At 37.7% G+C, this 105,039-nt stretch overlaps 1 protein-coding gene and 2 long non-coding RNA genes across 3 annotated transcripts; 2 read left to right on the top strand and 1 right to left on the bottom strand.

Annotated features, from left to right (window-relative positions):
- Positions 1-4,193: 4,193 nt before the first annotated feature.
- LOC137236956 (uncharacterized) lies at positions 4,194-5,021 on the bottom strand. The gene is made up of 2 exons (XR_010948726.1): positions 4,566-5,021; positions 4,194-4,473 (listed from the first exon to the last, which is right to left on the bottom strand). It is a non-coding gene; the product is annotated as an uncharacterized lncRNA (long non-coding RNA).
- A 20,793-nt stretch (positions 5,022-25,814) lies between these two features.
- On the top strand, positions 25,815-99,658 carry bel (ATP-dependent RNA helicase bel). Its single transcript, XM_067759342.1, has 5 exons — positions 25,815-25,877; positions 26,142-26,269; positions 90,967-91,267; positions 91,325-93,226; positions 98,255-99,658. Exons 2-5 carry the CDS (start codon positions 26,225-26,227, stop codon positions 98,368-98,370), a joined length of 2,364 nt encoding a protein of 787 aa, XP_067615443.1. The 5' UTR covers positions 25,815-25,877; positions 26,142-26,224; the 3' UTR covers positions 98,371-99,658.
- A 3,449-nt stretch (positions 99,659-103,107) lies between these two features.
- LOC137236948 (uncharacterized) lies at positions 103,108-103,785 on the top strand. The gene is made up of 2 exons (XR_010948724.1): positions 103,108-103,467; positions 103,540-103,785. It is a non-coding gene; the product is annotated as an uncharacterized lncRNA (long non-coding RNA).
- Positions 103,786-105,039: the final 1,254 nt, after the last annotated feature.

The following is a 105,039-nucleotide window of genomic DNA, read 5'->3' as shown; positions in this document are numbered from 1 at the left end:
GGTGTTTCGAAAGCTTCTGTGGTTTCCACATTTGAACAGGGCTCAGCAGTAAAATATGTTTCACATTTTGATTTACGCAAGAAGTTGTGCAAATAACAACACGCCAAAACAAATTTTGTGGATTTATCTGGCGAGAAATTTAAAGTATTCAAAAGGATTCTAAAACGCGAAACCAATATTCCGAAAACATTTTCGACCAATCCACGTGCGCGCGATAGCCTATAATTAAATATTATATCACTCTTTTCGAGGGAGTTGTGGCTGAAAGGTTTCATTATATTTTCCATTAGTGGAAATGCGTCGTCAGCAACAAACACAAATGGCATTTTTTCATTATATCCTGGAAGCAATTCAGGTTTTGGTAGTCGTAATTTATTTTCTTTAAGCTGCTTGAAAAACTTGGTTTGACTAAATAAACCAGCATCTGAAGCTCTTCCATTTGCACCAACATCGACCATCAAAAATTCATAATTTGCGTTTACTACAGCCATCATAATAATAGAGAAATGCTTTTTATAATTAAAGTAAAACGACCCCGACCCAGGTGGTTTTTTTATGTTAACGTGCTTGCCGTCAATCGCACCGATGCAGTGGGGAAAATTCCATCGCTGGTTAAAGGCGTTTGCTTCCATCTTCCACTCGTTTTCATTTGTTGGCAACTGTAAGATGATTGAAATGTACTAATTGTTTAAAATATGTAACAAATACCTTTATGTAGTCTTCTAGCTCTTCTATTATAGCATCACAAGTCTCGCTTACAATCTTGCCGATAGCTTGTGGAGAAATTGCTGTAAGGAATTTTAGGTCCTCAAAACTATTGCCGCTTGCCAAAAAACGCAATGTTAAAGTTAAACGATGACGCGCAGGAATAGCTTTCCTCATCACAGTGTCTCGTTTATTAATTCGATGCGCTACTTTAGACAAAAGTACTTCAAATGTTTCTTTATCCATTCTTACATAATTTTTAAAGTCACGTTGAGACGTAAACTCAAGTTCCCGAAGTAATTTTTTCTGTCCCAATACATTTCGTTTTTTATACCACAGTTGTGACCAAATCCGTTTACCCTTTTGCTTTCTTTTCTTTCTTTTTAATGCAATCGAAAGAAGTAAAGCCGCACTTGCCTTCTTTATGCAATTAGAACACATGATTCGTTTGTTGCGCTAGTTTAAAAATGAATATTGCGCAGTGTTTTTGAGCCGTGTATGTCAAAATTCTCCTTTGCACAAATTTCGTCGTTTTATATTTGCGCATGGCTTTTGTGTCGTGTATGGGCCGTATTAGTATCGCTGTTTAATAAACCTTATGATGCGTTTACAACGTTACAACTTACAAGCTGTGTATAAGCCTGGCAAATATTTATTTGTAGCCGAAACACTCTCTAGAGCGCCATTGAGGGAAAAAACTAACCTTGATGTGGATAAAGAATTCGATTTACAGTGCAATTTGTCAATGTCTCACATAGGACTTTCAGAAGAGTCCATAAAAGAAATAAAGAATACCACGCAAGTGGATGAAGTCTTGCAAAAAGTGAAAAAATATGTTAAAGACGGATTGCCATCAAATAAAAAAATAGTTGACCAGGCAGCCATGCCTTACTTTAGTTACAAAAATTACCTTTCAATTGTAGATAATTTACTTTTAAAAAATAACCGCATTGTTATCCCCAAGCTACTTCGTAAAAAGGTCTTATTTAACATACATGAAGGCCATATGGGCATGCAGCGCTGTCAAAGTCTAGCTAAAGAATCAGTGTTTTGGCCTAACATAAATAATGACATCTTAAACGTAGTATCTAGGTGCGAGCTTTGCATGAAATACAGAGTAGCAAATCGAAAACAAGAATTGATGAACCATGAGGTACCAGATATACCATGGTACAAATTAGGCTGTGATTTATTTGAGTTCAACAAAAGAACGTATGTACTGGTCGTAGACTACTATTCAAAGTATATTGAAATTGAACTTCTTAACTCGGGTTTCTCAAGCTTGGCAGTAGTAACTAAATTGAAATCTATTTTTGCCCGACATGGGGTACCGGGAATCCTTGTTTCGGATAACGGTCCGCCATTTAATTCTATTGATTTTAAACAATTTTGTGTCGAATGGAATATTCAACATACAACTTCCAGCCCATATCTACCTAGGTCGAATGGCCTGGCCGAGAGGTCAATTCAAACCATTAACAAAATGTTACATAAATGTCTAGATGAAAAAACTGATCCATACACAGCACTTTTACATTACAGAACAACTCCGAAAAATAGCATGCCAAGCCCAAGCGAGCTGCTCTTGTCTCGAAGACTGAGAACTAAAATACTATCAATGACACACAATTTTTAAGCAAGGCTTGTTGATTAATCGGCGTATAGAATGGAAATCGAAAAACAAAGTCAAAAATCAGCTAAAAATTTCAATAAGAAAACCAGACCTCTTAAACCACTTAATGAAAAAGAGAAAATTATGTATAAGAAATCTCCCACTTTTGTTTGGTATCCCGGTGTAATAATTAAGAAATGTCCAGAGCCGAGGTCCTATTTAGTTCAAGATACTGAAGACGGGTTATATAGAAGAAGCCGAGAACATATTCTCAAAAAACCTTTAAATGAAGAAAATATAAATGAAAATGGCGCAATAAGTGATGATATGGCAAAAGACCGGAATGTAATAGATTACCATACACATGTAAATGAAAAGACAAGAATCCAAGAAAACAAGACTGTAGAAAATAAAAATATGACTTTTGAAAATACTAGTATAGCTAACCAAACTAAAATCCAAGAAAACAAGACTGTAGAAAATAAAAATATGAATTTTTAAAATACTAGTATAGCTAACCAAACTGATAAACCAAATGAAATGTATACAACTCAAAGAGGCAGAAAAGTTAAACCACCAGACAAACTGAACTTGTAAAGCATAATATTTCAAACACATAATATTTCAAATTGTATTGATACATATTTTTAAACTGAACTTGTAAAGCATAATATTTCAAATTGTATTGATACATATTTTATAAAGGGAAGATGTTTATGTATACCCATACTATTTATAACAACACAACTAGGGTTGCCTAGTTCACTTATGCATTAGTGATGGACGATATGGCGATTTTGAGCTATCAGCGAAAATAGATATGGCTATTTTTGAATATCGGCTATTTTTTATAGCTATAGCGATCGATTTATTTCAACAAGCGATTCCATACAGAAGAGCGATTTTGAGCTATCAGTGAATATAGGTATGGCTATTTTTTACAGCTATGGCTATTTTTTACAGCTATGGCGATCGCTTTAATTTATCTTTAATAAGCGAATCTGCAATTATTTGTATACTTGTATATAAAAAATGAATGTTTAACTCTTTTTACCAGAGTAGATTGAATGTTATACATTAATTTATACTAAATTAAATTTTATTGGAATATATGAACCAAAATTGGAATAAAAAGAAAAAAGTATGTACCTTTAATTGTAAACTAATGTAATGTGAAATTCTAATTTTCTGAGATGTTATGATATATATTATTAACTGGCTGACGACAATATGTTCAGACTCGTATTACACTCAATGAGATGAAACTAGCTGAAATAAATGTATATGCATCTTTGTTTTATAATTTTGTTAATTGAAAATGCTTTGATTTTTAAATGTAAGATGAATCAACCCGAAATAAATCTGTATATGTAACACCATAAAAACATGATTTATTTACTATATTATACTACACCGATGTATTCAGAAATACTCCGTATGAATTTATTCTGAAAGTTGTATTTGGCTGCATAAATTTGTACAGTAAAGTGAATCAATTTTTAATTAAAAATACAGAGGAAAAATATAGCAAATTCTTCAAACTATTATAAAAATATTCTTTAGCAGAAAATTAGCCACCCACTGCAGTGCCCTAGAAATTAGCCAGAGAATTCAACCATATACAAACCATATGACAAATCTTGAATTGCATTCTGCCAAAAACCTTAAATTTTGAGTTAATCTGTTTACAATAAGACGAGTGATATATGTTTCTATAATTCTTTTATTTTACCATCAAAAACACAAATTTTATAAAACTGTTAACGGCTACTGCCTAGAAGTATGAACTTATGAATAACACAGGCAATCAATCTTAGGCCAAGTCTAAAGACCCATGTCTATTTGGCGTCACATAGTGTAATTAAAAACAAAAAAATTCAGTCATTCCATTTCTTTTATACATTTCATGAAATTAAAGTTTAAACTTATATTGCTTGTTTAATATTTTGACAAATATTAATTATTTTATTATAAATACTTAAATATAAAATCAAAATATAACGAATTTTATATTTTATGATTGGCGTTTAAAAAGATAAGGATTTTAGCCTTTTCATCATCTAAGCGCATTCTTCTCTCGCTTAAAATAAGGCCGGCTTGACAAAAAAGTCTTTCACAGGGAACCGATGTTCCTAAACACCCCAACTTTTCGCGAGCTATAGCAGATAGATTGGGATACTTGTAATTGTTTTTCTTCCACCATAAAAAAGGATCAACTTTTCGTGCAATTACAGTTTCTTCTATATACCTCTGCACTTCGATAATTGCTTTTGAATGAGTTGTGCCTTGCGGTCTCTTTGATCTTTGCGTTGATTATTTTTGAGTTCGATCTTTCGCTTGTCTGTAAAAATTACCCAAACCACGTGGCTGCTTTTCTAGCCGACTTCACAATGTCGTCGTTCTAGTTGTTGCACAAGTTTGCTTTGTTCCGTTCGCTGTTTCGGAAAGTAAAGCACACAGATGAGCAATGATGAACGATATCTCCCTATCGATGATTGCATCGCTGCTATTAGTATTAGAATTCCATGCTGAAGGAAAATCGCCAATCGCTATAATCGCTATTGGCGATATTCTGCCAGAGGTGATTGTCATTCAAAAGAATCGAATGAAGGAAAATAGCCAATCACTGATATATTTGGATTGCAATAGCTATAGCTATTAGCGATTTGTCAATAGCGGCGATGCAATCACCAATAGCGAAATATCGAGCCATCACTATTATGCATTAGAAAACACATCTCTATGTACAATGACTAATCATTAAATAAAGCACGAGGTTGAAGACAACACGTATTTATAACAGTAACGTCTAAAGAAGCCTGTACGAAAAAGATGATTTCCTTTGATTTAAAATTAGATCTTGCAAAAATAAAAAGTACCAAAGGAGTTCAGAATTTTGTGTACTTGACGTTGGAAACATTGCTATAGCAAATATGAGCTACAGATCATGAGCAACATTTTTCGTTTTAAATTTTTTTTTTTGCACTTTTTGATTTCTTTTGACAATTGATGACTGGCTATTCAATATTGAAAATTAAATTACAGTTTTTGATGTTGCATTTCGCAATCACGTAGCATATGCATAGCCCTGTATTTTGTTAGTGTAATGTAAAAAAAATGGTTAGTTCAGTTAGTTGGGCGCGGACGTGTTTTTTAATCGCTCCTGTACTTTTGGTCTTAATGCTTGTAGGAAGTTAAATGCCACAATGGACGACTTTTGTGAAAGGTGTAACAGACGGGTTTCGAGAACTCTCGACGGTGATATAATACCGTGCAATGGATTCTGTAAAAAACATTCTATAGAGCCTTTAGTAAACGCATCTTTGATTATGACATCAGACTAATTAAAAACAATCGTAATTTACTTTATTTTAGACGCGATTCTTGTGGCCCAAAAGCAAGGTTTCTAAATACTAACAATAATCTGTCGAAACAGTTCGACGATCTAAAAAAAACAAATAATGGCCTCTTTGCAGTCACCCAATAACGAAGTTGACACTTCTGATTCCTATTATTTTGCGAGTGCCAGGAACAGCGCATTTTCCTATTCCTATGCCATCCATAGTGTACAAGTACAAGTGTGTTGACTTATTTCTGACGGGCACTCGCTTAAGTGGGCATAACGGGAAAATCTGGGTTGCCATTGTTGTTTCGGTTGAAAAAGGTCAATTAGGGTTCTGTGCAGAGACGTAAAAGATTGAAACAGGGTTTATGTAGTCACAAAAGTGTTGCTCCTGTTCCACAGCATTTTAATTTTATATCATGGCGAAAAGTGTTAGGTTCAGAGTTATTGATTTTCATTAAAAGTTTAATTTATTACGGAGGGTTACTCCTTTAATTGTAAAAAGCAGAGAAAACGTAGAGTTTTTCAAATTATTGTAAAAAACTTTTTAATTTGAATTTCTGTACCCAAGTTCACTATGAAAACTGAAAAATGTACACTTATTGAAAACTCATTTGCACACACAATTTACACTTTGAATTTAATTGTGTTTTTATGCACACAATTTTGAAACTAAAAACAAAATTTTCATTTGTCAGAAAAAATAAAGAAAAAACTACCTAATGTCAAAAACCCTATCGAAATACAAACTGGCTTGTTTGTTTTTAATGAGCTAAGTTGAATTTTTCTTGTATTTCGTTAGTTTTTTTCAAATATAGTTCACATACTTTCACCAGTATTGAAACCTTATTGGCTCCCTTGACAAAAAATATAAGAGAAAAAAAAGAAAAATACATAGAAAATAAAGTACCGTCATATAGGAGTTTGATTTGTTTGCAATTACAGCACCATTATATTTGCAGAAGGCTTTCACAGCTACAAAAATTAAGGCGGATTTAAACAGACGCTTTGGTTGTGTTGCATTCATTAATTCATCTGTCGGGCGAAGTATCGAAAAATTTACATAAATGCTTTGGTTGCGTGCCTACGCTATACTATATTTCAAAAAACTAGCGAAATACAAGAAAAATACAACCTTCCATTAAAAACAAATGAGCCAGTTTGTTTTTCGATAGGTTTTTTTGACATTCGGCCGTTTTTTCTTTATTTTTTTCAGACAAATGAAAGTTTTTTTAGTTTGAAAATTTGGTGCATAAAAACACAATTAGAATCAAGTTTCTTGTGAAAAAAGTTAAGCATTAGAGAAAGAAATAATTTGCGCGTGTTATTTGCATTGTTTTATTGTTGAAAATGTTAATGTAAAAATAAAATGTAAAACATAAACAAAAACATGACAAACTCGCTAATTATGGGGGAATAGTGGCCTCGCTTTTTCATGATAGACATTTTTTTTGTGTTTTGAAGTTCCGATAAAGTTTCGTTAGTTTTTTTAGCTTGAAATCCAAGCAAAAATAAAGTAGTGTCATATATGCTTTTGAAGTGACCAAAGCGTTTTATATAATTTTGCCCTTATGCATTTGTGTAAACAGCCTTAGAAGTGAAAATTTTCCATCTTACACGTGTGGCGCTTTATATTTTGACTCTAATTTAAATAAATTTTGCTTTCCGTATGTTTCCGCATTGTTGCAGGCTACAAATCTAGTATTCTTATTTCCGCGGAAATATATGCAACTATTACATCTGTAAATACTACGAAGTTTTATTTATTTATTTATTTATTTAAGCCAATTAAAAAAGAATCTTATAGGCTAATTATAAAAGTGTAAAGTAGTTAATAATGTATAATAATATAAATTACCTTACTTATAAAAAGTATTTAAAATACTCAGAAAGCCATCTTTCGAACAAGAAAAATCTATCTCACAAAATTTAGAAATTCTATTGAACTCAATTAAGGCTCTAGTAATTGGAGCATTGCGCGCATAAAGAGCCCTGAGAACACCAATATGAAAAAACTCAGAAGCACGAAGAGCTCTAGCCGGTATATTAATGAAAATCCTCTCCAAGAGCACAGGGCAATCAACAACCCCACGTAACAAATTGAAAACGAACGACAACGATAAAATTGTCCTCCTGTCCTGCAATGATTTTAAGTTGATCAATAAGCAACGAGCTTTATAAGTCGGGATAGGATCCGAGAAGCGCAGACTGCGTAATGCAAAGCGTACGAATACTTTTTGGATTCGTTCAATCTTGCAACATGGCAGGAATAATACGGAGACCAGATGAAACAAGCGTATTCAAGTTTGGATCGCACAAACGCAGAATATAAAAGCTTTAGCGTATACGGGTCACTGAAATCCAAGCTATGACGCCGAACAAAAGCTAGCATGGCATACGACTTAGCAATGCACACATTAATATGACTTGAAAACGAAAACTTCGTGTCAAATATTACACCCAAGTCCTTAATTTCACTAACCCGCAACAGGGGCGAGTTTGATATTTGATACACGGTATCAATCAAGTTGACACGCTTCGAGAAAGTTATTTGAAAGCACTTTTTTAGGTTAAGTGATAACCGATTATTATTACACCAGTTACTAAGTTTATCCAAAGCTTCTTGCAACAATACCGCATCATGAAGGCTATGAATAGGCAGGTATATCTTCAGGTCATCTGCATACAGCAAGAATCTTACTTTAGAGAAGCAAGAGCGAATATCATTAATAAACATGACAAAAAACAGTGGACCCAGGATACTACCTTGTGGAACACCGGAGGAAGCAACGAATGGACGAGACCTAACACCATCAACTACAACCATGCAACGACGCTTAAATAAGTAGGATTCAATCCAACTCAAAAATACTGAGTGAAAGCCCAAACAGGCTAACTTTTTTATCAAAATAACATGGGAAACCCGATCGAATGCCTTGGAAAAGTCAGTATACACAGCGTCAACCTGATATCCTGCCTGAAAAGCTGCAAGGCAGTCATCCGAGAAAATAGTCAGATTAGACACAGTTGAACGTCCTGGAAAAAATCCATGCTGCTCAGGACACACAAAATTCTTTACACAGAAACGTAATTTATCTTGGATGATACATTCAAAGAGCTTCGCAATGGTGAACAGTTTTGAAATAGGCCTATAATTAGTAATATCATTTTTATTGCCGCTCTTGAAAATAGGTGTAATGAATGCTACTTTCCACGCATCAATAAAAGTACCTGTAGATAACGAATTATTAAAAATTAACAACAGTGGATAGACTAGGGAATCACATTGTTTAAACAGAATTGCAGAGAACCCATCGATATCAGTAATCGTCGACGTCTTAAGCCGAATAAGCCCATTAAGAACATCTTCTTTAGACAATACTACATTACCGAAGTCAATCGAAGCCTGAATATTAAAAGTAATGTTATCATTATTGACAGAGTCAGAAGTGAAATTGTTCATAAAGTATTCAGCAAAAAGATTTGCAGCATCCTCCGGAGTATCGACAGCTTCTTCAGCAAGAAAAAGAGAGGACGGAATATTCGAAACTGATTTCTTCGAGTTGACAAAGTTCCAAAATGATTTTGGGTTAGACTTAAGATTTTCCTCAAAATTTAAAATATAATTTCTGTGTAAGAATTTATCCAGACACTCGAATTTCTTATCATACTCTTTATACAAGTTGAAAAACGTTGGATTTTGAGTTCTTTTAAATTTACGGAAAAATTTATTTTTCAAATTCCGGAGTTTCATCAAGGCTCTATTATGCCAGGGCACCTTGTACTTCTTTTTGGAAGCCAAGGGAATGACATTTCTACAAATTTGCAGAACAGTAGACTTAAATATCTCAAACCTTTTAGTGGTATCAAGACTGCAAAACAAATTATCCCAATTTATTTCCAGCAAAAGATTGTTCAAGTTCGAAAAATCAAATCTCTTAAAATTAAAAGAAAAATTAGAGCTGGTAGTACTCGCTTCGGCAAATTTATAAAACTCAAGATCAAGAACTAATGGAACATGATGCAAATCGGATTTTTTAATAGGAGAAATACATTCAAAAAGTGAAAAATTTAGATTATTAGATAAAAATATCAAATCCAAAGTACGACCTAGTCTGTTTGAAAAGCGATTAATTTGTTTAATATCAATACTTAAAAAACTATCTATTAAATATATTTCACTGGAGCCAATGACCTCACATGCTATTAAAGCCGAGTTTGATAGAGTCTGTGACCATTTAACATTACCCAGAATTAAATCACCCAGCACGCAGAGATGATCACCACCAACTTTGTTCAATGCCAGTGACGTAATATTATCGACATGTGCAGTGTATAAGTCGTAGCTACTATTGGGCGGAATATATGAAGCACAAACAAAAACAGTGTCTGATCATTGTACAGGTCTACAAGTAGGATATGTAGTAGCACGCACATACACAGCCACGCTCACCTGATAAAATGCTTGTTCTTGTTCGTTTTTTTTTGTGGATGCTATTTGGCACTGTTGTACTTCTTAGGACCAAACAAAGTTTAGTAGCTGCTATCGAAAACTGCTTAAAATTTTTTTTTCTTATATTACAAAGAAATATACTTATTTACTTTCAAACGAGCACTTAATTACATCTCTCTTTAATAACCATATATTTTGGACAATTTTAATTAACAAATTGTGATACTTTTTTACGGGGACGATTGCTAAAACACGACCAAAACCGTCGGGGGAGGTATTAATAGACGCGTTTTTGCCTCGCTTCCAATAATTCGAATAATTTTTCTCTTCGGACTATTGACAACAGGACAAAACGCGTCTATTCATTTTTCTTTCCGCTTTTTTGGACGGGTTATTGCAGTCGACCTCGGTTTCAAACTGTTTTTCGCGGAGAACTTTTGAACGGGTAGAAAAACTTAACTCCCGTGTTTGTATTCTTAATACTGAAATAACTACGCGTCCTCAGATACCCCAATTGAAGACTTTTTTATAATTTTCTGAAGGACCCACATGGGTGCACTTAAAATTTCCTACTAAATTCGTTAAAAGAAATTTACCATCACAGCAACCCATATCTGATATTCCGATCCCTTTTTTGCTTCCCTGTGTCGCTTTCGACGAAGCAACCCCGGTAATTTTGACACTTCGTTCAGTGTCAAAACTCATGTTCCACGCAGGTTCCACTGGGTTCCACGCTAGTTTGACACTGACCGAAGTGTCAAACTGCCGTGTGTTAGAAAGGGAAAGAAATTGTTTCCCTCTCATACATATCATACTTGTAAACCTGTACAATGGTGTCTGATGAGCCTCGAATGCATACACATAGCTGGTCAAGTAGCGCACTATTATTTTCCAGTATGATTTCAGAAGCATGATGTTTGGAATGTACCGCAATGAGAACTCCACCACCTCGTGCACAACCAGTAAGGTTTGAATTTCTGTCTTTGCGAAAAACATTGTATAACATAGGATCAAAATTTTCCTCGCTGAAAAAGTTTTCATTTAGCCACGTCTCAATGAAGACAAAAACATCATATTCTTCATGGGAGCTAAATAGCCGCACCAGCTGGGATTTTGTTCTAACACCAGCCATATTCTGCATATATAATCTTAGGTGATTATTTCTTCATAAATGCAACTCAGCTTGAAGTACTCTTACGTACCAAAAATGCAACTCTAGACCTGAGATTTGCATCAGGTGAGCGAAGCTGTTTGTAGTTTTGACGTTTATCGCTTAGTTGACACACTTGGTATAGGTACACTATGATGCCATCCAACAACAATGTTAATCACCGTTTGTCAAACAACCTTTATTCGCGATTCTGGCCCAAGTGGTAACGCTGTCATCACCGAGAAACTCACCAGTGTCTGTGGAGAAATTTGAAAGGTAGTTTTCTTCGCTTTCACGGTTGCCACTTTGGTCCATTTGGACCAAAAATGGTCCCTTCCAACCCCATTTGGTCCGCTGGTCCCTTTTCTTCAATTTTGGTCCTTTTTAGGCAGTAGCTACGATTGATACTTTTCTTTCTTTTTCACTGGTAAAAATTCACAATATTGGCCAAAAATTCGCCACACTTTCGTTAGCCCCCATATAATTTTGAATTTAGTTCAATGGAACTCTCACCATAGAAAATTGCTCAGTCAGTAAAATGTACCAGAACAATAACATTTCACGTAGGATATAATTTATACCAGGCATTAAAAAGAAAAGTGTTGGAAAACACATTGTCGTTAATTGTTGATGAAATAACCGACTAATCAAAAAAACTCTTGTTTTATAATAATATTAATAACGGCTAGATATTTCGCACTATGTAAAATATATGAAAATAAAAATTGCTTCTCACATAGCTTATAGCGAGCACTCTGCCGTGAGCCTAACATTCTCAAAACTTATACTTATATTTCAAATAAATAGTAGTTTAAAAAAACTAAAGAAACACGCTTTTATAGCTAACCGAACTAAAAAATAGAAAATAATTTTCAATTAAAAAGAGTTTATAAAACAGTAGTAGAAGGTCAAACAATCATTTATAGTTAATCACCTCAAAATAAAATTATAATAAAATTTAAGTTATTAACAGAATAATTTAATTCAGATTAAAAAGCGTGGGGTGCATTTGACTACATTTCATATCTTTCCTCTCAGATAGTTGCCAATAGAATGATAGTAACATTCAATATCAAGCACCGCACGTTTTTCACTGTGAATTAAATTATTCTGTTAATAACTTAAATTTTATTATAATTTTATTTTGAGGTGATTAACTATAAATGATTGTTTGACCTTCTACTACTGTTATATAAACTCTTTTTGTTTTTTTAGTTTTTTTTAACTACTATTTATTTTTAATTTTTTAGTTCAAGTAAGTATAAAAGTTTTAGTCGAGAGTGATGAAACCTCGAAACGCCAGCGGTCCATGGATGAATCCAACCCCACGGCACCGAAAAGGGCCAACACGCAGGGAGGCTGTACGCGGTCCTTCGCCGAAATTGCCAAGGGTCAGCAGATCATTGGTATTATAGACGAGAGCAGCGAAGATGGCAGAATCCCGAAAAATTATATTAAATTTTATTAATAACTTAATTAACTATCGTTAACCTTATGTCAATCCACCATCAGATTGTCGCATTGTCATCGAGCCTTGATACGTGTGCATAGTTTCAATCAAACTTATGGCCATTCAAAGTGGTAATAAAGCCAATTGACCTTATGGCCGTTGACCTTATGTCACCACACCATCACATTAATGCATTGTCATCGAGTCTTGATACGTGTGCAAAGTTTCAACCAAACTTATGGCCATTCAAAGTGGTAATAAGGCCAATTGCCCTTTGGCCGTTGACCTTATGTCACCACACCATCACATTAATGCATTTTCATCGAGCCTTGATACGTGTGCAAAGTTTCAATCAAACTTACGGCCATTCAAAGTGGTAAAAAGGCCTATTGACCTTATGGCCGTTGACCTTATGTCACCACACCATCACTTTAATGCATTATCATCGAGCCTTGATGCGTGTGTAACGTTTCAATCAAACGTATGGCCATTCAAAGTGGTAATAAAGCCAATTGACCTTATGGCCGTTGACCTTATGTCACCACACCATCACATTAATGCATTGTCATCCAGCCTTGATACGTGTGCAAAGTTTCAATCAAACTTATGGCCATTCAAAGTGGTAATAAGGCCAATTGACCCTATGGCCGTTGACCTTATGTCACCTCACCATCACATTAATGCATTGTCATCGGTCCTTGATACGTATGCAAAGTTTCAAATTAATTAGACTTCTAGAAACCGGTGAAAATTAAGCTCAAAGATTCTGTCACATAGATACAGGCCAATCTAATAAAAGCGTGTTAAAAACGAAATGCAAGGAAAATACAACCTAGTTCATTAAAAACAAACGAGCCAGTTTTATTTCGATAGGTTTATTTGATATTCGGCCTTTTTTTTTATTTTTTTCTGACACATGCAAATTTTGCTTTTAGTTTGAAAATTTGGTGCATAAAAACACAATTAAAATCAACTGTCTTGTGAAAAAAGTTGTCAGGGGTGGGTGTTCCCCGCGTTGGGCATACCTTGCCCCGCTCGAAGGATGCGCCAAATTCCCTATATGTTGCCGAAGTGACCTGCAAAAGATAAAACAAAAGTACCATAAAGTAAAAAATTCTTAGATTCAAGTTTCTAAGCTACTTCCCGTAAACTCGACTCTCCTCGACACATCGCCCATTGCGCTTCAAGGCCAGAACTGTAGACGAATTGGCCATGTCGCCAGTCAACGTCCTTTTTACATCAGGGGTGAACAAATCGGGTCGCACAGGTATAAGCCTGAAAAGATAGCGAAGAAAAATACATGCAATAGTTGTGCCGCTCATTACACGATTCGATAGAAAATACGAAATCGTAAAGAATTACCTTTTTTTATGCAGCAAACCAAGCATGAATAACTTCTCGGCAGGGCTGGTCCTCCAATCAATGACAGCTTTATTACAAACATACCAGGTCATCAGTGGGGTTTGGCGCCGAATTAGTGTTGCGGGGGGATCGCCAAACCATCCAGGGAAATTGGTTTTGGGAAGAACTGCAATAGATGGTCGGTCAGAACAAAAACTCCTGAAAAATATGCACGAAAATTTATTTTTTTATTATCCATCGCGGCCACGACGGAATATTTGAAATAAACAGGAGAAACGTCAAAATGATGCGATTAACATTTCCCAGTATTGGGATATTTCAAGAGCTTTCAGATGGACGGGTTGCCAGACGTTGAATAAAAGTACGGTGGGTTGAAATGGTCTGTAGAAAAAAGGGGACAGATATAGGTTAGACATACCAATAAATGGTCGGCCATGATGGAAATAGGCAAACAGCAAAATAAACGGTATCGGTGACGGATTTTGTCTATATATAGGAGGTACTGGCAGGCAATGAGGTAAAACTGTATTAGAGTTGAAGCAGTACATTTCAATGTGCGCCTAACGTTGTGTTTTTTTTTCTAAAGTGAAGTTCCCTGTGCGCAAAGTCCACAAAGGACAGTACGCTAAAAGAAAAACTTAAAATAGTGTACCTAAACTTAAAAATTATTTGCGGATGCTGGGTGCTGAAGGCCCCTAAATTGATATTGTGGCTGATCGCCGTGCTCAGCACCCTGGTTAAGGGCCACGACGCAGTTCGGAGGGAGGAGGACGATACACGTGACATCCATGATACCACGGATAACTCAACCCCGTATATGCAGAAGATTTTGTTCGGTGAGTTTTCCGTATACCATGTAGTTTTTTTTATATATAAAGTGTTAGTTTTTCTGCTCCTTTTTGAGGTTCACGCAACCTCGCCTTTCGACTTCGGTCACAAACTCCAAGGAGAAATCTGGCCCAGCATAATGCGTATGGGGGTACAGATTTCCTCCAGTGGCTGTCCACAATCAAATTTCTTTTAATTATCTCATGATTCGATTTTTTTTTGTCATTTAAACATCACGCCGGTGATATTAATCTGCTGAACAATCCATTTGTCTTAAGAGCCTTCATGGTGCTTGGGTGCCTATAGGTACAGTGCGAGGTGCGTGAACACCAAATCAGTGTGGAGGTACCATAATAACCTCTCATTAAATTACACGTTTTTCCTGTTAGTGGGAACCAAGGGGACTCGCTGAAGTAGCAAAGAAATCGAGCGGTCCAAGGATGGGCGGGCTTCCGGTGGATGTAGGTAGATGAACGAGGACGATTGTAACATCCGGCCCCTGTCAACGTGGATTAGGGTTGAGAACCACGCCTTATGTCCGGAGCTAGCTGGGGCATTCCGTGTTGACGGCGACAAAAGGGTGGATGCACTGGTACGTGCACGTTATAAAGTGAACCATTAGAGACCGAAATAATTTTCGCGTGTTATTTGCATTGTTTTTATTGTTAAAAGTGTTAATGTAAAAATAAAATGTAAAACATAAACAAAAACATGCCAAACTCACTAATTTTTGGGGAATAGCGGTCTCGCTTTTTCATGATAGAAATTGTTTTTGTGTTTTGAAGTTCCGATAAAGTTTCGTCAGTTTTTTTAGCTTGGAATCCAAGCAAAAATAAAGTAGTGTCATATATGTATAAACAAAAAAAATCCATGCATTACTTCTCGTTTGGCACTTTGATATTTAAATCTTTCTCACCCAGCTCAATGAGTTCAAGGAATTCCAGGACTATTGTGGTGTTAAGCCACGCAATGTAATTGAAAACTAAGCATCTTGGCACAAAAAATATTTTAACTCGAAGACAGAAGGAAGCAAATGCAAAAGAGATTTGATTTCGGAAGAAATGTTGTGTATAAAATTATGCCCGTAGGTGCTAGCAGAACCCCTGAGGCCTGGGATTTAAGATCACACCTACTGAATCTTGGCCTGATATGAAGTTTAAACGTTAAGGGAAAAACTAAGCATCTATAAAAATAGCACTAACAAAATTGCCTAGTTTCATTTATGATTTACTGAGTATTCCACATACATAGTTTGGCAACACCAGAACGCATTTCTTACTAAAACCTAACTGCACTATACATTTTACTTCATTGCAATCAACAACATAATGCTAGAACCAAGAGCTTTGTGACCAAAACTATGTTCACAACGTTTGGTTGGTGGAAGACATAGACTTACCCTATGTCAAAATGTCCAGCTTACTATGTTTAGTAAAATTTTATATGGAAACATCCTGCGGCCACCGTGGTGTGATGGTAGCGTGCTCCGCCTACCACACCGGATGCCCTGGGTTCAAATCCGGGGCAAAACAACATCAACAATTTTAGAAATAATGTTTTTCAATTAGAAGAAAATTTTTCTAAGCGGGGTCGCCCCTCGGCAGTGTTTGGCAAGCGCTCCGGGTGTATTTCTGCCATGAAAAGCTCTCAGTGAAAACTCATCTGCCTTGCAGATGCCGTTCGGAGTCGGCATAAAATCATGTAGGTCCCGTCCGGCCAATTTGTAGGGAAAATCAAGAAGAACACGACGCAAATTGGAAGAGAAGCTCGACCTTAGATCTCTTCGGAGGTTATCGCGCCTTACATTTATTTATTTTTATCGTAAAATTTTGTATTTTATACTAATAAAACAAAACAAAAAATTGGTCCTTTTTTCGATGAATTTTGGTCCCAAATGAAAAAATGGTGTAGCAACCGTGTTCGCTATACCGAAAATGTCTCACTTGTAGATAAGAGGTTAATGCGGCAGTTACCCACCGACGTGTACCGTACGTAAGGACGGTTGTCGTACGAAGCACGTTTGACCGAACTCTCAAGCCCGTAGGAATCAATGTGTGCGTCTGTGTACATGTACATAACATATTTGTGTGTGTATTGTTTACATATAAGCACTGTTGCCATTGACCATTTTGTATGTATGCTTATGGAAACATCAACTTTTTCCAATTTAATTTTTGATATTGTAAAAGGCCGGAATACATATTAAATAAGTACAAATAGATTAAATATTTATAATCAGCACTTTTACATAATTATTTCGAATTATTTTCACAATTTTTCAAACTTTAATTAGGTGTTTTTGCATAAAACTGCAACGGGTCAAAAATTAGCGCACAAAAGTTTACTAGGCAACTCTGTCTAGTGAGAGAGCGATCAGCTGACACGTTCTTACGGAAAAAATCAAAATTGTTTTGATTTCTATGTTCCGGGCTACGTACGTACGGGCGTTGCACGTCGGTGAGTTTTCGTTTACATTGCACACTCATAAGATAGGTCGTGTCAGCTGACACGTTTTTGGTACGTACGTTGGTGAATAACTGCCGCATAACGAATAAACGGGACGACGTGTATATGGATATTATCATTGTTTACTATATAGTTTGGCAGCTTAAGTAGAGGTTATGTTGCGAATAGAGTGGAAGGCAGTGGACTAGGCAGTCGAATGTCATATAATGAAGGAATGGTGTTCGGAGTTTTTTCAAAGTTAAAAAAAAAAATGATAAAAGCTTTAATATAAATAAAACTCTTGTTTTAATAACAACAAAAGCGCCATATATATTCTGGATACATAAATTTATATGGATTATCTCACTTTAAAATTTGAATTAAATAAACTAAAGTTTTTTTTGAAAGTGAGTCGAGAACTGTGCGTGTGAATGTGCGAATTTTCACCGATCAGCTGTTAGTTGCGCTACTTGGTAAAATTTACAATGGATATTATGCATGATAAGTTTCTACATAGATATATTGTAATTTATTCTGTGAAAGTACATAATGTAAACAAACATGAATAGCAAGAGGAAACACTTTTTTACTATTATCTTTACTTATTTGCGCTTACAATTATTTATTTTCCAGTTTTGCCTCTTTCTAAACAACAGCTCATTGTAAATTTTACCAAGTAGCGCAACTAACAGCTGATCGGTGAAAATTCGCACATTCACACGAACAGTTCTCGACTCAGTTTCAAAACAAAACTTTAGATTATTTAACTCAAATTTTAAAGTGAGATAATCTTTACGAATTTATGTACATAGAATATATAAGGCATTTTTGTTGTTATTAAAACAGTAGTTTTATTTTTATTAAAGCGCTTATCAATTTTTTTTTTAATTTTGAAAAAACTCCGAACACCATTCCTTCATTTTATGACATTCGACTGCCTTCCACTCTATTCGCAACATAACCTCTGTTTAAGTTGCCAAACTATATAGTAAACAATGCAACAGCTGTTGCGTGGTTATTTCGATGTAACCACCTACTTTTGTGGGTAAAAAATTATACGGCTACTTTCGCGGGTAGAATACCAAAAGGGTGTAAAAGTTGCCACATGATTTCGTTACCGTGGTGAAGAATGTTGTTGCCACATCAGTTTTAGTTTTCTTTAGCTGCATCCTTTGCATAATTGCGATTTTTGGAAAGAGAATTAATTAATGAATTTAATGCAATTATCTAGAATGTGTTTGTGTGATATGGGAATCAAATGATAGGTGTTAATGAGTATTTTAAAAGGGTTGAACCTTAGTTCTATGGGTGGACGCCTTTTCCAAATATTGCCATAAAGGTGGACCAGGGGTGACTCTAGAATGTGTTTGTGCGATATGGGTATAAAATTTAAGGTATTAATGAGGGTTTTGAAAGGGAGTGGCCCTTAGTTGTATATGTGAAGGCGTTTTCAAGATATCCACCAAAATGTGGACCAGGGTGACCCAGAACACGATCAGTCGGGTGCGGCTAATTTATTTATATATGGGGTATTCCATCCCATTTCGACCAATTTTGAACCCGACCCCTTTAGAATTGGCTGAAAGTTTTTCTTCTTTTTCTAGCTTACGAAAGACGTTTTTAAGAATTTTTTCAAATTTTTTCATCCAACTCAAAAAAAGTATGAATTTTTAAAAAAACAAAGTTTTTGTTTTCAAAATGCTATAACTTTTTCAAAAATTGACCGTTTGGGATCTTTTTTTTTTAATTTGTTTTTAAATTCACTTTTCGGAAAAAATACAAACATATTTTTAAAGTTTTTAATTGGCGAGCTTTGCTCATATTGCTTTATACAATGGTTTTTGTAATTGATATTAGAGAAAAATTGTAAGTTTACAAACGGCGATGGTTACTAGGATATGTTTCTGAATTTCACTTCTTCATCGGCTAGCTTTTCGGGAGCTGAGCGTTGAACTCGAATCTCCAACATTTTATATCAGTGCAAGCCTTTAGCTGCTAAGCCATATGAATGTCCCGTTGTTCGCTGTACAATTGGTCTCTAAGAGTTGCCTTTTTGTTTATATTCCTTTTGATCACCATGTAGTCACATACACTCTGTATGTAGTTTATTCCTAATGGTGTGGATATGATTTTTAGGCGCGCTTTTGAAAGCTTAGTAACATTTGTTCGGATTTTTACAGTATTTATTTTTAATACTTCCGCTGTTACTATTATATCGATATTATCATATGTATTTAATTAGCGAGCTTTGCTCATATTGCTTTATACAATGGTTTTTGTAATTGATATTACAGAAAAATTGTAAGTTTACAAACGGAGATGGTTACTAGGACATGTTTCTGAATTTCACTTCTTCATCAGCTAGCTTTTCAGGAGCTGAGCGTTGAACTCGAATCTTATTTTTTTTATTTTTCAGTTTTTCGAGATTTTTCGAATTTCGCCATTTTTTTCTCATAAAAAACTTCAATCAATTCTGCAATCATCTCGACTAATCCCGGAGTGGGTCGATTTTTTTATATTTTTTTTATTTAATTGAAAAAAAAATTTTCAAAAATAAATTTTTTTTTTATCAATTTTATTTATATAACAAAAAAATGTAAGAAAATGATTTTTAAGTATTCTCTTCTTTATATTGTAACGAATTTACTTGCAAATCCTCTTATTTGCTTTTTCTCTGCTAAGTTCGAATCACTAAACTGTTGAATAAATAACTCCAATTTGTAGTAATGCAAAATGGCCTTTATTAAAGTACTTCACAATAACACTCCAACTGTACAACGAATAGCTTAATAACCAAACTGATAGCTTAAAGGAAACTGACTTTCAAAATAATAGTGCTATTGCTCGCTAGATATCGTCTTACTCGTAACTGCTTGACAATTCAAATCAAACTGAATTACTTCTTACTCGCCTGCACTGCTTTTATAGTTTACGCTGCATACTTCTAGGCTCTTCGATTTCCAGAAGTTACTAGTTGTTTCGGCTACAAAATCGCCAGCCACAACTACGTGCACAAATTATTGCTCTCTCTTGTGACAACTCAGATAAGATATATGCATGTATTTGTGCATTGCCGCTCAGATGTTCGTATACGTACATATGTGTAGACGCAATTATTTATTCGTTTATGTAGATACATAATGATGAATTATTGATGTGCATTCACGTCACTGGTTAGCATCGGCTTAGAGACGATAGCATCGCTCAGTGCTGCTAACATTCGTTACACTGCCCTCCACCTAAGTCTGATCGTCCCGATCAGACAAATCTCTCGATCTAAACGCCGCTAGCATCTCCAAATGAACCACCTTTCTATTTCGTGGTTTCCCAATGGTTTGTATGCGGTAGATGGAATTACTGATCTTCTTCACAACCTTGTACGGGCCTTCCCAAATGCACCGAATTTTGGCTGGAACACCTTTCCGCCGGAGAGGGTTGTTTAACAGTACCAAATCTCCCACCAAGAACCCTTCCGAATTATTGTTCTCATTGTACCTGCGTTTGATCTTACTACTCATTATCCTTAGTCGTTTCCTCACACTCTGTTGTTTGACCAATGAACTACTTCGCAGAGCTTGCGCTTGACGGATTGGCTTGACAGTATCGTTCCGCCGTTTCCCAACAGAAGTGCGCAATGGCTTGAAACCACCCTTGCATGCTTCCTGCAAAATTCTTGCAGTCGTTTTAGTGCGTCCATTAGGGTTTGTCAATGCCGGTGTTTTTGTCGCAGGTACTTTTGATTTCGCTTTGTTTGGCCCATTCGTTTCATCAACCTTTACCTTTGACTTTCGTGGCCTTTGTCGACTTTTCTCCACCAGTACTCGATTACTGCTGAAACCTTTTTCCAAACTGAAGTTAATTGGCACATCCTGGTTCTTATAAAGCATCACCCTTTTCTGCATATCGATCTTGATGCCATGGTCAACCAAGAAGTCCACTCCCAATATGACTTCATCAACGATCTTCGCCACAACGAATTTGTGTAAAACCATGACCTTCCCAATCAGTACTTCACATATCACTTCTCCCTGGACTTGGTTATACTCGCCTGTGACCGTACGCAACCTTGCTCCAGGTAACGGTTTAACTCTCCTGTTGACTAATTCAGATCGAATCAAGGAATGAGATGCCCCCGTATCTACAGTCAGTACACGCTCTTTACCATCCACATTCCCTCTGACGGTAAGACTGCTTGATTTCCTTCCAATTTGCGACACAGATATCACAGGACATTCAATAGCCGGGGCAAGTTTTCGTTCTTTACATTCGACACGCTCTTGTTCATTTCCGCCAGCTTTGCGTTTACGGCCACCCACATTGTTGGAACTATTAGCACCAAGATCGCAATGACGTGCAATGTGACCTGGGTTGCCGCACTTGAAACATTTAATAACTCCGGCATTCTTCTGTTGAGATCCCTTCAGTGCTTCCAAAATTGGGTCTACCCACTCTGGCCGTTCTACTTCCACACGGCGTGCTTTGAAAACTGGCTTACACAGAAGCGACGTTGTTTCCTGAATCAGAGCTTGTGACACCGTTTCTGCGAATGTTGGCTTTGGGTTTGCGTATGTAGCTCGCTTCGTTTCCACGTCCCGTATGCCATTTATGAAACTCTGGATTTTTACCCTTTCAGTGTATTCCACGGGTGCGTCCGCATTTGCAAGATGAGCCAATCTTTCAATATCTGAAGCAAACTCCTGCAATGTCTCATTTGCTTTTTGGTAGCGGTTTTGCAACTCAATTTGGAATATCTGTTTCCTATGCTCGCTTCCGTAACGTCTCTCTAAAGCGCTCATCAATGTTTCGTAATGGTTCCGCTCGTACTCTGGGATGGTCTGTAAGATTTCCGCGGCAGGCCCTTTCAGTGCCACGAACAGAGCTGCAACTTTATCTTCAGCATTCCATTGGTACACTGCTGCGGTCTTCTCAAACTGTAGCTTAAAGACCTGAAAAGGAACAGAACCGTCAAAGGATGGTGTCTTTACCTTTGGATTACTCGCTGAAACAGCTGGGCGATTTAGTTGTAACTGCTCCATACGACCTTTTAAATCATCTACTTCTGCCTGAAATTGAGCGATTTTTGCATCCTGCGCTTCCAGCTTTGATGTTACCCTTGCTTCCTGTGCTTCTAACTGTGAAGACATTTGTGCCACCTGCAATGATAAGCGCTCCTCTTGTTCTTCAATCTTTGATGTTATACGGGTTTCCTGCGATTCCAGTTGTGAAGAAATTTGTGTCGACATTTCTGAAATACGTGTTTCTTGTGCTTCAATCTTCGATGTTATACGGTTCTCCTGCGATTCCAGTTGAGATGACATATACGTTTTCTGTTCTTCCAATTGTGATGCCATATATGTCTTCTGCTCTTCCAGTTGTGATGACATTTGTGACGACATTGATGCTACTGTCGATGTTTGAGCAGATATTGCAGCCAAAATCATGTTCAAGTCTGTGCTGGTAACCGTCTGCGATGTTTCGTTTTTCTCTTCAATTTTTGTTGTCTCCTCGCCATCAAGGTGAAAGGCATACTCTTCCACATTAATTCCTTCTGCTTCCATTGCCTCTCGTAGCCGTGCCTGAAGTTCGAGTTTAACGCCGCTTGTATTCAATCCACGGCTCTCCAACTCCTTCTTCAGTTGCTGGATCTTTAATTCACTGAGCTTTGCCATATCCTTGTTGTCTTCTGGAATTTATTCAACAATTCCTCTTCTGACACCAATTGTAACGAATTTACTTGCAAATCCTCTTATTTGCTTTTTCTCTGCTAAGTTCGAATCACTAAACTGTTGAATAAATAACTCCAATTTGTAGTAATGCAAAATGGCCTTTATTAAAGTACTTCACAATAACACTCCAACTGTACAACGAATAGCTTAATAACCAAACTGATAGCTTAAAGGAAACTGACTTTCAAAATAATAGTGCTATTGCTCGCTAGATATCGTCTTACTCGTAACTGCTTGACAATTCAAATCAAACTGAATTACTTCTTACTCGCCTGCACTGCTTTTATAGTTTACGCTGCATACTTCTAGGCTCTTCGATTTCCAGAAGTTACTAGTTGTTTCGGCTACAAAATCGCCAGCCACAACTACGTGCACAAATTATTGCTCTCTCTTGTGACAACTCAGATAAGATATATGCATGTATTTGTGCATTGCCGCTCAGATGTTCGTATACGTACATATGTGTAGACGCAATTATTTATTCGTTTATGTAGATACATAATGATGAATTATTGATGTGCATTCACGTCACTGGTTAGCATCGGCTTAGAGACGATAGCATCGCTCAGTGCTGCTAACATTCGTTACAATATATTATGGTATTATTTTTAGAAAACTTACATGTTCACTGTGTCAGTCATTAAATAAAAAAAAATAAATGTAAGGCGCGATAACCTCCGAAGAGATATAAGGCCGAGCTCTCTTCCAATTTGCGTCGTGCTCCTCTTGATTTTCCCTACAAATTGGCCGGACGGGACCTACATACATGTTTTATGCCGACTCCGAACGGCATCTGCAAGGCAGATGAATTTTCACTGAGAGCTTTTCATGGCAGAAAGATATTCAATTTTATGTTAAAATTTGACTTAACAAATTTTTTTAAGTGCGCGTGTTCTTTATCTGATTTTGCTCATTTTTATTTAGCACACATATAGTAATAGGTGTAACGTTCCTGCCAATTTCATCATGATATCTTCAACGACTGCCAAATACAGCTTGCAAAACTTTTAAATTACCTTCTTTTAAAAGTGGGCTGTGCCACGCCCATTTCCCAAACCTTTACTAATTTTCTATTCTGCATCATAAGTTCAACCCACCTAGCAAGTTGCATCGCTTTGTCTTTGGTAATGAATTCACACTTTTTCGGTTTTTTCGAAATTTTCGATATCGAAAAAGTGGGCGTAGTTTTAGTCCGATTTCGTTCATTTTAAACTAGCGATCTGGTACGAGTGTCCAGGAACCTACATACCAAATTTCATCAAGATACCTCAAAATTTACGAAATAGAATGAATATATTTTTCAAGTATAAGAAACAAAAGTAAGAGTAAAAAATACCCAATACCATACAGAATGCGGAAGTTTTCACAAATTTCCCACAGCTTATCTATGCACCTGCCTTTTTTCTGTCTAACCCTCCTCATCTTTAATATCCTTTCTCTCTGCTTTTTCTAGTCATCCTAAATGGCCCCGTTCGATTTCCCTATACCTTTAAATTTTCCGTAAGTCTCCCCGTCTTATATCTCACTCTTCCGCTCTTGCTGTTATCCAAGTCTCTTTCTCACTATGCTCTTAATCTTATCCTTAACTTAATCTTCCTGATAACCTCTTTTACTTCTTTGTCCCAACCATTACCCTTATTCTTACTTTTACTCTCACACTCCATTTTCCTCCTGTTCTCTTTATTTTTCCGACTTCCCTTCCAACTTCCACTAGTTTTTCTTTCCATTTCCTCTGTTTCATCTTTTCTTTTCTTTCATGTCCTTGGATAATTCTATACGAAAGCATGACACTCTTAATAAATGTCCAAAATAATCGAGAGGGGTAACAAAAGACGCGTTTTGGGTCCACGATCGTGAATCCGAAAAAATTTTGAGTCGTTCAAAAGATATTAACTAAACATCAAAAAAGACCTCGGAGTGCTCTGAACCGGGTGGGTCCAACACCACAAAATCATCAAAATTACAACAACCGCATGAAAAATATCTCTTCTGGATTTAAAACGCGTTTTTTCGATACCGCTCTTTATATTTTTGGACGAGTATTAAGAGTGTCATGCTGTCATTTAAAATTACCTGTCTTTGATTCCAATGTAGAGAAATATCTAGCTGGTATTTTTTCCACACATTATATTACTATAGTAAAACATTAGCATTCAGTACCAAAAAATTTCCCCCACGACTGACTTCAACTGTTCAGTTTTTGCATCCTGACGGGAAAGCTTTTTTTTGTAATTTTCACTCAAAATATTTTTAACACTATGAAATTTGAATCAAAACGAAAAAACGTTACGTTAAATTTTGACTTTTCTCATTTTCATTTCTTCATCAAAATTCTTCTTCAGCACATTTTTGGCTTGTCTTTCTAAATAATATAAAAAATAAAGTTGCAGTTTTTTAACAAGATTCCAGCACATACAACTGAGAGACCACGACTCGTCCAAGCTGAATTCTTGTTTAAATCGTTGCACGAAACAGATATGTGAGTCCCATTCTAATTTTTTCTATTGATAATTTACATATATGGCAGTGATAGTACTAAATGAAAATCATTTTTACTAATTTGTTTCGTCTTTAATAAAATTTAAGAAAAGCTTGGATCAGTCATCAAAAAAAAAATGTAGTAGATTAATGTCTTATTACGTTCCACTAAAATTATGTTCCACAAAAGCATCCCTGCATTTGTATTTTCCTTCGTGTTTCGGTAATCGGCTCGTTTCGGCCATTTTTCTTTTTCTTTTACGAAACGAGTGAAGTAAACGTTCGACGCGTTTTTCGTTCGTGCGCTGAAAATTACAGAAAGCGAGTGCGAATTTTTCTTAATTAGAAATTGGTGATATTGAACTAAAAACAAGACTTTACACAATAAAAGTGTTTAATACATATAAAAGCATTAACTATTTAAATTTTCATTAGACTTTGTAAATAAAAACTAATGAGATAGTAAAAAATATATATATATATATACGTATACTGCCACAAAAAGAACCTTAAGTTCGTCTGAGACTCTAAGAGATAGAGAAAAAAATACATTTTTATTTTATTTCTTCTCAATTTCTATATACAATAGAAGCAGTGTAAGCAAGTGAGACCATATTCTAGATTTTCCTAAACGGAAGGAAAGAAAAAACTAGCAACTGATTGGAGGGTAATATGAGTAATGCTATTAACCAAAATGGCACAGGTCTAGAGCAGCAGGTAAGTTTTGTAAACTAAAAATTTTGGGATTTTAACAACGTACAATAGTGCGGGAGGTATATTTGTGAAAAAGTTTATTCCAATAAGCTATCTGTAAAATAATAAAATGATTGATTTCATAACATTGTACACGCACTAATGCTCTTGCCTTGCCTTCTGCCACGGTCGCCCCCGTCGGTTGGACCTCTTCGTGAAGCGTTCGTAGAATTTCATTCTTTTTTGCTTTTTTTCCTTCTCAAATTTTTTGCTTTTGGCTTTTCTTTATGACGATTTCCTTTTTCTATATGACAATTATTTGTTCTCTCTTTTATCTCCATTTTCTGCTATGTGTTGCGCGATCCCTTTTGTTCGGTCATTCTGTTTCGCTTGTGTTATGCATTCGATTCGTTTATTTGAGCCGAGTTAAAGGCCGTGACACAATGACATTTTTCATATAGATTTAACACAAGCTTATACATTCCAAGGGTTGGCTTTTATATAAGGTGCCACGATTTTCAAACTTTTGTTGATTTGTAGGGGAAGAGGATTTTATATAAGGTGCCACGATTTTCAAACTTTTGCTGATTTGTAGGGGTAGAGGGGGTCCTAAAAATCACAAAATTATCATCCGCAACTCTAGGAAACTTAGTTTATGAAATATAAGCTTTTTAATTTCCCAATTTAGTAAAATTTCAACTTAAGTCCTGCACTTAAAATTCGGGTCGCACATGTCGATAGCGGTATCAAAAGACGCGTATTTGCATCAAAATTCAGAATCCGAAAGCAGAAATTACATTTTTATCTCGTTTAAAAGTTATTCGCGGAAAACCCGTCGGTACTATTGTCGCTTTTTTCGTTGTTGCAATTGAACAAATGACGATGGTGAATAGTGTTGCCAGCTCCGCAACAATATCTTTTTATCATGGTAGAACATTATAAGGTGGTGGCACGTCGACATAAATGCAAACAAACATACACCATTACCCTGCAAAACCGCTCTCGCCATTCCACGTCATTTGACTAGTCATTTTACGGTCATAGGTTATATTCATAGTCACATTTGCATGGGCGTGATTAGGTTTTGTGACCAAATTTTTTGTAGGGTAATGTATTTTGTTTTTGTAAAACACTTTTATTAATTGTAGTCTAATATTATTTGGGGTGCTGCGCAGAAAGGTGTACTACGCAGAAGGACATCACTGTGGCGGTAGCCACGGTTATACCACACACCCGGACTTGGCATGACGTAGCCCAGGGTTATTTTTTATAAGCGCGGCCGAAGGCCGCCTATGCAGAAATGTGTTCTACGCAGAATTACCGTTGGAATCATCATAAAAATCTCTATAAAGTCCAATTTTTTATTTTTTTTTTGACAAATGTATATATTCTGCACTTGTTCCAATTAAATACATTAATTTCAAATTATTCAGAGAATTACAAAACAAAATACATTGATAGTGTATGTTGCATTTATGTCGACGTGTCACCACCTTATAATCTTCTACCAAGTTAAACAGATATTGTTGCGGAGCTGGCAACACTATTCACCACCTTCATTTGTTTTCGTTTGTTTAATTGCAACAAACCAAGGAAATACATCACTACCCAAGTACATCCTGGCGCTATAGCGGACACATAAATATCCGTGCCATCATCAATACTCACAAAACGAGTATTCAAAGCCCCAAAAAAAAAAAAATAATTGCAACAACGAAAAAAGCGACAATAGTACCGACGGGTTTTCCGCGAATAACTTTTAAACGAGATAAAAAATGTAGTTTCTGCTTTCGGATTCTGAATCTCGACGCAAATACGCGTCTTTTGATATCGCTATCGACATGTGCGACCCGAATTTTAAGTGCAAAGACTTAAGTTGAAATTTTACTAAATTTGGATATTAAAAGGCTTATATTTCATAAAATAAGAGTTTCCTAGAGTTGCGGATGATAATTTTGTGATTTTTAGTACCCCCGCCACCCCTCGAAAAAAAGAAAAGTTGGAAAATCGTGGCACCTTATTCTAAATATTCCCCCATGTGCGACCCGGCAGGCATCGGTGCTATTTAGAAACGAAACATCAAAGCCAAGGAGAATTAAACAAGGGGTGCCACAGGGTGGTGTCCTATCCCCACTTTTGTTTAATTTCTACATATCTAAGCTACCTTCACCACCGGAAGGAGTCACAATCGTTTCCTACGCCGATGACTGCACAGTAATGGCCACAGGCCCAGGCCCACAGATCGATGAGCTATGCAATAAAATAAACGGCTACCTCCCTGATCTCTCCAGTTTTTTCGCCTCGCGAAACCTGGCATTATCACCGACTAAATCTTCCGCGACCTTATTTACAACATGGACGTCCCAAATGTCGACCATTTTGAACATCCACGTCGATGGCTCTACGCTACCGACTGTCCTACACCCCAAAATCTTGGGTGTGACGTTTGATCAGGATCTACATTTTGGTGAGCACGCAGCCGCAATTGTTCCGAGAATTCAGAGCCGTAACAAAATCCTCAAATCCCTTGCTGGCAGTACCTGGGGAAAAGATAAAGAAACGCTCATGACTACATACAAAGCAATTAGCCAGCCGATTACGTGCTACGCGTCACCCATATGGTCGCCAAGCCTAAAAATTACCCACTGGAAGAAGCTACAGGCCTGCCAAAATACTGCTCTCAGAATTGCCACGGGCTGTCTTCTTATGTCCCCAGAACACCATCTACATAATGAGGCGAGAATACTCCCCATCAGGGAAAGAAACGAGATGCTGACCAAACAGTTCCTGTTGAATACCCAGAAACCTGGGCATCCCAACAGACATCTGATTGACGAGCCAGCACCGCCTAGGGGCTTAAGGAGTCATCTCCGTAAGCACTTTGAGGAAATACGGCATCTGAGAACACAGCCGTATGAAGCGAAAAAACATAAGCAGGTCCTTGGTGAACTCCACAAACAGGCGTCGGACCTTTATGCCGGGAATTGCCCGGTGAACCCAGTACTCAAAGTAAAGTATCCAAAACTTGCGGAAGAGGAACGCATACTCCCCAGGGAAACGCGTGTCACTCTGGCTCAACTTCGTTCTGGATACTGTAACAGGTTAAACTCTTACCTATCCAGAATCAACCCCGACATACAAAATGTATGCCCCGCTTGCAATGTGTCCCCACATGACACCAACCATCTCTTTAATTGTAATGTGGAACCAACGCCTCTAACACCCCTTTCCCTATGGTCCACCCCTGTTGAAACAGCAAGTTTCCTTGGACTCCCGTTAGAGGATATTGATGACAGTTTGTGATCGGTCGCGTCTGTTAGGTGGGGCGAAGCACTGCTACAACAACAACAACAACAACCCGAATTTTAAGTGCAGGACTTAAGTTGAAATTTTACTAAACTTGGAAATTAAAAAGCTTATATTTCATAAACTAAGAGTTTCCTAGAGTTGCGGATGATAATTTTGTGATCTTTAGGACCCCCTCTACCCCTAAAAATCAACAAAAGTTTGAAAATCGTGGCACCTTATTCAAAATATTCCCCCATTCCAATAACATCGCCACAATCAACCAAGATGTTGCGTTTTAAAATTGAAGGTTATTACGCCTTGCCCACTCACATACAAAATTTCGCGAAGCACTGTTGTAAACATTCTCCCTATACCACAAAAATACTTGCTAACATATTTTGTGTCGTAATCGATCGCTATATTTTATTTTTTAATTGCGAAAAATGTTAGAAAATTTACCAACCAGTGGGAAAAATAATTTCACTTGCAAAGTGTGCCAACACCCTTAGCCAAAGCAAATGTCAAATTCTTCTTATGATTTGCTTGGAACAAGATGGTGAGATGGCTTCTTTCAATATCAGATGGCGCCAGTGTCGCTCATTCTACCGTTCTCCATAAAAATACATGCAATTTACTCATAATGCATAAGCTTGTGTTAAACCCATCTATATGAAAAACTGCGTTTGTTTCGGAGCTGTAAGTTCCGCTGATTCGTTCAGGTCATTCCAAGTCCGGGAGTGTGGTATAACCGTGGCTACCGCCACGGTGATGCACAATTTTTTTTTGTGGGTAAAACAACAACAACCACATGAATATCGCCAACTTCAACTGCAAATATCTCCGGACAGAGATAAAATTTTTCTTTTGCGCCTTCGGATTATTGTTCTCGAGATTAATACGCGTCTTTTGACACCTCTCTCGATATTTTTTGACGCGTATTAGCAGTCGACCCCTCAACTAGACTTTTACACCGTTAAAAATACACACAAGTTTATTTTTAATATATTTTTGTTAATGTTTACTTTAGCTCACAACTGCTAAAACTCGTCCAAAAATAACAGGAGAGGTGTCAACAGACGCGCTTTGCACCCAGGATCCGAATCCGAAAGCGGAAATTCAAAATTTTATTTCGTTTCGGGGTAATTCTATACGACAGCATGACACTGCTAATACGCGTCCAAAAATATCGAAAGAGGTGTCAAAAGGCGTATTAATCTCGACAACAATAATCTGAAAGCGGAAAATAAAAATTGTATATATGTCTGGAGATTTATGCAATTGAAGTTGGCGATTTTCATGTGGTTGTTGAAATTTGTACTCACAAACAAAATTGTGAACGCAGAAGGACATCACTGTGACGGTAGTCACGGTTATAGCACACACCCGGACTTAGCATGGCGTAGCCAAGCGTTATTTTTTATAAGCGAGGCCGAAGGCCGCCAACGCGGAAAGGTGTTCTGCGCAAAAATACTATGGATTTCACCCCCGGTTTCGGAGGGACCCGCGGCTTAGAATATACCTGCGGCAGGTGTGCCTGTCTAAGAAAATACGGTAATAGAGTAGTTGAGGGGTCGACTGTTAATACGCGTCCAAAAATATCGAGAGAGGTGTCAAACGACACTCCTTGACATCAGTATTAATAATCCGAAAAATAAAAATTTTAACTTGTTTAAAAGATATTAACGGAAAACCGAAAAAAGGCCCGCGGGTACCTCCGAAACCGGGCGTGGGATCCATAGGTTTTTTGTGCAGAACACCTTTCTGCGTTGGCGGCCTTCGGCCGCGCCTATAAAAAATTACCCTGGGTGGGTCCAACACCGGTTTGGAGACCAAAACTATATCCGCACAAAACACTTATGTTCACAATTTTTTTTAGTGGGTAGCCAACACATCAACAACCACATGAAAATCTCCAACTTCAATTGCAAATATCTCCGGACGGAGAAAAAAGTTTCCTTTCCGCCTTCGGATTATTGTTCTCGAGATTAATACTCGTCTTTTGACATCTCACTCGATATTTTTTGACGCGTATTAGCAGTCGACCCCTCTACTAGACTTTTACCGAAAATACTAAATTGCTTCATGGGGTTGTGTAGCGCAATCCTTTCAAGATGTTACCAGGGCAAAATATGGCTTTTCCAACCAAATTGTCAGCTTCACCTACCCGTGGCGAATCCTGTTACTTTAACAGCCGAGTTTGCCGACCCCAAGTTCCTCATGGATCTAGGGGATGGAAGGGCGGTATGGCCTTGAAGGTTTCATGTGGCCATACTAATTCGTTCCCAAGATGGTCGGGCTGGTGCCTGAATGGTGCTTGTTGCCGTATCGGGTCTGCAACCTTCAGAGGACCATCAACATCGATAACACTCCCCAAGGCCTTGGGGGGAGTGTCCTTATCGCAACAACATATGAAATGGCAAACCCGCTCAGAAATATTTCAGGCTCTCGTGATAACAGCGGGATTTAGTGATGTGATGGCAATTAAATGATACAGGTAACAGCTTTTCGCCAACCTGCGCGTATTGCAGCGAATAACATCTTCTTGTAATAGTGCCTCTCCACAACCAATAGTGAGAACACACAAATTGTCATCAATATACTCTAACGGAAGTGTAAGGAAACTAGCAGTTTCAATAGAGCTGGCATGCTTCGCTGGCTGGTGGATAATGCCGCTATGAAAAAGGGCCTATTCCTGTGACAGGATGACACCGTACCCTAGGGTTTGAGCTACATTCTCTGTTGTTGATGTTTTTGTTGGTGTTATCGATGTCGAATGCCCTTTGCCGGATATATGTATATCCAGTACTTTCTGTAAGGTACAAGACCGAATCCAACAATGATAAGGTGTACGATTCAAAGGGATTGAAGGGTTGATAAGCTCAAAGCTTTATAGCTTCAGAATTGCAACCTAAATTTTAGCCTCACCTACGCGAGGGGAATCCTGTTACAAATATTAATGCATCATACACATATTTAGCCGGCTCCAGCGACCCCCAGTACCTCCACAAACTAGAGGGAGGGGGCGGGGCGGTATGACCTAGACGGCAAAAGCAAGAGCTTTCCAAAGACAGTCGTACTAGTTTGAAAACTGAAGCTACACGGATATTAATAATGAACTCTTAAATCAAATGACCTGGGAACAACAATTTCGACTGAACATATAACCTTTACATCTTTCAACTTAAAATCGGTTTAACGATTTTGAAAATATCCGTCACGTTTCAATGTGTTTCTTTGGTAGTGCCTCGGCAGCAAAGCGACACAAAAAACATCTGTTAGAAATTCTTTGGGGCTACATCTAGAGCATCTAGGAAAGTGACATCGACGAAGGTATGATTTCAAAGTCGCAGCCCTATAGCTTCTGTGCTGGCATATGGTGTGAGGGCCAGGACGCGTAGTAGTGACTGATGGTTGTTGTTGTTGTTGTAGCGATAAGGTTGCTCCCCGAAGGCTTTGGGGAGTGTTATCGATGTGATGGTCCTTTGCCGGATACATATCCGGTACGCTCCGGTAACACAGCATCATTAAAGTGCTAGCCCGACCATCTTGGGAACGATTTATGTGGCCACGTTAAACCTTCAGGCCATCCCTCCCTCCCCATCCCCAAGTTCCTTGAGGAGCTTGGGGTCGCCAGAGCCTCGTCTGCTAGTGAGACAGGATTCGCCGCGGATAGGTGAGGTTGACAATTGGGTTTGGAGAAGCTATATATTGCGCTGGCAACCTGAAGGGTTGCTCTACACAGCCCCTTGAATCTGGTATTTTAGTCGCCTCTTACGACAGGCATACCTACCGCGGGTATATTCTGACCCCCTAACCCGCTGGGGGGAGTGACTGATGGTCGGGATTGCTACTGTTCACATATCTTAAAAACAGCCGAAAAAACTAAAGGCGCCTTTTGGCGCGATCAACACTAGGCCAGCGTTGATGCTAATCCGTAAAAACTGTGCCACTATAGTCATGAGTATTAAAAGAACACTCATAACAACCGTAAGAGGCCTTTGTGCGTAACCAGCAAGGAGGCACAAATAATTTAAAGAAATCGTGTCGGCAACTTGTATTAGCCCAGTACATATCCTTCGGTGGAACTACGCTTTGCACGAGACATACAGACAAATGTGTGATCATTTTAAGTCCCTACCTCCATTTGCACCGTTTGCCAGCACAGAATATATATGTTTGCGACATCCGCCCAATGCAGCTCCTGCCAGGGACGGTCCTCTTTCCTAGATGTTCTGTCGTCCACGACGGCAACCCGCCGATGGGTTTCATTGCGCCATGATGCCAGGCGGCATACCCAAATACACCGGGTACCCCAATGCTTACCCAAGGACATCCAGTCCCAGGGCCACAACAGCAGTTGCGTCCTAGCCTTCCACAACCCAGGCGTAGTCACCCGTCACTTACTCCCAAAGTGACGACGTCTCCCCCATGCACTTCAGAATTCTGCAGTTAAACTGTAATGGATTAACTGGGAAGATCACGGAGATAGTCGATTTCATGAAGCGGCACAACATTTGCATTGCTGCGATTCAAGAGACTAAACTCACAGCAAGATCTGCTCTGCAGACCTGTTCTGGGTATAATATCCACCGAAAAGATCGCGAGAGCGGAAATGGAGGCGACCTCGCGTTTATCATACATTACTCTGTGCAATATCATACTGTGACGAATATTAGTGACACTAAGTGATACTCCCATAACTAATCTCATACTAAGTAATTAAAGCAAGCTGCTACACTTGTATGTACGTAAACAAATTAATCATTGTCTGCATACTCACAAGCGCATGTCATCGTCGGCCGTGTAGGTCAGGGAAACAGACTCTTAGTCCCTACCTCCGTTTGCACCGTTTGCCAGCACAGAATATATATGTTTGCGACATCCGCCCAATGCAGCTCCTGCCTTGGGTGGTGCCACTTCCCTAGATGTTCTGGTCTCCGCGACGGCAACCCCCCGACGGGTTTCATCGCGCCATGTTGCCAGGCCGCAAACCCAAATCATCCGGGTACCCCAATGCTTGCCCAAGGACGCCCAGTCCTAGGGCCACAACAGCAATTGCGTCCTGGCCTTCCCCAACCCAGGCGTAGTCACCCGTCACCCCCAGAGTGGCGACGTCTCCCCTTATGCACTTCAGAATTCTGCAGTTAAACTGTAATGGACTAACTGGGAAGATTACGGAGATAGTCGATTTCATGAAGCGGCACAACATCCGCATTGCTGCGATTCAAGAGACTAAACTCACAGCAAGATCTGCATTGCAGACCTGCTCTGGGTATAACGTCCACAGGAAAGACCGCGAAAGCGGAAATGGAGGCGGTCTCGCGTTTATCATACACCACTATGTGCAATATTGTATATTTGATCCTGGCATCAACCGCAGGGACAATGTCTTAGAACGTCAAGGCCTATCTGTCCTGTCAGGCGATGCAAACCTAGAAATCATCAACATCTACATCCCTCCTGCCACCTGTTGCCCCAGTGGATACCGCCCTAATATCAGGGCCTTACTCACTGGCAACAATCGCATTATCTTAGGCGATTTCAATGCCCATCATGATCTATGGCATTCAAACTTGCGGGCGGACTGTAGGGGTGAGATGTTGGCGGATCAAATAGAAGAAACGACGTTCTGCACAATAAACGGAGACGCCCCCACACGTATGGTAGGAAGCTGTCACAGCTCGCCAGATATCTCAATCGTGAGCGCAGAACTCGTAAACTGCGTCAACTGGCAGCCGATGGTAACATTGGCATCCGACCACCTGCCCATACTTATTTCGCTTGAGCGTAACGCCGACTTCATCGTCACTGAAACACGCACTTTCATAAACTTCAAAAAAGGAAAGTGGGAAGAATATAAATCCTTTACAGACAGCCGCCTAGCTGCCCTCCCTATCCCGACTGATGCCCGCCAAGGGGAGCGTGCCTTCCGTAAGGTCATTAAATCCGCCTCGGCACATTTCATTCCCGCCGGGAGAATTCCCGAAATCCGGCCCCACTTCCCGGCGGAGGCCGCAAACTTAGCGAGAGAACGTGACCTTATAAGACAGCTTGACCCAGGCGACCCCCAAATAAGGGATATAAACCAACGCATCAGATTGCTTGTAGATGAACACAAGCGGGCGAAATGGGAGGAGCACCTAAGAGGTTGTAACCTCTCTACCGGTGTAGGTAAACTTTGGTCCACCGTAAAGTCCCTATCGAATCCGACTAAGCACAAAGACAAAGTTTCCATCGCCTTTGGCGACAAAGTGCTGTCGGACGCGAAAAAATCCGCGAGCGCTTTCTGCCGACAATATATAATGCATCCTACGGTCGACAAAGATAGACGGAGAGCCAATAGACGCGCACATAAACACAAATTCCGCGCATCACCAATCACCATCACCGCTAAAGAGGTTGAGGACGCCATTGGTCGTGCTAAACCATCCAAAGCAGTGGGCCCAGACGGCATAGCCATGCCGATGCTTAAAAACCTAGGGAAAGAGGGGTTCAAATATTTAGCACATGTCTTCAATCTGTCTCTTTCCACCTTTGTCATACCTGAGAAATGGAAAATGGCCAAGGTGGTCCCGCTACTAAAGCCTGGGAAACCAGCTAACATAGGTGAGTCGTATCGTCCGATATCTCTCCTATCCCCAGTGGCAAAGACGCTTGAAGCCGTTCTGCTCCCTTATTTCCAAGCAAATTTGCAGCTAGCCCCTCATCAGCATGGCTTCAGAAAACTCCATAGCACTACCACCGCGCTGAATGCCATTAGCACCCAGATAAATTGCGGTTTAAATCAATACCCCCACCATAGAACAGTACTCGTAGCGCTAGACCTATCAAAAGCTTTTGATACGGTCAACCATGGCTCGTTACTGCAGGACCTGGAAGGGTCTACCCTTCCCCCATGTCTTAAAAGGTGGACAGCAAATTATCTGGGTGGTCGGCAGGCATCGGTGCAATTTAGAAACGAAAAATCAAAACCAAGGAGAATTAAACAGGGGGTGCCACAGGGTGGTGTCCTATCCCCACTTTTGTTTAATTTCTACATATCTAAGCTACCTTCACCACCGGAAGGAGTCACAATCGTTTCCTACGCCGATGACTGCACAATAATGGCCACAGGCCCAGGCCCAAAGATCGATGCGCTATGCAATAAAATTAACGGCTACCTCCCTGATCTCTCCAGTTTTTTCGCCTCGCGAAACCTGGCATTATCACCGACTAAATCTTCCGCGACCTTATTTACAACATGGACGCCCCAAATGTCGACCATTTTGAACATCCACGTCGATGGCACTACGCTACCGACTGTCCGACACCCCAAAATCTTGGGTGTGACGTTTGATCAGGATCTACATTTTGGTGAGCACGCAGCCGCAATTGTTCCGAGAATTCAGAGCCGTAACAAAATCCTCAAATCCCTCGCTGGCTGTACTTGGGGAAAAGATAAAGAAACGCTCATGACTACATACAAAGCAATTAGCCAGCCGATTACGTGCTACGCGTCACCCTTATGGTCGCCAAGCCTAAAAATCACCCACTGGAAGAAACTACAGGCCTGCCAAAATACTGCTCTCAGAATCGCCACGGGCTGTCTTCTTATGTCGCCAGGACACCATCTGCATAATGAGGCGAGAATACTTCCCATCAGGGAGAGAAATGAGATGCTGACCAAACAGTTCCTGTTGAATACCCAGAAACCTGGGCATCCCAACAGACATCTGATTGATGAACCAGCACCGCCTAGGGGCTTAAGGAGTCATCTCCGTAAGCATTTTGAGGAAATACGGCACCTGAGAACCCAGCCGTATGAAGTGAAAAAACACAAGCAGGTCCTTGGTGAACTCCATAAACAGGCGTCGGACCTTTATGCCGGGAATTGCCCGGTGAATCCAGTACTTAACGAAAATTATCCAAAACTTGCGGAAGAGGAACGCATACTCCCCAGGGAAACGCGTGTCACTCTTGCTCAACTTCGTTCTGGATACTGTAACAGGTTAAACTCTTACCTATCCAGAATCAACCCTGACATACAAAATGTATGCCCCGCTTGCAATGTGTCCCCACATGACACCAACCATTTCTTCAATTGTAATGTGGAACCAACGCCTCTAACACCCCTTTCCTTATGGTCCACCCCTGTTGAAACGGCAAGTTTCCTTGGACTCCCGTTAGAAGATATTGATGACAATTTGTGATCGGTCGCGGCTATTAGGTGGGGCGAGCATTGCTACAACAACAACAACAACATCGTCAGCCGCTCACACATACACACGCATATGGATACAAATTGCAAAAATACGTGTATATAGCTAGTAAACAAGCATCAGGTTCACGAAATTACTAGACTTTAGGATAAATAGGTGAACGAGGAAACCAAAGAGTATAAAAGCGGCACAGGCTGAGGCATCACAATTCAGTTTCATTTAAGCAAACTATTGGTTGTGAAGTATCAGTGTTATTGTGAAGTACTTTAATAAAGGCCATTTTGCATTATTAAATATTGGAGTTATTTATTCAACAGTTTAGTGATTCGAACTTAGCAGAAGGTTGCAAATAAGATGATTTGCAGTAAATTCGTTACAATACATTTGATCCTGACATCGGCCGCAGGGACAGTGTCTTAGAACGTCAAGGCTTATCTGTCCGGTCAGGCGATGCAAAGCTAGAAGTTATCATCTACATCCCTCCTGCCACCTGTTGCCCCAGTGGATACCGCCCTAATATCGTTCTGCACAATAAACGGAGACGCCCCCCACATATGGTAGGAAGCTGTCACAGTTCGCCGGATATTTCAATCGTGAGCGCAGAACTCGTAAACTGCGTCAACTTGCAGCCGATGGTAACATTGGCATCCGACCACCTGCCTATACTTATTTCACTCGCTCGAGCGTACTGCCGACTTCATCGTCACAGAAAAACGCACTTTCATAAACCTTAAAAAAGGGAAGTGGGACGAATACAAATCCTTTACAGACAACCGCTTTGCTGCCCTCCCTATCCAGACTGATGCCCGTCAACAGGAGCGTGTTTTCCGCAAGGTCATTGAATCCGCCTCGGCTCGTTTCATTCATGCCAACAGAATTCCCGAAATTCGGCCCCACTCCGGCGGAGGCCGCAAATGTAGCGAGAGAACGTGACCTTATAAGACAGCTCGATTCCGGCGACCCCCAAATAAGGGATATAAACCAACGCATCAGATTGCTTGTGGATAAGCGGGTGAAATGGGAGGAGCACCTAAGCGGTTGTAACCTCTCTGCCGGTGTAGATAAGCTTTGGTCCACCGTAAAGTCCCTATCGAATCCGTCTAGGCACAATGACAAAGTTTCCATCGCCTTTGGCGATGCAGTGCTGTCGGATGCGAAGAAATGCGTGAGCGCTTTCTGCCGATAATATATAATGCATTCTACGGTCGACAAAGAATAGACGGAGGGCCAACACACACGCACATTAACATAAATTCAGCGCGTCACCAATTACCATCACCGCCAGAGAGGTTGAGGATGCCATCGGGCAAGGACGCGCATGAAGATTCCGATCAGCACAGCTCAAAGTATAATGGGAGGTTGAAAAGGACATGTTTCCAATCCCCCCTACTCCAACCTTTGTTTGACCTTATTTTCGTTACACATCATATAATATTGTTATATTAATACTGTCGGAATGCGAGTGACTCCGATCAGCAACAGTAAATATAGGCTGAAAATACCGAATTCCAACGAAATTAGTTGTTGGAACTGTCTGGAGTTATAGGTGGAGACTGATTATCTTTCCTTAGGGCCGGGTGTATTGTATTTTGCTGCTACCGATATTACCATTCCCTTTTCGCGTTCCAGTATCGGATATATCATGTAAAAAAAAAATAAAAGAAAAAAAATGTATCTTATTGAAAGGGTTTTACAATGCTCCAATAAACTTTTTTTAAAAGTATTGAAGTTATTACTACTTTTTATGTGATTAGGAAGTTCATTGAAATATTTCAGGCCCTTATAAAATATATTTTGCTTGTCCACTTCTGTTCTGAAAAGAGGTTATCTAAAATTATTGTTTTGTCTGATTACGTATGAATGCGCATTATTTACATATATAAGCTCTTCGCTGGGGTATGTTGGTAATTTACCGTGCTTAATAATAAATACAAATTCCATACTGTGGTAGAATATTTATACTCAACCAGTTTAGTGCTTCTATCATGTTGTTAATGGGAGTATCATACCTCATGTTTAATATAAATCTCAATGGCTGTTTTTTGTCTTCGGTTACCTAAAAAGCTCTGAAACCACTGCAGCTCGTTGCCCCTAATTCAAATTTTTTTAAATCATTATATTACTGTCTATAATTTCAAATGCTCTCTTTAAGTCTATAAAAACCGCAAGTATACTTTTCTTTTGATTTAGTTCTTCTTTCCAACTCGATATTACATAATTTAAAGCCGTTTCACAAGAGTGGCCTTCTCTGAAACCGGATTGTTCTTTAATTAGTATTTTATTTATATCCAAGTAACTTATGAGCTGATTTTTTACTACTATTTCTAGAATTTTTTCGATATTCGGCAACGTGTTGATCGGTCTAAGATCTTCTGCCTTTAATGAATTCTTTACCTTCTTTATTGGCACTACTGTTGATATTTTCCATGCGTCGGGCACTATTCCCTCTACTAATGATTTATTTATGATATCCGCATAGAAATGCCCCATGTATGTCACCGAATCCTTAATTACTCCTTCTGATATTATATTATTGTTCCTCCGATTTTTTTTTTAACCTTTTAGCTACCAATATGACATCATCAACCGTAACTTCTTGGAATTTCAGACATGTGCTAAGCGTGTATTGCACACTGTCGCCACTATGTAAAGTTTCGACTTCTCGATTTATGTCAACAATACTATCAACAAATAAGGAATTCAATGCTTGAGCTATATCTTCGGGTGTTTCATATGTTATACCATTTACAATCATTGTCAGGATATTCAGCCCAATTCTGCATTTCGACTTGGATTGGAATTTTTTCGATTTGGCAATTTTGGTATTCTGTGTTCCAATCTCTTTCGATCCAACTTCGAATCGTTCGATTTTGCGTATTCTGCATTTCGATCGTAGTTCCGTTTTTCTAAGTTGCAAATTAGTTGGCGGAAAAATATTTTCTTTTTATTTTTTTATTAATTTATAACAGAATTTTAAAAAAATGTAAGTAAAACTTGTTAAGAAACGTAGAAGGCTTTATGATGATTGCTTTTTATATGTTTCCAGGTCAAAAACAACATGTCGATATCGAAGTCCTTGGCCGTATATCCTGACAGTGATTGTAAATGGTATAAGATATGAAACACCCGAGGATATAGCTCAAGCATTGAATTCCTTCTTTGTTGATAGTATTGGTGACATAAATCGAGAAATCGAAACTTTGGAACTTGATATATCATGTTAGCTAGGAGCAAAATGCAGGAAGACTTGAACACCCTATACAGGTGGCTTTGTAACAATAAGCCTAAACTTAATGTTAATAAAACCCATTTTATGGTCATATCTAGAGCGATGAATAAGGAATCTTGTAATATCGAGCTAAAAATAATTAACTCAAACATTAACGAAGTTAAAACTTTCAAGTACTTAGGGGTTCAGATTGATAAGAAAATTGGTTTTTGGAAAAGGTCATGCAAATTTATCAGTAGAAAATACAAACTGAAAGTGTATAAATCCATCATAGAGCCGCATTTCATATATTGTCCCACAATATTCTTTATGGCCAATGTAACTCAGGTAGATAAGCTACAAGTTATGCAAAATAAAGCTATGAGATTTATATTAAACATGAGGTATGATACTCCCATTAATAACATGATAGAATCACTGAACTGGTTGAGTATAAAACAGCTCATATTCTACCACAGTATGAAATTTGTATTTAATATTAAGCACGGTAAATTACCAACATACCTCAGCGAAAAGCTTAGATATGTAAATGATGCACATTCAAACGTAATCAGAGAAATCAATAATTTTAGATTACCTCTTTTCAAAACAGAAGTGGACAGGCAAAATATATTTTATAAGGGCCTGAAATATTTCAATGAACTTCCTAATCACATAAAAAGTAGTAATAACTTCAATACCTTTAAAAAAAGTTTATTGGAGCATTGTAAAACCCTTCGAATAAGATAAAGTTTTTTTTTCTTTTATTTTTTACATGACATACCGATACTGGAGCGCGAAAGGGGAATGGTAATACTGGTAGCAGCAAAATACAATGCACCCGGCCCTAAGGAAAAGAAAATCAGTCGCCACCTGTAACTCCAGACAGTTCCAACAACAAATGTCGCTGGAATTCGGTATTTTCAGCCTATATTTACTGTTGCTGATCGGGATCACTCGCATTCCGACAGCATTAATATAACAATAAAATTATATGATGTGTAACCAAAATAAGGTCAAACAAAAGTTGGAGCAGGGGGATTGGAAACACGTCCTTTTCAACCTCCCAATATATTTTGAGATGTGCTGATCGGAATCTTCATGCGTTCCGACAGCGTCTTTACTAAACAAAGTTGAGGGGTGATTGGGTACACTTCAATTTCCAACATCCAATGACATGTTTAGCTGTGTTGATCGGAGACCAATACATTCCGACAGCTTAAAATACAATTATATTTGAAAAATCTCTTGATTTTCGCTACAAATTGGCCGGACGAGACTTACATGTTTTATGCCGACTCCGAATGGCATCTGCAAGGCAGATGAGTTTTCACTGATAGCTTTTCATGCCATAAATACACCCGGAGCGCTTGCCAAACACTGCCGAGGTGCGACCTCGCTTAGAAAATTTTTCTTCTAGTTGAAAAACCTTATTCCTAAAATTTTGATGTTTGCTTTGCCCGAGTTGTGAACCCAGGGCATACGGTGTGGTAGGCGGAGCACGCTAACATCACACCACGGTGGCCTCCTAAGTTAGTTTACATTAACTTTTGTTACATTACATTTGTTAAGAAGTTTACATTAACAAATACTGTGATTGTTGGAAAGAGGAAGAATTGTTTAATTAATACAGTCCCTTAAAACAAACAAAAATACCTCACCACCCCATCGGGTTAGGGGGCTTAGAATATACCCGCGGTAGATATACCTGTCGTAAGAGGCGACTAAAATACCAAATTGATTCAAGGGGTTGCCAGCGCAATATACAGCTTCTCCAACCCAATTGTCAACCTCACCTACCGTTGCGAGTCCTGTTTCATTATTAGGCCGACAGAAAGAACCTGACATTGTTCTGACTTTTTCTATCCACTACCTGCCCATCCTCTGTCTAACCATCTTTCCTCTAATATTCCATCTCCCCTTTGCATTTTCTATCTTACCTGAATTAATCAGAACTTTCAATTTCCCTATCGTTGTCATTCTTCCGTAAATCATCCCGCTTTTCCTCATACTCTTCCCACTCTTGCTCTTGTCCAAGTCAAACTCTCGCTTTTACTCTTTATCTTATACTTATGTTACTCTCACTTTCTCTTCCTCTTTTTCGCTTTACATCCTCCAACTTCCTTTATTTTTCTTTCCCATTGCCTTGGTTTTCTCTTTTCTTTTTTGTCTTGTCCCGTTTTAAATGTGGAGATATATCGAGTTTGGCTTTTTCCGCATACTACATTACTAAAAAGAGAGAGATTTTAGGCCGAGCTTCTTTTCCAAATTGGCGGGACGGGACCTACTTGTTTTATGCCGGCTCCGAACGGCATCTGCAAGGCAGATGAGTTTTCCCTGAGAGCTTTTCACGCTCGTAGTGCTTGCCAAACACTGCCGAGGGACGATCCCGCTTAGACACATTTTCTTCTAATTGAAAAAACTTGATTCTAAAATTTTGATGTTGCTTTTATCCGGGGCGTGAACCCAGGAGCTTCGGTGTGGATGGCGGAGCACGCTACCATCACACCACGGCGGCCGCCTTACTAAGGTGGTAAAAAAGTAGCAAAATAGTACCTAACAGTTTCCCTCCCTACTACTTTACAATTCATGACCGGGTTATGAAGGTCGTAAAATATTTGTTATTGTACTACTGTCTAGCTGTCTGTTTTATTTAGACATGTATAGAATAGAAATACAAAAAGTAAACAAAAACATGTCAAACTCATTTATTTTGTTGGCAAAATTTGTGTCTCTTGCACCTGTTGAAAATTGTTTTGGTAATTTGACTTTCCCATAAAGTTTCGTCAGTATTTCATGCATGAAATCCAACCAGAAATAAAGTAGCGTCATATAAGTAATAAGAAAATAAAATTATTTGTTATTTTTGATCATGTTAAATCTAGTCAATAATTTTACAAAAAAAAAAGAAAACTTCGAAACGACAACTAAAGCCGATCTCTCCATCCTCCCCGATGTAGATGTTAACGATATCAATGATAGTTTTTTAAAGTTACCTCCTTCGGCTGCTCATGTGTGTATTGACAACTACTGTGATCGTGTTAATGTTGATGCAAGTCCTCTCGAGTTTGTTCGTGTCTATGACTGTGATGTTGTCAAAGCCATACTATCTGTGAAGTCGAACGACATATGTTTAGACGGAATTTGTGCAAAATTTGTGAAAATTATTCTACCCGTAATCCTGCCCCACATAACCTATTTAATAAACTATCCTAACCACCTGTGTCTTTCCAAAATGTTGGAAAGCTGTTAAGGTTATCCCTATTCCCAAACAAAGCAAAGAGTACAGGCCGATAGCCATACTGCCTTTTCTTTCGAAGGTCGTTGAGCGCATCCTACATGGGCAGATCGCCACATACTTATGTGCACGTAAATACATTTTTAACGGACCATCAGTCTGGTGTCAGACCAAAAAGAAGCTGTACTACTGCACTTATTTCTGTGGTAGAAGATATACGGGAGCGCATAGATGATAACTTTACGGCTTTCCTAACCCTTTTTGATCACGCCAAAGTCTTTGACTCTGTTGACCATACCCTACTATGTAAAAAGCTGGAAAACATGTTTAATTTTTCCAGTCATTCAACCAACCTAATCAGATCTTATCTAGACGGCAGAACGCAGGCAGTATGTGTAGACAGTAGAAAGTCAAACTTGTTAAATGTTTCGCGTGCTGTACCCCAAGGGTCAATCCTTGGTCCTTTATTATTTATATTGTACATTAATGACCTGCCTCGTGTCCTTAAATATTGTGACGTCCACATTAATGCTGACGATGTTCAATGGTATACGTACTATCCTGTCGATTTTATGAGTTCATGTATAAGTAATTTAAATCAAGACCTTAGTCAAATAGGTGTATGGGCTTCTATTAACGGTTTATGTCTAAATCCTCGAAAGTCGAAGTATATTGTCATCCACAGAAAGCCGCTAGCTTCAATTGGCTTAGACAATATTATGTTTGCAAATTCTGTTATAGAATATGTTGACACGGCAAGAAATCTTGGCATAGTTTTTAACAAAACATTGACCTGGAAAGACCATATCTTTAGTACCGTAGGAAAAATGTACGGTATGCTCCGTACACTGTGGTTGACACAGTATTTCACTCGGCTACATATTCGACTACTTTTATCCAACGCGTACTTAATACCTACGCTCCTCTACGGCTGTGAGATTTTTTCTAACTGTAACACTGTGTAAAAAGAAGCTTAATGTTGCCTACAATAACATTGCTAGATACGTTTACGGGCTGAATAGACTTGATCACGTTTCCTATTTTCTCAAAAGTTGCTAGACATTTCTTTTGACAACTTTTAAAGGTTAGAACACTTATTACCTTACATAAGATAATCTACACGAAGGAGCCTTACTACCTATATCGGTGGCTTCAATTTCTTCCTTCTACGAGGACAATGGTTCTTGCACATGTTAAACAGCGTATGCTAATTTCTGAACGAAAATTCTTCGTTACTTGGATCCGTCTTTGGAACTCCCTTTCAGCTAGAATAAGACAAATAAATAATGCACTGCATTTCGGTCCTATTAAGGTTGCAGACACACTATAGCACACAACAATATTATATATTAAATAATTTATACCTCATTTATTGGCAATTTATTAACACAAAAAAAAAATTTAAAGCTGCGTCCGGTTCCGAGAAACGGTAGTGTCTGCTAGCTTAAGACTCAAGCCAGCAGACACTTCGTAAAAACACGACCTACAGCATCTGAACGACTTGAATAATTGATATTACATTTATTGGCAATTTATTATCGCAATAATATTTAAAGCTGCGTCCGGTTCCGACAAACGGGAGTGTCTGCTAGCTTAAGACTCAAGCCAGCAGACACTTCGTGAAAACACAACCTACAGCATCCGAACGACTTGAATAATTGATATTACATTTATTGGCAATTTAATACCACAAAAAAAAATTTAAAGCTGCGTCCGGTTCCGAGAAACGGGAGTGTCTGCTAGCCTAAGACTCAAGCCAGCAGACACTTCACGAAAACACGACCTACAGCTTCCGAACGACTTGAATAATTGATATTACATTTATTGGCAATTTATTAGCGCAAAAAAAATTGAAAGCTGCTTCCGGTTCCGAGAAACCAGAGTGTCTGCTAGCCTAAGACTCAAGCCAGCAGATACTTCTTGACAACACGACGTACAGCTCCCTAACGACTACAATAATTTATACCTTGTTGATTGCCTAAATGTTTCGTTGTCCTGAAAAATATTTTCACTATACCAAAAGGAAATATTAAACTTTTTATACTTTGCCGACCCTAATAATCATAAATTATAACTTTCGAAAATCAGTGAGTTCGAGAAGTTTTGAATACCGTGCGCGCAGGATTTCACAGCAATTTACTTCGGAATGATATATAAATTCGTTGTTACAAAACTATGTTGACCTGTGTTATACATTTCCTCAGAATTTCGTAAATTTCAAAAACTCAACTTTGCGGAAATAAAAGATTTTCGTAAAAAGTTGCGTGAAATTCAAGTTAGGACAAAATATAATTTTTTTGGAAAATAGCTGCGTCCGCGGCACAATGAAATTTTTCATATAGACGCGTTTTACACAAGCTTATGCATTCCAGCAACATCGCGACAATCAAGCAAGATGTTGCGTTTATTAATATGAAGGAAAGACTTGGAAATATCGTGTTACTTATGCTGAGGAAAACTTGCCATTACGTTGGGTGTATCAGCAAGACAACGACCCAAAACTTACATCTAAGCGGGTCAAGAAATTCTTTGAGGACCATGATGTTAATGTTTTGAAGTGGCCTAGTCAATCTCCGGACTTAAACCCGATGAAAAAACTGTGGGGAGATTTATAAAAGAAATTGGCAGGTCAAACTTTCTCCAACAAAGACCAATTATGGGAATGTGCTCAAAAAACTTGGTTTGAGATAACCGTAGAAACCTGATAGGCTTCAATCAATATCATGCCCAAAAGAATGGGTAAGGTAGTTTAGAATGGAGGTGGATAAACTGGTTATTAACAAAGGAATGGTAAATATGCAAAAGAAAAGTTTTGTTTCATATAATTTTTCACACTTACTATTTCATCAAAATTGTACCTATTTTTATGAGCAGGTTAGTTTCGGTCAAATAATGTTTACTCAACTTTTTACGAAAATTTGTATGTGGCGTTTTGACTAGTTTTGAGGTCTTGTACAGGTTACAAAAAGTTACTTGTCAACTTATTGACAATTTGTCAAGTGCACAGAATAGGGCCGTAACTTACGCACTTTTGCTATATAGTCCAGGAGAATAATAGAGTTTTCTTTTTTAAAATAAATTGTTGCCTAAGTAAATGGTAAAGCCTCAGAAGAGTTACTCCTACCCCAGACAATTTTCATGCCAGGGTTGCCGTTTGGATACAATTGTATACATTTGGATACATCTTTAATGAGTAGATACAAAAAATCTAAAATGGATACATTTTTACTTTGGAAGATTCAAGCTCCGTCCCTGTCATGGAAACTATAAATTTTCAGTAAGATTCCTAAAAAATTATTATTATACTAATATATATTTTGAAAGCCGTTTTTTTCTGGACCGCAAAGCACGAGAGCGGCTGAACCGATTGAGATGAAATTTTGCACATATTTTTGGTGGTGGCTCGACATCGTTATAGGCTAAAAAAAACTGCAAAGATTTAGAAAGGTTTTTGAGATATCGACCAAAATGTGGACCAGGGTAACCCTAAAATGTGTTCATGCGATATGGGTATCAAACGATAGGTATCGATGAGGGTTTTAATGTAGAGTTGATTTTTTTTCAATATCCAACTTAGTTTGCGACCAAAATGTGGACCAGGATAACTCTATAATATATTCATACGATATGGATATCAAATGATAGGCATTGACGAGGATATTAATGCAAGGTAGTTTTAATTTTGTTACCTTAGTTGGTTTGGGAGATATCGAAAATGTGGACAAGGGTAACCTCAGAAGGTTTATATACATTAGGGCGGGTCGATTTAAAAATCGCTCATTGCTCTGTGAAAATCGTATTCTAGGGATCAAAATAAGAAACTTTGCCGAAGGAACCATACCTCTAAAACGAATTCTGGTGTCCCCCAATTTGGGTCGAACTTTTGGGTAGGGGCAAATTTTGAAAAATCCCACTTTGACCCATTTAGAGTGCTCCAATCGAGTCCAAATGTATGACCGACCCCCACTAACTTTGGAGGCCCGACCCACCGATGCCAGTGGCACACCCCCTGGAACCCCCTGGGGGTTCACCATACAATCATTTCAAAAAATCGCCGGTTTTGCACTTTACATGAAAAAATCAGCTAAATGGCTATGTTTTTTCTTTATTTTTATTTATTTATTTATAATAATATTTATTATTTATTTATAATAATATCTCTTAAGAAATTTATTTAGTCAGAACATATGTAAATGAAAAAATTTATTTAAGTGAGTTATAGAAAAGAAACTAAAAAAATTATTGTTTGAAGTCTTTTTTACTTTCAAGTCTGGGCAATTTCGCACGGCTCTCTAATGTCGTCGCCGTAACAGCCTCTACATTTTCCGGTATAACCCGTTTGGAAACGCTAGCTAGCAATTGAACATGTCCTTGTACGTGTGATGGAGTTTTTGGATCATTAAACGGTGGATCATCTTGATTTAAATATTCTTTCAATGTATCGTACGGAATGCTTCGCGTGAATGGTGGTTCAAATACGATATTTATATCATTCAAATTGATCATTTCCGTATAACTTGTGCAATTAAAGTTTATATCTGGTTTTTTATAAACTCTAAGTTCCATTCGTCAACATCGGTTCGATAGCGTAGAATTTTCTTGATGGCACAGTCGCGCTTTTCTTTGCTATCATCAAACAACATTGATAACAAGATGTTTTCCGAATGCGCATAATATGAATTATTTTTAATTACTTGATTGACAATTTTGCGTAAACGAGGTTCTGGAAATCGTGACCAACCAATGAACTTGAAAAATAATGCACTGCCGTACACGACAGAGCTGTAATACTTAATATTGAAGTACATTGGCACATAACATTTAATTATAAATTCAACCAGAATTCTTAAATTTGCATCTGGATTTTCCGTTGTCACATATAATAGTGTCACGGATATTAGCATCACTAAGCTATACCATCACTAAGGCCATGCTAAGCAGTATTTACGTCAATAATCAAATCAAGTATACACATATATAAGGCAGCCCAGAGAGATGTCACACACAGATGCATTTACTTATACGCCTATGTGTACTCGAGAGACTGTAAACTACAAACATTCACATCAATAATTCAATCATTATGTATCTACATAAACGAATAAATAATTGCGTCTACACATATGTACGTATACGAGCAGTGGAGCGGCAATGCACAAACACATGCATGTATCTTATCTGAGTTGTCACAAGAGAGGGCAATAATTTGTGCACGTAGTTGTGGCTGGCGATTTTGTAGCCGAAACTAACTAGTAAGTTCTGGAATGGAAAAGCCTAGAAGTATGCAATTAGAAATCAAAAAGTATAAAAGGCGCGACAGTAAAGGTGAGGAGTTTGAGTTTGATTTGAGTTGTCAAGCAGTTACGACTAAGACGATATATAGCGAGCAATAGCAGTATTATTTTGAATAGTGGAGTTTCATTTGAGCTATCAGTTTGGTTATTAAGCTATTCGTTACACAGTTTGAGTGTTATTGTGAAGTATTTTAATAAAGGCCATTTTTCCATTATTCAATATTGGAGTTATTTATTCAACAGTTTAGCGATACGAACCTAGCAAAAGGGCAAATAAGGAATTTGCAGCAAATTCGTTACAATAGCAATAATCTAGCGGCCTTGGTGAGCCACCGAGAATGTACAATTTTCCCTAGTTTGATATTAGCCAGATCCACCGGAACCACGCCGCTAGAAATTACATGGGCCATGTCGTATAAGTACTTCGAATCGGTGGAAAATTCATTTTTTTCTGGAGCAGGGGGCATATTTTGCAACTCAATTTTCTGGAAGCCGTCCACCACCTGAAAATATATAATACTAAAATAATTAAAAATGGTTGACGATTATAATAAATGAGTGATAGAAAAAAATTACCGGAAGAGTTTCACAAGTTTCGATTTGACGGCTCAGTTTTCCGGTTGCCGATCTTGGTCCAGTGCTGGTTGATTTATCCAAAGCTTCAAACAAATGCCGAAACGGAAGTTCGTTGAAGTGTAGAGGAGTTCGGGAACCCAGCCGCATGCACATGGAGCTGCCTTCAAATCGCATTTACATGTTCCAATGTAAAAAATTGTTTCTAGATATTTTACATACTCTGTAAATTGTTGGGTGTTGTTTCTTCTTTTGATTTGCTCTTGCTACTTGTCAAGCAATTTATTCAATTTATTAAATACACTTTTTTTCACCATTATTTCCATACCAAGTTTTTCCTAAATTCCAATCAACTTATCTTGTACTTGAATACTGAATGATTTATGTGAAAACTTTTTTTGTTCTGTTTTAGCACTTTCGCTTAAGTAAAAATAATATCTCAAGATATCCAGATGGGTTGGTTAATTGAGATCAGTTAAATCAGTAGACACACCAAAACAGTAACATCATGCTTGGGTATATGACTCATTGGGTTTTCGATAGTTGTTGATGTAGTTGCTTCATCTTGCGGTGTAGAGGATGGTGGATTCATTGTAAACTTTTTGATTTGGAATGATCACTTCACTTATTATTTTTTTTGAAATATTTTTTTATCTGAAATTAGCACTTCACACTTTGAGTTCTTCACAACGACTTAATGCATTCACAAAAACTGTTGCGTTATATATGGTCTACGAGACGAGGTAATAAGAATGAAATGGTAATTTCAATTCTACCTGCTGTGTCTTGTGGTGGCTTAAAAAAAACAACACAAGCAATTTTACGATCTGCAATTGTGTCACAGTGATACCTTCATTTTTTAAAACGGTTGAATAAAAAACCCACACAACTATGTTTACGACATGCAAATGCATCACAGTGATGCCTTGGTTTTAAAAGGGTTGTAAAAACGCTAATTTCTAATAATTTTTTTAAATTTCTTTTCTATTACTAAGTTAAAATCATATTTTCATTTACATATGTTCTGACTATATAAATTTCTAAAGAGAAAAATAAACTCCAAAGAGAAGAAACATAGGCATTTCGCTGATTTTTTCATGTAAAGTGCAAAACCGGCGATTTTTTGAAATGTTTGTATGGTGAACCCCCAGGGGGTGGGTCGGGCCTCCAAAGTTAGTGGGTGGTCAAAGTTGGATTTTTCAAAATTTGCCCCTACCCAAAAGTTCGACCCAAATTGGGGGACACCAAAATTCGTTTTAGAGGTATGGTTCCTTCGGCAAAGTTTCTTATTTTGATCCCTAGAATATGATTTTCACAGAGCAATGGACGATTTTTTTGCCTCCCCACAAATCGACCCGGCCTAATATACATATATTATGTGTATCAAAGATTATGTATATATAAAAGAAAGTGATGTTACTTACACTGTTTATAACTTTGTTACACTATTTATATATAACGGATGAACCGATTTGGGTATCAAATCGAAGCTGTTTATGAGTACTTTGATACGGGGTATTTTTCATACCCCTTGTGACTAGGGTCTCGAGATATAGGCCAAAACGTGGATTAGTGTAACACTAGGATGTGTTTTTACATTATGGGTATCAAATTGGAGATGTTGATATGTGCTTTAGTACAGAGTATTTTTTTACCGCTGGGTGACTATGGTCTCGAGATATAGGCCAAAACGTGGACCCGCATACCCCTAGAATGTGTGTGTAATATGGATATCAAGTCAAAGCTGTTTCCCAGAGCTTTAAAGTAATTGTCATTGTGATATTCGATTTAGTCGCAGCAACCCGGCAAAACTGATAAATATGCATGCGAAGCCGAAATAAACACATGAATTAATAATACCCACATACCTATTTACATACTTCCTATTCGATTTGCCTTGAGTTTGGTATATAAATTTGCCTATATCAGTATTTACGATTGGGACTGAGACTAGAAGTGGGAATGGGACTCGGAATAGGACTGAAACAAAATAGATACAACCCTCTGGGACTGGCAATTAGGGAAGAAGAATGAGAAGAACTTGATAGAAGAGAATAGAGGGAAGGAGAAGGAGACTGAGAAAGAGATAGAGTGAGACGAAGATAGAGATAGACGAAGCGAAAAAGACGGAGGGAGGAGTGAATAAAAGGATGAAGGAAAAGTAAAGAGGGGGGGGGGGGGGGGCAGAGTTTGACGAAAAAAGCTTATTAAAATGTATGCAGATAGACCAAATTTAGGGCAGAACAATGTCTGCCGGGTCTGCTAGTATTAAATACGTATATAGATAAACCGTATTTATTCTACATAATTATTTTGCTGGTTTTGTTTAAAATAAGTATTGTTTGTTACAAAAAGTATAAATAATAAAAATGTTTAAATAAACGCGATTCGATATGTTAAATAGAAAAACCTTTATAACAGCGACATCTAAGCTGCAGTTACCCACGAACGTACGTACAAAAAACGTGTCAGCTGACACGACCTATCTTATGAATGTGCAATGTAAACGAAAACTCACCGACGTTCAACGCACGTACGTCCGTAGCTCGGAGCGTAGAAATCAAAACAATTTTGATTTTTTCCGTTAGAACGTATCAGCTGATCACTCTCACTAGACAGAGTTGCCTAGAAAACTTTTGCGCCCTAATTTTGGACCGTTTGCAGTTTTTATGCAAAAACTCCTAAATAAAGTTTTAAATATTGTGGAAATAATTCGAAATAATTATGTAAAAGTTCAGATTATAAATATGTAATCTATTTATACATATTTAATATTAACTCCAGCCTTTTACAACATCAAAAATTAAAATATAAAAAGTTGATGTTTCCATAAGCATGCATTCAAACAGGTCAATGGCAACATTTTTTTCGTTGCCACTACGGGCATAAATTTCGCTCAAATATGTGTACGTACGGCATATGTACGTATACTTACGTTACACGCGTCGGTGGGTAACTACAGCTTTATTTAAAACTGAGCGTTGGTAAAATTTTATAAAATTCAGTTGTGCGATCCGTTTAGCCAAAATTGTGCGGCGATGTTTTGTTTTAAATATTATTAATTTCAGAATTTTGTCTCACACATTGTATAAAATTCAGACTCAATGACTCAAAAACTATGTATTAATCTATTGAAACGAATTCATACATTTTTTTCAGGAATGATACACTTTTGGAACAAAAAAAATTGCGCAAATGGCAACGCTGGAACATACATTCATGCTAGCGAGCATACTTAAGGCGGTAACACAATGACATTTTTCATATAGATGCGTTTAACACAAGCTTATGCATTCCAATAACATCGCCACAATCAACCAAGTTGTTGGGTTTGTAAATATGAAGGAACTTCAGACTTGGCAATTGAAGTTTATTACGCCTTGCGCATTCACATACAAAATTTCGCGAAGCACTGTTGTAAATATTCTCCCTATACAACAAAAATACTTGTTAACATATTTTGTGTCGTATTCGATTGCTATATTGCAGTTTTTAATTGTCAAAAATGTTAGAAAATTTACCAACCAGTGGGAAAAATAATTTCACTTGCAAAGTGTGTCACCACCCCTAGCCAAAGCAAACGTCAAATTCTTCTTCTTATGATTTGCTTGGAACAAAATTGGGGAGTTGGCTACTTCTTAATATCATATGGCGCCAGTGTCGCTCATTCTACCGTTCTCCATAAAAATACATGCAATCCACTCAATGCATAAGCTTGTGTTAAACTTATCTATATGAAAAACAGCTTATGTGTCGGAGCTATCAACATATTCATGCAACTAAATTTACTCAGTACTTAAATCATTTGTAGTAATAGCTCCGACACATAAGCAGTTTTTCATATAGGTAGATGAGTTTAACACAATCTTATGCATTATGAGTGGATTGCTGGTATTTTTATGGAGAACGGTAGAACGAGCGACACTGGCGCCATATGATATTGAGAAGTAGCCAACTCCCCAATTTTGTTCCAAGCAAATCATAAGAAGAAGAATTTGACATTTGCTTTGGCTAAGGGTGTTGGCACACTTTGCAAGTGAAATAATTTTTCCCACTGCTTGGTAAATTTTCTAAAATTTTTCGCAATTAAAAACTGCAATATAACAATCGAATACGACACAACCCATGTTAGCAAGTATTTTTGTTGTATAGGGAGAATGTTTATAACAGTGCTTCGCGAAATTTTGTATGTGAATGGACAAGGCGGTAATAAACTTCAATTGCCACGTTTGAAGTTCCTTCATATTTACAAACGCAACATCTTGGTTGATTGTGGCAATGTTATTGGAATGCATAAGCTTGTGTTAAACGCATCTATATGAAAAATGGCATTGTGTCACCGCCTTGATTGTGTATGTGTTAGCACAAACTGATACGTTTGCTACTAGGCTTCTAAAATACATATCGCTATACTATTTTTCGAAAATCAGAGATAAGTTTGTATTTCGATATGTCTCAAATGGCATGCCCGCAGGATTTCTGCGCTAACGGGTACATATTTATAAGTGCATATTAGGGTGGTACGAAAAAAATTTTGTCCAAATTCTATCCCCTCAAATGTTTCTATTTGATGTAAAAATAAAACCCTCACCAAAGTTTGGTCCTATTATTCCACCCTAAGGGGAACCCGAAAAACGGATTTCCCGCCCTCCAAAATCATAAAAACTGTTTGTAACCTCTACAAAAAACTAGTCAAAACGCCACATTAAAATTTTCGTAAAAAGTTGAGTAAATTCAAGTTAGGACAAAAAATAATGTTTCCCATGATAACGAAATGGGAAAATAAAATAAAAACATCGTACTCCGTAGAGTGGAGTTATATGACCCATCTTTGGTGAGGTTTTTTTTTAATAAAATAGAAACATTTGAGAGGATAGAAATTGGAAACTTGTTTTTCTCGGCACACCCTAGAGACATACGTACATACATATGTACCCTAGGGTAGAGTAGCAAAAGTATCGATATAAATATCGATATATCGAGTACTAGGTTCATGGTGCGATTATCGATATTTTTTTCTAAATATCGAGTACTGTATTCCCATTACTTATTCCTTTTTCTAGCGGCAGAATTACCAGCCTCTAAAACTTTGGTAAGACAAATAAAACATGAATAAATAAAATTGCATACATTATGTCAGATTTGTGTTTATTTAAGATGAATACCTAACAAGTTGGTGGCTCTGAATATTGAAAAATTCCTACAAAAGTTCAATGTGAAAAGTACGTTTTTTTCATATTATATACACATATATACATGTATTCGTATATGTATCCATTTTGACAAAATCAGTAATACTTTTGCAATATGCCACTATTGCAAAAAATGTTATAAAACTAGTGGTAATACGTCCGTTGTTTCACCTTCTAGAACGATCGCACACAACTGCAAATTTAGATTAACATAGCTCGCCAAATAAGATTGATTTTTATATGAAAAAAACATATGAAGATCCATCATCACGTAAAAAGGCTTTTAACAGCACTCTACTAGGGTTTAGTCACCGCAGACGTTCGACCCTTTCCCTTAGTGGATGCGAAAGGGTGTTGTAACTTTGCAAAATGTGTTTTATGATAGTTTCGAAGTTATGAAGACAATATTACATATATATATATATACATGTACATATTGTATTTACATAAATGTTTGATATATACCTGATATTGCTTTTAAATTGAGTAAGCGCTTTTCACTATAAAAAAAATTCGCTATATATCGCGATATATAGATACCCTCCCTCTTAAATATCGAGTAAGCCGAATATCGATACTTTTGCAGCTGTACCCTGGAATGGCCCTTTTTTCCGATTTTCCGTGTTCCGATTATCGATCTCACCCCCTAGAAATATGCGATTAGCCTAAAAACTAGAATATACAAAGTTTTAGGTCAATCGAAAAACGGTTAGAGGTGGCGCAATGAGCTTGAAATCCTGAAAATGACGAAGTGTCTGCTGGCTTGAGTCTTAAGCTAGCAGACACTACCATTTTTCGGAACCGGACGCAGCTTTAAATTTTTTTTGTGGTAATAAATTGCCAATAAATATAATATCAATTATTCAAGTCGTTCGGAAGCTGTAGGTCGTGTTTTCACGAAGTGTCTGCTAGCTTGAGTCTTAAGACACTCCCGTTTCTCGGAACGGGACGCAGCTTTACTTTTTTTTGCGGTAATAAATTGCCAATAAATGTAATATGATTTATTCAAGTCGTTCGGATGCTGTAGGTCGTGTTTTCACGAAGTGTCTGCTGGCTTGAGTCTTAAGCTAGCAGACACTACCGTTTCTCGGAACCGGGCGCAGCTTTACATTTTTTTTGTGGTAATAAATTGCCAATAAATGTAATATCAATTATTCAAGTCGTTCGGAAGCTGTATGTTGTGTTTTCACGAAGTGTGCTAGCTTGAGTCTTAAGCTAGCAGACACTCCCGTTTCTCGGAACCGGACGCAGCTTTAAATTTTTTTGCGGTAATAAATTGCCAATAAATGAGGTATAAATTATTTAATATATAATATTGTTGTTTGCTATAGTGTGTCTGCCACCTTAATAGGACCCTGCATTTCAAAAAAGAATCTAGTTTTATAACTGACTCACCTCTCCTTCAACTGACTCTCTTTACTGATCTTCTATCCGTCTTTCTTGCCACCTATTTTCTCTAAGGGCAGAACCTAATAATTATTACTGTACTACCATTGCAAAGTCTCCTTTATTCTTATTTCTGTTCTGCGTCCCTAGGCTAAGCTCTATAAATTTATGATGTAACCATTATGTCTTAGTTTACAAATTATCTCTTGTTTATCTGTTATTGAAATATTATTGTTTTTTCGCTTTTGTTCTCTGTTACTATTCTGACTATCACTGTAAAATAATTTTGCCAAATTGTCGTGCTAGGAAAATTTTAATAATAAAATATAAATACAAATATAAATACATCGATGTATAGTTTACAAAATGTTGATGTTTTGACATCGATATTTTACTATTGAAAACAATCGATGCTTTTATAACCGATGTTGCTGCACCCCTAGTGTCGAGTAGCTGTATGTGCTATTTCTGTACATATATATGTTATCGTATTGGACTAATACATTAGCTCCAGTTTTTGACGCGATGAATCACAACATGGTTCACTTTTTTTTTTAAATGCTTTTTAATTTCTTTGCCTCTTGATAAGAATTAACAGACGCAACAAGTGACTACATATCGTCGCCTTGACGACAGACGCTGTATTAGGAAATCGCTATTTTGACTGTATACTACAAATTGCTACAAGTAATTGTATTTTAATTGTTCAAAAGTTGATTAAATTCGCTGTCGTATACCCTCTTTTGCATGCATGTTGTATCTACCACAAAGCAGATGCTTTATTGAAAGTGTATCAATTGGGTGGTTTTCCATGAACTATTTTTACATCCAAATGTACCGACATCCATCTTCTTGTAGCGATAAAGACACACCCGAAGGTTTTGGATTGCCGAATATCGACCCGCCACGTTCCGGAAACTAGCACCATTAAAGTATTATCCTGATTATCTCAGAAACGAGTGGATATAACCACGTCAAACCTCGGCTCTAAAAATTGGTATCGCCCTCGGCGTCGGCATCTGACTTTTTAGCTGGCTTTTTCTCATGAAATTCTTGTGTATTCGAAATTTTTCTCTAGAGCTTGCAGAATAATTCAAAATAAAATCACACAAGCTTTTTGCTGAAGAAAAAACATATAAGGCTCAGAAAAACTAGATTATAGTCTGTCAAATTTTCACGTTTCTCTTTTATTTAGTGCTTTCATTTCCAGAAGACACCCTAAAGATAGTTCTAAGTCTAGGGAAAACATTGACCTCTCTAAAATTTGGTCATAATTACCGATTATCGACGGGAAAAATTTATGTATGTATATGGCAAATCTAGTTATTTAATTATCGATTAGAAGAAAACTACCGATAATGAAGGTAATCTCGTTATATGTATGTAAACTAGGTCTTAGGCTGAGTGCTCGCTATAAGCTATGCTAGGCGAGAAGCAATTTTTCTTCAACCCTTCTGTAATTTCAGGCTTGTTTTTTGATTCAAGGCGTTGTGTGGCGCAACCCTTTCAACGCAATATACATATATGTAGCTTCTCCAACCTAATTGTCAACCTCAGCTATCCATGGCTAATCCTGTTTCATTAACAGCCGAGGCTCTGGCGACCCCGAGCTCCTCATGGATCTAGGGGGTGGGAGGGCGGTATGGCCTAGGAAGTCGCATGTGGTCATAACAAATCGTTCCCGCGATGGTCTTGCTTGATACCGGAACGTACCGGATATATATCCGGAAAAGGACCATCAACATCGATAACATTCCCCAATACCTTCGGGGAGTGTCCTTATCGCTACAACACCAACAACAACGACGCGACACTCTCATGCATTTAAACCTGCATAAAAAGGAGCATTAACAATGTACTGAATTGATATTATAATGTTTCGATAGCACTGATAGAAGGAGGACTATGAACGTTTAAGTACTTATACACCAGTTTTAGTTTATTTTTGAATACTTGTGAGAGTATGCAAAGGTTAGCGAAGCTTGGGGGAAATTTCACATTCCTTAAATTAAACGCTGAAGGTGAAAGAAGAACCTATGCTTGTAGATTTACGAAATCTGAAATATGTATCGTTATAAGACTCAGGCTCAGCACTATATGACATTAAATATATGTATATTCTTTGCTTCACATACCTCAAGTTTTAGGTCTATTCGAGTATACAAAATCTGCATACTTGGAATTTCGAATACGTCCTCAAAAGCCAAAAACCCTTTTTATAAGCGGAGACATCTACTGGCATATAACTTTCCATCTGTTTATTCTTCGATGCATTTTTTATGTCATTGAAGTGGGTTGCTTCCAACGATGTTGAAATCTAAGTTTATTGACAGAAATATTTGAGAAACAGTAAAAAATAAACCACACTTTTGAATTTTTACATTTTGAGTAACTGTTTTCTTTGCTATTTTGCTTGTCACTAATCGACAAATATTTGTTGCAACGAACCAATTCAAAAGCAGATAAAATTCATTCGTTTATGTCTATTATTTATTAAATAGTTGAAACTCGTATTTAGTTGAAAATCGTATCTTGTTGGAATCAGAATTGATTTAATATTTTCCTCATTCGTATCTTGTTGGAATCAGAACTGGTTTAATATTTTCCTCATTCGTTATACAAAGTGATGCAACGATTTAAATTTTTTTTATATATTTAGTAAGACTTCTCTAAAATTTCCAAAAGTTAATCACCAGTTTATACCTTTTTTTAATCTATATATATATAAACTAGCAGACCCGGCAGACGTTGTTCTGCCCTAAATTTGGTCTATCTGCATACATTTTAATAACTTTTCCGTCTAACTCTGCCCTCCCCCCTCTTCACTTTATCCTAATCCTTTTATTCACTCCACCCTCCGTCTTTTTCGCTTCATCTATCTCTATCTTCGTCTCATTCTATCTCTATCTTCGTCTCATTCTATCTCTTTCTCAGTCTCCTCTCTTTTCTCTTCTTTCCAGTTCTTCTCATTCTTCTTCATCGCTTATTGCCAGTCCCAGAGGGTGTTATGTATTTTGTTCCAGTCCCAGTCCCACTGCGACTCAGTCCCAGTCCCAGTCCGTCTCTGGTCTACTTCCTGGAAAAAAATGATTCTAAATACTAATATAGGCAAATTTATATACCAAATTTCAGGTAAATCGAACAGGACGTATGTAAATAAGTATGTGCGTATTAGAGATATACACCGCCGATAAACGCCGCCGCCGCCTCCGATTTTGGTCGTTTTTCGCACGCCGCCGCCGAATGTCAAAAATATCAGCGTGGCGGCGCGGCGTCCGGCGCATTACTATATTTTCTACTCGTTTAAGACTGTTTAGTCCATTTATTGTTCATGTCGAAAATTGGTTGGATATGGTCGAAAGTGGTATCAACGGATGCGCATCACTGCCAGTTATAAGAAACTAATTGCGAAATTTAACTCTTTATAACTATTCAAAAGTTATTTAAAATAACAGGCGCTTTCAATGTTAGCTTAACACGGACTTTCCATCACCCAATTCAGCAAGTTATTAAAACAAAATACTAAAAGAAAAGTTATCTAATAAATTTATATGCTCACTTTGCATAATTCAAATAAAATGACCCAAGGCGAACATGTTTTTAAATTGTCCTCAAGAATAAGCGAAATCAGTGATGGAAAATCCTTTAGTAGGTTCTAGGGGCTTAAACACTCCTTTGAATTTATTCTTACCTCATACTTAAGTTGCGGATATATGTACTTATGAGAAGGGTTTGAAAAATCACTAATAGCGTTTTCTTTTCTGGCCATAGTGTTACGCTTTTTGTACGCCGCGCAAGGGTTGTTCTATTCTAAAAAACAGGCAACGCCTTTACGGGGTATTTCGTTCTTTTGTGAAAATTGTTGCCTGCTCGCAACGCAAAAGCGTTACACTTTTATCCTGTATAAAATGGCGGTGTGGCAGTGCAACTATGTAAAACTCAATTCGCTCTTGAGTTCCACATATACTCTGTTAATATGAGTGCATATTGCGCATACACGAGTTCAAAATTGCTTCATTCTGCGCATCTACGTCACAGTTGACTGTTTGAGCGAATGAAAGAAAGAATGAAAAAAACAAGAGCTAAAGGAAAATGACGTAAGAATTGCCCATAAAAAAGAGATGATCTAATGTTTACATGCGCAATGCGCAATCTTCTTGTGTGATTTGTGATATGAGTGAATATGGTGAGATGAAATGTTCTCTGTATGCACTATAAATGTTGACAATTTTCTGGGGTAGGAGTAACACTATTAAGGCTTTACCATTTACTTAGGCAACAATTTATTTCAGAAAAGAAAACGCTATAAGTCTTGCATTCAAACATCTGTTGTTTATTTGCGAAACTATACAATAGCGTCTGAAATGTTAATTTTGATTTTCACACTTCATCCTTCAACACCCAAGTCTCCCGGTTGGACATTTCCTAAAGTTGGCGGCCGTATCCAAAACTAGTCCCTTGGAGTGAATCACATTGATTATAGCCTATCAACCAAGTTTAAATATCACCTACACGTTACGGCTCCTTTTACAATTGTGAATACGTAGGCACATATATCTACCAGGTGAGGCTTTGTCCTTCGCAAGAACATTCAAAGTGGTGAAGCAAAAGCTTTCCCAAGACAGCGGAACTAATGACCGTGTGTGATACTACCCTAACGTAGTGGACAGTCGAACTTGTCTGAAAATTGAAGCTTCGCGGTCATCCATAATGAGCTCCTATATCGTACGGCCGGAAAACAGTAGTTAACAACTTTCAACTTAAAATCCGTCGACTTTCAGTCTAAATTTTATTTAACGAAGACTATTGAAATCAATGTTGTGAACACAAACGTCTGCAATCTTTGGTCTACATTTTAAAAATATTATCCAGGGTCGTTGTAAAATTTTAATTATGTAGATGCGCCGAGGATTATACGGATTTTCACCCATGACGCAATGACATCCACTTAGACTGCTTATGATTTCGAGGGCGGCATCTTTGGCCGAATAGTCACTCCCTAACGTTTCAAAGTGTAGCTCGGCAGCATAGCGCGACAAAAGCATCCGTTGTAAAGTCTTCGGAGCTACACCTAGAGCTTCTAGGAAAGTGACGTCCACGAAGGTATGAGTTCGAAGTCGCAGTCCTATAGCTTCTGTACTGGCATATGGTGTGAGGCTCAGGAGGCGTGGTAGCGACTGGTGGTAGGGATTCAAACTGTTCGCACATCGGAAATTTTAGCTCTTAAAAACAGCCAAAAAAACTGGAGGCGCCCTGTGCCACGATAGTCATGAGTATTAATAGACCATTCATAGCAAACCTAAGTCGCCTTTATGCGTGACCGCCAAGGAGCGACAAATGATTTAAAGAAATTGTGTTCGCGACGATTATTAGGAGTTAACCCTAGGTGAAACTACGGTTTGCACGAGATATACAGGCAAAAGTGTGACTATTTTATGTATCTCTATTTCTTTTCAGCAGACGCAAGGAGCTACTCCTGAAAATTTTTGAACGGTCTGCGAGATTTTGATGCAAAAACCCCGGATCTTTCCGAAATGGCCAACACGTTGATTACCTTAAATACATATAAACAAAACCTTTCCTAAATATTATTTCTTTAAATAGAAAAATCAAGCTTTTAAAGTAAGAATACCGGGGTACGCCGGCGCCGCCGATAAAGTGATCGGCGTAAACCTCTAGTGGGTATTATTAATTCATGTCTTAATTTCGGCTTCGCATGCATATTTATCAGTTTTGCTAGGTTGATGCGGCTAAATTGAATATCACAATGAAAATTACTTTAAAGCTCTCAGCAACAGCTTTCATTTGATATCCATATTACACACACATTATAGGGGTATCCGGGTCCACGTTTTGGCCTATATCTCGAGACCCTAGTCACCCAGCAGCATAAAACTTACTCTGTACTAAAGCACACATCAACAGCTTTCATTTGATATCCATATTCTATAAACACATTCTAGGGGTACCGGGTCCACGTTTTGGCCTATATCTCGAGACCCTGTGCGTCGATCGCAACCAAACCTATGTGCAAACCACTGCGTGAGGTATACGCAACTTATGTGAAAGTTTGAACAAAATCGACCGGCGCGTCTTTGATTCTTTCTATAAGCCTCACACAAACGGACATTCATTTTTATATATATAGATACATATGTGCACATTTTTGGTGTTACTTTATAACTTGAGACCGGCTCCACCAAATTACCAAATTTCTACGGTACATTTGGGCTATCATGTAGATGGTTTCTGTAAAGTTTCATTGAATTTGGTCGAGCGGTTCATGAGATATAGGCCAAAACGTGGACCCGGGTACCCCTGGAATGTGTTTATAGAATATGGATAACAAATGAAAGCTGTTGATGGGTGCTTTAGTAGAGGGTAATTTTCATACCCCCGGGTGACTTGGGTCTAGGTATAGGTCAAAACGTGGGACCGTGAACGCCTAGATAGTGGCGTTACATTATGGGTATGAAATTGGAGTTGTTGATGAGTGCTTTAGTACTGGGAAGTTTTAATACCTATTGGTGATTAGGGTCTCGAGATATAGGCCAAAACGTGGATCAGGGTAACACTAGGATGTGTTTTTATATTATGAATATCAAATTGAAGCTCTTGATGTGTGCTTTAGTACAGAGTAAGTTTTACACCGCTGGGTGACTAGGGTCTCGAGATATAGGCCAAACCATGTACCTGGATACCCCTAGAATGTGTTTATAGAATATGGATATCAAATGAAAGCTGTTGCTGAGTCGCATCAACCTGGCAAAACTGATAAACATGCATGCGAAGCCGAAATAATGACATGAATTAATAATACCCACATACCTATTTACGTACGTCCTATTCGATTTGCTTGAAATTTGGTATATAAATTTGCCTATATTAGTATTTACGATGCTTTTTTCCGGGAAGTAGACCAGAGACGGACTGGGGCTGGGATTAGGGTTAGGACTGAGACTCGGAGTGGGACTGGGATTGAGACTCGGAATTGGACTGGAACAAAATGCATACCACCCTCTGCGACTGGCAATAAGATATGAAGAAGAATGAGAAAAACTTGAGAGAAGAGAAAAGAGAGAAGGAGACGGAGACTGAGAAAGAGGTAGAATGAGACAAAGATGGAGATAGATGAAGCGAAAAATACGGAGGGTGGAGTGAATACAAAGATTAGGAAAAAGTTTAGAGGGGCGAGGGCAGAGTTAGACGGAAAAAGCTTATTAAAATGTATGCAGATAGACCAAATTTTGGGCAGAATAAAGGAAGTGATATGGCTGTTTTTAGAGTAGATGGTGAAAATAGAAATGATGAAATCACTCAATATCAAACGGGGCGATACATACGCAGTAATGAAGCAGTTTGGCGTATCTTTTCGTTTCCCCTGCACGAAAGACATCCTGTTGTTGTCCATTTGGCAGTTCATTTGGAGAACGGTCAACGCGTTCATTTCACTACTGAGAATGTACAGCAGAGAGCAGACAACCACCAGCAACTACTTTAACTGTTTTTTTTTTAATTGTGTGAAATCGACACATTTGCCAGAAATTTGATATATGTTGATATACCGCAATATTACACCTGGAATGCATCATCGAAAAAATTTCAACGGCGTAAACAAGGAACACCAGTTGATGGTCATCCAGGTATTTTCCAAACATCCCAACAATGCTGAATGTTTCTATTTGCGAATGTTGTTGGTAAACGTTCGAGGACCAAAATCATTTCAGCATTTAAGAACAGTTCACGGTCATTTTTGTCAGACATATCGCGAATCATGTCAGCTCTTGCATTTGTTAGAAGATGACACTCATTGGGACGCAACCCTTCATGATGCATCGATTTCATCTCATCCACAGCAAATACTAATGCTATTTTCGATTATAATATCCAACATCACAAAATTGAACAATCAACAAAAGGATATATATGACAAAATCATGCAAGCTGTTTCTGATAACACTGGCAGATTATATTTTTTGGATGCACCTGGCGGCACCGGAAAAACATTTGTGATTTCATTGATTTTAGCATCTATTCGATTGCAACGGAAAATTGCTTCGGCACTCGCTTCTTCTGGAATTTCTGCAACTTTATTGGATGGAGGACGAACAGCTCATTCAGCTTTAAAATTGCCATTGAATATACAGGTGATTGAAACTCCAACCTGTAACATATCCAAAAAATCAGCGATGGCAAAAGTTTTGCAACAAGCAGCAGTCATTCTATGGAATGACTGTACAATGGCAAACAAAAATCATTGGAAGCATTAAATCGAACGATGCAAGACTTACGTGGAAACCGAAGGCTTTTTGGTGGTGCTTTAATTTTATTGTCAGGTGACTTTCGACAAACATTGCCAGTTATTCCACGATCAACACCGGCAGATGAGATCAATGCATGTTTGAAGTCTTCCCTTTTGTGGCGATACGTGAAAAAATTAACATTACACATAAACATGTGTGTTCAGTTGCACAATGATCAGTCTGCAGAGCAGTTCTCGAAGCAATTGTTAGAGATCGGAAATGGCAAAATTCCAATCGACAAAACAAATGGTTTCATTACATTGCCAAACAATTTTTGTACAATTATCCAATCAAAAGAAGAATTAATTGAACGAGTGTTTCCAAAAATTGTTCAAAATTACATGAATCACGATTGGTTGAGAGAACACGCAATACTGGCACCAAAAAATGTACATGGCAATGAAATCAATCATCACGTTCTGAAAAAATTGCCAGGTGTGGTGACAACATACCAGTCAGTGGATAGCGCAATGTATCAAGATGACGCAGTGAATTATCCAGTTGAATTTTTGAATTCATTGGAACCGTCTGGTATGCCACCGCAGTGTTTAAATTTGAAGGTCGGCTCATCAGTTAATTTATTACGGAATTTAAATGCACCAAAATTGTGTAATGGAACAAGACTGATTGTAAAAAAGTTGATGACGAACTTAATTGAAGCAACAATACTGACCCGCAAAGCGAAAGGTGAAATTGTGCTTATACCGCGAATTCCACTGATACCAACAGACATGCCATTTGAATTCAAGCGTTTGCAATTTCCAGTATGCCTGTCATTTGCTATGTCAGTCAACAAGGCGCAAGGACAAACGCTTCGAGTATGCGGATTGAATTTGGAGGAGCTGTGCTTTTCGCACGGACAGCTATACGTTGCCTGTTTATTCATAGCCCAGATGGAAAAACGAAAAATGTAGTGTATCCAAATGTTTTGGATTAAGAATTGAAATAAAAGATTAAAAAAGTTCTATAATATTTTATTATTTTTCTAATATTTCTATTGGTGTAGCGAAGCACACCGGGGTCCCGCTAGTTATATATAATACCAAAATCTGCGAAGAATGCAGGTTCGAAAAGTCTGTTGGTTAGGGCCTTTGTGAATTAAGCTAACGATGTATTATCTCACACATACTAACTTTAATGTATGTAGATAAACTGTTGCACGTAGTGGAAAAGTCGTCAAACTCCTGACTTTAAATAGCTTTTATTAAACATAGACTGCATCTGTAAATTTTTTCAAATTGAAGTAAACATTACTTTTATTTTTTTACTACATATACATATGTATGAAATGTATATCCTGTTAGGTTTTTTTTAAAAAAAAAAAAAGAATGAAACGTTTGAAAAGTTGCCTTAAACTTATAGCTTATTTTAGCCTTAAATGTTTTTATTTGGCTTTTGTTTTTTGTCCATCTAGCCTTTTTTCTGAAAAAGTTCTGGTGACATGTAGAGGCACCGAAAGGAGAATACACATCACCAATGACGAGGGTGTTTCTGAATAAGAGTTTGCAATATCCAGATCAAATAAAATAAGAGGTGACACACTCTTATCTCACTGGGAAGTGTGTGTTATTCTTCTGCGGTGACTGAAAATGCTCGGTCGGCTTTATACGTCGTCAGCAGCATTTGTTAATCTTATCCTCAAGTGCTGCAAGCAAGCGACTTGAGGGTTTTGTTGCGACTCATTATTTTGAATGTCTATAATCAAACGCCACACCCGAAACTATTGAGTGTTCGACAGTTGGTAACGTTATGCCATTAACCTGAATGTCCAATTGTTGTTGTTCTTGTTGTATTAACGATAAAGACACGCCCCGAAAGTTTTTGGGAGTGTTATCAATGTTGATGGTCCTTTGCCGGATATAGGACCGGTACGTTCCGGTAACGAAACACCATTAAGGTACGAGCCCAACGATCTCGGGAACGATTAATATCACCATATTAAACCTTCTTTCGAAATAGTAAAATACTTCGTTTATTTGGGAACCAGCATCAACACTAGCAACAACATCAGCACTGAAATCCAGCGAAGAATCAATCTTGCCAATAAATGCTACTTTGGACTAGGTAGGCAATTGAAAAGTAAAGTCCTCTCTCGGCGAACGAAAATCATACTCTACAAGTCACTTATCGTACCCGTCCTGCTATATGGGCAGAAGCATGGACCATGACAACAGCAGATGAAGCGGCTTTGGGAGTGTTCGAGAGAAAAGTTCTTCGAAAGATTTATAGACCTCTGCGCGTTGGCGATGGCGAGTACCGAAGAAGATTTAATGATGAGCTGTACGAGCTATACGCAGACATCAACATAGTCCAGCGAATTAAAACGCAGCGGCTGCGCTGGCTAGGCCATGCTATGCGAATGAAAGATGATGCTCCGGCCAAGAAAATGTTTCTATCGGAACCCGCCTATGGAAGCAGAGGTAGAGGGCGGCCCCCACTCCGTTGGAAGGACCAAGTGGAAAACGATTTAAACTCCCTTGGTGTGACCAATTGGCGCCGGTTGGCGGAGCGAAGGAGCGACTGGCGCGCCTTGTTGGACGGCCATAACCGTTTAGACGGTTAATCGCCAATTAAGTAAGTAAGTAAGTAAACCTTCTAGGCTATAACTGCGGTTACTTTCTTTCTTGTTCGGAGCGTATTCGTCCATTCGCATAATATAACTCAGGCTAGCCAAGCTTTCTGCTTTTATTCGCTGCAGTATCGTCATATCTGCCTGAAGCTCATACAGCTCATAATTATACCTCCTTCAATACTCGCCGTCGACATTACGGACAAGACTAAAAATCTTCCAGAGAACCTTTCTCTCGAACACTCCAAGAGCCATCTCATCTTCTCTCGACATCGTCAATTATTCCGAGCCACACATCAGGACAAAGACCATGAGCGACTTGTAGAGCGAGATTTTTGTTCGTTGAGAGAGGACTTTACTTTTCAATTGCCCAAAGAACCACTTGTTCGATTTCTAAACGGACATTGTTTTTGCTGTTAATACTGGTTCCCAAATAGACGAAATCTCTTAACAGGCTCAAATGTATATCCGTCAACAGTGACATGGCTGCAAAGGCCACGATGACAGCAAGTACTTCGTCTTGTCCTCATTTACCGCAACACCCACTTTTTTCTTCTTTACCAACTCTTCGCCTTCTTGTTTGGAGAGCCCGACGGGTATTCCGTCATTACCTGGCGCCTTGTGTTTTTTTAGTCGGGATATTGCCATTCTCACTTCGTCATAGTTCGGCGATCGGGTTCGTCTTCTCCCACACCATGTACGTCAGTTATCAGGTCGCCATTATCGTTCCTGTAGGAATCTGCCCCAGTCTTGAAACCTTCCGTCATGTAATATGTATGGTAAACCGGAGGCACCCAAGTTTACTGTTAAGTAGGATTCTGTATATCTTTTCAAAATAATTATTACACGAGTGAACACAAAATTTGACTTTGACTTCAAAGCATTAAATTGCAATTCGTTAGGTCGTAATTTGACGCAAAAAAATATATGGCATGAAAAGGTTTGCTCTCCTATTAAGGAAACCGCTTGAACGAAATTTTTCAAAATCTGTGGTTTACTTGAAAATGAAACAATTCAAATAAATATTTCTATTCAAGTTTTATAACCGAAATAACTTACAAAAAAGTGGAAAATGATTAAATGCTTTTCTTTTATGTTCATAGGTACTATCCCTCAATAAACCCCAAATATATTCTCCCATCATGTTTTCATTATATTGGCCTTGATAACGTTGTTCAAAGAAGATCCTAAAAGCTCCGCTTTATTTTTTGGTAAATTTAATCAAATCATTAAATTTTCAGTGGTGATGAAATGATGTTTTGGTTGTTCGTATGTATGTCGCTGGTGTACCGAAAAGGTGAGACACAACCCTTTGATGTCGATAGTGTATAACATATAGCTGAATCAGTTGCGATGAAGAGGTGATACATAGAATTAGTGTAGAGGTGAAACATAGACACATATTTCAGTTACATCTGATTATAATGCGTATTGGAATTTAGGAGTACTAATTTTATGTGCAGCAATTTCAGAGGTATTTAAAGTTTGACGCTTACCAGTCCATATAAAGTTTAAGCGTAAACGTCTATAGATGTTCAAAAAACACAGCTATTGACTCATTCACTTTTTCGCGCAGAAAATAAGATAATATTAGATCAATTATTTAATATTTGTGAATAGGTTCAAGCCTAAAAATATAACTTTTTTGTACTGCATATATGACTAAATAAATTTTTGTTCAAAATTTAGACTGTACAAGACTTCGTGAAAAAGCGTGCGAACACATGCAGCTATCACAAAAAAAAAAAAAAATGGTGGGCGGTGGCCAAAGGGCCTGTTTCATATATTTGACAGGGACGATTTTTTCTGACAGAATTTAGTCGGTACTCTGATTTACTGGGGGTTTGAACGCTATGATAAAATGCGAACTTTGATTTAGAAGAGACAAATTTAGTCCTTTCCCCGCGTTTTACATACTTTGGCACTAAATAGCTACATGGTCAAGCAGCGCCATCTATCTTTGAAAAAGTCTTCATCATTGGTAGTGTCCAAACTAAGCTCAAATTATTTCGCACAAATTATCTGGCTCAATGAAGGCGTGTCGGAACTAAAAATTAGAACTTAGCTGTGTATCCAAATAAAAAATTGGAACCTAAAGAAATTATCTGCCCCGCAAATTTCACCATTTCAATTTATTACGAACAACGTACCTACTCAACTAATTTTATTTGAGTTTTTTTTTTAGCTTTTACGAATGTTATATGTGACCCGGTCTATGAAAATGTGGCTTATAACTCAAAAAAATTACTATTACTAAGAAACTGAAGAAATTCATTGTTTATCTTTAACAGCTGTTTCTCACAATTTCTTTTTTGAGTCATAAGCCACTTCTCTTCTAATCTATTCCTTCTCTGTCTTTTTCTCCACCTACAACATCACAAAATCATTAATTATGTTGTTAGCCAAATTCAGTGTAAATCATTCACTTAATTATTTTATAATGTTGGTCTCCGATAATGAGTCCCCGAGTTCCAAAGACTGTCTATCTACTTTGTTGCGCATAGTCAGCAAAAAAGCCAACGGGCTGAAAGTTATTCATATCAATGCGCAAAGCCTTTATAAAAAGCTTGACGAGTTGAGGTTTCTGTCAGAAGGCTCCGATATTGATGTCATATGTGTTTCAGAAACATGGTTTTCTTCGTTTCATAGAAATGATATGGTGAAGATAAATGGCTACCAACTTTTCAGAGTTGATAGAAGTGGTCATGGTGGTGGTGTTGCGATATATGTAAAAAGTAGTGTGTCCTGTAAATTGTGTTGTTGTTCTAGTCCAGGTGATCCTGTGGAATATGTGTTTGTTCATATGTTTTCTGATAATAATAGTAGGCTTCTTATCGGCTGTGCATATAGACCGAATCGACTAATAGATTTTTCCGCGTTTATTGAATTTCTTCAATCGTTACTATTAGACTATGACAATATTATCATCGCTGGAGATTTTAATAGTAACCTACTGGTGGATGCCACTTTAAAACAAAACATGGAATCTCTGGGACTTTTTCCCACAAACTGTGCTATACCAACGCATTTCACAAATACTAACTCTTCTCTATTAGATTTATTTTTTGTCAATGATCTTCATAAAATGATTCACTACACGCAACTATCCGCCTCCTGCTTCTCAAAACACGACCTGATATTCCTAAACTACAACTTCCAAACATCATGTAGGCCAAGTTCGTTCGCGTATCGCGATTACAGAAGTATAGATTATTATTCCCTTGCTGAGTCCGTTGAGTCGGTTGAATGGAGCTTGATTCGTACGTTAACATCGGTTGATGACCAGACAAAGTTTCTGCAGGATAATATAAATAAGTTATTCGATGATCACGTTCCACTAAAAATAAAAACACTGAAATACAAGAATAGCCCTTGGTTCAATGCTACATTAAAACACCTTATCCACCTTCGTAACCAAGTGGAAAAGGTACAAAACAGTCGAAGCGCATAGCTGCTTTAAAACAGCTCGGCTTATTGCAAACAAAGCCATAAGGCTGGCCAAGGCAAATTATTTTAAGTATAAGTTTAGTTCTGCTTTGAATACAAAGGAAAAGTGGAACAAAATCAAACAAATAGGAATTGGTAAGCCCAAAAGTGACCTGTCTCATCCCCCTGATGTCGACATCAACGAAATAAATAATACTTTTGTAAGACTACCAAACTCAGCCGACAATGTGTGTATTGATAACTACTCCGTGCGTGTTAATGTTGACACTAGCCCTTTCGAGTTTGTTTGTGTCGATAATTGTAATGTTATCCAAGCCATACTTTCTGTGAAGTCTAACGCAATGGGGCTTGATGGTATATGTTCAAAGTTTTTAAAAGTCATTCTTCCCAAAATCCTTCCCCACATTACTTACTTGGTCAACTCAATTTTGACGACCGGTGTCTTCCCAATATATTGGAAAGCTGCAAAAGTTATTCCAATCCGTAAACAAAATAATGAGTATCGACCAATAGCCATACTCCCTTTCCTCTCTAAGGTCGTTGAACGTATTCTACATGGGCAAATCGTATCATATGTACATGAATACAAGCTCCTGTCAGATAGTCAGTCCGGTTTCAGGTCAAAGCGGAGCTGTACAACGGCACTATTATCTGTGACAGAAGAAATTCGTGAGCGAGTGGATGAAAGTTACATTGCCTTCTTAACACTTCTTGACCACTCCAAAGCTTTCGATTCTGTAGACCACACTCTGCTCTGTAGGAAGCTGGAACACCTATTTAACTTCTCTGGTCATGCAGTTGCCCTTATAAGATCATATCTTGGCGATAGGACTCAAGCAGTATGTATAGATGGTGAAAAGTCTGACTTCCTTCATGTCTTAAGAGGCGTCCCTCAAGGCTCTATCCTGGGTCCTCTGTTATTTGTTCTGTACATCAATGACTTACCCGATGTCCTTAAGTATTGTAATGTTCATATCTACGCTGATGATGTGCAGTTATTTACGTGTTGTCCTCGTGATCAAACTAGCTTGTGCATAAGTAACTTAAACCACGATTTGAATCAAATATTTTCATGGGCTGCTATGAATGGCTTATGTATAAACCCGAATAAGTCAAAATGTATTGTTATTCATAGAAGGTCTTTTCCCACTAATGATTTAGAGAATGTAGTGTTCGACAATTCCGTTATAGAATACGTAGATACGGCGAAAAACTTAGGTGTAATTTTTAACAAAACATTGACATGGAAAGACCATATTTTTATAACGGTTGGGAAAGTGTATGGAATGCTTCGTACACTATGGTTAACACAGTATTTCACGCCTTTGCACATACGACTACTTCTGGCTAAAGCGTACTTAATACCTACGCTACTCCATGGTTGTGTGACTATCTGTGCAAGAACAAACTAAATGTTGTTTACAACAACATTGCTAGATATGTTTATGGGTTGAAAAGATTTGACCACGTATCTCAACATGCTGAAAGGTTGCTAAACATTTCTTTCGAAAATCTTTTAAAAGTCAAAACACTGTCCTTCCTCCATAAATTGATACACACGAAGGAACCTGACTATCTATATCGTAAGCTTATTTTTCTGCAATCATCAAGATCGGTGCTTCTTCTTAAGCACATCAGATACCGCTCGCTAACCTCTGAGCGTCAATTCTTTGTTACTGCAATACGTCTTTGGAACTCGCTACCTACTAGTCTTCGACTCTTAAGTAATGCTCTGCACTTCAGAAAAGAGCTAACATCATTTTTTAACGACTCTTAAACTGGATCTCAAATTGTTGTTGTTAAAATGTTCATTTCTAAGTCCTTTTCCTTTCTCTGTGTCTTCTTTCTTTGTTTGTTAAATACTATTCAATCTATAACCAGCCAAAGGTTATCATCACTACTGCTGTCTTTTAATATTTATTAACTACTTTTCTTTAGTTTTAAGATTTACATTTACATACATAAATATTTCACTATTGTCCGCTATATTTAATTTAATTTGATTAATCTAATTTATTATTATAAATGTTCAATTTTTATAGCTCATGCTATTCATGACTAGCACTGTTAAATAATTTGTCAAAATTGTTGTGCTAGGAACAAATTTTCAAATAAATACAAATACAAATACAAATACCTTTTCATAGACCGGGTCACATATATGTATATCCCATTAAAACAAAGGCTATAAATTTCATTTTATAGAAAAATTGGATGTACATATACAATATTCGATATAAAACTTCGAAAACAATGCATAGTATAATTTTTTTACTGATATAAAGGAACTTATAAATAAAACTGTGTGACAAAATAAAAAAAAGTTTGAGTATGCTTCTTGCGGTCTATACATCAAGTTGTAGGTCTGCTCGAGTATAAAAAAAGTTCATACTCATAATTTCCAAAAAAACCACCAAAATTTGGAGTAAGGGGCTAAAACCTCTTTTTCTTAGATCGAATCATATACATACCCTGCAAAAATCCCGAGTACTCCATGCATGCATGTATGGAGTATTCGCTATGGACCAACCGACTGCTCCAAAATTAAGCACAATTCATACAAAAAAATATGGTCCAATTAACATTGCGTTGTCCTAGGACTGGCCATATACTCCAGCTCCGCATTACATCAGAGTAATCCATGGAGTACCCACAGTCCAATAAACATCGTGTAGTGATTACAACCGTTAAAAACGAGCAATGATCGGCTTACAATATGTTCGTATAGAAACATGAGTTGGTCCATTGCTGCATTACAGTGGAGGATAATGGTAAGTACTCCAGTGGACCACATGATTCAACGATTTTTGCAGGGTAAGTACTGCTTATAACTTTATGATTTTCCGGTCGGTATTTAATTAGCATTAAGCGTGATCCCCAACCCTCGATATTTAAAAAAAAAAAAAAACAAGTGTAATAAATTTAATTAACCTGTATTAAATTAGCATTAAATATGCTGTAATTAAATACGTTTTTAGTTTTTGATTGGGCATATGGGTTGGGCTAGCTTAAACTTAAGCTAACCCAACCCTCGATATTTAAAAAAAAAAAACAAGTGTAATAAATTGAATTAACCCGTATTAAATTAGCATTAAATATTCTGTAATTAAAACGTTTTCGGTTTTTGATTGGGCATATGTGTTGGGCTAGCTTAAACTTAAACTTAAGCTAGCCCAACCCTGGATATTTTTTAAAAGACAAGTGTAATAAATTTAATTAACCCGTATTAAATTAGCATTAAATATGCTGTAATTAAATACGTTTTCAGTTTTTGATTGGGCATATGCGTTGGGATAGCTTAAACTTAAGCTCGCCCAACCCTCGATATTTAAAAAAAAAACAAGTGTAATAAATTTAATTAACCCGTATTAAATTAGCATTAAATATGCTGTAATTAAATACGTTTTCGGTTTTTGATTGGGCATATGGGTTGGGCTAGCTTAAACTAAAGCTTATTATTATTATTGGATCTTTTTTAAAAAACAAGTGTAATAAATTTAATTAACCCGTATTAAATTAGATTAAATATGCGATATTTAAAAAAAAACAAGTGTAATAAATTTAATTAACCCGTATTAAATTAGCATTAAATATGCTGTAATTAAATACGTTTTCGGTTTTTGATTGGGCATATGGCTTGGGCTAGCTTAAACTAAAGCTTATTATTATTATTGGATCTTTTTTAAAAAACAAGTGTAATAAATTTAATTAACCCGTATTAAATTAGATTAAATATGCTGTAATTAAATACGTTTTCAGTTTTTGATTGGACATATGGGTTGGGCTAGCTTAAACTTAAGCTCGCCCAAACCCGATATTTAAAAAAAAACAAGTGTAATACATTTAGTTAACCCGTATTAAATTAGCATTAAATATTGTGCAATTTAGTACGGTCGCGTTTTTTGATTGGGCTGGTAAGGTGGGCTAGCTTAAGGGACATCATGACTCAGTAGAAAAATTTCCGTTAGTATGGTATTCATCCCCTTAACGTTCTGATAAAATATACTAAGTGAGATATTATTTACGTTTGATAAGACATAATTTAAGTTTGTACCACTTCTGGAGTGTTGCCTGGCAAGTTTTTTGAGGTATTTAAAGTAGCGCGGTCACGGTTCGACTTTCTAGTAAACAAATGCACCACAGAGTGTTTCGGCCAGAAAGTAGAATCGAGTACCCTATCAAAAAATTTGTCAGGAAATAAGATTCTGAAAGAAGAGATCTCTCTCCCAGACTTAAAATTAAACTTATAAACATTAATATTGCTGTTAAGTTCAACACCAAGCTTGGAGCATACGTAGTTAGATATATCAGCTTCCGTCAGCGATGCGTGGAGCCGTGATACAAAAATGGACCTACGTGGGGGAACAGCAGTTACCTCCCTAGGAGCACCAGGTTCTAAAGCAATCGATTCAGAAACAGGGGTTGTGATAAGGGCTGCGAGCGCGGTTGTTTTTACAGCAGTCGAATCTTTACCAGAATTGAGTTGAATAGCAGGAACATTAACAGCATCAGAATCATCAGCATTAACAGAATTAGTGCTGTTCCCAACAGCATTCGCTTTGTTTTTCGAAGCTTGAGTCTTGTTCTTACTAGACATTGCAATATTAGCAGCGCACTGGGGTTAACAGTTGTATTGGGAATATCAGCAGTATTAACAAGGAGGATCATTAACAGTATCAGAATCATCATCATCATCAGCATTACTTCACTTTGCAATTGAAATTATTTTTCCCATTCGCTGGTAACATTTCTAAAATTTTTCACAGTTAAAAACTGCAATATGACATATGAATAGGACACAAAATATTGTGACGAATATTAGCAACACTAAGGGATACCATCATCTCTAAGCCGATACTAAGCAGTCACTTGTATCTATATAAACAAATCAATCATTATGTCTACACATATGTACATACAGCAGCGGAGAGATACTCACAAAAGTATGCAATCATCAGCAAAGTAATTCTCACACATACACATGCATATTTCTGAGATACTCAGAAAAGTATGTAATCTTCAGCGAACTAGTAAATTCTAGAAGGAGAAACGCCTAGAAATATGCGAACGAGGAAACCGAAGAGTATAAAAGCAGCACCATGAGCAATCAGTTTGATTTAAGCACGCTATCAATTGCGAAGTATAAGTGTGATTGTGAAGTATTTTCAAAGTAGTCTAATAAAGACCATTTTGCATTATTGAATATTGGAGTTATTTATTCAACAGTTTAACGATACGAACGTTAGTAGAAGATTGCAAATATCTATTGTACAATGAAAATGCTTTCTTTTTCGCCATCAGTCACGGATTGAATATGTTTCCAAACATTCTGGGATACAGAAAGTGTTGCTTTCATGCCACAGTCTTATTAACAATTGTACTGCCGTGGAATCACTGAAACGAATCACCTTTAAACTAGGTGTTCCCGAATCCTGGTTCAACAGTATGCTCAAACCTGAGCTTTGGCCTGCTGGTGTGGCTGTTTGCCCTTTTCGGTTCCGCCAAAAACCGGTTCTTCAGAAATCGTAACCATTGAATCGAACGTGGGTATTCTTAGACCTATTGAGTTAAAATCTAATTATACGCTTTATTATCAAAATGTAAGTGGAATGCGTACGAAATCATCGCAATTATATAGTAATGTCATTTCACATGAATATGATATAATAGCTTTGACGGAGACGTGGGTGACTGAAAATTTTTCATCTAATGAGTTTTTCGATAATTATTATTAGCCGTGTTTTTTTTTTACACGTAAACGTCTATACGCTTAAACTTTATATGGACTGCTAAGCGTCAAACTTTAAATACACCTCTGAAATTGCTGCGCATAAAATGTTTACTAATAAATTTCTATACGCTTTATACTCAGATGTAACTGAAATATGTGTTTTTGTTTCATCCTCTACACTAATTCTATGTATTCTGTGTGTCCACAATTCATCGCAACTGATTTAGCTATATGTTATACCCTATGGCCATCAGAGGGTTGTGTCTCCACTTTTCGGTACACCTTGTGGCTGAAGCTAGTTATTTAACCACTGCCGCTAGATGGGTCTCCTAAACATTATCTAAGCGAGCATAGACGTTTTTTTTTCACGCGCAAACGTAAACGTATACGCGTGTATAAAAAAACACGGCTATTATGTATATCGTAATGATCGTTACTCTAACGCCACCGGGCTTGAAAGGGGTGGTGGTGTCCTAATTGCGGTTAGATCTGATCTATGTAGTAGACAAAAAAATAAAAATAATAATAATAATAAAGTAGACAAATTAATATTGATTATTATAACGGTGACGTGGAAATTTATATATGCGTTACGTTTACTAGTAATAACAAGTAAGGAAGGTTAAGTTCGGGTGTAACCGAACATTACATACTCAGTGGAGAGCTATGGTGACAACATAAGGGAAAATAACCATGTAGGAAAATGAACCGAGGGAAACCCTGGAATGTGTTTGTATGACATGTGTATCAAACGAACGGCATTAAAGAGTATTTTATGAGGGAGTGGGCCATAGTTCTATAGGTGGACGCCATTTAGGGATATAGCCATAAAGGTGGATCAGGGTTGACTCTAGAATGCGTTTGTACGATATGGGTATCAAATTAAAGGTGTTAATGAGAATTTTAAAAGGGAGTAATCCTTAGTTCCATAGGTGGACGCCGTTTCGAGATATCGCCACAAAGGTGGAACAGGGGTGACCCTAGAATTTGTTTGTACAATATGGGCATCAAACGAATGGTGTTAAGGAGTATTTTAAAAGGGAGTGGGCCTTAGTTCTATAGGTGGATGCCGTTTCGAAATATCGCCATAAAGGTGGACCAGGGTTGACTCTAGAATGTGTGTTGTACGATAGGGGTATCAAATTAAAGGTATTAATGAGGGTTTTAAACGGGAGTGGTGGTTGTTGTATAGTTGGTCGCCTTTTCGAGATATCGCCATAAAGGTGGACCAGGGGTGACTCTAGAATGCGTTTGTACGATATGGGTATCAAATGAAAAGTGTTAATGAGTATTTTAAAAGGGAGTAATCCTTAGTTCCATAGGTGGACGCCGTTTCGAGATATCGCCATAAAGGTGGACCAGGGGTGACCCTAGAATTTGTTTGTTCAATATGGGTATCAAAAGAAAGGTGTTAATAAGTATTTTAAAAGGGAGTAATCCTTAGTCCCATAGGTGGACGCCGTTTCGAGATATCGCCATAAAGGTGGACCAGGGGTGACCCTAGAATTTGTTTGTACAATATGGGCATCAAACGAAAGGTGTTAATGAGTATTTTAAAAGGGAGTGGGCCTTAGTTCTATAGGTGGACGCCGTTTCGAAATATCGCCATAAAGGTGGAGCAGGGGTGACTCTAGAATGTGTTTTTACGATATGGGTATCAAATTAAAGGTATTAATGAGGGTTTTAAAAGGGAGTGGTGGTTGTTGTATAGGTGGTCGCATTTTCGAAATATCGCCATAAAGGTGGACCAGGGGTGACTCTAGAATGTGTTTTTACGATATGGGTATCAAATTAAAGGTATTAATGAGAGTTTTAAAAGGGAGTGGTGGTAGTTGTATATGTGAAGGCGTTTTCCAGATATCGACCAAAATGTGGACCAGGGTGACCCAGAACATCATCTGTTGGATACCGCTAATTTATTTATATATGTAATACCTGCCAAGATTTTAAGGGTTTTTTATTTCGCCCTGCAGAACTTTTTCATTTTCTTCTACTTAATATGGTAGGTGTCACAACCATTTTATAAAGTTTTTCTAAAGTTATATTTCGCTTCATTAAAACAATCCAATTACCTTACCATGTTTCATCCCTTTTTTCGTATTTGGTATAGAATTATGGCATTTTTTTTCATTTTTCGTAATTTTCGATATCGAAAAAGTGGGCGTGGTCATAATCGGATTTCTTTCATTTTTCATACCAATATAAAGTGAGTTCAAGTAAGCACGTGAACTAAGTTCATTAAAGATATGTCGATTTTTGCTCAAGTTATCGTGTTAACGGCCATGCGGAAGGACAGACGGACGACTGTGTATAAAAACTGGGCGTGGCATCAACCGATTTCGCCCATTTTCACAGAAAAGAGTTAACGTCATAAAATCTATGCCCCTACCAAATTTCAAAAGGTTTGGTTAATTTTTATTCGACTTATGGCGTTAAAAGTATCCTAGACAAATTAAATGAAAAAGGGCGGAGCCACGCCCATTTTGAAATTTTTTTTTATTTTTGTATTTTGTTGCACTATATCATTACTGGAGTTGAATGTTGACATAATTTACTTATATACTGTAAAGATATTAAATTTTTTGTTAAAATTTTACTTTAAAAAAAATTTTTTTTTAAAAGTGGGTGTGGTCCTTCTCCGATTATGCTAATTTTTATTAAGCGTACATATAGTAATAGGAGTAACGTTCCTGCCAAATTTCATCATGATATCTTCAACAACTGCCAAATTACAGCTTGCAAAAGTTTTAAATTACCTTCTTTTAAAAGTGGGAGGTGCCACGCCCATTGTCCAAAATTTTACTAATTTTCTTTTCTGCTTCATAAGTTCAACTCATCTACCAAGTTTCATTGCTTTATCTCTCTTTTGTAATGAATTATCGCAATTTTTCGGTTTTTCGAAATTTTCGATATCGAAAAAGTGGGCGTGGTTATAGTCCGATATCGTTCATTTTAAATAGCGATCTGAGATGGGTGCTCAGGAACCTACATACCAAATTTCATCAAGATACCTCAAAATTTACTCAAGTTATCGTGTTGACGGACGGACGGACGGACGGACATGGCTCAATCAAATATATATATATTTATATCTATATCTATCTCGATTCCTTTATATATGTACAACCAACCGTTATCCAATCAAACTTAATATACTCTGTGAGCTCTGCTCAACTGAGTATAAAAAAATAATATTTCTATTGTCCTATATTCCACCAAGTAGTGACACTGCTATGTATCAGAAGCATATGGATAATTTAAGTCGAGTTGTCAATAATGCTAATCCGTCTGATGAAATTATATATTTAGGCGATTTCAATTTAAGTAATATATCTTGGTCTAATGATTGTAATACTTTACCTTCAAATATTAAATCCGACATCGATATGCTAGTTGTTAGCACCTTATTTTCATACGGTCTGAAACAATATAGCTCTCAACCAAATAAGAATGGTAGGTTCTTAGATCTAGTTTTTGGATCTGCTGATCTAAAAATATCATGCCTTGAGTGTCCATTTCCAATTTTGGAAAATAGTTTTCACCATAGTGCTTTGGCTATAAATTTTGATTTTTATGATTTTTATAAAAAACCTGCCGAATCTACATTGGAATATAATTATTTCAAGGCCGATCGTGTGGCGATAAACGAGTTCTTCGTAGCTACTGATTGGACCTTTCCTAACTTCTCCGGAAACCCGGAGGCCTATGAAATTTTTACGAGGAGACTTTTACTAGCCCTTTCGAGTTTTGTACCTCTAAAAAGTAAGGTCTTATTGAATAGGCCACCTTGGTTTAATCTAAAACTAAATAATAGTAAAAATAGAAAAAATAAAGCTTTTAAAAAACATAGGAAGTGCTGTAAAGAAGCTACTTAGAGAATCTTTGGGTAGCAACGATAAAGCTCCGAATGATACTGATCTCAACTTTGGATAAATCCTCGGGAGATCCAAGTGAGTCGCGACCGAAGTACTTTCGCCATGTTCTGGCAAAAGCTGGGCAGTCAAGCATAAAGTGATTTGGCGATTCCACCTCATCATCCTCCATACAGCTGCAGCAGGATGGAGTTTCCAGTATATTTAATTTAATTTATTTATTATTACGGCTGTTTAGGCCTAAAACTTAAACTATAAGTACAATTCATTATTATATCATTTATTTCTATTGAATATGCTGTTGGAATGCCATGTGATTCCGATCAGCATATTTACTGGCGTGACAAACGGACGAGTCTGGGAGCCAGTCATTTAAGGAAGGTTGGAAAGGACGCGTTTCCATTCCTCCAGGGCTCCCAGCTTAAGGCAACAAAATTTGGAACTTATATTTTTCAATTATATTTGTATTTTAAGCTGTCGGAATTAGAGATATACGCCGCCGATAAACGCCGCCGCCGCCGCCGATTAGGGTCGTTTTTTCGCACGCCGCCGCCGAATGCCAAAAATACCGGCGCGGTGGCGGCGTCCGACGCGGTACTATATTTTCTACTCGTTTAAGACTGTTTAGGCCATTTATTGTTCAAGTCGAAAATTGGTCGGATATGGTCGAAAGTGGTATCAACGGATGCGCATCACTGTCAGTTATAAGAAACTAATTGGGATATTTAACTCTTTCTAACTGTTCAAAAGTTATTTTAAAAAACAGGCGTTTTCGATGTCAGCATAACACGGACTTTGCATCACCCAATTCACCAAGATATTAAAACAAAACACTAAAAGAAACGTTATATAATAAATTTATATAATCACTTTGCATATTTTTTCCAAAAAATATGAACAATGAATTCAAATAAAATTACCCAAGGCGTTTCACATTGTTTTCAAGTTGTTGAGAAAAGCAAAAAAAGTGCCGATTTTTTTTTTAAGTTTTATATAGCGATTGGCTGAAAGAATAAGCGAAATCAGTGATGCAAAATCCTTTAGTAGGTTCTAGAGGCATAAACACTCCTTTGAAATGTTTTTTACCTAATACTTAAGTTTGGAATATAGTATGTACGTATGAGAAGGGTTTGAAAAATCACTTGGGATTACATTCAAACATCTGTTGCTTATTTGCGAAACTATACAATAGCGTCTGAAAGGTTAATTTTTATTTTAACACTTCATCCTTCAACCCCAAGTCTCCCGGTTTGACATAAAGTTGGCGGCCCTATTCAAAACTATTCCCTTGGGGTTAATTACATTGATTATAGCCTATCAACCAAGTTTAAATATCACCTACACGTTACGGCTCCTTTTACAAATGTGAACACGTAGGCACATATATGTATTTACCAGGTGAGGCTTTGTCCTTCGCAAGAACACTCAAAGTGGTGAGGCAAAAGCTTTCCAAGACAGTGGAAAAAATGACCGTGTGTGCTACTACTCTAACGAAGTGGACAGTCGAACTAGTCTGAAAACTGAAGCTACGCGGTCATCCATAATGAGCTCTTATATCATTAGGCCGGAAAACACCAGTAAACATCTTTCAACTTAAAATCGGTCCACTTTCTAAAATATCGTTTTGATTTAACGAAGACTATTGAAATCAATGATGTGAACACAAACGTCTACAAACTCTGGTCTACATTTTAAAAATTTGATCCAGGGTCCTTGTAAAATTTTAATTATGTAGATGCGCCGAGGATTATACGATTTTCACCCATTACGCAATGACGGAATCCTTGGCTGAACTCCCTAACGTTTCAATTTGTTTCTCTGGTGTAGCTCGGCAAAAGCATCCGTTAGAAAGTCTTCGGAGCTACACCTAGAGCTTCTAGGAAAATGACGTCGACGAAGGTATGAGTTCGAAGCCGCAGTCCTATAGCTTCTGTGCTGGCATATGGTGTGAGGGTCAGAAGGCCTGGTAGCGACTGGTGGTTGGGATTGCTACTGTTCGCAAATCGGGAATTGTAGCTCTTTAAAATAGCCGAAAAAGCTGGAGGCGCCCTGTGCCACGAGAGTCATGAGTATTATTAGACCATTAATAGCAACCGTAAGTCAACTTTGTGCGTGGCCGCCAAGGAGCCACAAATGATTTAAAGAATTTGTGTTCACGACGATTATTAGGAGTTAACCCTAGGTGAAACTACGCTTTGCAAGGGATATGCAGACAAAAGTGTGGCTATTTTATGTATCTCTATTTCTTTTCAGCAGACGCAGCAGTACCAATTCCAAAGACCGGGGCTAGGTTCGAAGACTCTGGAGCAAGTGAACGAGGAACAATCCCTCCGAAAGGAGCTACTCCTGAAAATGTTTGCACAGTCTGCGAGATCTTGAGGCAAAAACCTCGGATCTTTCCGAAATGGCCAACACGTGGATTTCCTTAAATACATACAAGCAAACCCTTTCATAAATACTATTTTTTTTAAACCGAAAAATCAAGCTTTTTAAAGTAAGAACACCGGCGTACGCCGGCGCGCCGCACACGCCGCCGCCACCGATTAAGTGATCGGCGTAAACCTCTAGTCGGAATGTATTGGTCTCCGATCAACACAGCTAAACATGTCTTTGGATGTTAGAAATTGAAAATAAAGTGTACCCAATCACCCCTCAACTTTGTTTATTAAATACGCTGTCGGAATGCATGAAGATTCCGATCAGCACAGCTAAATATATAATGGGAGGTTGAAAAGGACGTGTTTCCAATCCCCCCTGCTCCAACTTTTGTTTGACCTTATTTTGGTTACACATCATATAATTTTATTGTTATATTAATGCTGTCGGAATGCGAGTGATTCCGATCAGCAACAGTAAATATAGGCTGAAAATACCGAATTCCAGCGAAACTTGTTGTTGGAACTGTCTGGAGTTACAGGTGGCGACTGATTTTCTTTTCCTTAGGGCCGGGTGCATTGTATTTTGCTGCTACCAATATTACCACTCCCTTTTCGCGCTCCAGTATCGGTATATCATGTAAAAAATAAAAGAAAAAAACTTTATCTTATTGGAAGGGGTTTACAATGCTCCAATAAACTTTTTTTAAAAGTATTGAAGTTATTACTACTTTTTATGTGATTAGGAAGTTCATTGAAATATTTCAGGCCCTTATAAAATATATTTTGCTTGTCCACTTCTGTTTTGGAAAGAGGTAATCTAAAATTATTGTTTTCTCTGATTACGTATGAATGTGCATCATTTACATATCTAAGCTTTTCGCTGAGGTATGTTGGTAATTTACCGTGCTTAATATTAAATACAAATTTCATACTGTGGTAGAATATGAGCTGTTTTATATTCAACCAGTTTAGTGCTTCTATCATGTTATTAATGGGAGTATCATACCTCATGTTTAATATAAATCTCATAGCTTTATTTTGCATAACTTGTAGCTTATCTACCTGAGTTACATTGGCCATAAAGAATATTGTGGGACAATATATGAAATGCGGCTCTATGATGGATTTATACACTTTCAGTTTGTATTTTCTACTGATAAATTTGCATGACCTCTTCCAAAAACCAATTTTCTTGCCTATTTTGGCAACTATATAATCAATATGATCATTAAATTTTAATTTATTATCAATCTGAACCCCTAAGTACTTGAAAGTTTTAACTTCGTTAACGTGTGAGTTCATTATTTTTAGCTCGATATTACAAGATTCCTTATTCATCGCTCTAGATATGACCATAAAATGGGTTTTATTAACATTAAGTTTAAGCTTATTGTTACAAAGCCACCTGTATAGGGTGTTCAAGTCTTCCTGCATTTTGCTCCTAGCTAACATGATATCAATTTCACTTACTTCGAGCAATGCGTCATCCGCAAGCAGCCTTATTTTACTATGTTTTAGCGCCGAAGATATATCATTTATATATATGTTAAATAGGACCGGTGCCAAAACCGATCCTTGTGGCAATGCAGTTCCTGTCAATACCTCATCCGAGACAACCGACTCAATGGCTGTTTTTTGTCTTCGGTTACCTAAAAAGCTCTGATACCACTGCAGCTCGTTGCCCCTAATTCCAATTTTTTCTAATTTTTTAATCATTATATTTCTGTCTATAGTTTCAAATGCTCTCTTTAAGTCGATAAAAACAGCAAGTATACTTTTCTTTTGATTTAGTTCTTCTTTCCAACTCGATATTACATAATTTAAAGCCGTTTCACAAGAGTGGCCTTCTCTGAAACCGGATTGTTCTTTAATTAGTATTTTATTTATTTCCAAGTAACTTATGAGCTGATCTTTTACTACTGTTTCTAAAATTTTTTCGATATTCGGCAACCTGTTGATCGGTCTCAGATCTTCTGCCTTTAATGAATTTTTTACCTTCTTTTTGGCACTATTGTTGATATTTTCCATGCGTCGGACACTCTTCCCTCTACTAATGATTTATTTATGATATCCGTATAGAAATGTCCCATGTATGACACCGAATCCTTAATTACTCCTTCTGATAGTAAATTTGTTCCTCCGATTTTATTTTTTAACCTTTTAGCTACCAATATGACATCATCAACCGTAACTTCTTGGAATTTTCTGGACTTCTTGGAATTCAGACCTTGGCTAACCGTGTATTGCACACTGTCGCCACTATCAAACGTTTCGTCTCGATTTATGTCACCAATACTATCAACAAAGAAGGAATTCAATGCTTGAGCTATATCCTCGGGTGTTTCATATCTTATACCATTGACAATCACTGTCAGGATATTGTCACGCACCTCAGTTAAGTTTACTGCTTGCTTGAGGTGTTTCCACATTAATTTCCTATCAGAAGAATTTAAGGCGATATTTTTCTCCATATACTTAATCTTTTTAATTTTGATTAGTTTCTTATAATACTTCGCAACCGTATTATATTCCGAAAATTCACCAGATCTTCTGGCTTGTGAGTGCAATTGGATTTTTAATTTGTTAATTTCGGTCAGTTCATGATCGTACCACTTATTTCTCAACCTCACTATCCTTTCTTGGTCTGATGTTAATAAACCTATGCAGTGTGATAAGCAGGTATTTATATATTCAACCGAGTCATTGAGATGCATATTTTTTAATACGCTGAAATCATAGTTTCTTAATAAGTAAATGAGGTTATCAGCAGAATAATTCTTCCAACACATTGTGGGTATTATCATTCTCCGCAGAGGATTTGAATTACACACTTTGAAAGCAAATGAAATGGTTTCGTGATCAGAAATTCTGTGATTTTCAAGATTAGTACAGGACAGTACATCATTATTTGCATATAATAGATCTATTCTCGTTTGGGACCTCTTAGCAATCTTTGTATTGAAATTCACCATCTGCCTCATCGCGCTACGTGAAAATATCTCATTGAGCTTAGAACTCGTTGCGGTATTAACATTCATGTTAATGTTAAAATCCCCAATTAACAAGGAGTTTGTACCACTCTCCAGTTCCTCAGAAAGTATAGCTTCCAAGTGATTCGAAAAATTCGATATCACTAGAGCTTGGAGAATGGTACAACACACCTATTTGCCATTTAATGTCGAACTTTTTTAATTTAATTATAGCACACCAAACATTTAAATCAATAGATCTCTTATACCTGACTTTGTACTCGGTACCTTTTTTTAATAGCAAGACTACACCTCCTGTGTGTCTACTATGAGAATCGCAACGAACCATTGTATAATAAGGAATGTTTATTTCCGCATCACTAACATCCGGTGTTATACATGCTTCTGAACATAGAACGATGTTCGGATCTAACTCTTCTATAATTCTTTCGAGTTCAGCTTTGTTGGCTAGAAAACTACAAATATTTAGGTAAATGCACTGTAAGTTAAAAGCTTTTATCCCCCGATCAGCTAGTTTTGGTGGCTAAAAGCCCGCGCGTTGTCTTTCCAGCTTAAGTTTCCTTAAATAAACTTGGGCATTCATGACTCATGATGTTGTGTTCTGTGTTAATATTTAAACCTAACCGATTATTACTACCTATGCAATTACCACATTTAGTTAGGGGTGCACTCTCTGTACAGTCTTCGACTTTATGTTCCCCGCTGCATTTACTACACCTCTGTTTAAGTGTACAAGTAGCCGCTATATGGTTAAACCCTAAGCATTTATAACATCTGTTTACCGTTTGAGCATCGTAAACTGGACAGCGGTCCCAACCAATATTGATTTTCTTGCATTTCAACACGTCTTCATAGTATTTGTGGTCAATCTCAATGACTGCATTGATATATGAGGCTCTGTTTTCCTTCCTTGATTTAATAACTCTTACACATTTCATTTTAGCATCTCGCAAAAACTCATTTTGATTGGTGATCTTACCAACTATTTCCTCTTCAGGATGCTCAGTACTAATGTTAGTCACCATGATTTTAGGAAAATATATTTTCGGTTCAGCTATGTTGTATTTACTTTTATCTAGCCTTTCTGTTAGAGTGTCCTTAATTTTATCCTTATCACTAGCTGACTTCGCACTAATAATTATTGTACCATTGTTTCTAGTACCTATATTCAAATTGGATGGATCTATTTTATTCAAGTCCGTTTTTGTTTTCTCTAATGCTTGTTTAACCTTGGGTTTAATTACTATTGGAGGAATTCCCTTAGTAATATTGGCATATGAATTGACTTCCTTAGCAGTAACAGCTTTATTTTGGTTTGCAACCTTCTTAACCTCTCTTATAATTTCCTCCTTTTGCTTATTAAACGCTTCATTTAGGGTATTGATCTTATTAAGCATTTCTTTGTTTGCTTTGCAAAGACTCTCTACATGTTTAATCAACTCTAATTTTTTCGTGTTCACCCTGTTTATATTATCCACAATTCTTTTCATCTCTCTTTCGCTGTGCGTTATGGATGCGCTTATCTCCCTTTTGTGTTCATTCAACATTTTTTCAAGTTCACCCTTTTGCTCCCTTAAATTTACTTTGTTAATTTCTGAAATAGAAAGTATTTCTCTGAGGGCATCATCTACATTGGAGATATATGTCATACGACCATCGCACATAAATCTTAAAAATTGGCAGCCTTGCAAGCAGTTCATGCTATATTCGTCCATAGATGCACATGCAATTGTTTTGTGATACACTTTACCACACACACCCTCACATTGTACACCTGTCTCTCCCTTTATTTTTTTGTGGCATTTATCGCACACCTCCATTCTCTTTTATTTTTCTGTTTTCACTGTTACATACATATATATATATATATATATATATATATATATATATATGTCGAACTAACAAGCAAAATATATTTTAGCACAATACCAATTGAAAATTTCACTTTAATTTTTATTTGTATACAAAAACACTTTATTTTTTGAATGTTGGTACATCACCTGCTGTAACTTTATTGTTTACACCGCATTTGTGTGCTTATTAACGCACAGAACTTAAGAATTTTCGCTTTCTTTAATGACACTAAAAATACACGTCCGTCCGCCGTTTTTAATTTTTAAATTGAGACGTACCGCATGGATACCCATGGGACAGTTCCCTGTCAAAACCCCAATGACCATTGATAGGTGAGCCTTAGTGAACCCAATTATTCAGCCGACCTCCTGCCATCCACTTTCGACCAGAAAGATCTTGCTACCCTGCAAGACGTGGTGTCCGCCCAACGTTTGCTGAGCTGACTCGAGGCCCAGCTATGGAGGAGCAATCCACAGGTGGCCAGCGGAATCCCGAAATCCCTACAGCCATCTTCATCCGGTTCAGTTGCACCGATGCGGGCTAAGAGATTCGCTTGACAGTTACCCGGGATATCACTATGGCCCGAGACCCAGATAATCTTAATAGTAAAATAATTCGATGCAATCGCAAGCGAGGTCAGGCACTCCCAGACCACCCTCGATCGCACTGTAGTTGAGCTCAAGGCCTTGATAGCCGCTTGGCTATCAGAGTAGATGTTAAATTCCCTAACCGTAGTAGCAACTTCCGCTTGGAATACACTGCAGTGTTCAGCCAACTTAAACTTGCGGCTTACATTTACCACTTGACAAAAGACCGGTCCCATGCCCCAGATAATTCCCCTTCACCAGTCCTCTCTCGGTGGAATGACTGGGGTGAAGGTTGTATAGGGAGCAGTTATCGGCATACAATAGTCCGTTCTGTCCGGGATAAAGTCGAAACTGGTAAGAAGGCTAGAGTGTCCGAAGTCAGAAAGCCCATAGCTCATATCACGAAGCCTGACCAACGACCTTGCCGCGGCCGCCTTTCCCGCAATATCTACTGGATATCAGTATGTTCAGCATGACGTTCAGTGCAAGGTAGGTGTGGTTCTGAGAGCGCCACTGATACCGATCAGCGCCGTCCGTTGCACTGACATCAACAGTTTGGGGGTGCTCGCCGTGTCCAGTGCTTTCCACCAGACCAGCACCCCATATAGCAGAATCGGTTTGACCACCATCTCATAAAGCCAGTGTACTCCTGGCGAAAGTCCTCATCTCTTTCCGATAGCCCCTCTACAGCAGTACAAGGCAACGGCGGCCTTCCTGGCCCGATCATCTACATTGGGTCTCCAGGACAGTTTCTTGTCCAAAACAATCCCCAAATATATCACCCTATCAGAAAGTACCACCGGTACCCCTCCAATCTAGGCAGTTCTGAAATCGGGCATCTTATATCTCCTTGTAAAAAGAACCAATTCCGTTTTTCCCGGGTTGACCGCCAATCCACATGATTCAACCCACCTAGTCACAGTATCCAGGTAGCCCTGCAGAACATCGCGCAGGGTGCCCAGAAATTTGCCTCTGACTAGGATAGCGAGGTCATCTGCATAGGCAACCACCCGACAACCATTGGCTTCCAGCTCCACAAGAAGCTCGTTGACTACCACAACCCAGAGCAGAGGAGATAGGACACCCCGCTGTGGCGTGCCCCTGCACACCTTCCTCTTAATTATGCCCCTCCCCACTCCGCTACGACAATTCTGCTACATAGAAGTTTGCTAATAAATTCAAACAGAGCCGCCTCGACTCCTAAACCCACCAGTGCTCTTTCGATTGCCCCCGGTAAGGCATTGTTAAAATTCCCCTCGATGTCTAGAAAGGCACCCAGAGCATACTCATTGTGTTATAGGGACCCCTCTATTTGCTTTACAATCGAATGGAGAGCCGTTTCCGTCGAAGGGCCCTTGCAGTACGCATGCTGTGGAGCCGACAGTAACCCCCGAGTATCCTTTCCCGTAGGTACAGGTCAATGAACCGCTCAAACGTCTTAAGAAGAAAAGACGAGAAACTGATTGGCCTGAAATCCTTGGGTGATACATGAGAGCTTCTGCCGGCCTTCGGAATGAAGATAACCCTAACCGTGTGCCAAGACTTCGGGATATAGTTAGGCCTGAGGCAGTTAGTGTAGATGATGGATTTTTTAAACTTACTCAGCGTTAAAGAGATAATTTGCCGTTCTGCAAGTGTGTCAGGTCAAATTTAGTAAATTTTTATTTGGTTGGTTTTCAACATCATTATGACGTCAAATCGGACTATTTCAATGGGCAGGTTTGATCGAAAAAAGTTACAGAAACGCATTACAGTTTCAATTAAAGTTATATCGCAATGAGAAGAATGTGTAAACATATTTGAAAAGTTAATATGGTCATATTTAAATTATTATATGACATCACCTCCGCAATATTAAGGCAATTCACAAGGTCTCTTATTCTCCGTATGTGCTATGAATGAATCAAATTTTAAATTTGAAATCTTGGAAACATCTCAAATCTTAAAATTTTATATGAATACGACACTTTTGTGAATTGATCAGGGGCATAATATAGTTATAAGTTTTATTGTATAAGTGTTGCTTTATAATAATTTTTGAATGCCCTTGACGGGCATCTGTCGAGATTGGGAGGGCAGCAAAGCGATTGTATGTATATGTTTTGTAATCTTCACTCTTTCCTTTTTTGATGTTTATTAAAGTGCGTTTTTCAGAGGTGATAAATTCGACTGATCACTCGAGCGATAGGAGTAGGTGTAGGTGGTCGGCTGCCAGTTAACAAGTCCTGCGCTCACAATGGAGATTAGATTGCACTAAGTGGTGGGTCATGCGAGTCCGCCTCCATTTCCGATCTAGTGATATTTTCTATGGGCATTGTACCGTGAGTTTATTCTCTTGAGTCGCAGCAATGCGTATGTTGTGCCCCTTCTTAAAACCGGCTTTCTCCGTGATCTTCCCAATTAACCCATTGCCTGTCCGTTTCAACGTGGGCGTGGGCACGAAATATATTTGTCTTCCTACCAAGGATGAAAATATAAAACTTCTAAACGCGATTGTTATCGCCTGAAATATGGTTTTAAATATCCTTTTTTCTATGGGTTGCGTAAAACATTTCACTTTTTCTTCAATACTCAATATTTATGTAAATAAAAAAAAATGTTTTTATTTTAAAGGTTGCTGGTCTGGACTTGAATGGCGGCACAGCTGATAATAGCGGCCCCATAACAACGAAGAGTTCATCCAATTCCGGTGTTTATATTCCTCCTCATCTTCGCGGAGGAGGAAACAGCGCACCTAAAGCTGATAGTGATAATCGGGAGGAGAGAGCTCCAGCTAAGTACGAAGGTAGAGATCAACGAGGCGGTGGTGGAGAGTATCGTAGAGGCGGCGGCGGCGGTGGTCGTGGCTATAACAACTCTGGTGGCAGCTACAGTGGCGGTGGACGTCGTGGTGGTGGCAGATACGAAGACGACGGTAATTTAGCAAACAGTTAATATATTTGTAGTAATTACTAATAATATTCATATACAGGTGAAGGAGGAGAATCACGTCGTGACGATTGGAATCGAGGTGGGCGTGGACAACAAAATACGCGAACATTTGATCGACGCGAGAACGGCAACTATCGTGGTGGACGCGGCGGCGGTAGCGGTAGTAATCGCAACAGTGAAGTATTTGACGATCAGTCTCAACCACAACAACCACGTAACGATCGCTGGCAGGAACCAGAGCGTCACCCAGAGGATGCAGCACCACCACGCAATGAACGTAGCGGAGGGGGCGGCGCCAACGGTGGTGAAAGAAACTATGGCGGACGCTGGAAAGAAGATCGCCGTGGTGACGTCGACTATACAAAATTGGGACCGCGTGACGAACGCGTTGAGCAAGAACTATTCGGTATTGGTAATACTGGTATTAACTTTGACAAATACGAGGATATACCCGTGGAGGCGACGGGTCAGAATGTGCCAGTCAATATCACATCTTTTGATGACGTGCAGCTGACTGAAATCATTAAAAATAATGTGACATTGGCTAGATATGATAAACCGACACCGGTACAAAAATATGCCATCCCTATTATAATAAATGGGCGTGATTTGATGGCATGTGCACAAACTGGATCGGGCAAGACAGCAGCTTTTCTGCTGCCCATTCTCAATCAGATGTACGAGCATGGCATGACGCCTGCACCTCAAAATAACCGCCAATACAGTCGCCGTAAGCAATATCCGCTCGGTTTAGTATTGGCACCGACGCGCGAGCTGGCCACACAGATTTTTGAAGAGGCCAAAAAATTCGCATATCGTTCACGAATGCGTCCCGCTGTACTCTACGGTGGTAATAATACAAGTGAGCAAATGCGCGAATTAGATCGTGGCTGCCATCTGATAGTGGCTACGCCTGGCCGTCTGGAAGATATGATTACACGAGGCAAGGTGGGTTTGGATAACATAAGATTTTTGGTATTAGACGAAGCTGATCGAATGTTGGATATGGGTTTTGAACCTCAAATTCGCCGTATTGTTGAGCAATCGAATATGCCACCAACCGGCCAGAGGCAAACTTTGATGTTCTCTGCTACTTTCCCCAAACAAATACAAGAGCTGGCGTCAGATTTCCTCAGCAATTATATATTTTTAGCTGTTGGACGTGTTGGTTCCACGTCGGAAAATATTACCCAAACCATATTATGGGTATACGAACAAGATAAACGCTCGTACTTGCTTGATTTACTATCATCAATACGTGATGGGGTTGAATACTCGAAGGATAGCCTCACACTGATCTTTGTGGAAACAAAAAAGGGTGCCGACGCACTAGAGGAGTTCCTTTATCAATGTAATCATCCGGTAACAAGTATACATGGGGACCGCACACAAAAGGAACGTGAAGAAGCATTACGTTGCTTCCGTTCCGGTGATTGCCCCATTTTGGTTGCCACCGCGGTGGCAGCACGTGGTTTGGATATACCGCATGTGAAGCACGTTATCAACTTTGATCTGCCCTCAGATGTTGAGGAGTATGTACACCGTATTGGTCGTACCGGGCGTATGGGTAATCTCGGTGTAGCCACATCATTTTTCAATGAGAAAAATCGCAATATATGTAGCGATTTGCTAGAGTTGCTCGTGGAGACAAAACAAGAAGTTCCAAGCTTCCTGGAAGATATGGGCTCATCTGATCGTTCGCATGGTGGACAACGCAGACGTGGAGGCGGTGGAGGGGGCGGTGGTGGTGGACGATATGGTGGCGGATTCGGTTCCCGCGATTATCGTCAATCTTCAGGCGGTGGTGGCGGTGGTCCACGTAGTGGTGGCAGCGTTGGTGGTAGCGGCGGTGGCATTACGCGAAGTGGTGGAGGCAGCAGTGGTGGCGGTGGCAGTAGCGGCGGCGGCAGTGGTGGCGGGGGTGGTTCTTATCGCAGTAATGGTAAGTAATATTATGAAGTATGTATGAATTATATACATAGGGACGTTTCCGAGAAGATGTCAAATAAGACCAAAAGATTTAAGTTTGGTTTATTTATATTAGGCACTTGTCCAAGATATTAACCTAATTGGTTCACACCCATTGATTGTGTTAACATCGCTTTGGCCTATTCAATGTGCGACCACTCACAAATTTTCATCAAAGTCCTCTAACGGAGCTCCAAGCAAACAAGCAGCAGGGTTAAACCATAGGGATGCTGCTGTTAGAGGCATAGTTTCAACGTTACAATTGAAAAGATGGTTAATGCTTATAGCTATTAAGGATCCTTCAACAAATCTTAATTTACTATGTATCAATAGAAAACAGAGAATCTACATGTTCACTTTATGCATTCTACCATTTGTGATGGGAAAAAATGGTATAAAACCTAGTGCTTTGAGCCTCAAAGTGATTTCGACATATATGTTTGTACTAGCTTTACCCGGCGTACGTTGTAACGCTCGAGATTTGAACCTCAAAGTGATTTCGACATATATGTATGTACTACCTCGAGATTTGAGCCTCAAGTGATTTCGACATATATGTATGTACTAGATTTACCCATCGTACGTTGTAACGCTCGAGATCGAATGATTGCGTAATTTTTTCTGTTTTGTTTGTTGATAATTTAGTTTATTGTTCTGTAAATTGAATTGAATTATGTACCCATATTTGGTGAAATTTTCGTTTAAAACATTTTATTATTGTATCTTATTGTAATACAAGCGGGTACACAATATTTTTGGTTATTTCGTTCGGTGCAAAGAAAAAAATTTTTTTGGCGTTCCAACTCTAGAGCAAGCAACATATAGTTGGCCATGGGAAAAGCACAGACTCTCTAAATTTAACCTGCAATAGTAAACGATTGTCTTTCGTTGCTTTGATTACATTCGGCATTAATTTCTTAACGCAAATTCTGGTTCCATTGCACAATTTTGGTGGGTCTAAATTCCGAAGCCAATTTTCAAAGTTAATATATGCGCAGGCATTCCAGGTAGCTCTCAAGAGTTTAGAAATTCAATTGGATAATTCAAAATTTGATCTTCGTATGTAAAAGTGTCGCTCGATTTATATTTCGTCACTTTACCAGGAATTTGGTTTGGATCATTTATTTCGTTAACATGATAATTTTTAGGAGCTAAGATGCTCGTTCGTATAGCCAAAAAATTTTTTTTCAAATTCTTAATTCTGAAATATGAAAAACCTTCGTCTTGATCGAAGGAACCTATAGCCAAAATTTGGTGATGATTAACGTGTGGGAAATACGTTTCCATAGGGAACATACACACAGAATTTGATTTTTAGGTAATAGTCTAGTTGAGGGGTGGACTGCTAATACGCTACCAAAAATATCAAGAGAGGTATCAAACGACGCGTCTTGACATCAGCATTAATAATCCGAAGCCAGAAAGAAAAATTTAAAGTCGTTCAAAAGATATTTACGAAAAACCGAAAAATGACCCGCGGGCCCTTCCGAAACCGGGGATGGTATCCATAGTATTTTTGTGCAGAACACCTTTCTGCGTTGGCGGCCTTCGACCGCGTTTATAAAAAATTTGCCTGGGTGGGTCCAACACCGGCTTGGAGACCAAAACTATATCCACACACAACACTTATGTTCACATATTTTTTTGTGGGTACTCCAACATTACAACAACCACATGAAAATCGCCAACTTCAACTGCAAATATCTCCAGACAGAGATACAATTTTTCTTTTCCGCTTCGGATTATTGTTGTCGAGGTCAATAATCGTGTTTTGACAGCTCTTTCGATATTTTTTGCCGCGACTTAGCAGTCGACCCCTCAACTAGACTTACCGATTTTTATAGAAGATGTACATAGATAGACTGAAGCGAACAATCTTTTTAAAGGCTGCAGATTACTAAACGTCCAAAGGGAATAACAGCCAAACTCAACAATGCAGTCAGACTTTAGGTGTTAAAATAACCTATGTTTGTACGACAGCCATAGTTCTGAAAAATCCCATTTGTAGGGAAGGTGCCACGTCCCTTTTTCCCGATTCCACATTTTACTGGAGGTGTTAGGACTTAACGTCATATTAGCACCTTACCAATTTTCATTATCCTACCATTACTACATCCAGAGATATGCAGTATGATATATTCCATTTGTATCGGAGGTGCCACGCTCCCTTTTTCATAATTCCACATTTTCTTGGCGGTGTTAGGGATTGACTTCATATAACTCCTTACTGAATTTCAATGTTCTGGCATATATACCTTCAGAGTTCTGCAGTACCAAAGATTCCACGCCCCTTTTATATATCGAAATTATATTTAGCCCAAAACCTTCGCGTTGATAGAAGGAACCTATACCCAAAATTTGGTGATGATTGAAGAGTGGGAAATACGTTTCCATAGCTAACACACACACACACAGAATTTGATTTTTATATACATACTAGCAGACCAGGCAGACGTTGTTCTGCCCTAAGTTTGTATATCTGCATACATTTTAATAAGCTTTTTCCGTCTAACTCTCCCTCGCCCCTCTACACTTTTTCCTAATCTTTGTATTCACTCCTCCCTCCGTATTTTTCGCTTCATCTATCTCCATCTTCGTCTCATTCTATCTCTTTCTCAGTCTCCTCCTCTCTTTTCTCTTCTCTCAAGTTTTTCTCATTCTTCTTCATATCTTATTGCCAGTCCCACAGGGTGGTATGTATTTTGTTCCAGTCCCAATCCGAGTCTCAGTGTCAGTCCCAGTCCTAATCCCAGTCCCTCTCTGGTCTACTTCCCGGAAAAAAGCATCGGAAATACTAATATAGTCAAATTTATATACCAAATTCAGGCAAATCGAATAGGACGTATGTAAATAGGTATGTAGGTATTATTAATTCATGTCTTTATTGCGGCTTCGCATGCATATTTATCAGTTTTGCCAGGTTGATGCGACTAAATCGAATATCACAATGAAAATTACTTAAAAGCTCTCAGCAACAGCTTTCATTTGATATCCAAAATACACACACATTCTAGGGGTGCCCGGGTCCACGTTTTGGCCTATATCTCGAGACCCTAGTCACCAATAGGTATGAAAACTACCCTGTACTAAAGCACTCATCAACAGCTTTCATTTGATATACATATTGTATAAACACATTCTAGGGGTGCCCGGGTCCACGTTCTGGCCTATATCTCGAGACCCTAGTCACCGATAGGTATGAAAACTACCCTGTACTAAAGCACTCATCAGCAGCTTTCATTTGATATCCATATTGTATAAACACATTCTAGGGGCGCCCGGGTCCACTTTTGTCCTATTTCTCGAGACCCTAGTCACCAATATGTGTCCTGGTCCACTTCCCGGAAGAAAAATTATCCGACATTTTATTCTAGATATAACGCTACCTACATACCAAATTTCAGGCAAATCGAGCCATATATACGACAGTTTAGAATAAATCGGTCCCTGGTCCACTTCCCAAAAAAAAAACTTTTCACAAACACTCCGGGTTCCTATTAAGTTATCCTAAAAATTTCATGGCAATCTTTCTATCCGTTCTCGAGTTATGAGTGACTAATCAAAATGTACACTTCTTTTTATATACAATATAGAAGAATATATTAAAAAAAAAACAATTCTTCCAATTCTTTTCTACTATGTAGAACAATAATTGGGGAATAGGAATTTCGAATTTTCGACGTCATCGAAACACAATTAGGACCTTTGGGATCCATTTTTTAAACCGTCTTTTTTGGGATTTCCCACAATATACTTACCAGCGTTCTAAGCTGTAATCAGAATTATTTAGAAGCACTTGTGTCAGCTGTTTTGCCAATTGAAATTTTGTTGCGCGTTTCTATTGTTGAATAAGAAATTGTAAAGTTCAATTATTTTTGCAAATGTGTTAAAAATTGAGAAATAAAATATAAACAATGTAGTATTGAATTTTATATGGCATTGACTTAAATGAGTAATGAATTGGTGCTACAACAACATCAACAGAGAAGCATAAGAAGAAGAAGACGGCGGGATAACACAAATCCGCCGGAGTTGCCTGCTTCCATTCATCAAGCAATTTTCTGGCAGCCAAGTCCAGTTGAATTCGTCTTTCGTCATATGCCAAAATCTATTTAGGCCTTCTTAAAAAATCCTTACACGATTTCTGGATGGCTGCATTAAATTTACTAGAGCTCATCTGTTACTTATTTATATACTTTTCGTCTTAAAATAATGTATTTTAGCACAAATATGTACAAATTTGTATTTGTAAAAGAAACAATTTACTTAAAATATTTTGATGCATTCTCTTTAATTTAACAAGTGAAAAAACTCCTAAAAAGTGACAGAGAAGTCTCCCTTTCAATCACATTCATAATACCCACTTTTTTCATTAACTGGTTTTCCCTTTTTCGAAAATTGTTCAGAATAAGAGGAAAGGGAGAGGTGAAAAAACCCACAAGTAGTTTTTATTTAGAATACGAGGAATGGGAGAAGGGAAAAACTCGCAAAGAATTTTCGTTTAGAATTGGGCTGTTTATTCGTTTTTTTTTTTCATTTCGTGAAAACGTCCTAATGGAAATATCGTAACGCCCGTATAAACATATCCTTTCTTGCAGCACAAAGTTAGGAAAATGCAATTGATAGTAGGGAAATTACTAGCTTTTTCAGATGTGCAGAATGTGGAATAAATTTCGATTCAGCTCAAATATGACTGATTACAAGAACATTCAAAAAAGCACTTTAGGCGCCTATTTCTAAACCAGTAAATATTTTAATAGAAATCTTTCGTTGGCTTTTCATAACAGGTTGCTTTATTTAGGCTTATAATAACCAAACGATATTTATTCGAAGACTACTGTAGATTTTTGATAAAAAATCCTCTGGAGATATGTTAGTGACGCAGGAAACGTTCATATGTCAGACTGTTTATTGTATTATAGTTGACTTGCTCCAATATGCTTGTGAAAAAAATTAAGTTTAATCTAAGCTGAAAATAATTGCTTTTCTGTTGTGTTTTCAGGGGGCAGCTCGGGCGGTGGCGGCTACTTTGGCGGTGGAGGTGGTGGCTCCTATGGAGGTAGCTACTCATCATCCCATGCTAACTCCAACTCTGGTCCCGATTGGTGGGGAAGTTAAATAAAGTGAATGTGAATGGATTACGAATAACCGCTGAAAGCGACAAATCGAATGAATCTTAAGAATAAATGGAAAATGTAAATCAACATGAAATTAGCAACAACAAAATACGAGGACTGAGAGAGTGCAAAAAACAATATACATAAACACTTTGAAGACATTACAAGAATGAATCAAGGAAAAGCAAAACTGCAGAGTAAATGAAAATTCTAAATATATAACTATATATATATATATACCTAATAGGAATATAAAAAATACTATTGTTTATGTATTAATTATAAATTTTCTAAAAGGCGGTCATACAGCAAACACAAATATATAAATACATATTAACATACGTTTAAGAAAATTACATCCTTCCCCACACCAAAAGTACACATACGTTCAAAAGGAGATCACTCGCGCATACACACATACATAAACACACCTTCATACTATTATGCAAATGAATTTTTCAATTTCGCTCCTAAATAATTTCCCTAAAAAAGAGAAAAAATACATTGATAATAAAAACCAAGCTTTTAACTATGGGAAATTACATAAATGTCGCAATTAAAAAATATAGCAAACAATCAACAATGGTAAAAATATATGAACATATTTTTAATTATACAAATACATTTTATAAAAAAGGGGGCATAGGCATTCAAATGCGCATTCTTAAACATTTTACTCTCCGAAGAACTAATATCAAAAATGAAACAAAATGGATTGATGTCCTAAGCTGAAATGGGCTGTCAGTGAGCAGCAGTTTTTATTGAAAAAAGTTTCAAAATTGTATGGAACAAGGCGTGCTAAAGGTAAAACCAGATCCATACTTTATGTCGTATCGGTAACGTGATACGTGATAGAACACGTTCGAAAGCACTCACTCGATTTTCATATAATTAATAAAAATAATGCATTCGTTTTAGCAAAAAAAAAAGAACGCAGTTTAAAATTTTATTATTTCTCTTTTTATTATTAATGCGTGTAATGTAATTTAATTACATTTATAATACAGCTGACAAAATTACGAAATTAAAATCAATAAAAAGCAAACAAATTCATAGAATATTTTAAAAAGTAATCTGAAAACACTTGAAAATAGATGTGCTTGCAATAAATAAAATATAAATGTAATAACAATTAATGAGTATACAGCGGTTATAAGGGAAAAATCTAACTTAGATTATCAGCAACGGAAATAAAAAAAAAATAGTAAATTACCACTGGAAAATCTAAAAAAACAAAGTATATGCTAAACATGTTTGCTAAATAAATGTACTTTTAGCAAATGATGAAACCCCGTATTTTATTTGTTAGTGAAAAAGTGATATAACCCATGCTAAAATTGTTAACTTCTGTGGTGTTGACCAAATTGAATTGAAAATAAATTTGCTGGTCCTAATTTTGCATTTGCAATGTAATGTAATATCTCTCTCGAATTGATGTTCGGATTTAATATATTTGAGGAGTTCGAAACCAAAACGCAATAAGTGCACCCTTCAGTTTTTTTGAGTTATGGATGGGTCTTTACTTTCTAATAATCTTTATGAGAACTAAAGAGCACCAAATTTAGCCATTCTGAAACATTTCAAATAGCAAAACGCAATATTTCATAAAATATTTACATTTTTTGAGTTGAAAATTGTGTTGTTTATACCAGACCTGTTAAATTTGAATTAGCATTAGTAATCAATTCATCAGATGCCTATTTTAATGGCCAATGATTATTTCAATTGTTTTCCGAAAGAAGCAATTACTAATTGGCCAGTAGAAAAAAATCGTGATTTTTTCAAATTGTTGAAAGAAAAATTCTCGTTTTGGCATGCACGGTATGATTTCTACAGCCACTTACATTTTAGGATGCAATAGTAAATCGCAAGCGCTTATCGAGGCGTATAGATACATGCAACATATAGGGCGAATGGTTTATGAGCGTTGATTTAAACATATTCTCAGGTAAGTATACACACATGTGCATATTTTACTGCACTCATTATATAAAATAATGTGGGATCGAAAACGGCGAGTTGTCTAATTGCCCAGACAATATGTAAAAATTGTTCGATTCATAGGTTGGCGTTCAAAAGCTTTAATTTAGCAAAGATCCTCTATGGTTTCATCCAGGGTTGCGCGTTTACAACATTTTTTGGATTGTTTACACTTTCATTGTAAACAATTGTAAATAATGTAAACAATTGTAAACATTTACCAGCATATGTCATTTCAACTTATATTGTAAACTATCAAGTCAAACAGAACGATTTGAAAGGTCCAAAACCTTACTTTTTTATTTATTATAAAATGAAAATTGACCAAAACAATGAAGAATCGGACAGTGAAAATGAATAAAAAATATTAAAATACAAAATATTAAAGCATATTTTTTATTATTTTTTACAAGCTTGGAAAGCTGTTTAAAAAAAAGTGAAAATGCTTAATTAGTAGTAGATTGTTTCAGACTCGTAAAAAAAAGCAAAAAAATTAATTGTTTACAATTGTTTACAAAAATGAATTGTTTACGTAAATCATTGCTGTAAATAATGTAAACAGTTTACAGGCCCAACCCTGGTTTCATCCTTAAGTCTAACCAATTTCGTTATATCCAAAAGTAATATATCCACTAATTTGAATTACGTTATGGCTATGCACATACAACTACATTGGTAGATGTACCGGTATATCGTGAGCGCTTATCTAGGCATATAGGTATATACATACCCATCCACAAATTATCGTGTCTATAAATGTGTCCGACGAATACCTTGCGGCCGAGTGCGTATTGTTTTAGGACAAAACATACAGTCAGTCAAATAATTCGTATGAGTAATACTACTTACAGTGGTGGCCATATCATATGTAACAAACAAGGTATTTACGAAAAATTCCATATACTTTATCATCACACTTTACAGAATGTTGATTGAAAGTTAATTTATTTTAGCTTGGTATGTATACTTTTAATTTATATTTTTAAATTAAACAAAATCAGTTCTGATATAAGAGAAAAATTTTACCTTTATAACAACTTAAAAAGTACGTGGACAAAACAAATGCAACTTTTTGAAAGTTATTGTGAACAATAGTAAAACTAGTATTTTGTTGCAAACCCATTGCATTTTATGACTTGGCGCATCGTTTCGGCATTGACGCAATAAATTACACAGGCCGACAAAATGAGACCGATTTTTTTGACCATAAACCGGACCATATTTCCCTAAAGGTTTTCGATGCGCTGAATTCAAATCTGGACGCAGAATTGCTCTATCACGTCAGGATTTTGAGATATCCTAACCTAAATGTGCAAAAAACACCGTTTTTGCCTATTTTTGAGGTTATATATAAACGACATATTTTTTTTTTTTTAAAGAACACAGCATCTTAAAGAAGAAGTCTTTCTCGTACGAATGGCGTTGAGTTTGCTCAAATATCTTTTTTTTTCGCTAAAATAGAGCAACTATCGTAAGACTTATCGTAAGAGGTATGTGTTCTACTGCATCATACCTACGTTAATTCAGTGGTTTTTCAGCTATAGGAAAATTAGCAAATTTATAAACTTTAAATTGCTCTATCTTAGCGAAAAAAAAAAGATATTTGAGCAAACTCAACGCTATTCGTATGAGAAAGACTTCTTCTTTAAGATGCTATATGTGCTTTTTAGAAAAAAAAAAAGAAAAATCTGTCGTTTATATATAACCTCAATAATAGGCAAAAACGGTGTTTTTTGCACATTTAGGTTAGGATATCTCAAAATGTCCAGATTTGTATTCAGCGCATCGAAAACCTTTAGGAAAGTATGGTCTGGTTTATGGTCAAATTTCTTGTCGGCCTGTGTTATCAATGGTTCCCATCGGGATCGATTTCCAGGCTTCTTGGAGTTTATAAAAAAGTCCATCATCATTTCTAATGCTAGTTCTATCTATCCGCCTGTTAACCAGTTCCCACAAGTTCATAATCGGTTTGAGATCTGGGGAGTGTGGTGGCCATTCCATAGCATTAACTTTAATTGCTGTAAACCAAGACTTAACATATTTTGCCTTCGGATCATTATCCTGTTGGAAGTTGGGTCTTAGGCACCGGCATTTCCCACTCAGCATATGGCAGCATTACTTCTTCTAAAATATTTTTGGAGCCGTAGTGGTCCATAAATCCATTAATTTTATGTAATGGTCCAACTCCGTTTGCAGAAAAGCAGTCCCACATCAATATAATAACGAGGATCATACCGTTTATTCACTGGCCTTCTCACATAAGGCATTCCATCGCTGTCTATTAAGTTAAATTTTAACTCATCGCTGAAAAGGACTGTTTTCCATTTGCTGATCGGCCAATTTAGACGCTCCATGGAAAATTTCAAACGCTTCGCCTTGCTCTTCATTGAAACCATAGGTTTGTGTGGAGGACGGCAGCCTCGCAGTGAAGCTTTCAAAAGGCACACTTCTCGTGGATATTTGCAAAAGTCTTTTATTATTTGTCTTGGGACAATTCCAAGATTCTTTTTTGCCCGTTGTACTATCAAGTTGTCTGTCCTTTGGCTGGTTTTGCGTATGCGCCCTCCTCGGTGAATAACAGCACACTCTTTTCTTGTAACAAACCTTTTTTATTATTCGCGAAATGGTACTTTTGCGTATGCTTTCTTTTGCAGCAATCAGCCCTATTCTTGAATCCATCGTAGAAAATCTATGAATACAACCCTTCGCTACGAATACGAAGAATTTGCTATCACTGAACTCATGTGAAACCGAAAAAAAAGCTGCCAACATATAATGTCAAATTTTGGATATTCGAAGTCAGCTGAGCGATTGTAAATAAAAAATTTCAATTTAAATTTTAGTTTAAAATTGCATTATATCATTTAAAAAAAAGTTTAGTGCTTAAAATGGATTCCATATCATTTGCAGCTTTGTTAAGAGAAAATGAGCAAGAAAGGCGTGATTTAAAAATTGCGAGGAGTCTTGAAATTAGAAGAGGCTATGTATGTGAAAGGATACATGTTTTAATGAACTTATAAAGGTTTTAAAAAATTGTGTTTTATAAAAACTTTTCGCCTAAACAAGGCTGCGTTTACCTACGTGCTCGGTGTTATAAATGAAGGAAGTACACCGTTCGGTGGGTCATGTTCAATGAGTCCTATAATTCGCTTAGCATCGGTAAAACTTTTTTTTTTTTTTGCGAAGGTAGCTATCAGCACGGAGTTGGAAAAGATTGTGACTTTCCGATGTGTCAGACCACATTTTCCAAAGTTTTTAAAGATGCCTTACTAATTTTCCAAACAGCAATGTCCACAATTGATATACTTAGATATGACCAACGAAGAGAAACGTAGCGGAAAAAGGTTTCAGGCTGTAATCATGTTTTATAGTTTTTGCAATAATTGTCATTATTATAAGACCCTTAAAAATTAAAATAAATATTTTAGTAATTTAATTTTAATTTAATTCTTTTAAGCCTTCTTCCAAATCTGTGAAGCTAAGTTGCTGATATGCATACGTATTACGAAATCATTACTTTTTTCCAGATAGTTGCATCTTTTGTTAGTGGCGCAATACTATTTGCAATGTTTTCCCAAAATTTGTTAACCTCCTCCGTTGGGCAATTTGTAAAGACTAGCGCCATTTCAGGGTGCTGCTGCAATAGGTCAAGCAAGCAAGAACATTGTTGGCGAGTTGTGACAATTTTTGACCTATTATAACAATAGATTGTAATTAAATTAGTATACATATCACTTTTAACAATATACTTATATTTTATTTGTTTAATATCCCTTTTTATTCTGAATTTTTAATGATTTTACTTTTTCCCGCAAACTGATACGCGTCGTAGAAAATTTGTACGAAACTCTACGATTTCACAGTTCGAGTGTGTTCAGTGAAGGCTTTCTACGAATTTCGAACTTACGATGGATTCAGTAAACGTACTTTCGTAGAATTTACGAAAATCGAGTATACGATGGTTTCAAGAATAGGGCTGAATGGGCCCCCAGCCAGGCTGATCCTCGGCACGGGTCGTATAACACCTTGATCCAGCCCATTAAGGAGAAGGGGAGAGAAAAAGGAAGAGAGAACAAAACAAGATAGGGTTGAGGGGGTGTGAAGAAAGGTCGCCGCTCGAATTAGCCGCCGAAGCGTTACCAGGTGCCACCACCAGGAGGTTCCGCCCCTACATGAGGGAGGGAGGGTGTAAAAAACACCTACGAGTCGACGGTTTGGGGTGACGCCGTTGAGTGCAAGGCGCAACACACCCATGAAAGGCACCCAAAATTGCTGAATTGCTAGCTCTGCTTAATTTCGCTGTTCCCGCTAGGACGTCGAGACGATACGTGCCCTTTCTGTTACCGCTATGTTGCCTAAATTTCGCAAAAAGTGACCCTCTGCGGATTTGGTGTGCGCACTACAATGACCTGTATAAATGTATAAGTATCGAATGTTCGCTTCCTGCGTTAAATAGCCTAATACTTTCTAATTTGACCTGATATTTTATAGTTTGATATTATCTCTGAATCATCTTGAATTGTTAAATGCATAAGTTTACTTTTGTTTAATGTTAATCTTATAATTTATAAGTTATAATACTTTTTGTACAAATTTTATACTTTACCAGTCGACCGTTTTGTGTCTGTTCAAATTAAATGGGGTTACACTGAAATGGCAGGTCTTGGTCGGGAAAAATCCCGAGTCGCTC

The sequence above is a fragment of the Eurosta solidaginis genome, chromosome 1, assembly GCF_040869045.1.
Source record: "Eurosta solidaginis isolate ZX-2024a chromosome 1, ASM4086904v1, whole genome shotgun sequence".
Taxonomy (NCBI): domain Eukaryota; kingdom Metazoa; phylum Arthropoda; class Insecta; order Diptera; family Tephritidae; genus Eurosta; species Eurosta solidaginis.
This window is presented reverse-complemented; position numbering and strand designations above follow the sequence as displayed.

Bases quoted from the DNA above. Each gene is read 5' to 3' on its own strand.
- bel (XM_067759342.1), top strand. From the start codon at position 26,225: ATGAGTAATGCTATTAACCAAAATGGCACAGGTCTAGAGCAGCAG. The intron at 26,270-90,966 runs GTAAGTTTTGTA...TTTATTTTAAAG, and splicing joins GCACAGGTCTAGAGCAGCAG to GTTGCTGGTCTGGACTTGAA. The intron at 93,227-98,254 runs GTAAGTAATATT...TTGTGTTTTCAG, and splicing joins TGGTTCTTATCGCAGTAATG to GGGGCAGCTCGGGCGGTGGC.